Source organism: Sphaerodactylus townsendi, linkage group LG11 (assembly GCF_021028975.2).
Source record: "Sphaerodactylus townsendi isolate TG3544 linkage group LG11, MPM_Stown_v2.3, whole genome shotgun sequence".
Lineage (NCBI taxonomy): Eukaryota > Metazoa > Chordata > Lepidosauria > Squamata > Sphaerodactylidae > Sphaerodactylus > Sphaerodactylus townsendi.
Genome location: NC_059435.1, coordinates 49061823 through 49206001, shown reverse-complemented (window position 1 = coordinate 49206001; position 144179 = coordinate 49061823). Strand labels below are relative to the sequence as shown.

At 42.3% G+C, this 144179-nt stretch overlaps 2 protein-coding genes across 4 annotated transcripts; one reads left to right on the top strand and one right to left on the bottom strand.

Annotated features, from left to right (window-relative positions):
* Positions 1 to 84628: 84628 nt before the first annotated feature.
* On the top strand, positions 84629 to 108148 carry TAC1 (tachykinin precursor 1). 2 transcript variants are annotated; one of them, XM_048510874.1, is made up of 6 exons: positions 84629 to 84770; positions 84935 to 85172; positions 95868 to 95964; positions 98402 to 98425; positions 102231 to 102284; positions 107418 to 108148. In XM_048510874.1, the coding sequence occupies exons 2-6, from the start codon at positions 85050 to 85052 to the stop codon at positions 107465 to 107467; spliced, it is 348 nt and encodes a 115-aa protein (XP_048366831.1). In that variant the 5' UTR covers positions 84629 to 84770; positions 84935 to 85049; the 3' UTR covers positions 107468 to 108148. The 2 variants fall into 2 exon arrangements, with proteins under 2 accessions (XP_048366831.1, XP_048366832.1); XM_048510875.1 differs by lacking the exon at positions 102231 to 102284 and having other exon boundaries at positions 84636 to 84770.
* A 12331-nt stretch (positions 108149 to 120479) lies between these two features.
* ASNS (asparagine synthetase (glutamine-hydrolyzing)) lies at positions 120480 to 143915 on the bottom strand. 2 transcript variants are annotated; one of them, XM_048511683.1, is made up of 12 exons: positions 143695 to 143915; positions 139725 to 139991; positions 137611 to 137848; positions 134962 to 135147; positions 132361 to 132462; positions 130043 to 130170; positions 128976 to 129102; positions 127872 to 127978; positions 126564 to 126664; positions 125532 to 125613; positions 124014 to 124169; positions 120480 to 122802 (listed from the first exon to the last, which is right to left on the bottom strand). In XM_048511683.1, the coding sequence occupies exons 2-12, from the start codon at positions 139971 to 139973 to the stop codon at positions 122593 to 122595; spliced, it is 1686 nt and encodes a 561-aa protein (XP_048367640.1). In that variant the 5' UTR covers positions 139974 to 139991; positions 143695 to 143915; the 3' UTR covers positions 120480 to 122592. The 2 variants fall into 2 exon arrangements, with proteins under 2 accessions (XP_048367640.1, XP_048367639.1); XM_048511682.1 differs by having other exon boundaries at positions 143778 to 143915.
* Positions 143916 to 144179: the final 264 nt, after the last annotated feature.

The window sequence follows — 144179 nt, the reverse complement described above, 5'->3', positions numbered from 1 at the left end:
AACATGTACCAGCATAAAATATGTGAATTTTATACTATTCCCAAGGATCTGCAGTTCATTTCCTTTCTTCTCTTTGCTGGAGGAATGTATGGAGCAACAAAAGGATCATATCTTAAAATGGTAAATACTCTGACTCAATCTTTTAAATTACTTTCCCCAAGACATCCAAAACGGGCATTGCCCTTGTCAATGCTACATAGGTTTCCTGTATAGAGCAATAATACAACAAACAAAATGAGAAATCAAAACTAACTTGTTGGTTTCTGAAAGTGACTGAATAGTGCCAAAAACCTTAATTCAGTGCAAAATCCTGCAAAAACTGTACTAAAACATAATGAGTTACATAAAAATGCAATGGCCTTGGCCAACATACACTATGACAGTCAAGCCAGGTCATGACAACAATGTATGACAAGAGAAAATTTAATCTGAACACTTTAATCCGGACCTTCTTGGAAACATCCAATAGCACTGAAACCACAAGAATATTCACTAATTTAGCCATATTAGAAAGGACTTATCCACTCAGTGCGTGGGATGCATCTTGGCCTTGTTCATATTCATCAGAAGGAAGCTCCATAATTTTTGGAGACTCTCATGTGCATGTTTTAGTGCCCTACTGATTTCAGTGGGACAGTAAATTGCATGTTTAAATCCCTCTCGTTAAAATGAAATACAACATTATCTGGTTGTTTTGATTACTAAATGAGTAAATAGGTCGTTAACATTTGGCAAGTCTTCAATCCACATATAACACACTTTTGGTTTTCAGAAATGTATGATTCAGCACTGTGCTCTTCATCAATTACAGCAATTCTGCCTTCACACACACACAAAAATTGCCAAATTCAGAACACAATATTTTTCTTACCTGTCCTGACCAAAGCTCCCAAAATATGAATGAGCCAGGGAACTCATGAATGGGTGACATCCCTGAAGATGAAAGGAACAGAATAGCAGATGACAATAGCAAGGCGTAGAATAAATAACGGAAACCAAAAAGCCAAAAAGAGGGCTGATTAATGAAAGCTTAGTGGCAGATGTGAATGGAATTTTTTTAAAATAAAATACTGGTTTTGTGTATTTGCAGGAAAAGGATCCACCTCCCCCTACTTTCTTAAATTGCTCCGTCTTCATTACAGATTCTATCTATCACTGCTCTTGAAACCGGGTGGCCAAGCCATTAGAGAGGATTCCACTTTTGCCAACCTGAAGGAGATTTTTAATGAGGAAAGTGAGGGCAGAACACACAGCAGATTTCTTGGCAACTTTCCCTAGATGAAATATCTGGAAGGGAAGGGAAAAAAACACATGATGTGTCTTTGCAGAATACAAAATCACCCAGCCAAATGCCTCATAACAAGAGATCTGCCTTGAGAAGTCTGAAGAGCTGTAAAACACCACCAAACATTGTACGAATTCTTAGGAGGTAAGAGGAGTGGTTGGAGATCTGGGTAATTGCCACTCACATTTTCTGAAAGTGACTCTATCCACTTCAAGTGCCAATCAGAGAGACAGTTTGGTGGGAGGGGATGATTCACAAAGGAACAATGCAGCTGGTTTCCCTTGCCAACCGCCACAGAGTGCAGGGAGAAGTTAAAAAAAAAATCACAGTTGAAATGACAGCAATTATTAAAAACAAGTAAGAGATTACTATATAAGACCATTTTGATGTAGTTATGTGGCATTTTATATAACAAGCACAGCAAATCCCACAAGTTTACATCACCCATGATGACTGACTAATAACAGAATTTGAGAGATTGTGAGTATGTGTGTCTGTACACACACACAAACACACACACACACACACACACACACACACACACAAACTTGTGTACTGGGTTGGATCTAGCCACTTTTTTCACTCCCTCTGACTCACTCAGTGCCCTTCCATCGTACATGCCCACGTGGCTTTTGTATATGAAGATCCCTTAAAGCTCAATATAACCATTTTTGGTGGCCAAAGGGAATCCCTTCTTCCTTTTTCAATGGCAGGAAAGCACTCACCAATAAGTTTGTTGAGAACAGAAAAAAACAGATGAAAGGAGAGATCTCTGTGGCACTCAAACAGAGCTATGTAGTATTGAAAATTGAAGCTGAAGTTACACAAACAGATAGGTAGGGCTGTATTGTCGAAAGCTTTCACATCTGGAATCACTGTGGTGCTGTGTGGTTTCTGGGCTGTATGGCTGTGTTCTAGCAGCATTCTCTCCTAACAACCTGAAAATGAACAGAATTTGGCTGCCAGTTTTGAAAAACACTAGAGTCAAGATAGTGACTAATCAGCTTCACACAAACACAGGATGACTATAGACAATAAACAATCAAAGGGAACAAAGGCCAGACTACTTCTATTCAGATGCCTCACCTATTGACCTTGCTACCGCCATTGTTACTCACATGCTACACTTCATTGTTACTCACTTGCCAGGCCACTCCTATTCAGATGCCCTCACCTATTGACCTTTGCGCACAGGTATATATACTCCACTTGCTTTCCTTTCCTACTATCAGATCCTCTGAAGATGCCAGCCACAGATGCAGGCAAAACGTCAGGAGAGAATGCTGCTAGAACACGGCCATACAGTCCAGAAACCACACAACACCCCAGAGGTAATGCTGTTTGGGAATGCTGACATTCTAGATCAGGGGTAGGGAACCTGCGGCTCTCCAGATGTTCAGGAACTACAATTCCCATCAGCCTCTGTCAGCATGGCCGCAGGTTCCCTACCCCTGTTCTAGATGGACTGAATCCACTTGTCCTAGATGGAGTACAGTCGGGTTTTCAGAGCAAATTAAGAGCTTGGGTGTTGCTTAAGGACCCTGCCCTGCTGTTTGAAAAGCTAGTTGGCAGGGTGGCCAGGAACACTTTCTATCCATTGCATCTGATTATCCAATGTTCTTGTCACCAAGACTCAGCAGATCTGGTCACACTGATCCATGCTTCTGCAACCTTACGGCTGAACTACTGCAATACACTCTATGTGGAACTGCCCTTAAAGACAACCTGGGAAAAACTCTTATTAACATTTCCAAACAAAACCAAAGGAGGACCATGGAATCCCAGTAGAACCACAAGCCCATGTGGCAAGGCCAACAGAACCAACGTCAAACCAGAGAATCCCAGCAAAGAACCCACTGGCAAAACAGATGGCAACAAAAAGCCTGTATACCTTAGGCCTTTTGGCCTCCACCACCCCCCACCCCAAATCCACCACCATGCCCAAAGAACAAATGTAGAAAACTAAGAAAACATTAAATTATTTAAAAATAAACAAATATTTTCAAACTAGTCAATGACTGATTATCTTCTCCAGGCAGGCAGGCAGGCAAGATCCAATGCAGAGGCATTATCTTCTCTTAATCCCTTTAGGAATGGTGTGAGGAAGGTATTTTGCAAGGCAGATAAAGGCAAGGGCAAGTCCAGGCAAGCCTTTACTGTATCTTTGTGGGTACACTAGCCAATGCATAGAATGGACTCCACATTTTGGCATGGCATTGCTAGGCATCTCAAGGGTTGGCAGAATGGGTAGAAACACTGTTCTGGCAGTGGGTCTGGCAACAACAGGCATTATGAAGATTTGGTGAAGGACCCATACTGAGGATGCATGGATGGTGAAATGGATTAGTGGACTGCCCAACTATAAATGGGCTAAGCAAGTAAAGTGAAAACTCTGCATGTTCTGGCTGTTGGCTTGTCTTTGGGACATCTCCACAGTGATATGGCCCTGGGCCTTGAGTGTTTCACAAGTGGGTAACTCCCTCAGAAGATTTTCCAAACCTGAGCTGTTTGGGAGGGCTTCTTATGAAAGTGAGAGATGACAAAGATTGTTTGTTGTGTTGTTCTGGATGGTGTTCTATAGTCTCAACACTGTGCCTTTTCTGGAAGAAAAGAGGAATTAAAAATCTTTTAAATAAATGAAAAATGTATTATGAAAAATCACAGCTAAGCTCACTACTCATCACTGTATTTCAAAAGCTTATTTTCTTACTGATGGGGGTCAATTCAGATCTCTCCGTCACTTCTGTCCATACTATTTGGCAAGGTGTACAGCTAGGAAGTTATCATCCTACCAATTATCTCTTTTGTAAGGCTGTGAATTCCTGATTTTAGTATAACTCTGTAGATATTTTACGTAGTGGCTATATTATTCCAATCACATCTTTTTTTTTAGTTGTTTTGGAACATCTGTTGGCAACATATTTTGCTCCTATGTAAGCAGTGCTGGCATATCATGATTACAAGTGAAAATGTGAACAGAGTGAAACTGGCAGAGTTTCATTGTTCTGAAAGTCAATTATCTGTTTTATGTAACCAGTGTTGATAGCCAGCTATTAGTCTTCCAAATGTCAAAATTATTTGCATAATATATTGAAACTAAGGGCCCTTCGTTGTTTTCCTGCACAAATTATAGGCTTCATAGATTAATGATTTTCTTCCCAGCTGAACTGAGATCATTTGAAGTTTACAGTGACTTACACTGGAATATTCCAAAAGGGTTCGATATGGAGCTGTCTGAAGTTCTGAGTCTTCTGACATATAGTTTCCTCTTGCGCACGTAGAAGATATTCTATGCATTTCAATGCTAGGGAATAATCAGTATGCATGGAAAAGTCCTTTCTGGCATGGAAGGACAAGAACCCACCAGAGATCATAAATCAGCATTAATGGTGATCAAAGGCTAAGAAAACACAGGCAGTTACTAGGAAAAGGCTCCAATTCTTCCTGGCCTCTCCCACTTGAGATATCTGAGTAAGTCTTGAATTAATAACACTTAACATTCATATAGCACTTTCAAGAGTTTACTTCATACGCATTGGTGGTTATTCCTGCAAATTTAATGAAAGTTATTCCCATATTGCAGATGGGTGGGGGAGAGACAGTGATTTTCATAAGACAACCTAAGAGAGTTCTTGATAGAGACAGGATTCAAAAAAGGACTTGTGGAGTTTTAACTCAGATTTTTAAGGCACTATGCTACACAAGGTGTCACTGTCCAGGAAAACAAAAGTACTGGTCAATGGTTTCTCAGTCCGTGGCATTTATTGGTGGCTTATACATTCTCAAGGTCAACTGCATTGAGTATACTTTGCAACAGTATTAAAGACATATCTGTAAAACAAGCCTTGAAATTACTTGGGAACCTTTCCTCCAAAGAACTGCAATCACTCATTATGGCAAAGACAACTCCACCCCCCGCCATCCCAAATTAGACCACATAAAATGAAATCTTGTTTTCCTTTCCATTTTAAAACACTGCATGAAGCCATAAACATTATCTAAATTGGATAAGAATTGAGGGAAATGTATAGGCGTTTACGGGTAATCTTAAGGGAACACATTTAACTGAAATAATTTTGAAAGTTCTGAAAGTTTACAAGTCTGTACTAACAGGACTTTTTCTTTGTTTAGACCGGTACAAAAAATATCTGGAAAAGCATAGGAAAAAATGAATAACAGGAGCAGTGGTGACTGGCAAATATTACTGTGTGTAAGAGAGTGGGAATCCAGTATATTTAAGAAGCTTAACTGAAGTAAAGTCCCGGGGTGGGAAAGTCCACTGATAAACTAGTTATAGATGTGTTGAAAAAGGGTCCATACTATCAAAAAGAACTCTTAAAACTGTAGAAATTCAAACACCAACAAATTTGTTTATATAATCCAAAATTTAAAAATTATATAAAGGGTTAAAGGTTAATACAAATAACAGTAAATGTTTCAGCGTTTTAAAAAAAGAAGCCTTGAAATGGTCACTAATTACAGTTAGAGGAGAAATTTCCTTGAAATTCTGAGGCATAAATCTGTCAATCTAGAATTCTTGGAAAACTGAGTTCATATTCTGACTATCTGTCTTACAGAGTAATGGTGGAGATAAAATAAACACTTTCCTAAGCTTCTTGGAAGCAGGACAGAATAGATATATGATAGATAGGCAGACTGAACAAGACATGTGGAACTCTTCAAGAGACTATTGCTAGCGCTCTGTAATCCCCATGGGGATAGGGAGGGATTTGAAGTTGTATAGTACAGCCTGATCTCATCAGATCTTGCAAGCTAAGCAGGCTCAGTACATGGATGGGAGACCACTAAAGAAGATTTAAGAGGAAGAGGAAGGCAAATGCCCTCTACTTAATCACTTGTCTGGTAAACCCTATGAGGTTGCCATAAGTTGGCTGTGACCTGATGGCACTTAATGCACACATCTCCATGGATCCAATCATTCCATCATCAGCATATATCCCCAATATTCAAAACACTAGATTTTCATATCAACCTCTACCAAGATCAATGGAAGTTCATATATGGAACAAAAGCATGTGGTGCAGTTAAAACCTATTTCTGCCCCATGAATTCTACCTTCATAGAACAAGAAAGGAAAACCCAAGAATGGAGTGCCATTCTGGTCCACTGTAACTCCCCTTCTCAAGTTCTGTTTCTTGCTTTACTTTCCAGATCTTCATCCAGTCAATATTCACAATGTCCTCAGTTTCTGTGCTATCCCCTGTAGCCAAGAGCTCAGCCTCAGACCCCTCAGTCAGTTTTATTACGGCCATTATGTTTTTACTTGCTTAGGAGGTATTTTGACAAAACTTTTACCTCACAAACTTTCTTAAACATTTGGCCCTTTCCGCACTGGCAAAATACGGCGCCCTAGGCAAAAACGCCATCCCCAGGGAGCCGTTCGCACAGGCGGCGCTGCTGAAACGCAGCAGCACTGACCTGGCTCCCCTCCACCTCCCCCAGAGCGGCATCAGGCGTGGTGTGAACGGAACCGCCGGGAACACACTGTTTTCCCCATCCCCCCCACTCACCTTGTCATCCTGCATCGCTCTACTGGACTGCTGAGACCCTCCCTCGCTGTCCTCTGACCCCTGGAGGTCAGCCTCTGCAGGGGCTGCTTGCACGCTCCCGTGCGAACGGCCCCACCCCTCCACCAGCAGAATTCCTGCCAGTGCAGGGGCGCCCTTTCTGCAGTGCGGAAAGGGCCTTTGATCTTTATATTCCACCACTATGGGAAACTATATGTGAAATGTTGTGTCTAAATCCCACCATTATGGGACCAATTTGACAAACTTTTTTTTCCTACTGACGGGATATATATAGCTGCCTAAGATTTTTGGGATCTAGGTTTGTTTTGGACTATAAACCTTCCTGTCAGCTTCCAAGTGTTCCATAGGTAGCTTTGGGTTCAATGAAATAGGTTTTGTGGTACAAGGAACAAACCAATAGCATAGGTCTCTAGACAAAGTGGAATTCTGACTGAGAAACAAAGATGTTAACTGTTATGACTTCTACAATGCTTTCAGGCACAAACAGATTTTTATTGACTAGCCACTAGGCTGGATCCTTTCTCACACAGGATTCCATCCACGCCAGCATGCCCTTTCTCCAGAATCAGACTAGATCCGTGGTGGCGAACCTTTGGCACTCCAGATGTTATGGACTACAATTCCCATCAGCCCCTGCCAGCATGGCCAGTTGGCAGGGGCTGATGGGAATTGTAGTCCATAACATCTGGAGTGCCAAAGGTTTGCCACCACTGGACTAGATTGTACAAGGACTGCTCATCACCAAAGACAGGCCTAACTATTGAGTACTCTCTTCTCTTCCAAAGTTAGAGCTAAACTGCACAGCCACACTAGGCAGAGCTACCCTTCATTCTGCCTGCGCTTTTACCTGAACCAGACCTGAGCTGTCACTGCTGAGGCAGAATTCAATTCCCTCTTCTCCTGTGTTCCTTCTATCATCTCACCACCACCCCTGAGAAGGTATTGGATGCTGGAGCAGCATCTTATGGGTTCATCTGAGTGACTGATTTTCTTTAAGGACAGGACAACTTCTTGTCCATCACAAACACCTTCTCTGAAGACCCCTAAAATCTTCAAGCTTGAACTGGAAAGTGGATTGTACTTGAGAATATCTGATTTCTCATACCTCTGGATCAGAATAACAAACATTAATTTGCCATTCAATTACACTTCTCTAATGCTGAGTCATTTGCTCTAGGATGGAAGCTCTGAAGAAATTATTTTATAGAAGAAAACCGCAAACTTAATTCCATTCTCTCGTTTGTTCGATGTGGTGCGAAATGCTTACCTTCAATATAAAAAAAACCCCTACATCATGTTTCTCATACAAATGAAGCCATCTTCTCAAATGATGCCCTTCAAGACTGTTGGCTGATGTACAGAGGTATAACTGGACAGAAAGATTTAGTGAGTTAATAAGCATAAATGACATGTGGAATAGCACAAGCATTGTACAGATATTTCTTGCTGAACAAAACAATATTGTCTCCTGAACATCTTCATTAGTCTTCTAGAAGGAGCTGGGCAGGGTGCCCAATTTGTCAGCATTTCTACTCAACGCAAGCACAGAAAGAAGAACAAAGCTATGGTCTGCTTTAATTTAGTACTGAAGAGATTATAAGGGACCTCCCTTGGTATGCACTTCTATCTTGCCCCCCCCACCCCCGAGCCAACTAAATGCTATTCTCAGTGAAATTAATTATATTATTCCATTCCATTCAGAAATGTTTGAGGCTTTGTAGCAGAAATTAAAATAGCTAGCGTGTTACCTCTTGGAATATGGAAACGTGGGCTAAACTAGATAATTCTGTGTCCCCAAATCCATCAAGAGGACATGGCACCATTTTAGAACCTTTTTAAAACTTGTAAAATCCCCATAGGGCCCAGTCCTTCTGGGGAATATATGGGGAGGGGGTTAATGGGCTCTTGTCTCACCCCAAGGTGTTTTCAACGACTGAGACATCAGAGTTTGAAAATGGGGGGGAGGACAGAAGTCCTCACCCTTTGCACCATAATCCTTGGCAGGATTAGCTCCCCAGAACAATTTAAAAGTTTTTAGAGGGTTCCAAAATGATGCTGTGTCCTTGTGGCATACCTGAGAATGAGGCACTGTATTATTTTGCCCTGAATTTGAAGGGAAGCTTGTAGGGAGAAAGTGTTTTCATTCAGGTAGTACTGTGATGAATATAAAACTGCAGCAACTTGTGGGGGGTGTGTGTGCAAAAACATTCAGTTAAATTAATGGACCTGATTTTTTTCAGTATAACATAGATATTCCCACCCCACCCCTGTACCCCTATCTGGAATATCTGGATTCCTGGAAAAAAAGGGTCTATAAGACCTGAATCTAAATTTTACCACTCCTCCATTTCCCCCTTCCCATTTTCCTTCCCCACACACCCCCACCCCGCTCGCACCTCTTTCCCACACTGGACTGACTAGCTCCAGATTAAAGCCATACTTGCTTAGATTCAGCAAGATTGCTGTAGCGTGTGCCTTCAGGCCATAACCTGAGACTGATAATATAAATTGCTTGTGAGCGTGTGCCTCAATGCTTTTCCCTGAACAATTACAACTAGGACATAGAGTTAAGATGCATCCAGGGCAGCTACGGTAATATAGTTTCTATGCAGATCTGAACTCAACTCTTCTCTGTTCTTTCAAGCACTGCTCCCTTGTTAGCAATCTGACTCAGGTTCAGATGGCCCATAGTCCATTCCCTGTCATAAGGATTGCCTCCATATTTTTCACATCATCTCTCTTTCAGCCAGTTTTCAATAACAACAATGTTTTAAGTAAATGGTACATTGTATTCTGCACAACTGCTGATACAGAAAACTTCTGTTTGGAGTTTGTTTTTTAAAAAAAAACATGTAAGGGAGACTTGTGTGTTTCCTATAAAGTGTCTAGTTTTACGTTAAGTGTCCATGCAGCAGTATCGAATAAGGATTCCCCTGAAGAGGAAGAGGAGTTTGGATTTATGTCCCACCTTTCTGTACCTTTAAGGAGTCTCAGAATGGCTTACAAACTCCTTCCCTTCTTTCCCCACAACAAACACCTTGTGAGGTAGGTGGGACTGAGAGAGTTCTGAGAGAACTGTGACTAGCCCAAGGTCACCCAGCAGGCTTCTTGTGGAGAAGCAGGGAAAGCAAACCTTGTTCTTCAGATTAGAGTCTGTTGCTCATGTGGAGGAGAGGAGAATCAAATCCAGTTCTCCATATTAGAGTCCACCTCTTAACCACCACACCACACTGGCTCTCAGGTATCGCTGAGATCACACTGGGCTGCATAGACATACATTCTTTGATTTTATTTTTGTTCAGATTATCACAGATATTCACAGTGACCATAAAACTACCAGAGGCTGTTTCCGCACTAATGCGGAAGCGGCTGGGTCGGCGTACTCGACTCCGACCCGATGACGCTGGGACTGTCCGCATGGACGGTCCCAGAAAGAACCGGGGAGACGGCACCGCTGGGCGCTGTCGCCCGGTCGCCTTACCTGCTCTCCGGCCCTCCGGCGCGTTGCCGGGGCCTGGGGACACGCCTCCCCTGCCCTGCGTGCCTGCTTACAGGTCGCAGAGCAGGGGGGCGTGTCCCCAGGCCCCGGCGACGCGTCGGAGGGCCAGAGAGCAGGTAAGGGAAGCGAGGGGGTGGGGGGGAAGCACCGGGAAGCCGCTGCCGTTCGCACGGCAGCGGCTTCCAGCCGGCATTTCCCCAACAAGAGCGCTTCCAAGCGCTCTGGGAAAATGCCGGCGTGGGGACGGGCGGGAGGCGCGAGGGCGAAGCAACTGCGCCCCCTGTGAGAATGGCGGCCTGCGGAAACGGCCAGAAGAATGTATCATGAGTTTTCAGACTCCCAACCAAGAAGTAAAGTACATAATGCTTTGACTCATATTTTTATTTTGTATTCTTAAACCCAGAGACCTCACTTTACATGCTCTAGGGCATGATAAATATGATACATGAAATAAGTCAACAAAACTTCAAATCACAGTGACTATAAAGAAGAAAGTTATAACTATCACATTTCTTTATCAGCAGGAGCGAGGATTGAACATAATTTACTTTAATTGGTCTCAAAGCATACATTTCCAATCCAAAAAGCAACATAGAAATGTATGTATGATTTAAGGATTAACAAACTGATGCTTGATTGGAAAAAAAACATGAAAGTATTTCAACGCAGAGATACTCATACATCAAAGATCAGCTGTAATTTCTTTGAAGACTGGTGCCATAACCAGAAAGTGAGCCAGTGGCAGCAGTACACCCACTCCACTGAGAGCAGATATTCATCAAACTTTTTCAAGTTTTTTCCCACCTACAGTTGGGGTTCAGGGAAACTTAACTGAGTCAATTATCATAAATCTTGTCACCTGTGCATGGAACTTCTAAAATCTTTTCTCCTGTGTATGGTGGATGAATGGAACTCTATACAGAAAGAACTCTATACACCTTCAGAAAGGTAGGCTTGTGGAGGGGGGAAACTGATGGGGAGGGCGAGGGATTGGCAGACACAGTGTTAGGCATACATAAATTTTGCAAGGAGCCCAAATAATGTATCTAAATTTCCACTGAACATTTTCAAAATGCTTGACAGGGATGCTTGCAAAAAAAGTTTCAGGTCAAACACAATCTTTTTTTTGGCAATCTTTTTTAAGGACCCCCAGGAATGCTGTTGAAGTTGCTGCTCTTACTTGCTATTTCTTTGTTTACAAATGTCACAGATTTGGCCAATGGCAACCCAGAGCGAAGTAAAAATGTTTTCTGTCTAAAATGATCCCAACTCTTCCTTTCATAATACGTTTCTAACTTCTGGTAAGTAGAATGTATCAATATCCCTCAGTAGCTAATGAAATCCGCCCTCTTGCCGCACCACTGCAGGGCACAAGAACGAACATGTTACTCTTCTGTTGCTTATATTTTATGTGACTGTATTTTCCAGAATTATAATGAGGCTTCTACTAAAAGGTTTTTTTTGTGCAGTATTTAAGGGCTTTTTGACAGGTATTTACATGTTCTCTGGCTGATTTCACTTGAAAGCCCCACTGCTCATTGTAAATGCAAAATTCAATGATCATATTAGTCATACAGCATAAATAAAATGCTATGATAGATCTCATAGAAATGCTCCTCTAATGCAACTTTTTTAAAAAATCTATTAGGTCTTGCATCTGAATACATAACAGAAAACTTTCAGCAACCTATTTACATTATTAGAGCAGAACTATACATAGTACTGGCTTTCACAAACACAAAGCCACACACCGACTAGAAGCCAGATCCTCATTTGGTCCAAATGATCATCCCTGCCACAGAGCAACCATGATAATGCTCTCTCATGCCTGGTCACATTCACTTTGAGTTTCCCCCCACTTGCATTTCAACAGCAGCACTTTTAGGCTTGCTGGCCGGTGCTCAGCAAGATTACCACGGGCTCGTCAGTTGAGAGTAAGCACCAGAATTGGCTGGGTTTGCCGGGTTTGGCACACAAAGTTCTGGCAGATTTCGGGCACTGTTTGCAGAGGATGGAGTTTGGGGAAGGGAAAGACTTTTGAGGGCATGTGATGACATATGCCTTCATCCTCTAAAGCTGCCGTTTTCTCCAGGATAACTGATCTTTGAAGCCTAGAAATCAGTCATAATTCTGGGAGAATTCTAGTTGCCATTTTGAGTCTCAGTTACTATTTTGAGAAGACTGGAAAGAGACAACACTGTCTTGGCAGGTTTACCACCACACTTCACTTTTGTAGCCTGGATCCTACCATTCCACTCAGCTAAGCAGTGCCTTCTTCTGATGCAAAGAACCTGCTTCTGATAAAAGCATCTTTTTCTCTTGCGGAAGAAGCTTTTGCATCAATTGATGACTGGTTGCACCAGAGGAAGGTACCAAAGTTAGCTGAACAGACAGTCACTGGACCAAATCCATCAATGTCAGGGTCTATCTGCTATAAAAACAAGTAATTTCCCCTGTCCCTCCTAGGCAGTCTCCCTATTTCAGACTCATGTTCCATTAGAATCAGGCCTTAGACTCACCAAATTACCAAATTATCTCTTGACCCCGAGACAGAGTTTTTGACACATCACTTCTCTTAATAGCCCCATGAATAATGACTATTAATTTCACTGAGACCCAAGCAGCCCCAGCCCTACATGTAAGGATGCTATGCCCCCTGGTTCCCTTTCCTGCTGCTACTCAGGGCAGAGAAAAATAAAATGAGGTTATGTCACAGCCAGGAAAACCTTGATTTGATGTCAGTTCTCTCTAGGAATCTCTGGAAATTCTATGGTTATACCACAGAGCTTTTGGCTATTCTCAGAGAGGTGTGATTCCACTTCAAGGTTTCCACAGAACTGACTTTATGCCATATATCTGATGGCTTTCTTCATGGCCTCTGCCCTTCTGGGTCTTCCATTGGTGGCCAGGCCAGGCATGGCAACCCTGCCTACATAAGATCAACCTCCATAATATGCAATTGTCATTCATCACTGACTGCTGAAAAGGTGGCTCTTAAAATCACAACTGTCGCAGAAAGTGCCGCAAAATCTCCAGAGATGACTGTCAATACAGCACTACTTCTTCCGAAATACTAGATGCACATTAGAAGAACAACAGGATGTTTGTAATTCTGCTTCAATGTTATGGGAAGAGAGAATAAATTCTGCTTTTCAGACTTTTGTAACATTTGTAGCTTCTCCAGTGAAGAAAATCCTGAAAGTCTCTTGCTGAATATTCAACCTGATGTAGCAATAGATTTACAGCTGTTTTCACTCCCTTCACTTCCTGGAAATATGTTCCTATACATAATGTCACAAACAAAATTATCAATGAGTCTATTGCTATTTGTTCATTGTTATTTCACCTCTAAATATATATTCTCCATCATTTCCAATTTTAAAAAATGTTCTGCCTGTGAAAGTTATACATGATCACTGCATATATTATTCAGTAGCAAACTAACTGCTGCATCTCAATGAAAAGTAATGTTTTTGTAGGTTTTATTCAACTGTGATTTGGTAGAAATATTTATTTAAAACCCTACAGGACTTAGAGTTGTTCCATACAAATTGAATGTGGTGCAATTGTCACTAATCACACATGAAATTGGAACCATGGTTCAAGATGCCATCAGTAACAATCAGTTTTCCTGTTTATTCCCCTTTACACTCCCAATTTTTCCAGTAGTTGATTTGATGGGTGTCTTTGTGCAAAACAGGAACACAATCTCTATGACATAGGGATAGCTTTTGTGCTACTATTTTGTAATCTACTATTTCTCACTTTCCCTGCAACCTCCAGGCAGTACAATGACAGCTGTCACTATCAGAATTTTTGTTTGTTTGTTGACACTGTGAAGTCATTAAAAATTAGTGTAGTTCCATGGTGTGTGGTTTCCTTGAGAAAAATCTGAACTTGAGCAGGTGAGCTTGGAGCTTCTAGCTAGAGTTAATTGACACTGGGATGAAATCTATGGAGGGCTGCACAAGGTGGTCCATGGGAGCTAGATGCAGGATTTGCAAATTTGTTGTTTTATTAACAGTGTAGTGATATGGTACCATGGAACAATAGTGAGAAATCAACTCATAATTTTTAATTATACCTCCTCTGATGCCAATTGACTGGAGGGTGGGGGGTTAGAATCATGGTACAATAGTAGAGTTTTCAGTGATTCCTAGAGAGGATTGACATCACTTCTAGAGTGATCCCCAGAGAAGTGTGACATCTCTTCTAAGTTTTCCTAGAAATTACATTTTTCTTCCTCCTGTGAGCCACTGGAGTCAAATGGAAGCAGGAGATTTCCCATCCCCTGCAGGAATGTGGCAACCCTACTGTTCACGAAGAAGTGCTGCAGGAATGAAATTAATTAGGCCCGAAGCTTATAAAATGACCCATTTGTTCTCACCATTAGGTTGACTTATACTGGCTATAGGGAAGTCAGCTACTGCAAACAAAAAGGACAAAGCAAACATGCTTTCTCCACACATGCATCCTAAAATTAGGTTCCCCTCTCCTTTTTATGCTCCTGTGGCTATCAAATTATCAATGCTGGAACATAGCAAGAAGACAAAAATCACTGTTTCCCTTTATTTATGGTTTCTTAAATGCATTAGTCACATCCTCTGCAATAACACTTCCAGAAGCAATGCACAAAAGCCATAAGCAATAAAACACAACAACATTCATAAGACTTGATAAGTTGAAACAACACAAATGGTACAGCCTAGTACATGGAGGGGGTATCAGCACTTAGGTATCCAATTTCCTGATCATACCCTTATATACAAAACATCGCTTGTAGCTTCCTCTCCTATTCTTCCTCCTTCCCAAGGAAGAAACTTACATAATCTATCTTGACAATGGTCGTGAACAAACCTTTCATTTTCTAGCTGTTTGTACATTCAGTTTTTTAATCATATTTTCAATTGATAATTGTTTTTTCTGGCATCCTTTTACAGAATTAACCTTGGTTGCAATATATCACCTTTAATCTTGTTCACGAAGCATATCTTTATATGTTCTAAAGGGGAAGGTTATAGAAATGACTCTTTTCTGGCTGAAGAGTTGCCAGAGAATCTTTCTTTATGACCCGAGCTGTGGTGTTACCTATCAGATCCTTAGAAGTCTGACAGAATTTGTCTGTCTTCCATTTGAGCTCATATGTAAGTTGTGTTGCCACTGAATGTCTCATAGTAGAGCCGGAACAGAAAATAACTACTTTGTCTCTTGGGGTATCTACAAGGACCTAAATGGCCAAGATAGTAGCAGTCCACGACTGCACACGTAAGGGACAGTCATACTCCGTTTATAGAAACATAAAGGGAAACAAAATACTCGTACTTTATTTTATTACTAAGGGTGGGGTAAATGAGAAAAATCTTTGACCCATAGGCTATATCAAAGTGGTGCATATAAATACTCATGACATTTGGAAATCACAAACATCTGAGGAAGCAGCTTTTAGAAACAAGAGGTTTCCTTCTTATCTTGCTATTGGGGAAGATGATCACTGGAAGAAAGTGGAGAAGCTAACAGACTTTGACAAGTGGAGAGAGACATAGAATATATATCAACCTATTTAAATTCAAGGACTAGGCGTTCACGTCAACATCCAATTAAGATCAAGTTCCAATGTTAATCAGAAATATCTACAGGTCTTTCAGCTGTCTTTTACCCTGTCAAAATGGCAAAGGAAATAAAAGTTTAGAAGACTTACATAGCATTTCTGCATTAAACTTGAAAGGGAATAAATTACCAAAGTTTGCACTGGATAAGCAACCCAAAAAACAGAAAGTTCATTTAAGTGGACTGTGATATACGTAAGAGCACCATGAGTAGTATCCTGTGTAACAACACCTCCACAAGAAGTTGAGTTTCTGCAGCCCAAGACAAGGTGAAAAATTTGTCTCCTCATGGCACTCTAGGACTCACCCAGAATCTATCCCCCTAAATGTCACTTCTGGTTCCATCTTGGCACATTAGCCTGACAACCCCCATGCAATTTTAAGCATGAACAAACCACATATTTTTAAATGCTGTCAAGAAATGTTTTCTAAGGGTCTCAGGTGTTAGTTGTGTTGATTGCTTGACAATGGGGTCCTAAAAAGAGAAGAGAGTTGCATGTTAAAAGTTCGCATATTTGGGGACACCTCCTCCTGTATTTCCCAGAATCCCTCAAGCCTGGAATGTTAAAATTACTGGCTTCTCAGATTTCCAGTTCTTTCTATGTGCTGCCACTGATTCCAACCTGCTGCTACTGCCATAGATCAGATGAGTTCAGGAGGAAGGTCGTGGAGGCAGGGCTAAAATTGCCAATTCCCAGTTGAGGAATTCCTGGAAACTCCTGAGTAGAGATGGGCAAGATGGAGTGCCCAGAGAGTTCTCTTTCAGCGTGAAGTAGGATTAGTTTAGGATATAATTAAGTGTCACAAGAAGTTGGTCAAATTTATGTTCCAGCTTCCCCAGTCCAATTTTGACCACAACGCTCCAAACAAAAAAACTGAAAGAAGCCCTCCAACTCTTAGCACGTGCATGAAGAGCTTAATGCTTGCTGTCAAGTCCAGCACCACCCATGAGGAGCTTGGTTTCTCTTCTTGTTTGAGACCACTTTAGGTTTCCAGTTTCATGTTGGAAGTGACACTTTGCAGTAGCGTGACAGGGAAGATCTTGTCCCCATCTCTCAAATCCTTCAAGTGCCAGCTATAAGCAACAAATATAACTGGCAACTGTAAGTGACAAATATCTGCACCAGTATTTTCGAAATAAAACACTTGGAGGGAAAATAAAATGTCATCCATTTCCAACCCCCCCTTTTTAATGTACTCTAGAGGTTTGTGTTGTGTGGAATGGGCCACTGTAAAAATCAATGAGGCTGTTTCAGATAACTGGAGATAGAACTGCTGTTCCATTCATCTTCAGGAATAGATTAGTTCTCCAGGGACAATGGCAAATACAAGTTGTATTTGCCATTGTCCCTGGAGAACTAATCTATTCCGAAATGTTCAGCCAGTAAAACCTAAAATATTTTGAAAAAGTTCAAGCAGCCTGCAGATAGGGTTGCCAACTTCAGGGCGGGATCTGGAATTCTGGTCTCCAGACTGGTTTCCAGACTTCAGGGACCCATGAAAATTCAACCTTGGAGTGCGGACTCTATTGCATGACATCCCTATTGAGCTGGTCCTTTCCCCATACTCTACCTTTCTCAGAAATTGCCTTCAAATTTCTGGGATATTCCCAAGCCAGAGTTAGCAACCCTTAGGATGCCAGGTTCCCCAGGGCGGATGAGGTGGTCGGGTTGCCAGATCCAGACTGGGGAACTCCTGGCTATTTGGGGATGGAACATTGGGAGTGTTAGATTTAGGTAGAGTATAACTACTCTGAGTCTTTTATCTATTCAACCTAATATACTTCATTTATTGTGGACACTCCATTTCTGGATAGGATAGAGTACATAGTTTCCTAAACTAGTCTAATGAGGATAGAGGGTACAGGACCTGTGTCCTGTATCTCATGGTTGCAAGATGGAGAAGTTATGTAGAGAGAGGATGTAAAAAGTCTAAAGAAGGAAGATTCCCTGGGGATGACAGGGACCTCAGTAAGGTACAATGCCATAAAATCCACCCTCCAAATCATCCATTTTCTTAAGGGGAACTGTAGTCTGGAGATGCGCTCTAATTCTGGGGGTCCCCAGATCCCACCTGGTGGCTAGAATCCCTAGAAACCCTACCTGCAAGGCTAACTTGGAATAAGTAATTTTCACACTAAAATGTCAACTTATCAGGCCTTTCAAAAATAAGTTATTCACATCCCAATTTTACTGAATCTGTGAGCCCTGTTTAATTCCTCAGGAAATGTAGTTTTAGCTGTGTGAGACAGTTGTCAAAATTTCAGATATATGTCCTTGTATTAACTTTCTTACACTACAGTAGGTTTCATGGCACTGCTTGTATGGCATGTCTTACATTAGAGATGTTTGAGAAACAATGTTTTATGGTTGCAAAATCTCACAAAATGACATGCTCTCCGACATTGCCTATTAAAGATGACATGCTGACAGACTGGAAGATGGAAAAGTGTTCATTTTCAGGGTGAGTCATGCTCATTAAGGCTGAGTGTGTATGGTATCCTAGTCATGAGTGCTTGCAATGCCTCTTTTGCGGTTGAATCATGAAAATATATTTTTTAAGTTGCAAACAGTGGGAAATAATGAAAAAATAATACTTGGATCTCTCTGTATTAAAGCAGGATGCTTTTCAGTGCTTCCTCTGACATAGGGTTACACTGAAAGAAAGCAGGGTATTATAAGAGCATTTGTTGAGGTTACTTTTTATACTTTTGTAACATTTGTAGTCAACAGCACCTCAGGGGCAAGAAAATTCTGGAGTTCTGCTTTTTGCTCACTATTAGATTCCGTGAGCCCTTTAAACTATTTTTACGCACAGCTATACAGCACCATCCCTTAGAGTCCTTTGTCTCTTCCCTTGGTTAGAAGCTAGGGGTGTACCACCTGGGGACATGTGGGGTCACATGTCCCCAAGTGGAGGCCATCTAGTCATGTGGGGGGGGCAGAGAATCGTCCCCCACATGGTAGCATCTGGTTCCAGCCTGGGGCAGGATGCACCACCAATGGCACACCTGCCCCTTCTGGTTGGATAAGTGTCCCAGGGAGGACAGATGCACCAGTGCAAGACCATACCACTCCCTATGGCCCTTTCAGCCCCCTTCCCTTTGTATGACTGTTAAGTTGTTTGACTGTTATGTTGTAGCCGCAATGTTAACTGTTAGAGTAAATAATATTTTTGAGGAATATATCTTTGCAGATTAATTCCAATCAAGATATAGACAAGTTCCTAAGAGGATGATAAAATTTATTTCAAAGTTTAACTAGGTAATAAAAAGCAAAGTATATGCAGTAAGATAGTACAGGACTTGTGGGGGAAGGGAGGAAGCATCCTATTATATAAAAGGCTAGTCGTGGTGACGACAACTCACTTCCTGCTAATCGCCACACACACATCTTGGGGTGGGGCTTTCACGGAACAGGTAAAAAAACAACACAAACAAAACAGCAGACTGCAGCAGGTATTCTCTCACACACATGCTCACCCTTCTCCCCCACAATCATGGTACCATCTACAGCTGCCTGGAGAGGAACAGATGCAGCATCTTTTGCTCCCCATGGAAAGGTCGTGACTGTTGGTGGCTGCAATTGTGCCATTAACTATTGCAACCAGAAAGAGGAGCACGTGTTCGGCAGGAGGAGGAGAAGGTGGAGGGAGTTAGTGACACAGAGCCAGGGGGGAGGAAAAGCAGGAAGGATCGACCCCCTCAGTGGGCACCGTTAACTCACCAGCAGTTCTCTACAGCCTGTTGTATTTGTTCGTATAATGGGCTTTACTGCTAGTAACTTAATATTTAACTTTATTGCCATGCAAAAAGTTGCTGGGTTTACTTGACTATAGTTACTTCGTGGTAGAACAGAAGTACAGTAAAATCACACTGCATTTGTTAGAAAACAGAGTCAAATGTATTGTAAAAATCACTTTAATGCTACTGCCTTATTGTATTTGTGGGACAAGTATAAGACTAACTTCTTTAGCTTCTATGGTGAAAGTTACAGCTGTTGTCTCAGAAAATAGATAATCTGGATACAGAAAGCTGCTGGTTTAATTGTCACCATTTCTTCACTTGTCATTGGAAAATACTGAATAAAGCTACATCAGAACTATCAGACATAAAGTTGCCGCTAGACTGATACGTTTGTCAAACTTCATGAAACATTCAATGTGTGAAACATTACAATAATTAATTTGGAATGCATTAACAGCAGCGAGTCTGATTTTTGGCCACGAATGGAAAGCCCAAACAAGTTAATCAAAATCAGAACATCTACAGAAAATATGGAAGATGCTGTATCTTGTTCAGCTGACAGTATATCAAAGGCCCCTAGCAGCATTAAAAAAAGAATCAGTTATGAATAACTCACAGTATACTTGAATGTTGGGATTTGATTCAGTAGCCTGTACTCACAGAACTTATTTACACTGAAATGTGTTACATGAGGAAACCTCTCTTTATAATCCATTTGAATAATTACTGTGTCTATTCTGCTACGAGCGCAAACATAAAATTGTTGTTGTTTTTTAAAGAGCTCCAGGGAACAAGGAACAAAACAAACATTGGGCTGAAGAGCAGAAATATGACAATACATAATACAGACCTGGGCTGCTTCTATATGGGGATTTTTCTTCGCATGGAAAACTGGAAGCTCCCAGATTGATGGGGAGCATCCACAAGACGTTGTGCTTATTCTGAGGTTGACTCACGGTATTCCTGGTGTTTTCTCCTTCAATCTGGCAAAAAAAAAACCCACACTTTTTTCTCTTCAAAGTGGCTGCCAGGGAATGTCCACATGGATACTTCCTCTGTTGCCCAAAGGGGGGAGAAAAGTAGAATGAACCTCCGTTTTCCAAAATGATGTGGAACATCTTATTGCCATCTGGGTTTACTAGACATTTAAAGGTTCCTTTCCTTTCTCCTTCTTGAGCCTAACTGCAACATTATAGTTTCTCTGAAAAGTGTGGGGGCAGGGAAGGGCCACCAGGGATTCCAAATGCAATCACTATCATACCTGCCCTTTTGCATAGGCATGGCAGTTAGGATTGCCAGATCTGGGTTGGGAATTACCTGGAAATTTGAGATGCGGAACCTGGGGAGGGCAGTGTTTGGGGAGGGGGCAGACCTCAGCAGGGTGTGAAGTCGCAGCGTCCACCCTCCAAAGCAGCCATCTTCTCCAGGAGAACAGATCTGAGCCATCTGGAGATCTATTGTAATAATGGGAGATCTCCAGGGGGTATGGGAGTTAATGGAGTAGCAGTGCAGGATCAAGGATGCGGGGATACTATTAGTGCTGTTTCCCCTATTGCAATAGTGCAAACGTTTCCCCAAGGAAAGCATCTCAAGAGATGGACAATGGAAGAAATAAGTAGTACTAGAACAGAAGAGATTGTTTTATTTGCAGCAAGAAAATAAAAACATACAATTAAGCCCTTTTCCCATTTTTTAACAGTAATTTTGAGCTGTTTATTCCATTTATTTTCTTGCTGGCATTCTTGACATACTCATTTTTTTTCAGAATTTTTATGTCATTTTTCACCATTCAAAGGACAAACCAGTCATGAATTATAACAGTAAGAGTAAGAATCTTGTCAAATGTTGTTAGCACGGATGGGTAAAATATTGCTGCAGTGTCATCAGGAGGACCCATACCAGAACCTGGGGGGAGGGGACTGAACCAACCCATTATTCTTACAAAATTTAGCAACATTCCTAGAAAGAAAGAAATGAGTAAAGCGGGGTTGAATGGACACCTGCTGTGGGGTAGGGTTAGAATGCTTGGGGCTGAGGGAAATTTTGCTAGTTGTGAATTCAGTTGCTGAGTGATTATACCATGGCCTGGCGAGAGGCACCAGAGGGTGAGGAGAGAGCAGGATCAACTTCCACATGTCACTTTCAACTAACCAGTCACACTCCTGGAGGCTTTTGGTTTCAAGTACCTCATAAAGAAGAGTTCGCATGAAAAATCGCTAATCTGGACAATTATGAAAAAGCAAACTGCCCCCCTTTTTATGTTAAGCCATCAAACTGATGCCATTATTCTATCCAATGTGCAAGCTGATCATTAGAAGGATGTTCTCATTAACTAACTGCTGCGGGTCATCATGTCGGCGCCTTCCTGTATGATGGAGAGCACTATTTTTGCATTACCACCAGCAGACACGAATGCCAACATTTCTATCATTTTGGCAGGAATGCCAGCATTTCTATCATTTGCAGAGGCGGAACATCAGCTTGCCTTCCAGTTAAGGGATCAGCTGGCTTTGTTGTCCTCCATCCAAAGGCCAAGGCTGTTGTTCAATCGAGTGAATTCTTCACCCCCAGTGCAGGGAGCTGAGTATTCCAATAATGAATGGTTTATGGGTGTCATGGAAAATTCCCCAATGACAGAAGGGAAAAGGATGACATCCTATGTGGCTTACATCCTCACTATGCTTTTTTATCTACATTACTAAACATCTAGAGTAAAGCTGGCCATGTGGGTCTTACGGGACCAAAGAGTCACATTTAATCCTTGCAACTCTTTTAGTAAATAGCTCTTCCGCTGGTGCCCACATTTGGCTATCAAAATGCTTTGGGTGTAAACTGCTGTCAAGTGACAATTGATTAATGGTGACCTCATAGGGTTTTCAGTGCAAGAGACTAACAGAAGGGATTTGCCATTGCTGTCCTCTGCCTAGAATTCCTTTGTATTGTCCAACTTAAAAGCCAGCCAGGGCCAATGCTGCTTAGCTTCCAAAATCTGGCAAGATCAGTCTAGCATGGCCATTTACATCCCCACTTTTCTCCTCAAAGTGCCTTGCAACATTGTGAGATAGGATAGGTTGAGTGTGACTGGTCCTTGGTCGCCTCCATGGTACAGTGGGGATTCAAACCTGGGTCTCTCAGATCCTAGTCTGCCATTCTAACCACTGGACCACGCTAGTTCATTTAGAGAAATGAGGCATTCTATTCTCTCTATTGCCTTATCCTTTCAGTAATCAGTAATGAGGGAAAGGTTCCTCAGTGCTGTAATGTCTTACAGTCTACCCCTCAAAATAGCCATTTTCTCAAAGGGAACTGACCTCTGTAGTCGAGAGATCACTTCTAATTATGGAAAACCTCCTGGCCCCATCTGGAGGCTGACAACCCTACTTGGGGCCCTTTCCCCACTTTCCTTAAGCCCCGCACTACTCTCCTCAAGTAGCGCGGGGTCCAGCTCCCTTCCCCACTTCAGGGGCGGCGACAACCCAGCTGCCCTGATGCTGCCTCTCTCCCGCCCCCTCGACGCGCAGAATTCCTGGCGCCTTTTGAAATGGCGCCAAAATTTTGATGACCCCGCACAGAGCGCGGGGTCGTGGGGAAGTCAGGGCGCGCGCCAGGAATTGCGCGCGCCGGGAATTGCCCGCAGCAAACCTCGGGAAAGGTGAGTGGGGAAAGGGCCTGGCTCTCAGCTCTCAGGTTGCAGACAGCAGCTCTGTGTGAACCAGCATAGCGGCCCCAGGACCGGCCCACAGGTTGGAGTTCTACTGTAACTTTTTTTGTTGTTCGTGTTTTGTCTAAATTATGCTTATATTTTTCCTATCTTTGTAAGCCCCTTTTGGACTTCTCCTAAGAAGAAAAGTGGGATAGAAATATTTAAATAAATACAAAACCACTTCCACTTCCCTATTCGAAAGGAATTCCTTCTCATTTCAAAATACGTTTTTAGTTATTTCTGTGTAGAAATGGGACACAAGGAGAAATCTGTAAAAGAGCAAAGAAAATGGAGTCTGCCTTTATCACAATCGTGCTCTGTTTCCTCATTGAAAACAATTAAAATCTCCAAAGGTGAAGGTAGCATTTTCATATTTGAAATACATCCAAAGCAAATGATAACAACCATTGGATAAGGAGCCTTCCTCCAATCTTAGTAGGTTTTTTCTGTGGTAAGATATAGGCCATCGTCTTCTTCATATGTCTTCTTTCCAGTGACACAGCTTAAGTAAAATGCCTTTTCTTCATGTCAGAATGAGCAAAATACATTATTGAATTATTCTACCTAGCTTTTCTAAAGCTTGAAGCAATGGTTACTGGCATAAACACTTCATAATAGGAAGTTATGACTAAGGCCACCAATGAATACCTTCTGCTTTGTCCTGAGAAAAAACATTACAATAGCTTTCAGATTTTTTAATGGCATTTTACTTTATAAAAACAAAGAAACTGGTTATATATTCCAGAGCCTTGTTCTAATTACTCTTAATCTCTTCGTAAAGCAATTTTCTTTAACTGTATGATTTGCATAATTGTTACTCTACATAAACAGGAGAGTTTGTGCTGCCTGCTGAGCACTTTGATCTTTGAATACTACTAGCTTAGAGTCAGTGTGTGTGTATTAAGGGCAATTGTGTGGTACTGCCCTGTTGTAACTGTACCACCTCATAATGCGGTTGGCAAAGAGCGGAATGTGTAAATGTTTGTGTCTGTAAAAATAAAAACCCTTCATGTATTTAAACCATCAAGTCAGGAGGAAAGGACCTAGCTTATCCCAGGGAATAGTTAAGGAGCACGTGATCCAGTCACCCTGCTGAAGCAAAGCATACCTGTGGCTTTGAATTCCACCTGGAAAGCCCATATATGCCATTTTTAATTCTATGATGGAAGAAAGATCAGCTGCAAATATATTAAATAAATGATATAAATCAATCTGTCTCATGTGCTGATTTCCTACATGCAGAGAATATTCAAATATGCAGGAACTGTACAGTTCATCTATTTCTCCCTGCTTAATGTTTACAACTCTTTGGCCCCCTGTTTTATCTTTCCTGCAACATGGCTCTAGTTGCATTTTCATAGGTCATTTTTTTCTGGGTCTTCATTAATTTGTAAAGCATCTGAAGAGTACAGCTTTGATCTAAGAGTGCAGGTTTTACAACCCTTCCTTAATGGTCTTTTTAAACAACCCCCAAACCCTGTATTTGTTCCCCTTAGTGATAAACAAAAAAGGATAGATAGGCAGGTTGTAGTGTAATTCTCCGATCTCCTTGTAGGTGCTGCTGTGCCAGTAATCCTTGATCTCTACCTAGGATGGCCAACATCTAAGTGTGGCCTGGAGATCTCCCAAACTGATCCACAAATGGCAGAGATCAATTCCCCTGAAGGAAATGGCTGCTCTGGTGGGTGATTCGATGAGGGTCTTCCCCCATCCTCAGGCCCCATCCCATATCTCTAGATATTTCTAGATTATTTCCCAACCCAGAGGTGGCAACCCAACCTCTACCAACTGAATGTTTACAGATATGATGTTATGTTGAGTAAGATGTTAAGGCTTTGATACTCACACCTTTTCTGCACTTCCCCCCAACTCATGCTTACTAAATGACCAACATCTCATTTGCTTCAAAAATAGAGATGAAGAAGGTAAAGTTTTCCCCATCTCTTCTGCCTCTTGGCAGTGAGCTTGTCATGGCAGGAAGCAAAGTATGCCTTCCTCAGCCACCTTCCAGCCAATCTCAAAGTACATGGTGCGAATTATGACAGTCCCACTGACATTTCCATCTTCTTGCAAGATCCAAGCTTCATTAGAGGTTACAGCCTATGTGGTCTTCTTGGCCTGGTCTACGTGGTCTTCTTGTTCTGGCCATTTCCAGCAGATTATTGCCAAAGTCTGCCTCAGCGGATGGTGCCTTGAAGAACAAGTTCTCTTCCACACATTTCTTTCAGTAAGATGACTGGAGTCAATTTGCAGATTTGGTGGATTATCTTTACAGAATCCCAGGGTTCCAGAGAGAGTGAGAGAGAAAGAGTATAAGTATATGGTATATGGTATATGGTAAGATCTGAAAAATATATGATATATGGTAAGATCTGAAAAAAATCCAGGAACCATGTGAACCTTTGAACTGTGATTTTAGATCACCATTAAAGAATAACCAGTAGTAATAAATTCATACTGAATGCAGTTAATTGTGAAGCATAGTGAGTATCCAAAAAAAGCTTTACATGGTGATACAAGGAAGCATTGGGAAATTTTTGAAGCCCTCTTGTAAACATCAAGGGTCTTTAGACTAGTATTGTACAAAGAGTCTATTTGTTATACCTGAGTAATTTAAAAAGCCTGCTGAGAAATTACAGCACTTAGATCCATACAATTACCAATAATGGAAGTAACAGTCTTTGTTTAAATATATTCCATTTTATTCATCCGACTGTCTAGAAGCAGCTAACCAAATTCAAATGCACAGTGTTCAGTTTTAATTAAATAACAACTTGATTGAAACTTTAGTCCATTTGAAATGTGACCTGTGTATAGCAATCCACATGGCTAACTCTCCTATAGAAGCTTAACTGATGTTTAAACAAAATCAAAAATTTAAAAGCAAAGTAAATCAAACCATCGAAGAGGCATTCAATATATAAAGATGAAAAGCTCCATGTATTACTGCACCAAACGTATATCATTCTTGTTAATTGCAAACTTCATGGGCAGGCACCCTTTCAGTTTGGTAATAAAACAAGCCATGTACGGCAAAGGTTGCAAGCCATTACTTTAAAGACAGCTTGTAATGAATTGCGTGTGTGTGTGTGTGTGTGTGTGTGTGTGTGTGTGTGTGTGTGTGTGTGTGTGTGTGTGTGTGTGTGATTTTAAACTGAGAGCTGAATTGGAGAGAGAAAGGAGGATGAGAGAGCAATATGATTGGTTGATTCTGGAGTGTGCACGTGGGAGGGCTGTGCTGGACTGGCAGAAGGTGTCAAAGAAAGAGAGGAGAAGATGACATGATTCCAGTCCTTTCAGAAAGGACAGGGAGTGTCAAAACTCTAGTCAGAGAAAGTTAAAGCTCTGTGTGAGCATGGCAGAATGTGTTAGGGCTTCTGAGGGAAAAGACCGAATGAGTAAACGCTCTGTTTGAGCAAATGCAAATGAGTGTGTTAGGATTTCTGTGCGAGAAGTCAAACCCCATGAACTAAAGGGTTCTTTTGAAAAGTCTCAAACTGATATTTTTGCAGCTGTTATTTTTCTAGATATTCTAGGGGTCTCATGAAGTATTCTGCAGCACCAATCAGCTTCAGCTACCTGTTAGAGAGCCATGTTGTAGAGTTTTCTGCATTCTCAGAGGATGCTCTGGGGTTACCAACTCCAGGTTGGGAAATTCTTGAAGATATAAAGAGGACAGAATTTGAGGAGGGACTGCTATGGTTATCATGCCATAAAGTCTACCCTCCAAAGTGTTATGGAGAAATCTCCAATAATCTCAAATAATACTCACAAATCCAGCAACTCACAAATCCAGCAACGGCAGTAAAACAGCTTTATTCTTTTCACGTCTATAGAGGTGGAGAGGTACCACGCCCAAGGGTGTGGTACTCTCAAGTCTGCAGCACATTGCAGCTCAATTTATGCACATCCTCACTGGCTCTTGGACCAACCTCTGGGCTGACCCAAGCCTCACAATCTTTCCTAATAAGGCAACATCACACATCTATCATATGCTTGGATCTTCTTAATAAGGCTATATCACACTTTTATCACATGCGTAACCATCCCACCCCTAAAATCCCCTACACGTGTTTTCCTCGCAGCCACCTGCTAGCTTGCCGTTAATTCAGCAATATAGTTGAGAAACTACTGTTCCAGTTATTGAACCCGAGTACATTTTTAAGCAATTGTTTTTCCAGTATCTTACACCCACAAGTGCTCTCACTTCTCCTTTCCATTACATGTTACTTTGCTGTCCCTCTCCCTCCCCCGCTTAAGCGTTACTTCTTCTTTTTAGCCAAGCGTTGCTATTACAAATATTTCTAAGGTGCATAGAAGCTAAAAGCTAGAAATCTTTTAACTAGAATTGAAATCCTCACAACTATGGGTTTATTTCCCATAACAAACGTTTTCTGATCACTGACCTGATCACTGCAGTCTGCAGATCAGTTGAAATTCAAGGAGATCTCCAGGTTTCACCTAAAGGTTGACAGCCCTGTGCAGAACAATATCACTTCATACATTTAAAAAAGAAGCACCCGATCCCCAAATATAATTACCAACCTTCATATGGAGCCTGGAGATTGTCTGGAAGCTACAGAGCCCTACGGGGATGGGGCGGTATAATAAATCGAAAAAATAAATAAATAAAATAAATAAATACAGTTGGCACAGAATGTTGCATCTAGAATCTTGACTAGATTAGGTCATTGGGACCATGGTACTCCATTCTTGTTCCATCTACACTGGCTCCCAATTTGTTTCTGGGCCCAACTCAAGAAGCTGGTATTGACCTTAAGAGTCCTGTATAGGGTTGCCAGCCTCAAGTAGAGTCTGGTGAGCTCCCAAAATTAAACATGATCTCCAATGATCAGTTCCCCTACAGAAAATGGCTGCTTTGGAGCTGAACTCTACAGCGTTATATCCCACTAAGGTCCCTCCATTTCCAAAGCCTGCCTTCCCCAGGCTTCACCCCCAAAGCTCCAGGAATTTCCAAGGCCAGCACAGGCAACCCTAGCTATATGCCTTGTGGCCAGGATACCTGAAGGACTGCCCATCCACTCTGGTCATCTTTGGAGGCCCAACTTCGGAAGCCCTTGCCAGATGAGTGGCAGCCTGGGAAAGAGTCTTCTTTTCTCAGTAATGGCACTAGAATGGCACTTTGGAACTCCTTCCCCAGGGAGACTCATCTGTCTTTCTCTGTTGTTGACTTCCAATAACTTTTATTAGCCATCCTCCCTGGGTTTTGGTGTTATGTGTATTTACATGTTTTTACCAAACTGTCTGTATTTAGGTATTGTTTTACTGAATTACAGTATTGTTTTTATTGAATTGTTGTATATATATTTTATGTGAAATATTATTAAGGTTTAAATGTTTGGTGTCTATCACCTTGAGGACTCTACTTGGGTAGAAAAGCTGCATAGAAATGTTTTGGATAACTAAATCACAGGCTAAAATGAATGTGACTTTAATACTGCTCATAGCACGCTGGATGTGCTTTGCCTACACACTTGTCTACAAAAGCAAAGATGGAGTCACCACCTGCCAGAAACCAAATGTATGATTTGTATATCACTGCAATACAATAGCAAAGAGCCACGAGAGGAAGTGAGAGATGCTACTCCAAATTTCACAGTTTATATGATTTTATCATATTCTTACCAATCTCAATTCAACAAATGACCTAAATTTAGGAACCAGCTTATTAAGTTAGATGCAATTACTCTGAGGGCTGAAGCCCTGTGGCATGTCATGTATAAAAGGCATGTAACATTACCCCACCCCAAAATGGAATTAGTAATCTGAAGCCCTATGCTGTCGTTTATTCAGGGTGTGCTTAAATCCAGCTCTGATTATTGTTTATCATTAAATCTTCCTTGCATGGGAAAAAAACCTTCAATCTTTGGAGAAAAACTTTCTTCATTGGAAAAGGCCGCTGTAAGACCTCTGTTGCAGAAGGTTTCGTTGAAGGAAGTCACTGAATCCATCTTAGTGGACTAGGATTACCAACCTGCTGGTGGTGGCTAGAGATATCCCAAAATTACAACTGGTTTCCAGGTTACAGAGATTATCTCCCCCAGAACAAATGGCTGCTTTTGAAGGTGAACTCTCCTGAAATCCCTCCTCAAACCCCACCTTCCTCAGTTTCCACCCTCATATTCTCCAGGAACTTCACAACCTAGAGCTGGCAACCTTATAGTGGAAAGGAGTGTAGATTTCTGAAAAGAGGGGGATTATTTTGATGCCAAGATGCTGGTTTGTAGTCTCTGCCTATTACCCAAGCTTTATACATTACAGGAATGGCCTCACCTAAGCTTCAAACACAATGGGGAAACTAAAGCTCAGCTGAGATGTAGGGTTGCCAAGTCCCCTCAGTCGGTTCTTCCCACCTCTGCTCAACTGGGCAGCAAGACAGCAATGGCGAAAACAATCAGCAGTGTCCTGGCACACAGATGTCATGCCTGACGTGGCCGGAAGTGATGTCATTGCATTGCCAGCAACACTGTAGCATTCAGTCAAAACTTTTGGCCAAATGCTAGAGCGTTGCCAGCAATGTCATTATGTCACCAGATAGCACCTGCCCCCCTAAGTGGTGATTCTCCTGCCAGTTGTTAGTTGTGTGCTGTCAATGCAATGAGTTATGCAATAACACATTCTTATGAGTTACATTTGGTAGAAATGCTGCTCCCAATTTTTTCTCCCTGCAGAAATTTATAGGCATTTTTTATAAAATCCAACTGAGGAAAAAAATGACATAAGTACAGAGGGCAGCAAGAAAGGTGAGCCACAAATGAACACCCATCCTCTGGGACTCTCAGAGTTTTTAAAGGGACTTGGTTTCAGCAGGTACTCTAGGAAGAACTCCCAGCAACTTCCAGCTTTTGAGTTCCCCTGCCATAATATGCATAAAAACAAGCTGTGGAACTTATCAAATGCCAAAAAAAATTACATGCCTAAATTTGAGACTCCATTTGGGCTTGAGTCCCAGGCCAAAAGCCCCTCCTGCCTGCTCCCCCTACACTATCCAAGTGGCCCTACAATTCAGATGAAAAAGTGTAAAGCAGCAGTACATTCCCTTCCTTCTTCCTAGAAAAATAAAATGTTCTTAACCTCTAACTCTCCATCATGCTCAAGGAAAGAAACTTCCAAGTGCTATTTAGACCTCAGTGGAAGTGCATCTGCGAATGCTCATGCCTGCCATAATTGATTTGTTCTATGGCATTGCCCAGAACAGATAATTAAATGCTTCTCGCCCCTGAAGCAGGTGTTTCCTGAATCCCTGGGGGCCATTCTGGTTACCTGACACTTCCCCTGGCTGCGATGCAGACTTTTTCATAACATTTGTGTAGGTACAAGCGTGACTGTGACAGTTCCCACAGATGGAAAGACTTTGGCAACGATTTCTCTCTCTCCTGCTGGTATCAAACACTGTGCTAACGATTTCCCTTTCTCTGACACTGCCTGTTGATTTGTATTGAAAATGCTAAAATTGGAAACTAAACCACCTCTCTTTTTGAAAAACCATTTTGGCTTTGTACAGTCCAAGCATTTGCAGACTTCTGTTACACTCCATTTCGACAACATACTTAAGCATGCAGGTGCATTTGGCTGAATGTGTGTACATTTGACCGCTCTGTTAGAATTCAAGAAATGCAGCAAATTTGAAGAATGGGAAAAGTGATTTGACTGTTGGTTGTCGTGGGTTTTCCGGGCTGTGTGACTGTGGTTGAGGAGATGTTGTTCCTAACGTTTTGCCAGTATCTGTGGCTGGTATCTTCAGGGGTGTATCACAGAGAGAAGTGTGTTACACACTGTGTCTAGTGAGAAGGGAATTTTAGTGGGATATATATTATCCATGTCCCATGGTGGGGAACCAATCAGTAAGTGTTCCTTCTTGCTATTATACAAATATGTTTATTGGGCGAAACTGGTTTTACTGGCAGAGAAAAAAATCGGGGAAAGTCCAGAAAGGAACTATTGGCATGTTTTTAAAAAAAACAGTTTGGGGACAGCCTCTCAAAGCAAATTACCAAAATTATCAGTTATTCTGTTCTTATGAACTAGTTGCATCTGGAGACAAATCTCACCCTTTTTATCATATAATGTTGCTGACATTGGCCATTTACACACATGTGGTCTCCTTTGCTTTGAGTGTGCATTCCCCTTGGGTTTGATTCTCAGTTACACACATATTTATCCCTCTTTGGCACTCACCCTGCTTTTAGATCTAATAATCCCTGTGGTTCCCAAAAGCTCTATAAATGTGCCTTTGCAGGAAAAGCGCAGGAGATCCCTATGCGTTAACGCTTTCTTAAGTTTTCTTGCTCTTCCCCACATTCCCCCACTCACCCCACATGATCTCACAAAACTAGATGAGGTCACATATGGCACTGACTGGTTGCCTAAAAACCCTGGCAGAAAAGGGAAGAAAAGCACCAATGGAACAGCCCACAGAAAAGAGGTAAAATAAAGAAAATGATGAGGTGTGAAAAGTGGAGAGAAAAGGCTGCCAAGGGGGCATGAGAACTGAGTGAAGACAGTTGGAGTGGAAAAGGAAAGCAAAGGACTTGGGAGGACCAAGCAAAAACCGGGGGGGGGGGGTAATAAAGGGGAGCAAAATGACCAGGGACAGAAATGAAAGAAGGCAGCAGAGGGCAAAAAGTACAGAAGGGCCAACAGGAGGAAAGGAGAAAGCAATGGAGAAGTAGAAAGGGGTAGGAAAGGATTATTAAGAGAGAAGAACTAAGAGAAGATAGCAGGGGCTGGAAAAGGAGAGAAAATGATGGGGGAGCCCCCTCAAATCCTTTAGGTCCCTGCATGTACTATTTGGTGGCTGTATACTAGGCTAACAGTTCCCTTCCCTGGCCAGCCATCTAGGTGGTGAAGACAGAAAACCACTCAGTGCAGAAACACTGACAGATACCATGACTCTCTTCTACTACAGGGAATCTATATTTTTCCTTAAAATGTATACAGTGTAGATACGTCATTCTTCAATATTCTGTGGCATTCAAAAGATATTGAAAAAAACATAATAAAGATGGGATGGTAGACTAATGTAATATTAAAAGGAGATTAAAAACAATCAAGGAACGCAAATAAAGTCCCCAGCAAGGAAGACAACTCTATAGTCACAGCTATTCCCAGGATGTTCTTGTTGCAAAAATCTTGTTGCAAACTTTCAAATAATCTGTTGCTTTCAGCTCTCAAAATGAAATTACAATAGACTGTTTTATTTTATCCCATTATTGTAAATATGGATTGGATCCAAATTAAACTTTTCCCTCCCACGAGGGACTTTTGTCTGTGGAACAGAATATTCCCACCTCCCTCTCATGGCAGCCCTCTGATCTCCCCATAATTCTGCTACATTAGAGCGAGAGAGGCAAATGGGAGATATGTATCAGGGAACTGGTGGAAAGTACCCCACCCCTTCTGTGAATGTAGCCTGGATCCAACCACATGGGCCTGATGTACTTATCAGTGCAGACCTCCAGAGGCAAAGTCCAGCTGTGTTTACATCACAGATTATTTCTTGCCCTTCCTCCAAGAAACTCAGGACAGTATATATGATTTCCTCCTCTGCTGTTTTAACCTCACAACCAATCCTGTTAAGTTAGTTAAGTTAAGGGAGGGGTGAACTCAACCAGGAAACTTCATGGCTGAGTAGGGATTTGGATCTGGTTTTCTACAACCACCTGCACAAACTTTAACTGTCTTATGCTGAGTTAAATCATTTTGTCTACACTGACTGGCACTTGGCCTCCAAGTTCTCAGATGGAGGTCACCCTCATTACTTATAACCTGATCTTTTTTAAAAAAAAACTCGAGGTGCCGGGGAATTAACCTGGGATCTTCTGTATGCAAAGCAGATACTCTACCACTGAGTCATAATCTCACCCTACATGGTCAGTTAGAACTTCTTACGGAATAAATTCCACTTGAAGCGGCTATGTTTCGATCTGGTCAATCAAGCCTATAACTCCTCATAATTTTAAAGATGTGATTGCCCTACTCTGAGGACAGGCTGGGGCCTGCTGCTTGCAGCTTGGCCTCAGTTGTATTGGCTCTGACCTGCTCTGGGGAACTGCTGAGGCCAGCCCAGGCCTCCCTACCAGCTCCCTGTTTTCACAAAGTGCCTTTGTTCACTGGTATATTTGGGGGGAGGGCAGGTTGCCAGTTGCTGGGTATCCTGCTGTCCCTGAGTGGGATAGATATCTATGAAAGGGAGGGGTGGGAGGAGGTCTGCTGGGTGCTGGAAGGCAGCCCCACCTCCAGCCACGAGGGTACAACTTCTGTCAGCCATTTTGACAAAATACTTTTTGTGTTTCACAATTTTCTAGATATGGTTAAACTTATGAAAAATGTGTCATTAAAATCAAGAACCTGATAGTGCCCTGACCTCCACAGAGATTAACTTGATTGTATGGACTGAAAATTCAGCAATCTCCTTGCCTTACAGAACTAACCTTGAACATTTTCTTGCCGTCTTATAAGGGTATTAATTAAAATGGCATACATTTGCAACCACTTGGATGAATTTCCATGCAGTGGTGAAAAGATTAATTATGCTGAGACCTTTGCAGGTTCTGAAATGTTCTTTTACATTTTTTTCCCCACTGAACCATAATTTTCAAAAACCCAAGTATTGATTGCAGAAGTGAATTATCTCTACTTGGAAAGGAATATCATTAATATTCTAGCAGAGTTTTGTTGACTCACGTTCTGCTCTTTCTGTTGTCTACATACTGACAACTGCCTCCTAATAATAAAATTCTAAGAGTTAACGCCATTATAAGCCCACTGAATTTAACAAATAGGGTAACTCTGGTTAGGAGTGTACTGTAACACATTTACGATAGTCCAGATTTACAATATGAAAAAGTGAGTTCAATTTGATTTCAATTGGGCTTCTAAAATTTACAACACAGGCAAGAGACAGGAATGAGAATGAGGAGAAAATACAGATAGTACTTTCACACGAGAGATAAAAGAATCTGTATCACTATGTGCTTATACAAATACTTGCTTTGTTTCTTTTTTAAATTCTTTATTAAAATTAAAATTGAAATCAGCACATTCTGAACAAGTGCAGGACTCTGTTTTACAGTATGAGTTAAAGTAGAATTTTCTCAAGGATATGACGTTTGATTTGTAACATGTCCAAGCATTATAAGTAAGGTCGTTTCCGCACAGCCACGGTAGGGGTCGGGTCGGCGTACATGACGCCGACCCAACCCCTCTGGGACCGTTCACATGAATGGTCCCAGAACCTCCCGGGACGACGGCGCAGCGCTGTGCCGTTGCTGTCGGGTCGTATTTTAGCCTGCCCTGGAAGTCTCCAGCTAACATTGCCCGAGCGTCAGGGGACAGTCACCCGCCCTTGTGACCGCTCTGGAGTAACGGGGCAGAGGGGGTTGATCCCCAGGCCTCGCCACGTGACCGGAGGGCCGCAGGGCAGGTAGGTCTACCGGACATGGGGGGAGGGAAGACGCCTTGGAGCCGCTGCCGTTTGCATGGCAGCGGCTCCAAGCCGCCGTTTTCCATAAACCTTGCTTGGGAAGCAAGGTTGGAAAACGGCGGCTTCGCACCGCTCGGGCAGCGCGGCTGCGAAGCAGCTGCGCCCCCTGTGCAAACGGCTCCCTGGGGTCGGCGTTTTTGCCATCCCCAGGGTGCCTTATACGGCCCGTGCGGAAAGGGCCTAAGGGTGTTCCATCACCAACCAATTCATATCCATTGTGCTTGCCAGTTCTGAGAATGGAGCCAGTTTTCTGCTGAGCAGTTTAGCTGATCAAGTTCATACTTTTTGCATAGTCAAACAGTACAGAACAATAGAATGTAGTCGACAGTATATCATGCATGCAAGTTTATACATAGCCCTATAGAGGTCCTGATTTCCCCCCTTCCTTCTTAGGCTCACTGTTGTTGCTTGTCACTCCACAGTCAACTGTACAAATAAACAGAATACTAAGTAATCAGCCAATCCATGATTATAATTTGTTTAATTAAAAATAAGAACTCTTCTCATTCAATGCTCATATGTCTATGTTATTATCAAAGTTATTTTGTTCATGCACATTTTTCATAGCCTTGTGGGAAAGGATACACACACCCTGAACACATCATTTAACTAGTGGAGTTGTCTGTGACCCTAAAAGAGAGTTGATTTCACCTACTGCAGAAAAGCAAAAGGAGTTTGTAAAGCAAAAGGAAAGAAGATGCCACTATCTTAACTAGGGTTTCCAAGCTCCAGATGGTGGCTGGAGATCTCCAAGGATTCCAGCTGATATCCAGGCAACGGAAACCAGTTCACATGGAAAAAAATAGCTCTGAAAGATGAATTGTACGGCATCACATCCTGCTGAAGTCCCTCTCTTCATACCCCAACCTTCCCAGACTCCACCCTCCCCAAAACCACCTATGTTGCCCCAAGCTCTTGAGAGGTCATGTGAGTTGAAGATTTGCTGGATAGATGTCATTCATGTGATTTAAGTTCAATTCATGTGGGTTTTTTTACTTGGTTTGCCTTGGTTTGCTTTCACTAGACCTGAAAGTTTGCACAAGAAACTTGTGCTAGCCCAGTGGGATTTTTTTTTAAAAAAAAAACTTTCTTCCTTTGAACAGCGTGTCCCTGTATCATATCACATACTGTTTCTGAAATTTCCCTCAGTTTCAAAAGTAGAGGCATGGGAAATTATTCTTCAGGAGATTAAAGTTTATAACCCCGTTGGGCTCATGGAACTGCAGTGTTTCAAAATTGTTTGGATCCAGGCCTTTTAAACTACATGAAGGCTTCATAGACTATATGAATAACTTCTGATCTGGAATATAATTTCTTCTACTCCCTCTATAGCTGTTCCATTAGATACTTTGGCTAAAATTTTGCAGCACCTTGTATTATTTATCACATATTGGTTGTTTCCGCACTGCAAAATTATACCTGTGTATCACCGGGTTTTATTAACCTGGGTCTATTTTATCCCGGTTTCTCCGCTGGCATGGCTGCCTGTTTTTTTCCAGGAGCCAAGTTAGGACTGGCAGGTAATACTCCAGAGCCTGAGTCTTCTGAGTTTACACTGCAAGTACATCCCCACATGTGCAAGGTCCAACATTCTGATTGGCACTTCTGATTGGTGGGAAAAATAAACCATTTCTGCTCCCATGGTGTTTGCACGGCAGTGGGGTCACCCCAGGGTATTTGAAAAGAATTAACAATTGGGCAATTTTTGAAAATCCTGGGATAAGGGAAATATCACAAGGCAACACCGGGACAGGCCCGCTTGAGCACCAGGAAACATGCAGAAAGCTTGCACGAACCGGGATATTTGGACCATGTGGAAACTACCATTGTGGAGACCTGGTTTTCACCAGATCTCCAGGACTGGGAAAATACTATACCTGGCAAAGGGTGCTAGGAGAACATTCAAAGGAAATTATTTACCACTTGAACATTGCAGTTGACTGCTTTTTTGGGGGGAGGTGAGCTGAATTTTTTCCACTTTCCAATCCAGAAACCGGTAATTCCTCATAAAAGCATCCATGTGGCTGTCTCACACCCAAAGTTTCATATTTCTGTTAAAAGCTTTTAAGATTTTTTTTAAAAAAGGAGAGAACAGAGGCCAAGAAAGATTTATAATAGCTTATTCTGGGAGGGGATGGGGAGTCTGCAGCTTCACTAGAGCCTTGTTTATTAAATTCACACCCAACATAAATGATTAAGTGCTGCACTTTGTCAGAGACAACGCTGACTTTCCGAAAAGATGCCTGTGAATGAGCTAGCCAGCACAGTGAGCTGTGCTAGCCGATCATCTTGCACTCCCAAACAGCCCTATTTAACACTACCATGTCTGATAGGACTAATTACTGTATGACCTAGTAAACTGAATACATAACTAAGGGTCAGGGGGAGAAAGGACTTCTAATCCTGGCTGTGGGGAAACTTCTCCCTTGAAAGTGCTTACAAATAGCAATGCCTGTGGCCTTTCTCTAAGCTGCATCCTATCAGCACTGGTACTAATGCAATAGTCATAGGAGCAGCAGTGGCATAGTGGTTAAGAGCAGGTGCATTCTAATCTGGAGGAACTGCTCTGGATTCCCCGCTACGGATTCTGGATTCCCTGCTCTGCCACTTGAGCTGTGGAGGCTTATCTGGGGAATTCAGATTAGCCTGTGCACTCCCACAGACACCAGCTGGGTGACCTTGAGCTAGCCACAGTTCTTCGGGGCTCTCTCAGCCCCACCCACCTCACAGGGTGTTTGTTGTGAGGGGGGGAAAGGGCAAGGAGACTGTAAGCCCTTTTGAGTCTCCTACAGGAGAGAAAGGGGTGATATAAATCCAAACTCCTCCTCCTCCTCCTCTCTTCTTCTTCTTCTTCTTCTTCTTCTTCTTCTTCTTCTTCTTCTTCTTCTTCTTCTTCTATAGGTCTGACAGTCATCTATTAAAAATGGTACAGCTTTGGATTTTCTGCATTGAGCAGTGTACTGAACTACATTACTTGAAAACAGGACCAGTTAATGTAAATGTGAGTCAGTTTAAAAGGGCCAGTACATAAAACAATTGTTCCATTTTTATTTTCACTAAAAGTTCATTGAAATCTAAATATGAATGCTCTATTTTTACATAGGTTACAAATATTTGGTCATTGACCATAAATAAAGTCTTCTTCTTCATATGTTATAAAGGATATAAACCCTAACTTTCTTTCTTAGTTTGACACTTCTTGTATTGTGAGTTCCTAAATTGTGACTTACCCAACATTCATGGGTCAAACAAGATGCGAATCTGGCCTCTTCTTGTAAGGTTATCAGGCAGTTAACAGAACTTCAACAAGCTTGAGCCCCTGCATCACACCAACTCACCTCCCTCTTTCCCAGCTCCCTTTTTATCTCTCTCAGAAGGTTCCCTCCAGAGGTGGGATCCAGCAGGTTCTCACAGGTTCCCGAGAGTAGATTACTAATTATTTGTGTGTGCCAAGAGGGGGTTACTAATTGGTGATTTTGCCACGTGATTTTTGCCTTAGTTATGTCCCTCCTCTCAGCTATAGCACGCAGAACTTGAAGTAGTCTAGCAGGAGGTGCACCGGCGTGCGTGGCAGCCTGCGCCTGCGTGCATTCGTTTCCTGCCCAAGGACCGGCGCAGCAGCTGCATCCTTACCACAGCCCCGCCCAGGAATGCCCCGCCCCAAAATGCCAGGCCACACCCCTGTTGTGCCCCGCCCAGCCCCATTGGCGCTACGCCACAGTTTGAATCCCACCACCATGAGAACCTGTTACTAAAATTTTTGGATCCCACCACTGGTTCCCTCTCTCCTGAGAGCTCTCTGCTCCAGCCTCCTTGTGGCTGGTGAGCTGTTTGTCATGCCCTTCTGGCCTGTCTCTTCAACTTTCTGGGCTCTCCTTGATAGCAGCCTGGTTGGAGCTGTGCTGGCCCCCCTCCCCATTTTCTAAAGCTGCAATGGGCTGCTGATTGCAACTTGGCCAGGGTTGTGCTCAGAGGCGTAGCTCCAAGGAGACTGGGGGGGAGGTGCGTCGCACTGGGCGCGCCCCTGTGGGGGTGTGGCAAGGGCGTTCTGGGGGCATGGCGGGAGCATGGCAGGGGCGTTCCAGGGCAGGACAGGAGCATTCCAGGGCGGGATGGGGGCGGAGGACACACCAGTGCCCCGGGTGTTTTTCCCCTTTGCTATGCCTCTGGCTGTACTATCTCCACCCTTTTCCATGGAACTGCTGACACTTACTCTTGCTACCCAGGCCCTTTTGTCATTTCTCTGTACCTTCCTTCAGCTTCTTGAAGGTCCCTGCTCCTACTGGTTAAGTCCAAGGGTGGGGCTGCCACTTGTAGGGTGCGGCAGGGTTCCAGGGTGGGTGTCCGTGACATGGAGGGGGATGAAGCAGGCTGGCTTGTGTTGGGAGGCAGCCCCATCTCTGGACATCAGTCCATTAGTCTATTTAGAATTCTTTACGCCAACTGGCAGGAGCTGTCTAGGGTCTAAGGTACAGAAAGGTCTTTCCCAACAGTTGCTACCTGAGATCCTAGGGATTAAACCTAAGACATTCTACATGCAAAGCAGATGCTTTACCAGTGCACCAGAGAAGTCCCAGAGGCAGAATTGATAGTTGCTCTCCTTTGGATGAGAGAGCACAGGATACTAAAGGGTGTTTGTGTAATATTTGCTATATTCACCAAATACTACGTAAGTAGATTAGATGATGGACAAAGGGCAATGTTGATCTTCATCGGGTCCCTAGAGAAAAGTACTGTAGCGCCGGGGATACAGCTTTCGACTGCCCAGCTCTTTCTGTCCTTCTCTTGCTTTATATTCAGAACTGTCAAACTCCTGTTTCTCACACTTTTGCCAAGCAGTGATGCAGTCTCCACCCCTTCAGGCAAATTGTCAATTCAGGAAACCATTCAGAGCCATTAAGAGGCCGTTAATATGTTTGTGTCAAATCCCAGGCTCTCATCAGAGGCTCAGTCCATTCACAGCAATCACGCAGCAAACTCATAACAATACAATTAATATTCTTTGTGGGTTTCTTAAGTACATAAAAGGAATGAGACACAAATCACTGATCTCCACAGCAAATAAATCCCACAATGGGAGCAGCATCCAATACCCTCTCCATTCCCTGCAGAAAATATTGCTGTATTTTTTTCAAGTGTAACTAATGAGCTTCAAGATTCCACCAGGTATTGATGGATTACTAGACTAGTCTGAATTAAGAACAGCTGCTAAGGGCATGTGGTTTAGGTGAAATAAAGCAGATTTGGGCTAGAATAAGCAAGGTGTGATTCAGAGGCAATGGCAGGTTCAAAAGTAGGAATCTTGTAATGAACTACTTAATATTCTCCATACTGTTGCTCTTGGTAATTCTAATGAAGGCAGCCCTGCTATTACTTTGCTTCTGGGAGCGTTTCTGTTGCGTTTTAACACACATTTAATCACTGCATCTATTTCCTTGGACTGATCTTTATCTCAGGACAATTCTAGGCAGTATCTCAGCAGGAAAAGAGTTGGAAGCATGTAACCAAAACTCACACATGAGTGCGATCTGTAGTTGCACCAATGCGCTAATTCCCATTAACATTTCTTTTAGGAAAAAAATCAAAGTTCAAATCCTCATAATTTTAAAGATGTGCTGGAAGAACTCAGAAAGAAATTCAAAATAATGGGCAGAAAAAGTGCTCGAGTGATCTAATACATGGGGTGGGGGTGGCTGCTCGGGTACACTGCTGTCTCTAATGGTACCCCAATCCTTAAGGGGGGAAACAAGGTGCTTTAAAAAAAATGAAGAACAGTGGCATCAAACTTAGTATTCAATGATGTCTCTAAGGTAAACAGAAGAAAGGCATTTTCATCCATAAATGATGCCCACAGACTTCTTGCTGAACTGCCAAACAGCAACAAGACACCTGTGCCCTAAGTTGCATTTCTTAAATTTCAGCATTTTTCATCCATCTTACCCTCCCTGAAATGTGTGGAAATGGTAACATTGATCAATGACTTGGCAGCTGGAAGAAATGACGCTTTTGTGAACCCAGCACATCGCAACTATCTTGAATCAGTAAAACAGACACACAACAGATCCACTTTACAGACAGACTTGCTTTCACATCAAACAGGGAAAGAATGCACTTTAACTCCCCCTCCCATCTGCCCTTGAATGCACTTTAACTCCCTCTCCCATCTGCCATCTCCCCAAATAGGGAAAGAATGCACTTTAACTCCCCCTCCCATCTGCCCTTGACAAATAGTTGATTAATTTGTCCAACATTTTAGGAAGATGAACATCATTTCTGTTGTGGCAAATTATCACATCAAGAAGGCAATGACTTTACAAACCAGATGAAATTTTACCATGGATATGCACAGTTTCATTCATTTCAGGAGAATGGGAAGATTGGCATCACCTGTCCCTGGTTCAGTTTGAGCCAATAAGAGCCAAATTGGATGAGGCGCAGGGTCCATGATTGGATTTCTTCCTTTTTTTCCAGTTGAAAGTAGCCAGGGGTTTTTTTAGAGGGTGAGAGGTCATCTACACATTACCTTTCTTCTATATAAAACAACAAAATTGTCCAAATAACTCCCCCCTCATGATTTTCATATGTTAAAAACTGTTTTGAGGGGCTGGTGGGCTCTCCTTTGTTTGTCTACAAGCAGTTTGTCCCCTGGCTTCTGTGTGGCTGTGGGAAACACAAGAACACAAGAACACGAGTGTAAACAAGTGAAGAAAAGTAATATGTAGTTCAGCCTTTCGTGAAAAGTATTAACGGGAGCTGAAGAGACTGGAGCCACAGGGAAGGAGATCAACTCGATATGAGATTCTGTACATTTGCCCCATGAAGCAAAGGCCACCTCCGGGGATAATTTGCATTTTTTTTTAAATGGAGCAGAGGAAGAATTAGATGTACCTCACCCTTGTGCCATTGACTACTGTGAGGAAATCCAGTCACAGATCTCCTTTCATCTCGTGTCGTTCAGCGCTAAATATGCTTAAATGCTTCCAGGATTCTGGGGTGAACTAGTGTATGCTCTTGAGTTACTTGCTATGTTTCTAGTATGAACAAGTCAGCCAGCCTTTGGAGCCAGCTTTACCTGCTTCCCAAGATGCAGGAGAAAAGTGTGGAGAAGATGAGTCCACATGATCTCTCTGCCACTGGTGGATGGTTTTGGACACTTTGGCTCTTTAGCCAAAGCTTGAGCATAATTGCCATCTCGTGTTCATGCACCACACATTGATTCAGCAAAATGGTTGCAACTATTCCTTGGGGTAGAATTCAAAATGAAACTCGGGCATGGAAAATAGATACAAGCTGTAAAATGTTGCCTAGCATCAAGCATAATTGCCTTTTCTTTTGTTTCTTTATTTTGCAGCATATCCATTGCTGGCAAGGATTTGACAAATGATGGGGATGGGGAATAAATAGCTCTAAAATGGACATCTTATAGACCTTAGAAAAAGATAAAAAGTCAGTGAAAGAAGACATGTACAAGATTACATGGCTTCAAAAATATGCTTAATATTTCATGCACTGGAGTAGATTCCACTGGCCAGCAAAGAACTGACATCTTCTTTGATATACAGTGGCAACTTTAGCTCCCAGGAAATGTGTGTTTGCTGTACTGCGTCAACAGTTCTGGACCTACAATTGCATAAGGCACTTCTTCCATTGCCGCACACTGTTATCAGCTCTTGTTCCCTGGGGTGGTGGAGGCGGAGGTGGGGAGGATTTCCAATGCTATTCTAAACAGAGTTATAGCCTTCTAATACCACTGTCTTCAATCCCATTGTGCCAGCATGGTGTTGTGGTTAAGAGTGGCAGACGCTAATTTGGAGAACCAGATTGGATTCCCCACTGCTTCTCACGAAGCTTGCTAGGTGACCTTGGGTAAATCACACTTCTCTCCTAATTCTCTCAGCCCCTCCTACCTCACAAGGTGCCTGTTGTGGGAAGGAGGAGGGAAGGAGATTGTAAGCTGCTTTGGGAGAGAAAATGGGGTATAAAAATCAAATCTTCTAAACTCAGCATAGGCTTAATTTGACCATTACTCCTTTTCATTTTCAAAAGCCAAACCCACTGTTCAGTTTTTAAAGTGTGATAGGTATTTAATAAACAATATTTTAACATTATGAGCAGCGATAGATAGATGTTAAGTAGATAGATGCTAAGTAGATGCTAAATACCAGTACTTAAACCTTCTGCTGAATTCATGAGTGCCAAGGCAGCCTCAAGGAAATAGGATTAGGATTAAGATTGATTAAGATAATTTATTAAGAACTGATTAGTGATTAAATGGAAAAGTACAAAAATGATTGGTACCTTTTCTGAAGAGAAGCCATATAGGAATCCCTGATCTTTGAGAAGCCATATAGGGATTTCAATGGGGAATACTGAGCTACATTAAGTGGTATATGGAAGTCCAGTTTTAGTTCTGCTTTCACTGAATGCGGAAAAGGGATTCTATAACAGCACAAAAAAGATGCAGTATAGAATTGGCATCTGCTTTTTGCTCAGTTTTAGTCTAAATTCTTTGCAATGTCTGATTGTCCTTCGGCAACATATCTACAATAGTATTATACCAGATATGTTCTTAAGTTTTACAAAACCAGGAAATAATTAGGCACCAGATTGTAATTTACAGCTCCCATAATAACAATCATCAGCATTGATAAAGTCATAACAAAGCTCTTGAAAAGCTTGCAAGAACAGCAGGATCGCTGACAAATATTTGCAAACCAAATTGTATTCCTGTGAGAAGAATATTGACAAAATGAATGAAATCAATTAAGAAAGTAAATACATTGCAAGCAATTATTTATTCCTAGCATGCGAAGTCTTCTTTTGTGTTTGCCCTCTGCTAGTTGTTTTCCCTGCACAAACAGGGACAGCAAAAATAGCATGTTCTATATGTCATATTAAATTGATAATGCACATGTGATGCAGTACGAAGAGTACCTCTCAACACTTCCTTGTTAAATAAATTAACCAGAGTCTTTATCTTGTTTCAATTTCCAAGTGTCATTATTTCCTTATAACACCATACTGTTAGTCATTTCTGTTTCTCTGACAACTACATTTCACTTTGTAATTTTTACTGTTGAAGGTGTCAAACTCGCAGCCCTCCAGATGTTATGGACTACAGTTCCCATCATCCCCTGCCAGCATGATGCTGGCAGGGGATATGGGAACTGTAGTCCATAACATCTGGAGGGCTGCGAGTTTGACACCTATGGAGCCTTAAGCTTTTGTATTTTGTGTACCAGATAAGCTGGTTAATTATTAACCACAGTGTCCTTCAAGGTGTTGCTGTGGCAGAACATAAGTTCCCATGTGTGGAAGATGCAAGGTGTCACATTACACTGAACTTATAGCTCTTGTGAGTTTATTATCAGTGCTATTCTGAAAACACATTCTTGGGAGTAAGTCCCTCCGCACACAGTTGGATCCTAAGTAGGCCTACTCAGTAGTAAGTCTCATTTTATTCAACTGGACTGCAGTCCCATTAAGATATACATAGGGTTTCTGCCTAAGACAGGAAAACTCCTAAAGAAATTATGACAGGGGTTATTCCCCCGTGGACTCAAGTAAGAGAAAGTTTTTGGCTCTGTCCCAGCTTATAGTGCTAGAGAAACCAGAGGAAAGGGATGACAGGGCTCCTGTATCTTTCGTATATTTGTAGAATTTTTGTAGATTTAGGTTCTCATGCACGGATGAAAAAAATCTGTGGTGGAAAGTGCTGTCAAGTCACAGCCCACTTATGGTGACCCTGTTGAGGTTTCAAGGCAAGAGTCAAACAGAGGTGAAACATCAGTGGCAATCGTAGTGGTCTCCCATCCAAGTACTAACCCATTGACCCTACTTAGCAACTGAGGTCTGTTGCAGTTGGGCTAGCCTGGATCAGCCAGGCCATGGATGAAAAAAGCAAAGCTACACCTGGTGAAATCGCCTCTTCTATACAAATATTAATTCCTTCCTTTGTATCTAGCCAGGGTGCAGAACCCAAGAACACATGAAGCTGCCTTATGCTGAATCAGGCCTTTGGTTTGTCAAAGTCAGTATTGTCTACTGGCAACAACTCTCCTGGATTTCAGGCAGAGGTCTTTCATATCACCTACTAGTGGTCCTTTAACTGAAGATGCTGGGGACTGAACCTGGGACCTTCTACAAGCCAAGCAGACACTCCACCACTGAGCCACAGTCCCTGCCCTAAGCCTCTTAGGTATGGCTGGCTACTACCATACCGCTATATTTCTCTTTCACCTTTAACCACTACCTTGACTTGTCCCTCAGCTGCATTTATGCATAATAAATTCTCAGATGCAGGCAACCTGGAAGTTTTGTTGGCAGGACATCCAGCCCATTATCTTTGAGTGGTTCATGGTAGCCTGCCCATATCATAAATCAAATGATGACTTGGCTGAGGTTTAGTCAACTTCCCATAAACCACACGCTGAGGCTGTGATCTAGAGGGCTCACGTGCCCTCTCTGTATGACAAGAATTGTTCTGAGATTTTCCCCCTGGCACATTCTCAAAATGTTTTTATAACCTTCATGAAGAGATCATCTGGCACTAATCCTAGTCATGAATATTCCATTTCAACCATTGCTCCTGTGATTAAGCTGTAAGATACAGTGCACAGAGCCAATCCAGCCATGGGAACACCCAATCAGGGAGCCACATGTTCATGGCCAGCTGCTTCAGCCATGTGAATGTCTGGGGCAATATCCATTATTACCTTCTTGTAAGCTGCCTGATATCCCATCACTGGTGGTGTTTCTCTGCTTCCCAACCCTATCTGTCGAATCAGCCTGCACATCTTCATATTGTCCAGTTGGGCTTATAATTCAAACAATGGCAATGCTCAGTCCTGTAACTTGTAATGACTGGAGAAGGAACCTTTACGGCCCTTGCTCATACTTGATGGAATGTGCTTCCTGCAGAAATCAGGACTCTGCAGGGTATCAACCAGTTCTGCAGAGCATGCAAGATCATGTCATTCCACAGAGCGTACAACTGAAGCCAATAGAGATCTATGTAGCATTTGTTAGCCCCGATACTCATATGCATCCTTCTGTTGCCCGGATAAGATCTATAAATCTGGCCAAACTTGAGCCGGAGTAGACAATGTGATTTTGTTTAAAATCACCATCTGGGGTTTAACGATCAGTGTTGAGATTTGGTATTTTACTTATGAGTTGTTTTAGTGGTGAACTGAACAAAATGTATTTTTGTATGTTTTAATCATGTATGTTAGCCGCCCTAAGCCCAGCATGAGCCAGGGAGGGCGGGATATTAAATCTAAATAAATAAATAAAACTGGACACCTGAAAACCACAAAATCCTTGAAAAAGTCTCAAGATCTGGCACTGTCAACTGTCAAAGTTTCTAGAGGCCAGCTATGTTCCAGATTTGGCCTTTGAATCACCCTGGTCTCTATTGGCATAACTTATATTGTTACAGAGAACAGTGCAGTGATTTATTTTGAGAACTCTTCAATACACCAGAAAAGTGCATGGCAAATTTATTTTTTTCATTAACTGCATTCTGTTCTATTGTGTGTGCCTTTTCCTATGACACTGTTAATCATAACAGCACTGCAGTAAATTGGCCAGATGACAGATTTATGTGCTCTGTATGACTTGGGTTGCCAAGGTAGATAATCATTGCATTTCCTCCATTGGGATTGTATTCCTTCATCTGTTAAAATTATTCTAGTAAAAGCCATTTTTCCACAGGATTCATTGAAGACTTCTCTTATTTCCCTTTATATTTTCCAAAACAACCCACAAACTGGTGCTGGCAACTGTGGGTTTGGAAATTCTTGGAGATTTGAGGTTGGAGCCTTGGAATGGTGGGATTGATGGAGGACAGTGATCTCTGTGGAATAAAATGCCATAGCCCTCCAAAGCACCCATTTTCTCCAGGAGAAATGATCAGGGGAAGTGATGTGAAGTGGGGAGATCAACTGTAATTCAGGAAACTCTCCAGGACCCACTCAACTACAAATTGAAAACTGTGCTCATGCACATAATGTATCCAATACTGTCCTCCTGAATATGGTGAATAGATTTAATCGCTGATGGAATCAACATTATGCATGCATGCATGTGCTATCAAGTCACAACCAAAACCAGCAAGGGGATTTCCAAGCAAGTGAGAAGCACAGATGGCTTATCATTGCCTTCCACTGGAGAGTCTTCATTGATGGTGCCCCATTCCAGTACTGATGTAGAGTCATTGGTCAGCTACCATCTTGTTTCTAGAACCAGCCTGGATCTATTAATATCTAGATGTATCTAGATACTTCCCAACTTCATAGTCAACATGGTTTTCACCCTTGGCCTAAACTGAGGATCTTGACCACTAATCTTCACATCAAAGTTTCTAGAGGCACCTTACACATTCTGACTTTGATGCCACTGACATTGTTGATCATGAAGGAACATGATGATGATCTTGTAGTCATTTAAACAGCGGCTGTTGAGTGATACTGCTCATTCTCAGCAAGAAGAACCCAAAAGATGGTTGCCCATGTGCGCTTTGGTTTTCTCCATGCAAAAAATAAGAATTCCCAGTTGACTGAGTGAGCCTCATGCACCCACATTTTCACACCCAGATAATAAGGTGAATGTTCCCATGCATGCCCACAAGTTGTGTGTTTGGGAGCTTGAACATGGTTGGAATATCAGAAAAGGATTATGGTATTTGACTTCATAGTATACTGATCCATTGACAGGAGGTTCATAATTTTAAAACTGCTGTGAATGACATGGACATCCCCAAGGCCTTGTTTGTAACATTAAGTCACAAAAATAGTAAAAGAAAGAACTGATAATTTGCATGATTTGCAGTTATTGAGACTTTTGGATGTTTTCCAATAGGAAACCAGTTCCTGTCATAGCATTTAAAGGACTGCTAAAGAATGGGTATAAGACTGTAAATTGGATAATTTTGTTCTACTTTATTTCTCCCAGTGGGCATTCAATTTGTCACAAAATGCAGTGTGTTGTTTGCTGTAACAAAATGCTAACATTTACCACTCGGAAAGCCTCGTCTGGAATTGCTTAATCGTGTGGGATTCCTTCAGAAAATAAAAGGGCATTTTTCCCATATGGCAGCTTGTAATTTTCTCACTAGAAATTGCTGTCCATTTTCTTGCAAGAGTCACTATACGTAACAAACTGAAACTTACATTAGGAAAATATACTGTCGACAAAAGACTGTAGCAAGAAAGAACAAGCAAAAGATTTAGCTGGCAGAACATCTGCCAGTGGGAATGGACAGAATGTTAATTAAACCAGCCATCTAAAAATTGGAAAAGAAAGACCGGGGCAGGGGGTAGTTTGGGAAATCTTGTCATTGAGAGAGAGGTGGTGGAGAAGAAAGATGGAGGAGGGAAAGGGATAGAGGAGGAGGAAGCAAAGGCAGTACATGGATGAACAGAGGTTGTTCATTAATTGTTTTTCACCTTTATCAAATTAAATGAATGGATCCTTTCCCCTTTTTTTCTACTCTTGGGCAATTGCCACATGTCTCCAACAAACATCTATTCATCTGCATGTGCAGAATCACCATACACTCCCTGAGTGCTAACCTGGTCATTAGTCTCCAATTATCAAAGCTAAAAAAAAATTAACATGAGATGTATGTCATCATGTTAGGTCCTCATCTGCATGACAGCAACTGAAAAATCCTTCAGTTCCTTTCTCAAGCTTCAGCAACTTTAAAATTCACTCTTGTGCATGCTTTACTTTCATCTCATCACAGAGAGTGAAAGTGCCATATTTCAAATCACAATATAAACTTAAAAACACACATAGTTTGTCCAGCACAGAGAACTGGACGTACTTACTTTCCTCTGAAGAGATTATGGATTCTGTGTAGGTCAGACAAGCAGAAGGTATTTGCTTCCCTGTACCCTTTTATGGCTTCCAGCTTTTATTTATTGCTTCAGTTATTTTAAGAATTCTGAGATGGGAGGGTCTGAGAACACTAAGGGACACCCCCCCCCCCCCGCGCTTCTTAGATAGGCTTATTTTTCCCTGGACCCTAAATAGGAGACTTCTCTAAGAGAGGGGCGTTAGATACAGGAGAGGCAAACAGGGGCAAGACAAGAGAGTTAAGTGAGAAGCAAAAAGGAAAAAGCCGAAGAAAATGTTGCTGGAAAGGGGGGGGCACAAGACACAGGCCAGAAAACATTGATGTGAAGGGGCTACCAGGCAGAGATTCCCCAAAATTAACAGCAAGAAGAGAGGACGCCTTGTCTGGCATCTGTGTGTAACTCCAAACATAGCCTAAATATAAACTACTAGTGGGGCCCGGCCACGCGTTGCTGTGGCAATTGTCCTTCTCATCACAGTCCGCAACCCACACAGATGTCCATGCAGGTCCAATGATCCCCAGCATTGCCTTTTGGGAGCAGCAGTAGCATAGTGGCTAAGAGCAGGTGCACTCTTATCTGGAGGAACCGGGTTTGATTCCCAGCTCTGCAGCTTGAGTTGTGGAGGCTTATCTGGGAAATTCAGATTAGCCTGTGCACTCCCACACACACCAGCTGTGAGACCTTGGGCTAGTCACAGCTTTTCAGAGCTCTCTCAGCCCCACCCACATCACAGGGTGTTGTTGTGAGGGGTGAAGGGCAAGGAGGTTGTAAGCCCCTTTGAGTCTCCCACAGGAGAGAAAGGGGGATATAAATCCAAACTCCTCCTCCTTCTCTTCTTCTTCTTTTGGGTGGTCAAATGGAATCCCTCTTTCCCTTTTCAATTCACATTATTATATGGTGCTGTCTTGGTTTTTAGTATAAGGTAACCCTTTCCATTCCACAACGGCAGGGGCGAATCTAGGAAAACTGGAGCCCGGGGACAAAATCTGAGTTTGGTGCCCCCCCCACCCCAGGTATGGACGACCACCTTCCCCCACAATGATTTTTTGCACCAGCTCACAAAACACCTCCCACCACCAGCAAAACATACATGGCTTTCTCCCCACCAACTCTCTTTCCTAATTGTGTCCTCACACCAACCCTATGAGGTAGGTTGTTAGCCTCAGAAAGCGCTCCAAGCCAGTGCAAGTGGGAATTAACTTTTAAGCATGTAAATCTCTCACAAGTCACCCCCATCTGAAGGTTTACCAAGCAAACATCAGCATCATCTCTCACAAATCACCTCCTACCCCCAGCAAAACATACATGGCTCTCTCCCCACCACTTTCCTAATTGTGCCCTCACACCAACCCTGTGAGGTAGGCTGCTAGCCTGAGAAACAGCTCCAAGCCAGTGCAAGGGGAATTAACTTTTAAGCATGTACATCTCTCACAAGTCACCTCCTACCCCCAGCAAAACATACATGGCTCTCTCCCCACCAGTTTCCTAATTGTGTCCTCACACCAACCCTGTGAGGTAGGCTGCTAGCCTGAGAAACAGCTCCAAGCCAGTGCAAGTGGGAATTAACTTTTTAACATGTAAATCTCTCACAAGTCACCCCCATCTGAAGGTTTACCAAGCAAATGTCAGCATCATCTTCAGTTCTGCTGCTGCTTCTGGGCTCCCTGCTCAGCTTGCCTTTTCCTGTGCCTGCTGGCACCCGGCTGCCGGGGAGGAGGCTTCTGAGTAATGCCACACTTAATTTAAGGCGAATAAGGCATGCTGGGTTAGAGGGAGGGGAGGCGGAGCTCCCCAGTCCTGCTCCTGGGAGCCCAGTGGGACTTCTCCCCCGCCCCCTGGACACTCCAGGCCACCGTACAGAGTGGGCGGGGCTGCTACGACAGGCACTGGGAGCAGTCCCTGCTTTCTAGGGCTTGCTCAATCCCTCGCTCTGTAGGAGGATGTTTTGGTGCCCCCCACGTGACCTCAATCGATGCGCCCGGGGACAAGGGGTACCCCATGTCCCTAGGCAGGAACGCCAGTGCACAACGGAACTGTCCAGAGTGCAAATTCCGCTGTCCATGAGGCTGGTTGACACGCACAGTCCTGGCTTGGGTAAGGCAGAACTGGGGCAAGGAGGCTATCCCAGTCAGGCAGCCGAGGCAGGGTGGTGAGGCGCTCAGATCGAGGCCAGCTCCCTGGGTTTTTAAAGGGCCACGTGCAAAAGAAGCGGAGCCAGTAGTGTTGGTTCGCCCCCACCCCACGGATTTTCTTAGAAGAAAAAGGCAAACTCCAGCTCGCTTTTAGTAAAAGAGAGCTGTGGCAAATATGGGTGAGGAAATGGGTAAGTGATGGTTGGATGTGAGGGAGGGCAGAGTGAGGTGTGTGAGGATGAGCTGGATGTGTGTGGTAGTAGGGGGTGAGGCACAGAGAGTGAAAGTTACCTGCATGTGTGTGTAGGGGGGAACCCCACCTGGCGTCTCACATGGCAAAGTGTGCATGTGTTTCACTTCCACTCATATTACCTACCAGTATTACCTATTTACTGTTTTCACTGCTCATCTCTGCCCATCTGCACAAACATTCTAAGCCCTCATTCCAAGCCCTCAGGCCACAGACAGGCTGCACAAACATTCTAAGGGTGACAGTTAAACAGAACCAGCTTCATGGCCTGGTGCACCAGGAAAAAGATGTTTTACCTGGCTCAGATATGGACTTTTGGAGATTTGAAGGTCCGATTACCTGTCTGCAACAGGGAAGGATGTCATGTGAAAATTTGGGGGTGATCCATCCAGCCGTTTCGGCGTTAGGGCAAGACCAACAAACGAATGGTTAGCTTTTTATATATATAGATTGCCAAACCTAAACCCAATCTATTAACCAGGCATTGGATGTTAGGTGAACCAAATTCATTCTATATGTCTGCTCAGTCGAACAGGTTTGGAGGATCAGAAAGTAGTCTTTTAATTAACCAGTACTTCCATCAGTCATTTAACCCTTCCTGAACAAATCCTGAACAAATCCCAGGAGAAGGGGCTGTGAATTCATTTGCCATGGCCCCTTCTGCCAAATAAGGAACAGGGCAGTGTTGGTTGGGGGCTGCAAATGTTCCATCCAGTTGCAGAATATCAACTTCTCAATGAGGCATTTGCTGGATGTTGCTCAGCCTCCCACCCTCGCATGGTGAAGCTGTCTGTAGCTGTGGAAGTGGCTGTCAAATTGCAGCAACTTATGATGATCCCACAGGAGGTTTGCTGTTGTCTTCCTTTGCAGTATTCCTTGGTGGTCTCCCTTCAAAGTACCAACACTGCCTAGCTTCTGAGATCTGACAAAACTGGGTTGGCCTGGGCCATACAGGTCATGGCTGGCTGTAACCAGATGGCAGGAATAGGGCTGGTTGCTCAAAATAAGACAGGGATAATTGGAAGGCACTGGGCATGATGGAGGGTCATGTCCTGAACAGTTCATCATATGACTTACAGCTAGGTGGGTTGGGATGCTTGGTGCTGAGCAGCATCTTTCAATACCTGGTATGACCTTTCGGTGCATCAGGGGAGGGGGTGCATGTTGGCTCCTCTTGGAACATTACACGTGCAAGTGAGGATAAACAAGGCCAGTGGAATCATACGGCCAAGTCTGCAACCTGCCCCTAAAATACATTAATTTTTTTAAATAAATTATAACATAGATCAGCCATTTAAATCAACCTGTTAAAACCCACAGTGTTGTCTCATGTCCTCATTGGGGAGGTATCCGGGCAAGTTGATGCTCCCTCCGTAGCAGAACAAAGCCAGCCATAACAGCAACAAAATCATTTCTACTGCAAAACATATGAATTATAAGAAGGGAACTTGCTGCCTGGTGGCATTTTTTTTTTGCATTGTGCACTTCCTCTATCAGATGGCTCTGCATCAACATCTTCTGCCGTGGGGATTCTTTAATACTCTCTGCTTGTTGCAGTGAGTAACATAAGAGCCCCCAGAGTTCTTGTCAGCTAATAATAAAGCAGCAAGTTGAATCAGTCTGCTAGCAGAGGCAGTTTAATTACTTGCACACAGTGTTCTGCAACATGAATTAGATTAATTCTTTTTTATGTATTGTACAGCTTTTGTATATACTGGGATCCTGCCAGTACTTCTACTGTTGCAGAAGAGAGGATGGGGTTCCTAGTGAAGACCAAAAAGACTGTGTTGGGAAATCATGAGACCTGTATATAGAAAAACCATGTAGGACATTCGCTGTAGTAAGGAGTAGAGTTGAAAGTGGGTAGAAAAGCTGGCTGGAACCAATCCAACATCTAGTATTATTACAGATACTGGAAAGGACTGCAGACATTTTTGTATTGGTGTCACAGAAGGAGAGGACAATAATATGAATTGTTGTATGATGGATAGTTGATGAGGATACAATATGAATATGTACAGCCTGGTTAAACAGATTAGTTTTAAAGGACATAGAGACTGAAAAGCAGGGCTATAGGATGACACCTTGTAGAAGTGCATAGGATAGGTCCTACTCTGAGGATAACTGGTCGCCAGCAGCAACCATCTGAGTCTAGTATGTCAGGAAAGATTTGAACCAGTTCCATATGCATCCTGTGATACCTGCTTCTGCCTACAAATGCCTCAACAAGATGGCATGGTTCATTATAATGAATGCAGCAGATAAAATTGATCCTCCAAAGAATTTTCGAAGTTGCTTCCACAGCCTAACACCGTGGGTCAAATTTTCATAAAGCACATGACAGAAACAAGGAATAGATTCTGTGGCTGCATACATATGAATATGTTTTGCACAAATGGGTAACATCCACACAACTTAACATGCAATAGATAGATGCATCTACCTCAACAGGAATCCTTACCCTGGTACTGATTATTAGTGGGAGAAAGATGATTGCACATATCAGATATATAGCAGTGTGCATCAGAGCTGCAGACAGGGGTGCTTCCATTTATCCTCTTAGACAACCCAGTTCTGCAGTCAGCATGAATTGCCTAAACAATAAGTTCTTCCCATTGTCACCATGGGGGGTTACATATGTCCATCTGAATGAGACCCATTTTCCAGTCTAAGTCCACATTCATGGTGGTAAAGCCAAGCAGAAGAAAGAGACTTTCTAGCACCTTTCACTCCTATTCAGAAAAGAATTGCTTGGGTTAGGTTTGGCACCCAGTGTACAAGAGATGCTGTGTTCACAAGTGCTGGTGGATGGCTTTGACTAAGCAGTGAGAGTCTGAGGCAAGCTGGAAAGAGAGCATGAGATTGAGATAGGCTGAAAAACAGGGACAACTGTTATTATGGGTCATGATAATAACCAAGCAATCAGAATAAAATGAAGCATCTCATAGATATATGTTAGGTGTTTAGGTTTTTAAGTTTTACTTGAGAGTTATAATTTCATATGTATTGTTTTATATGTGTGTAAACCTTCCCAAGCCTGATTACAGTCAGGATGGGGTATAAATGCAATAATAATAATTTTTAAAAGCACCAAATACTAGAAAGCCCATGTTGAGATAAAAATGAGGTATCAGTAATCAGAGATAAGTCTTGTTCTGAAGGAACCCCTACATCATTGGCCCTCAAGAGGTATCAGTAATCAGAGATAAGTCTTGTTCTGAAGGAACCCCTACATCATTGGCCCTCAAGAGTCAATGTAGAGTTGTGCTTTCAGTGTTGGACAAGGACTGGATCAATCTGTGGACTGGATCAATCTAGTTTACACACACACACACACACACACACACAGAGAGAGAGAGAGAGAGAGAGAGAGAGAGAGAGAGAGAGAGAGAGAGACTGTGACATTGGGTGTCACAACACTTATATCTCAGCTGTTATCTCTCCTAAGGCTGTTGTAAGCATAGAATGAGGAGGGACTCCGCATGCTATCCTGAGGTCCTTAGAACAAAGGTAGGATAAGAATGTAATGTAAATTAAATAGGCTGCTGCACACCTGGAAAGAACATTTGACAGGGCCAACATTTATAAGATCTGCAATTCTGCACAATTGCAGAGATCTGCTTCTTTATACACAGGCTGCTGCTCTGCTACCTTTTTAAGTCCCTTGAAATGCAGGAACAATCCCTAAATGGAAATTAGCACAATTGAGTGGTCTAGAAGCAATATTTTTATTTAATGATTTTTTTAGATTGGTTTCAGGTGATCTTTTCATTTCTTTTCTTAGCATTAATGGTGTCTGTGCATGTAATGCATTTGGACAGTCTCTTCCCTGTTAAAGGCAATTCACTAGGAACCTCTTCTGTGGAGTCATTTATTAAAAACTCTATTTGAAACATCTCTGATCAGGCTTCAGATCTTTCTGCATAATGGCTGATAGCAAAGACAATCATTAAATGGGACTATGATCAATGCCACTCAGTTTAATAACCCAGATACAGTGATGCCATTATGAAGCCACACTTCCATGGATAAAAAATGGAAACATAAATGATTACACATAGCTTAAATAAAATGCAGTCATTAAGAAGCGAATCCATAGCTAATCTTCCTCTTCACTTTCATGTATTCATGCTGGATGATTAGGCACACAAGGAATGGACAAGGTGTCATTCATTTTCAGTTTGGGAAGCTTTTAATGAAATTATTAGGAGGTGGGTTTTTTCTTCTTCAGAACTGTTCTTCATTGTGGTTGGATTCAAGAATAAAGAACTAGGAACAGGGAAGTAACTGCTTCCTTCACTCTGGGCTGGGAAACAGCATTGGTTCCTTACAGAGAACAGTCCCCAAAGCCCGGGATTGCCTGAATTGGGGTGGTCCAAACATTATTTTGGATGGCAGCTGATCATGGAACAATACTGTTGTTCCTTGGGGCTGATCCCCCTGAGTTTGAGGATACATATATCAGATAGTTCAACGCTTGTTTTTAGGTGAAGAAAGAATTCAGCTGAACCAGTTGCTTACTTTGTACATCTTAGTAATACAAATCAGATTGCTGGAGGCACCAAATATGGCTACATCTGAAATCTCTTCTGCAGCCTTTGACAATTTCACCTTCCTATCTTTACACAGTCTATTTATGAATATTACAGATGTTTACAGTATGGACTGTTCATAACATCACTTTAAACAGAGAATTATTTACATTGGCCTTCCAAATTCAGAACAGCAGAATTGCACTGGTTAATATTTTATAATATATTTCAGTGCAGACTGTGTTGCATGAGAATGTATGGAGGGGAAAAATAGGCTACAGGACTGTCAAAACCATAATACCAAGAACCCCAAATATGATGGAAGATTCTTTATATGCTACTGCATTGCAATTCTCAAAGATTGGATGATCCTGGAATGCTGAAGCCTATTACAATAGCATCACTTTTCAGAGGTGTGCACTTCAGAAATAAACCTCCCATTTGTATACAATGCATGCAATTCTTACCAGACCAACACATGGTGGGTGATATGTTGTGGGCTCCGTTTTAAGACAACAGTGTATCTATGCATCCTGCCAATCCTTGGGGTGCCTATTAGTGCTTTGCCCAAATGGGGAGCCCATTCTCTGCATTGGCTCAGTGTACCCACAAGGACACTGTAAAAGCTTGTCTGCACTTGCCCTTGCCCATATCTGTCATGCAAAGTTACTGCCTAAAGGAATTAAAAGGAACCAATGCTGCATTGGAGAATGTTTTTGTCTCCAGCCCTGGACTATCCACCCTGCAAAGACAAAGGATTTGTTAATGTATTTGCCCCAAATGTTCTTGCCAGTATTTTAACCCAATTCTTATTCCTCTGACTAATCTCTCTGGCCGTTTCCGCACGCCCAAAAAACAGCGCCCCAGGGATGGGAAAAAACCGGTCCCTGGGGTGCTGTTCACAAAGGAAGCACTGCTGCATCACAGCAGCGCCATCATGGCTCCCCTCAAGTGGCGCAAAGGTGCCGCTTTTAAACCTCACTCAGGAAGACACCGCTTTTCCCCTCCCCTCCCCTCTTTTTCCAGCATTGCTCTGAAGAGCTGGAGGGACACGCCCTCGCTGCCCTCCTCCCCCTGGAGGTCGTAGGGTAGCATGGACGCGTTCCTCCATCCCTCCAGAGTGACACTGAAAGGAGAGGTGAGTGGAAGGGACCAAAGGAGAGGCAGCTCCATGTGGAGCCGCCTCTCTGGCTGGGGAAAAGTTGGGGCTGCTCACACACTACTATGCCAGTGGAGGTTCGTTTCCGCTGCTGTGCAGAAACAGCCTCTCTAAAGACCACCTTATTTACACTGCTATTGTTTCATAGTTATGACTGACTCAGCACTCCGCCCACCTCATGACACTCAAACCATTAGCTTAATGACACAACACTTAAAGTTGGTGTCTGGCACATGACTTTCCTCAGAAGGGCAGGACTCCCCTTTGTCCTGGGAGATTAAGGGTCACTCTTCACAACCCTGGGGGTCCCTTTGTCCTATAAGAAGCCCCCTCTCCCAGTAGCTAATGTTCAGTATCTCTGGACACCTCTCTATCTATTGACATTGTCCCCGATGCATTGATCTTTCTTCTCAACCAGAGCTAAGCGTGGGTCACTCATTTCTGTTCATCAGGTCTTTCCACTCCAAGATCAGGTAACCATAACCCTTACTCCCCAAATTCCCTTCATCTATTCCAAACCTAGCCTGTCAACCTTCTTATATCCTAGGATTGTGTGTGTGTTCTGCTGTTTGATTATCGTGTGCTTGTATACCCTTTTTACCCCTTAATAAAATTTGCTAAACTTTATTTCCTGCGGATTTCTTGCAAAAGCTGACCTTGGTATTCATCAGCAACAAAGATCTTTGAACTTATCCAACCTTTTGCTAAGATACAGAGTCCGCTCCCGCTAATTCCCCCACTCTAAAAGGGACAGACTTCCACCCTTTTGGGTAACAGATTCCTAAGAACAATTTTTTAGGAGTTATTCCTGACCTGGATGGTCTGAATTAGCTTGATTTTGTCAGACCTTGGATACTAAGCAGGGTTGGACCTGGTTATTACTTAAGTAGGAAACCACCAAGAGAGTCCAGGGTTGCTTCGCAGAGGCAGGCAATGGCAAACCACATCTCTTGCCTTGTCAAGGGTTGTCAGAAGTTGGCTATGACCTAACAGCACGTTTGAACACCAATCCCTATGGAATAAAATAGGACTTTCCTCTCCATAAACCTGTGTAGAAATACTTCCAGTCTTCCCCCAGAATAGCACTTGGTTTGGACAGAGATGCATTTCTGCTCAAGCCATTGAGAACACCAATCACTTTAAAATGGCATGGAGGAGGTAAAAAGGACGACCAGTCCTGAATCCTGTCTTTTTTTCTCACAGCTTATCATCACCATAAGAATTATTCCTACAATGCTCACTATGTACTCAGCACTACCAAATAAATTAGAAAATCCTTTTTTAAAAATGCTTCCCTGAACACTTCTGTTTTGCACATTCTGAAGAATGATAGGCTGGCCATTCCAGTGTGAGAGCCAGAATGAACATGAATGGGCAATTGCTGGTTTTACCCATTTATAGAATGGCACTTTCAGAAAGGTATGAGCAAAACTCTCACACTGGCTCACAGCAGGAGAGGCCCAAAGCCATTAGAGACTTTGAAGTCAATAACAGGAAACTTGAACTGAACTTGGTAACTAATCAGTCATCTGCAAAATGGCTGAAACTTACATGTTCCACCTGGGACCCATCAGTAACTGAGTTGTGACATTATGTACCATCTGGAGTGAAAATTTATTAAGTTTATTATTTTTAGTTTATTTTTCATTTATTTTGTTTGTTTGTATCCTGTCTTTCTTGCACTCTCAGATACGAGAGTCCAGGCTGCTGTTTGATAAATTCCACATAAATCTCTTTTCTGCAGCAAAGAAACAACATTTTTCTACCATTATTGTGTATGCATAGTTTAGACTAGTAGAGCTGTTCCAGGTGGTCAAAGGACTACTGGAATCTGGCCTACAGGAGGAGGTGGGCCACTCAGTGGCCCACTGTGATCACATTACTTAATACTTTGCAGGTAAAATCTCCAGCAGCCATACCAACTCAGACTCTACATCATCAGTATTAGGGTCAAATGGTCCCCATGTGTCGATTTGTCCAGTTGTTAGGGATAGTTTTGAGTTTACTGAATCTTAGTGGACACGATCCTAAGATGTTTGAGGTCTACTGTTACACATCCATGTGTATGACAAAGAAGCAGGAATAGCCTTCTCAAGGGGAGAGATTCTGTTTCTGTTAACACAACTATGGGGGGAAACTCAGAAAGGAAAAAATTGTAAGGATACGTTTACATGTTGTAGGTGAATCATTTAAAAGGCCATTTCCCATCAAACTGCAAATGCGTACCAAGCAGAAGGACATCCCACCATCTATCTACTCGGAACAGTGTTGAGAATATTAAACACCCAGAGAGAGAATATCTCTGTCAGCCAAGTGCACAGGTAGGTAACTCAAAGCAGAGGTGGACTTTCTCAGTAAGCACCAGCTATGTTCCTACCACAGCAGATTTGTGCTCAGAAAACTGCTTCTACACACAAATTGTTATTGCTAAGTTAGGGCACTATGTTTTATTACTTTTTAAAAAAAATTGCTTTGGAAGGCAGAATGGCAAGAAGTAAAAGGAATAGCATAAAATGTGTCTCAGGCATCTTCTTTACCCAAGTGGCAAGATTGTTCGCACATCATAGCTGATACTTACCTATTTGATCTGAAAGATCATAAGGCAGAGGCAATTAGCTAGTTCCTGATCAAGAGGAAATTGTAGGTCCCTATAAGTTTCAGTATCCAAGAAAGGTGAGGGTCATATCTTTGAGAGAGGGGGTGAAAACAGAGGAAGAAAGACAGAAAGCAGAATTTTAGAAACTTCCACAGATTTAGCTCCAAGAAGTTTCTTGACCTTACCTAACCCGCTTTTCCACTTTAGTTGGTGGGTGGATTATGAATTTTTCATCAGTGCCAAAGCAAAATATCACTGCATCTTGAATCCCAAGGTCTTGTTCCTTTCCTTTCCAGTGGTTACATTAGTGTAACATCACTGATTTCAACCAACCTCCTCTGGATTGAGTCCAAAACAAACAAAAGTATCTCATCAGTCTCTGCACATACCTTACAGTTCCTTTCAAGCAGGGGCACTCCAGTTTGGGGACCAACTTCAATTCCCTTGTCAGAAAAAGAGAAGGTGACCAAGCATTTGTCATACTTGCATCCTGGAATGCAAAATGTTAAATATTGCCACCCTCTGAAAGTCATCTTTATCAGGGAAAAGATGAACAATAAGGATACCCTAATGTTATTAGTTGCACAGCATTAACAGGACTGTTCTGGATTGTGCCATTGTTGTTAGCACAGGCATGGCAAGTAACACCACACATTATTTCATTCTCCAGTCACTTTTTGACCATTTTAAGGTTAACCTTTACTTGCTTTTAGAAATCCCTTGGAGATCAACAGCTATCTTTGCGCCACCCAAGTATAGGAACACGAATATCGGTCTTTTAAAAAATTAAATTGTGAACCCTGCCAAGCCTATCTTCTCCATAATAATTTTGAGTGTTTTGGGAACTGGGCATTTAATCAGCTCATTTTTGTTTCTTCCCATCTTTGCACTGAAGCTCAGTACAGCATTTATTTTGATTAAAGGGGAAAGAGGGCAAGTTCACCCCCTATCTTTGAGGAAAGACAGTTGGTTCAGAACTGTCTATCTCTTTCTCTCTTTTCCTTGCATTTGAACCGGGATGGAAGGAAGAGGAATACAATCAAGGTGGGATCAATTGAGCAAAGATTTACACACCTAAGAATTATCAAAATAAAAACAGGCTGTGTGATTTGGGGCATAACGTTGTCCATCTAAAGAACAAGATCCTGGTTTTAACCCAGGCAAAAATGTTTTTTTTTTCCCCTTTAAAACCAGCCAGTAGAGGCTGGCTTCCTCCAAAATTGTGTGGTCCGAATTCCATCCCCCTTTTGCCATGCCAGAATTGAGGAACACAATGAATTGTTCAAAAACACGGCCCTTTAAGTGGCCATTAAATTAATTCCCCTTTAACTTCTGAGATTCTACATGGCTGGTGCTTAAAGGATGACTTAAGAAACTGATTAATTATTTCAGGAATATTTTTTTAATCAGTTGGTAAAAATCTCTGAACGTCATGGTTCTGTTGTTAGCAGTTCAAAGAAAAATTACAGTATACAGGGAACTTTGGGGCTTTGTGAAAGGACAACAGGAATTTCTATTAATCTGATAAGCATTAGTTTTTATAATCATTAAATAATAATTAGGGGGGGTTGTCCATTCATTTCCATGTAGTTTTTCTTGGAAATAGTACAGCACAATCTAGCTATGAGGCATGGCTAGATCACTGGAAATGTACCCATCAAATTTCAGTAGTACTTAGAAAATAAGTCATTTTTGGACCAGTATAATTGGGAATGGAGTATTGTTGGTTCACTTTGGAGTGCAGATAAAGTTTGGCTTTTACTGTTTACTCTTCTTCCATAAGTTTCCAACTTGTGACTGCAGAATGACTGCTACATCTTGCCAAAAGCCAACAAGGCACTGCTCCTACTACCAGATTTTGCTCCAATTCCACTGCTAACAGGGGGTGGAGTTTCAGGGGGAGGGATTGAAGCATCTACACAATGTCATCCTCTAACTATTCATTCAGGGTGTGAATTTAGATGTGCCAAAACGATAAAAGAGGGACCATTTTAATGGCACTGAAAGGGCAAAGCTGAACAAAAAAGTTTTTAGTTATTTTATTTTTTGGCTTTTGGGGTCTGTTATCTTTGTGGGGTCTGGGGGGCAGTCAGGTGGTCCAATTTTATGGGTTACCAAATGATGGGAACCCCCTCTTTAGGAGCTCATAAAATTGGACCTCCTGATCCAATCTTTACCAAATTTGGGGTGCTTGTAAGGAGAGTTACTCAACGCTATGCTGCAAGTTTGATGGCTCTACCTTATAAACTGCTCCCTAGATTTTCCATATGATTTAATGGACCTGAACATTTTTAGATATTTGAAAAAAGTTGAAAAATCCCATGCAGGAAAGTATTAGGAAAGTATTAGGAATTATTATTTCTGTTATGTATTGACTTTGTTATATCCCACTCATTTCCCAATGGGGATCCAAAGTGGCTTGCATCATTCTTCTGTCCTCCATTCTATCTTTACAACAATGCTGTGAGCTATGGTAGGCCCAATTTCACCCACAAGCTTCCATAGCAGTGTAAGCAGTCAAACTGGGTCTTGCAGATTTTTTTGTCTGAAATACTAATGACTACACCACACTGGCTTTCATGTCTCTGAATTTACAGTAGAACACAGAAAATGATCATCATATGGCTATAGTTTGTTTGTTTGTTTGTTTGTTTATAAACATGTATACCCAGCCTCACACCCATGTCTCTAGGCAGTTTACCCAGGTTAGGTGAAAGAACGTACTTGCTCCTTTTTGAAAACAACACTATCCTCACTTTTGATATAACACTGTAAAGTATCAAGGCTTTGGAGTCCGAAAGAATCTCCAGCTTTAAATTCATCAGTTGTAATCTTTCTTTCCTTCACATATTCAAAGCTTAATGAACTCTTCTTTTCTTTTTGCCAAAGCTATACTAACAGTGCAAAGACCAGGCATGATGTACTGAAAGTAGGGGCTAATTGCCATCAACCGGCTTCCTAAAAACTACTTCTCAAAAACATAACAATCCATTTTTCAGTAGGAATGAAAGAAATGTATTTTCCCATTTAGTGATGCCATTACTTGTTGCAGTGGCTCTTATTAATATCAGTGTAATCACAGCACTCAAGAAGTGCTTCGAGGCTTTCTTGTTACAGAGTGGGTTTCATTGTTTCTTGTTGTCTAATGTGTTTCTTTCGGGGCAACTGTTCAGCAATCAAGCATTTTCGGCATTTTTAAAGTCCTTTATAATTCTCAAATACCAAGTCCTATCTTTTCTCTGAGATTTGAAAGCTAAATTACAAAATGCCATTATATTCCAATTGTTTTCAAGTACGGGCTGAAGCACAGTGGCTGTCACGCTGTTGCGGTCCTTGCTTGGCAGTATTGGTTAATGTGGGGGTTTTGGCCAAACAGCCCAATAGCCTAGAACAGCACATTAATTCCAGCCATGAAAGCCTTGACAACACACTGCAGTATTGTCAGTTTTCACACCTTGGTTTCTGTTAATAAAATGTAGGAGTAGGGAGCAGGGCCCTTTCTGGGCTGTTTTGGAGTTTGAGGGAAGATGCATTGGGACCACGCCCAACAGCAGTTACATTACTATGCAACTGTCGTGTCCCGCTCCTTCTCTCAAACACACAAACTCAAGGGTTCATTAAATCTGGATTTATTAGAAGAGAATTGGCATTGGTCTTCACAACAGGCCTTGCTGGAACTAGTCCGGCTCAATTCAGTCAAGAAAGATATAGCAAAGCACAAGCAACCCCTCCCAACATGCCCACACCATGCTCCCCCTCTTCCCTTCTCAAAGCAGCAGCAGGGTTTCCAGACACTGCAATCGTCAAGGCCGCAGCATGAGATCACTACATTCCCAGGTGCAAAAAGGTCAACAAGCTGCCTGAAAGCTCGTCTCTAGTATGTATGAAAGCACAGCAAGCCAGGGATATGAGTTGCCAACATTTTTCAGGAAATCTGAAGGCATGGCAAGACTGCACAGCTGGTCTTGACAGCGACGTCCATGACTCACCTAGGACTAGCTGCTTGCTACTATTCAACAGCAACCACCCCACAAAAGCCAGCGTGGTGTACAGGTTTGCCAGCTGCAAGAAATTAGAGGGGCAGACACAGGTTGTCTTGCATTGCACCAATGCATGCCGTCACCTCTGGTGCAAAGCCTTTGCCTCTCCATAGCCTGTTCCTTCAGGCACTTTTCTTATTTCATGTTTCAAGTCAAGAGCTAAAGCTATGGATGCAGAAAAATGCCTTGAAAAATGCTTTTTACTATTAAATTAACACCCACCCACACTTTATCTGTGAAGAGGACTGACACTATCATGATCACCGCTAGACTGGTTTTGACATATTCCTAAAAAAAGAGCAGTTTTATAAATGCTGGACTAGCTGCATATTTTGATCCTCAGACGACTATGAATGCCATCAATCTTATTAAACGGGCTCCTGTCCTTGAACATTTGAAAGCAATCTTATCCAAAGACATGGAAAAATCAAGGTAAGTACCTGCCAATTAAATTTGTCCTGACCCTATTAGAATAATGGAGAGAAAGATTTGTTCACTTGAGTCTGGGTTTCTTCATGAGTGGCCCTGCGCCTGACTGGGCTTCATGAAAGCAAAATATACCACATCATTAGTTTAAAAGTAAATACTGAAAATTAAGCTGCTTACTGAAAATTAAGGACCAGGAGAAATGAAGCAAGTGGGAGAAAAGTCATTAAGACATCATAAGAAAATAAACAGGAAAGAGCAAGAGGAGGAATTAAGTCATCATCACATTTCATTACATTCCTCATAAGTACTTTTATACTTACACACCCTACTGTAATAGACTTCATAGTAGGTTTGTATAAATTTTGAGGTTCAGTGATCATCTGGCATCAAGAACTGGTGGGTTACTCTGAGTTGTAGACTGTGACGTACAAATAAATAAACAGTGGTAGGGTCAAAGAACAGTACAGTCACAGTGAAAAAAAACCCACCAGTGTGGCTTTTGATGCAGTGGCCAGCCACAAAAGATCTAATTCTAGCATTCAAGGCTATGTTGACAAACTGGTGGGTTCAGATCCAAAGAGCTACTTTCAGTATTCTCAGGGACATGGAATGTGCGACTTATTTTCTTTGATATATAAATGAAGAGGGTTTTTAATCTCTAGTCTTACACTCTGTGACACTGAAACTCATTTGTGATTTTGTACACCCTTCACCCAGTTTAGAAAGATCTCCCTGGAGCCTTGGTGGGTTCTTATGGTCCTTTGGGGATAAATGTTTCATTGATCGTCCATCATTCTTGAATAGAAGAAGAAGAAGAAGAAGAAGAAGAAGAAGAAGAAGAAGAAGAAGAAGAAGAAGAAGAAGAAGAAGAAGAAGAAAAAGAAAAAGAAAGAAAGAAAGAAAGAAAGAAAGAAAGAAAGAAAGAAAGAAAGAAAGAAAGAAAGAAAGAAAGAAAGAAAGAAAGAAAGAAAGAAAGAAAGAAGAGGAGGAGGAGGAGGAGGAGGAGAGGAGGAGTTTGGATTTATATCCCCCCTTTCTCTCCTGTAGGAGACTCAAAGGGGCTTACAATCTCCTTGCCCTTCCCCCCTCACAACAAACACCCTGTGAGGTGGGTAGGGCTGAGAGAGCTCCGAGAAGCTGTGACTAGCCCAAGGTCACCCAGCTGGCATGTGTGGGAGTGTGCAGGCTAATCTGAATTCCCCAGATAAGCCTCCACAGCTCAGGCGGCAGAGCTGGGAATCAAACCCGGTTCCTCCAGATTAGATACATGAGCTCTTAATCTCCTACGCCACTACACAACACTGGCTCCAAATGCTTCTTTCCACCGAGGACTGCCATATTCATTGCCTTTAGACTTGCCATGAATTTTCCATCAAATATTTTCAGCAGTTGAACTTACCAAGTTTGAGCCAGTTAGAGAGTCTATCTAGGGCGGCCCCAAACAATATATGAGCAAATGCTCTACTATTGAAAGCAGGGCTAACTCCACAATGATTCACCAGCCAGGCCTATCACTAATCTTATTCACCTGCTGTTTCTGATGGCTTTCTGCGTGATTATGATACTGTGCATGACTGTGTGTAGTTTTATAACGCAACACAGGAAATGATCATTGGCTGGGAGGTCAACACTGGCAGTATATAAAGATACAGGTGATACTGAGGATTGCAAAGAAAGATATCAGAGAGCTCAACAGCCCTCTAATGAATACCTGAAAGAACATATTAAAGATAAACAATCAAACACTTTAACTGCAGTGAACAATCTGATGTCATGTCCTCTTTGTGTTTTGGCATAGGATGGAACCATAGAGTGACCTCAGACATTTTTGCCCAATGTTAAGTTGCTTTTCTCAGTTCACAGATATGTTTACTTACCGATGAATGTGCAGCATTCATTGTGATGAATAGATCAATTCATGCTTTGATTGTGAACAACTCTTCTGCTTTTCTCCCTTTCTAACGGAAAGATGGGGACTTTTTCATTATGGCACCCCAGTTGTGGAACATGATTCCCACTCATGTTCACCTGATGTCTTCATTATATCTCCTTGGCATGAGGGAGAAATGATTCTATTTTCCGATATCTTTGGTAAGCCTTACAGTGCTGTCCTGAGCAGAGTTGCACTGAAGAGAGTGACGTTGTTTATGATTATGCTGTCAACCGATGGGGGCTTTCAGTTTTGTCTGCTGTGGTATAGCTGCTTTTTTAACAAGCATCCCACAGGCATAGTATAAGTTTATATTTGTGTTTGTTTTTAGTAGATATGCCTTGGACATTGCTTTTAATGGAAAGATAGGATTTTTAAAAAATCAATAATGCCACAAATAAGTTAAGGCTGACATGAGGTTTGAACACATGTAGGGCCATTCCATTTGAATCTGGAAAGGCCCATTATTCCTCATTTTATTCAGAGCACAAAATAAACAGATGGTTTGACATTTCCGTGACCTAAAAGGTAGCAGTGTCTCCCAGAAAAAGATGACTACAAAACCATATGTTTCAACTTGACACCTTTAGCATATGCTAAGTGTTTATTATTGTTTATTTTTAACTAATGTAATACCTGACATTAATCTGAAATATAGAATTAAACTTTCAGTACCTCAAACTTTCACAACATAGAAATATCCATGATAAGATGTGGGCAGCCTCCACGCTGCCATTAATATCCAGAGTTTGACTCCAAAATTCTTATTTCATAATTAATTCACAGCCACAAGAGGTAGTAGTTTACTGTTGGCATAAATGGCTATTAAAAAAGAGGTTTATGTAAACTGGTGGAGGATGAATCCATTAACTGATGCTAGCCATGAGAACAAAAGGGAGCCAGCGTGGTGTAGTCATTAAGGACAGGTGCACTCTAATCTGGAGAACTGGGTTTGATTTCCTGTTCTGCCACTTGAGCTGTGGAGGCTTATCTGGGGAATTCAGATTAGCCTGTGCACTCCAACATGCACCAGCTGGGTGACCTTGGGCTCGTCACAGTTCTTCTGAGCTCTCTCAGCCCCACCTGCCTCACAGGGTGTTTGTTGTGAGGAGGGAAGGGAAAGGAGTTCGTAAGCCCCTTTGAGTCTTCTTACAGGAGAGAATGGGGGTGATATAAATCCAATTCTTCTTCTTCTATGTTCATAGGCGGTGTACCTCTGAATATCAGTTGTGGGGCATACAACAACTGGGAGAGGTTCTGGAGGGTTTTCCAGGCTGTGTGGCCGTGGTCTGGTGGATTTTGTTCCTAACGTTTCGCCTGCATCTGTGGCTGGCATCCCCCTTTCTCTCCTATAAGGAAACTCAAAGGGGCTTACAAACTCCTCTCCCTTCCCCCTCACCACAAACACCCTGTGAGTGGGTGGGGCTGAGAGAGCTCAGAAGAACTGTGACTAGCTCAAAGTCACCCAGCTGGCGTGTGTGGGAGTGCACAGGCTAATCTGAATTCCCCAGATAAGCCTCCATAGGTCAAGTGGCAGAACATGAAATCAAACCGGGTTCCTCCAGATTAGAGTACACCTGCTCTTAACCACTACGCCACTGCTGCTCCTTTAGATGTTAAGATCTTAATAAAATATTTACATGGTGACCATGGCCACACGGCCCAGAAAACCCTCCAGAACCAGTTGAATCCGGCCGTGAAAGCCTTCGACAACTGGGAGAGGCTTCAGCATCTGTCTCTTTCTAGTAGGTTTTCACAAAATATCTGGTCAACCACTATGGAAAACAGGTTGCTGGTCTAGATGGATCTTTGGTCTGATCCAGCAATGCATTTCAAGTTATGTGATGCTTCAAGATTATTTTTAAACTCTTTGAATCTTATTTTGATTTTGGAATGCAAAGATATTTTAATCTCACGCTGTTTCAAGTCAATAGAGACCATTCCCCTGCCATGGAATGGTCAGCTTTGAAATAACAGCTGCTCCTGCTGCATTTGTGTTGCCTATTCAGTAGTGGGATATTATCGCCCAAAAGTAAACTTTTTGCTAAGATCTTGGTTCGAGCGGGAAATATTACACTTTGATGCCTCACCGGGCTTTGTTACGTAAGATAGATCACCACTGGGGTAACATGGCATGACGTTTAAAACTTTAAAGACCCTTTTTCATTTTTAGATCAGTTACTCATTCTCAGTTCAAACAGAACCTTCTTCAGTGAGAATATTCACTGCTTGAAGCAGTTCCTGCATGAATGAAAGATGATATCTCAGCAACGCATGAGATAGAATGATTCAGAAATATACACTAAAAAAGAGTCTGGCTGAAAATTATCCAGGAAAATAATGGACTTCAGATTACTAGGACAAAAGATGTCAGCCTTTAGCCAACCATATCCTTGTATCAATCATCGGATTTTCACAAATATCAATATGTAAATATTTTATTGAGAGTCTCTGTAGTCCTTATCCCCATGAATGTAATGATTTAGAAGAGCTTTCTGCATTTCACAAGTACATGATTAATCACAGGGAGAGAAAAAGAAAGTCATTAAAATAGTCATGAGACCACTATAAGGAAAACACTTACTTACTAATTTATCCCATAAATTTCAATGAAGTTGGATCAGGTCCAGTAACTTTAGTGGGCCTGTGACACATAGACAATTAGGGCTACTGTGTATGTGGCAAAGGTAAGAATTTCAGATTGGTTGCAAAGGTATATAAAAAGCCTGTTTCAACCCAATCAAAAGCATTTTACTACTACAGAGAATATAGAGGACGATTGAAAGTTAGTGATGCAATTTATGCAGCAAGTCTTAGTCTGGAAATGAGACATCGTAATTTACCTGCCCGACACTTTATTTCACTGTTTATATGTTATGAGCCCCCTGAGCCCTCTGGGTGGGGAAAGAGCAGAATAAAAATCTAATAAAATAATAATAAATAATATTTGTTACTAAAAGGATAAGAATCCTATGTATCTGAAGAACTGAGGTAAGTCACAAAAGCTTATGCTGGTTAGTCTGAAAGGTGGTGCTTGATTTCTTTTTCACTTTACTACAACAGATTAACATGGCTACTCTTTTGAAATTATTAATCATGTACTCAATATGAAAGCAGGGCTGAATCTCTGCACAGTGGAATTCTATGATCTGGATGTTTAAGAAATAAGTTCATATTGAGGCTTGTTAGAAAAAAATTAGAGAAGTTCTTTATCGTAACAGAACTTCATACTATATAGGAAAAGCAGGGTGAAAGCTCCTAGCTATCTCAAGTAAAGATTGTAGAATGTATCTTCAACCCTCATGGTAAATGGACACAGAGAGGGAGGGGGGGAAGTGAACAGAAGGAAGGGAACCCTAAGAATAGCATTCTGGGTAACAAAGGGACTTCAAGGCACCCTATCAGGAAGCACCCTTCCTATTAGGAAGCACCCAGGAAGCCCTTCATTGACTCTTTATTGCCCTCCCTTGATAACCCAGTGTCTCTGCTAGCATCAAGCAACATTGCACAGTTCATTCCTTCCACTGCCTGCTAGGAAACTTCCACTGCAAAACCTGTTAAGATGTGTGGGAATTGTATGAAAGAACAGGTTGTGCCCATTGGAAACTGGCTGAATTAGTTTATGGATGCAAAAATGTTGAATATTGTTCTGATTTACCATTAAAGGCTTCTAGCCAGCCCATGATATTTCTAACGCTTCAAGAGTTATAGGCAACAGGAAGTGTTTTTCAAAAAATGTGACTTTCAAAACCAAACGTTAATTGTTATGATAAACAATTCTTGATTCGTAGCCCTGTTGACTGCATACAGAATGATTCTACATAATACAAAACAAACTTGCCTGGAGAATTCCTATCAGTGTGCTGCTGCTGTTGTTGTTTTTTTTAAATCAGAGCAGCTCACAGGCATATATTATTATTTCTGGCACAGTAAAACAAGTCGCTCAGACGTGTGCAAAATCATAACCATGGGGGAAGCTTGGGTGTTTGTTATAACAATTTCTCATTGTGAAACCGCAGAACAAGCTTTGAGATCATTGACAAAATAACACTCAAATGTTGCACATGACTTTGCTTGTCTATTGTCTCTTGCTGAGCTCTAAAAGATTAATAGATTTATTGAAGTGCTCTTGTGCCAGATTGGAAAGCCCACGAATTATTTGCCCAAGCCAGCAGTGTCGCGATGTGAAGTTATTTGTGTTGACATCACTATAATTTGTTTTAAAGAAAGCCCTGACAGAAACCAGGTGGGTCAGCCTTGAAAAAGGTTGTCATGGTTGCAGGGAAGAAGAACCTTCTCGTTGTAGCCTGCCTTTGGTGTGTCATGATGATGGATCGAAGCTCAAAAGTGAAACTGCATCCTAGTTGTGTAGTCCTCATTGATTGTAATCAATAGAAGCATCACCAGAGACTAGCTGACTTTTGGCTGGAGACTGTACACACATTTTTAAAAGTCATTGTTGCTCTATGCTGTATTCTTCCCCAGATAGCCTCAAGCCTGAGAAGCATATAGATGTAATTTATTAAAGGAAAATGAGGGTCTGTCATGAGGTAGTTACTGATAAGATCTGTAGAAAAATAGGGGTGGATGGCAGCTATGCCAAAGACAAAATCATAAGCAATTATAGCTCCACATATTTGTGAGACTTATAGATTCCACATCTAATGCTAGTTGCTCATTACGGTTCATTGAAAGCACATATGTCTGCTTCTAAGTATGCAGGGCAAAGGAAAACAGATAATTTGCAATTGCAGCTATCCCTGAAATGTGATGTGTATTCAGCACTGATCATTTCCTAAGCCATAATTTCCTAAGCTTGCAAATACATGTGAAAATGTGTGCATACAGCAGAAGTATTATCGAGGCTGAAGACTGTGGTTCCTACCCCAACCATGGAACAGATCGCTGCATTTGGACATGACACACATGAAGCTCTGGCATGTTCACACATGAAATTCCATGTAAGCCAAACCTCTCCTTACCACACCCCCAGCTAGTGTTGGAGAAATGGCTGTGAAACAGTCATGGGGAAATGACTATGGGGAAATGACTGTAAAACAACAGAGATGGTTGGAACCAAGAAACCTGACAAAAGGGTAATAAAGATACCTACAGGAAACATGTGGCACTAGGCAAGAACTGAGCACACCTACATTTTGAAGAGTAGGGGAGGACAAAAGACACAAAGAAAGGCAGAGAAGGGCCAGGAACACCATTACTTCATCAGCTCTTTGATGGGGTGGGGGTGGGGTGGGCCCAAGACAGCCACAGCAAGTTCTCCTTTTTGCTGTCAATGGAGGTCTCCTGCGAAGCAGACTGCTCAGCCAGTCTTTGCGTGCAACTATGTCTGGCCAACCTAACTTTGAGTGAGCAACTTTGAGTGTGAATGCAGTTAGCTCAGGATGCATAAATGTTTTAAATAAAGCTTTGAAGGATCCTTGCCTGGGACTCTGACTGTTGTTGCTGGATACGAAGCTATTGGGTTCCAAGCATCATTCTAGGGTCTCATCAGCCCTGGGGTACAAGGTCAAGGGACCACAGGTGCAATCTTGTACCTGGCCATTTGACCATCTTAGACCATTGTCACTGCTGCCCTGGTCTCTGCCTAGGAACTGAACAGCCTCATTACCCCAGCTCTCTTTAACAACCAAAGGGCAAATTACACAGGCTGAATAGGGCTTTTAGTTATAATTTCTGTTGCCATGGAAACCCTGTTGGCTGCCTTGGTTACTTAGATAACCAAAATCATAGCCAAACTCTCACAACGAAGGAATCTTGTAAGAAGTTGGAAAGCCCTATTAGACCTATGTGGCTCGTTGTGGAAAACAGGACAAGAATGATCAACTGCTCCAACTTCCAGGTAGAGTCGGCAGAGATTGTGGACAAGTGGGACTGGAGTCTGACAAGAGTGAACAGGTTAAGTGGTTGCTGACTTCAAAAATCTGCTGCCTGAAGGGATTGCCTCAGTTGGCTGACTCTGGTCCTGAGCCACAGGTTGTTCTATGACTGACTTTTAAGCTAGATGACCAAAATATACAGTTTCATCAACTCAACTCAACTTTACCTTTATTGGCTTCGAGACAAAAAAAAAGTCAGTACAAACGATATAAAATGTTGAGGTTAAAACATCAAAAGAGATTAAAAACCGGAATGGCAGGTCAGGTAAGAATAATTAGGAAATGCTACATTTTGCTATAAGTTGGGGCAATATTGCTGCTAAAAATATTGCCACAATATCTGTTGTACATTAATCTCTGTCGCTCAAGATAAGTTTTATTAATTTATTTTCTTTTAGTCTTTTGAGACTTTTCTCATTTATATATTGTTTCAGTGGCAAATGTTGATGGACAAATTGTCTGCAATGGAGCAATACATGTAATAGGGAGTATTGCAGCCAGATAAGTATAATTGCTGCTGGAATGGCATCTGTCTGTATCTTTCACCTGTAGCATTTGATGGAAAAATGTAAAGTCAGGTTACAGTAAATGCTTGCCAGTGAAGTGAAATGTCCAGAGAAGCTAGGTAAGACATTGAACTCTTGTATAAATGTTAGACCAAAAAAGTGGGGAGAAAAGATTGATTCTACAAAATTTTGTCTCTCGTGGTCTTCTAACCTGTCAACAACTAGCCTCAACATAAGCTTTTCTTCCAAGCCAACCAGGGAACTTATATCCTAAATGAAAGAGCTTTTTCAAGACAAATTTATGCCAGCTAGAAGTAAAGGAGTCACTCAACAAACAGAAGAAGAGGTTTGTTGGTTGAGAATGAAAATGAGTTCTTGACCAATAAAATGTTGAGGTCCATGCCTTCATCTCTAATATTTGTTGACCCAGTTCTGAACAAATTACGGTGTTCACTACACTATCAGGTACTCCCAAGGAAACAGATTAGATTGTAAATTTTCCATCTTTAGATTAAAAGCCTTGAACCAAATTGGGGTGCCATAGAGTATTTTTGGAACTATCTTTATTGCGTAAATTTTGGGAACAGCTGGTATATATTGGTTTCCTTTGCGGTGGTAAAAGTGATTCAGAGAGGGAAGAGTTGCTTTTGATGATTTTATAGCTATTGTTAAAGCTGAAGGTGATTCCTAAGTATTTAAATTGCTTCACCTGCTCAAGTTGAGACCCATCTGTCTTCCAAGAGTAATCATGCCAAGTTTTGGCAAAAACCATCACTTTGGTCTTCTCATTGATGGTTAAATGGTTCTTCATGCAATAATGATGAAAGGCATTGATGTAATGCTGAAGGCCATTTCTTGTTCTAGATAGAATCACCATGTCATCAGCATAAAGTAGCAGTTCAGTAGGATATGTTGCAAGCCCTGGAGGATAACAGTTTCATATTTCTTTATTTTGCAATATTTGTATACCACTTCTCATTATACATTATCAGAATGCACAGAAGAGCAAATAAAAGTATTCTTCAAACACAGGGCTTGGTTCAGTGTGGTTGCTACCTCCTCTCTGAGAGCATCAACAGTGGCAGCTGGAATCTTGAGGGACGCGAGTCCTCAGATAGACCCAAAAGAGGATGCTTGGCCATGGGTATGCTTCTTTCTGATCAATGAGTTTTATCTCATTTACTATATGATCCCTGACTGGCTAGGATCACCAGTGTGATTCATTCTCACTTTCAACTAGTTTTGTTTATCTTCGATGATGTGATTATGCAGTCATAAGTTACATAAACACTGTGACCTCATCCCCTTTTCTACATGAGCCCTAATTGGGTAGGATATTCTATGAGACAGATCAAAGAAGAAGACATAGTGATGAGAAGGGGGGTGGGGGCGGTCCAAAAACATCATCACAGAGATGACACATAATGGCAGTAAAACAGCAAAATGTATTTTCAGGAAACATTTTCCTTCTTCACCACAGAAAATACCCAAAAGTTTAACCCAAAAGTTAAAACTGAGAGCATTCACTTCAGCCTTATCAGTAGACAGATCTGTCAAGACTGTCCTTTACTGAGTTTCTATAATCCTGTCATCCTTAAACCAAAAACATGGGTTTCCTCGCTCATTATAATTTCTATAACCTAACAGGAGCCACTTTTGGGAGACCTTAATATAATGTTTTTAACATGTTATATCATACCATAACCCATTATTGATGTCAGTCAATTCATTCATCCTCTAGAATGCTTCTTCCTTAATCAGACTGTCATTTACCTCACTTTATTGTCCTTTCATTTATCTTCAGTGTATGAGGGACAGGCTAGAACTTCTGACCTCTCCCATCAGCCATTATGTATTACAATGTAAGCTGTTTAAGTCCCAAATATATAGGATCACACTTGATTACGACACTCATCTGGCTCATTTCCTCCCTTTCCCTCTACCGCTTTTGTAATTTGCTGAATAAATATGAGAAAAATTATTTTCTTTCTGTTTACTTCTGAAGAAGTGAGTTCTCATAAAAACTTATGCTGCAAAAATCAGTGTTTGTGTCACTGGACATCAGTTTTGTTTTTTTACAATCTGGACTTGGTATATTAGGTGGGATTTTCCTAACAGCACATATAGTGCGGTATTTTAAATTATATGTTTTACATTAGCCTATGTTCTTATGTTCTTACAATTTTGTTGATTTATTATGATGCTTAATTATGAGTCAGTTTTCTTGAGGCTTCTAAAATGAGAGGGCTACTTTTTAAAATAAAAAGATAGTTTTAAAAACCCTCCGAATTCCAGAGGTCATATATCAGGTGCTGGGAGTAAGAACCATTATGCTTGTGAGGTTTCAGAGTCACCTTGCTGGTTGCTATTGGAAAGAAAGGATGCTAAATTAGAGAGACACTGATCTGATATGCCAAGGCAATATTATCATAATTTTACCATCTATAATTACACAGGTTTTTTAGTCATTGATGATAAAAATAGCGTGCCATCATAAAAGCCAATATGCACATTATTACTCATTATCTCAGATAAAGAACGAATTAATATCAAAAAGGAAAATTTGAAAGATGGATGAGAAAAATATGTGCTGGTTTTAACAAAGCCAAACAAGAGAAAAACAGACTGTGTAATGTCCTGGATTTAAAGACCTACATTTGAGATATTTGTAATGTCCTGGATTTAAAGACCTACATTTGAGACTACATCATACGATGCAGTCCTAAACAGAATTAGGCCCTTCTCATCCAAACGATTTCAGCAGATTTAAAAGGGTGTAATTGCGCATAGGATAACACTGATAGATCATTTGCGTCGTAGGTATAAATTCTTTCATTCTGCCTCTTTTTTGCATTAAATTATACATCAAGATGTTAATATGGAAAGATCTAACTCCTTCAGTGAGCAGGAAGGGCCTTTAACCAATGATGTGACAACTGATGTCTTACTGCTAATTTGTTTTCGTGTTACACTAACCCATTCAGAAAGCAAAGGCCTTTGTACTCTTCCTCAAAGCTCAGCCACGCTGTGCCATTTTTCACTAAGCCACTGCACCAATCCAAACTGCAACGCACATGTCAACATGTCCAGATATTGCTAAGCATTTGTGCGTTCTTTTCCCAATTCATCTGTCAGCATGCATAAACTCAGACTTCCTTTGCTTCAGAGAAAAGGTGTTTCCTCTCTCAAGAGTAACTTGTAGGAAAGCAATGTCAGAGTCCAGTAGCATTTTGGAGAATAACAAAATTTTCCAGAGTGTAATCTGTCATGAGTCAAAGCTCTGGAAAATGTTGTTGGTCTCTAAAATGTTTCTGGATTTTGCTTGGTTACTATGAACTAATATGGCTACCCACTTGAAACTGTCCTGTTGAAAAGCAATGGAAGTAGGAGTAGAACAGAATCTCTTGCTTGTATTTGATTTTAATTTGAATTGTAAAATAAAAGGAAGTCCCTCTTTTTTATAAAGAGAAATGAAGAATATTCCAGTACTTGCTACTTTCATTTTTAAATGCTGTGGGGATAAAAGTGGAACAGGACAGCTGCAAATGCTGGTCTGAGCTCCTTGAAGAAACACAGGATTAAAAAAAGTTAGATTTGATTTGTGGTTCAGTTCAAATATGGCAATGTGTCATGGCAACTGAAAGTGTTGTGTAGCACTGCTGCAGTGAAATCTTTAACTCTCTATGATAAAACCATAGAGATTTGGGAGGCAACTACAGCATTGCTACAACAGGTATAATTACTTACAGTCATTTGAATTTATTAATTGGCTTCCATCTACATATGAATTATTTTAAGAATTTACAAATGGGTTTTTTAGAATTATACTCTACATTGTAGTGTTTTAATCTGACATATCTGACACCATTTGAGGTTTTAACCTTTGATTGTAAGCTGCCCTGAGCCCGACTTCAGCTAGAAATTGGGTGGGGTACAAATTTAATGAAAATAAATAAAAGTGATATCATGCATCACTGCAACTTTCAATCTCTATGGTAGAGATTCCATAAACTGCTACAGTGTCACAGTAATGTGGGGTGTACAAAGTTGTGACATCACATGACACTGTGTCACGCCTAGCCTCCCCACCACCACCACCCCTTCCCCAAGTTCATAGGAACTAGCCTTCAGTTGGCAACTCCAATTGCTAGCTACACTCCTAGAACTGTGGTCTGATTTTTGTCAACAACAGGATTTGCAGAAAGTATTCACTAACTGGAAGTCATCTAACAATAGAGACAACACCATATAATAAGTTACATAGAAGCAGCGGGAAATCATAAAAAGCAGCAGAGAAAACAAGTGAAGAACGGAAAAAGCTCCCCAAAGTAGCTAGAATGCACTACAGCTCCCCCTATAGTTCAAATGGACTAAACACACCCTATGTTGGTATTTACATTAATGAAATTGCTGGCATGTTGTGACTTCTTCCACAAATATATGCACATAAAAATCACGCTGTATTAACAAGACAGGTGCTGCTACTGGATATGCACTCAGAAAAGCCTCAGTGATGAAGCTGTTGAGTTATTTAAAGGATGTTATTAATGCCAAAAATAGACTTTTGCTACTGCTAAAGTGATTGTCACACAGTAGAAATTGATCACAATCCTGGAAGATAAACATTGGTTAACTGTTGAATAGGAAGTGGCTGAGATGGAAAAATGATATACCTAAAATAGACTTGGCACGAGGGACATTTTGGAAGGACAAAATGCATTTAATAGCCATTAAGGTTTGCAATGTATTAGAATATAAACTTTGGCTCTTGGCAAAAAAAATTCATATTCTATAACTTCTTTCTTATGCACTGGGAAGCAGGAAGGTATTGTATAATTCTATAAGTTGATTTTCCCTGATAGATGACAGAGGGAATAAACAACTGGGGATTTTCCCACAACCCAAATCTCCACCCTCCAAGATACTTAAGAAAAGTTATCCTCCTTATGTTTCTCCTTTGGTTTTCCCTGTAACTGGTATAGGCTTACCATTGGCCAGCTTGTCACCTGCACTCAATCAAGTGAGCAGCAAAAGAAAATAAGAAACAGGATATTGTCCTAACATTAGCAATCTAGAGACAGACAAAGAAAGACAGGTACAGGACTGGCACCTAACACTCAACTGCCCTCAACACTGCATGCCTCGCAGAGGATGCTGTACCCACATCAGGCCAATTTTTGAGCCTGTTATTCTAAATCTATGAAGTAATATGGTTCTGCATTCCAGAGGAGTCCTCTAAATTTGCAAAATCCTACCTTGTCCATTTCCCTCACCTACTCATTGTCACTCAACCAATGAACTTCAGAATTATAATTGTACACATTAGGGGCCCTTACAGAATCCTGCCAGGGGGTGGTAAACCAATTTCTCTATCTCCCACTGTTTTTTTCTTCTTGTTGTATTGGCTCTCAATTTCTATCAGTAGTTTAAATTAATGAGTTTGCTCCATCATCGGCAGCCTATCATAGAGAAAGGGTCACTTCTTTTTTTATAAGTACAACGTAATATTTTTCTGTGTGCCTAGAATGTCGTCCAATTATACAGAGATCCCAACTTTGTGCTCAGGTGGCAACCTTCCCCCAGCTTTAACATTTGCTGTTAGAGGGAGTGATATCTTCCATCTACTCTACACATCTCTGGCCTCCCAAAAACACCTGTTGGAATCATTAAAATCATGGAATACTCCAACCCACAGTAGTCACACTGCTTGTGGTGGTGGATGAGTTCTGTTTTCTCCCTTTGATTATTTGATTATTGATTATTAATACTTATGGGGGCCCTCCGCTCCCTTGTTTTTGTTTCTTTCCAGGGTGGGTGTATGAAGTTTTATGCTGGACGCCAATGTAATCTTGTTTAATCTGCTGTTTTAATGGGGTTTTAATGTAATTGTTTGTTTTATTGTGTTGTTCACTACCCAGAGCCCTTCGGGGGAGGGGCGGTATACAAAATTGATTATAAATAAATAAATAAATAATTTTTAAAAAATCTGGCAAATTTTAATTGAGAGGAATGTTATTAATGTATTGTCGAAGGCTTTCACGGCCGGAATCACTGGGGTGTTGTGTAGTTTCCAGGCTGTACAGCCATATTCTAGTAGCTTTTTCTCCTGACATCTCGCCTGCATCTGTGGCTGGCATCTTCAGAGGATCCTCTGAAGGTGCCAGGCACAGATGCAGGCAAAACGTCAGGAGAAAATGCTACTAGAGGGCGGCTGTACAGGGCAGAAACCACACAACACCTTGTATTTTACATTGTAGTCATTGTGTTTTATATTATAGGATTTTAGGAAGGAAGGAAGGAAGGAAGGAAGGAAGGAAGGAAGGAAGGAAGGAAGGAAGGAAGGAAGGAAGGAAGGAAGGAAGGAAGGAAGGAAGGAAGGAAGGAAGGAAGGAAGGAAGGAAGGAAGGAAGGAAGGAAGGAAGGAAGGAAGGAAGGAAGGAAGGAAGGAAGGAAGGAAGGACGGACGGACGGACGGACGGACGGACGGACGGACGGACCAGGCTAGATATAAAAATGCATAACCAACTGAAAAGCCAATTTGAATGGGGAAGACTTGAAACATGTTCAGACAAGAAACCACCTGCCATGTTGCTGAACATGCCAAGGATGGCTGTCCATCACTTTCAACTACCTGAATCTCTCTCTCCACATACCTCTTGCTGCTCTGAGTCGAACACATGGATGGATCAATCAAAAGGATGCTCTTAAATTTCCCTGTGAGAAAGCAGAACAGGATGTAAGGCTGATTCCGCATGGGTCAAAAACAGCAGTGTGAAAAACAGTATAAACCCTTTTACACTGTTTTAAACCCTTTTACCCCATTTTCACACCGTTTTCACACCACTGTTTTTGGTCCATGCGGAATCAGCCTAAGAGAGGGAGGCAAATTATACTCTTCTGGGTCATGGGGTATTTCCAAAGGTTTCTCTTATCTATGTTTCACTAATGAAAAACATGGGTTAATGCAAATGTTTCTCACTTTACTGTGCTTTCCTTTGTGAAAACTCACTGTGAGCAGCTACTGCCACCCCTGAATGAAATGGCTTGTTTAGAGGGGAATATTCAGCATCCTGATGATGCATACACTGGGAAAAAGCCAAGGTTAAAATGAGTGCAATCCATGCTTAAGTAACATTGAACATAACAGCTCCCCAATCTGTAAGGAAACAGAAGTAGTTATTTAAACTGAATGCCATAATTCACACAGAACTGTCACACTGGGAAAAATAGCACACAGGCAACGTTTGGGGTTAGAACAACCAAACACTTTATGATTCATAAAAAGAACTACCACTAAAACTTTTTCATGGGAGTTCCCACACTCACTTTCCTCACTCAGAGGCTGAAATAAGGTGAGATGATTGAATGCGTTACATAGAACTTCCTTATCACAGAGATTTTGAGATCTGCTGTTATTATCTCACTGTGTTTTTGAAAGAAAATAGTTCACACATTCAGCTGCAAGTCACTGAAGCATGAACATTTATGCATGAATCACCTCTGGCCCCTTCTGCACATATAGAATAATGCACTTTTAATCCATTTTCAATGCACTTTGCAGCTGTGCGGAATAGCAAAATCCATTTGCAAACAATTGTAAAAGTGGGTTGAAAGTGCATTATTCTGCATGTGCGGAAGGGGCCTCTGAGGTTTTTTTTAATGTGTGTATTGTTATTAAACACCAGGATAGCCCAAGCCAGCCTGATCTTGTCCTATCTTAGAAGCTAAGCAGGGTAGACCCTGGTTAGTATTTGGATGGGAGTTTTCCAAAGAATACCTGGAGTGATGTGGAGGCAGACATTGGCAAACCACCTCTCACTATCTCTTGTTCTGAAAACCATAAGGGTTAATATATCAGCTGAGACTTGATGGCAAAAAAAATGCTAGAGTATGGTTGGCACTGCATACAGCGTGGAGCTACGCGAGAGCCAGCATGGTATAGTGGTTAAGAGCAGGTGGACTCTAATCTGGAGAACTGGGTTTGTTTGCCACTTGAGCTATGGAGGCTTATCTGGTGAACCAGATCAGCTTGTGCACTCCAGCACATGCCAGCTAGGTGACCTTGGGCTAGTCATAGTTCTTTGGAGCTCTTTCAGCCCCACCCAACTCACAGGGTGTTTGTTGGGGGGTGGGGGAGGGAAATGAGATTGTAAGCCTCTTTGAGTCTCCTTACAGGAGAGAAAGGGGGTATAATTCCAAACTACCACCACCACCACCACCACCACCACCACCACCACCACCACCACTACTACTTCTTCAATATATGCTTTACATTCCAGTCAATCCCTGGCAACTTGAAGAGGGGAGATACTGCTAGTCTGAGAAAGCAGTACTGCAACAGTCTGCTTCAGTGTAAGACAAGTTCATACACTCATAGGTGCATAGAGGAAAGAACTTTGCAGTGACATCACAAGACCATAACCCAAGCATTGCCACAACTGAAGATGGTAATGAGTTGCACTTCCTGGACAAGAATGACAGGTAGCAATTGAAGTTGCTGATCAACATGAACAGTAAATGATTCCACCAAAGCAAAAACACTCAGTGGCACCATCAAATGGATTGAAAGCCATCTCCACAGCCAGAGTATATGGGAAACCATGACAGTTGGAGTAGTAAGCATAGGATTCACATTCCTTGAATTAGTCATACTTGTTGCAAACAAATAGGATACTGAAGTTATGCAGAAATGTTCGTGACTTGATTGAGTGTTATTCTCCATGTTCAAAATGCGCAAGAGTGTCTGCAGAGACACACTAACTACAAGAAAAGAACATGACATGAAAGGCTTTCTAGCAAAACAACTCATATCTCTATTCTACTCCAGGCTGTACCACGTCAAAGAGCAGTCGGGGGATTGCATGATTGAACAATCCATAGGCAGAAAGAGAGATGTTGTTGGATTCAAAATCTCTCTGCACTTAGAAAATTAGCATGGAGGACAACTCTAGTCTGGCCTTCTTACTAAGAATGATCCAGCAGCACCCTTAAAAATGTAAAACTGGATTTGGGGATCAGAGTTGGTCTTGTCAGCAGAGAGAGAGAAAGAATGTTCACAAGTTCTTTCAGCCTAGAGTGTTCTTTTCACTTGGGAGTTCTATTTTTCCTAATTGGACTATTTTGTTGGCATAATCATCTCTTGCTGCTAATCACACCATGAGCCATAAAGTGTAAATTACTGTCACGATTGCCTCCTTTATGGCTGCAGAGAGAAGCAGGAACAATCTGCAGATCAAGGCAAGTAGCCCAGTTCAGCTTCAATCTCACTGCTCCCACCTGCCCAGAAAACCTTTCGGAGGAGTAACTGAAAGGTCTGACTCATAGGTTAAATCCGATTGGGGTTTATTTTCTGACTGTCATCAATTGGAGGGACAAAAAACCCCAAGGAGATAAAATGAATGTCTCAGTAACAAAGTACACAAAACTAAAGTTGTAACTGTTTTACCAGCTCAACAAAAAAACCAACAGTGCAAAAGGAATTGCACTTCATAAGGCCAATGCAACGCTCTTCTATATTTGCCAGTATCCTTTCCAGGGCAGAAATGGCGAGCTTGCAAATATTAATTATGTATTTTATTTTACAAATATTTTGACCCGCCTTCTCACCCTCCGAGGGCCACCAAGGCTGCTGACAAATGAAATTGTACTTAACAAAATCACATTTTAAAGCCACTAGAACATGAGTAAAAGAACTAAAACCAGAACTAAAATACATACAAAAGCATACAATGATTAAAACATTGGACAAGAAGGGAGGTTCAGTCCCCAGAATCTCCAAGGATCAGATAGTTGGTGATATGAAGGATCTCTAACTGGGATTCCAGAAAGCATGTGCAATTTTCTAGGATTCCAGAAAGCAATTTTCTGGGATTTCTGGGATTCCAGAAAGCATGTGCAATTTCACTACAAGAATTGAAGTTGCTGTTTCATTTCTGGCTCTCCAGGCCCATGTGGTATATCATGCTAGTCCACATGCTAGTCCACATAGCGTGGCTGTGTAGGGAAAACATGGTAGCATCCTGGAACTTAATGAAAGCTCAGTTTCTGAGGACATGATCTTCAGTTCCCTATTTTCCCAAGGAGCAGCAACTTCCAGGGGCAGAGCCACCACAGTGGTTTTATATTTGAGGAGTCTTACAGTGTTCTTGAAAGATCTCTTTTATTTACAAGCAGAGCGCAGAGTGGGGCCCCAGTGCAGACCCTGGTGGAGCCTGGCTGACCATGAGTCACAACCTGGTAGGTCAAGAATTGAAACACACATAAAAGTTGAAAACACATGGAATAACTCCATATCGCACATGAGTTTTTGAAAAGAAGTTAGTCCAGAAGCACTTTAAAGACCAACAGGACTTCCAAGGTGTAAGCTTTCAAGAGTCAAAGCTCTCCAAAGCTGGACAGCTTATTGATCCTTACAGGGCTACTAGAGGTGAATCTTGCTTTTCTGCTGCAGACCAGCAAAGCTACCCAACTGAAACTATCTTAAATTGCTGTGCTGGGCTAAGCTACATGTCTATTGCAATGCTTACAGGTAGACCGCCATCAAGCAAAGTCTTTCACATGTGTTATCAGGCTGCCTAAATCCACAGTCCTGGAGTACACCAAGAATCAACATTACTGTATTGAAAATGCAGCAGGTTTTACTCATAGGTCCTTTCTCATGGTTGCTAAGATCCAAACTACATGCATTTGACTCTAAAGCCAGCAGCTTAGAAGGGAAAATCTGGATGTGGAGTACAGGACTGGGGAAGAAAGTGACTTTCCCATGTGCCACTTCTCTAACCAAAGGTGCCCCTTGTAGGGAAATGAGGCATTGAGCAATCCAGGAGGCATTTCCAACTGAGAAAACAACACAGAGGGAAGGTTCATATGCACCTCTTTTCTCCATCCCACAGTCCTAACCAGATTGAACCTCCCACCTTATCACACCCCACCTTATCACACTTTCTAAGGCTAAAATACACAGTGTGGGATCCCCTCCCAGGTCTTCGGTGCATCATGTTGTTAGGCAATGAGATTCAAGCCAGTTCTGCTCCTACAAATTGAGCTAAATAACTGGAACCCAGATATTTTGATGCACTTGGGTTGAGTTGGAAGGAATTAATTTTAATCACCTTCCTCCACAAATCAAGGGAGGCCATGTCGAAGAGGGAGCAGGCTTGTTTTCTGCTGCCTCAGTAGGACACCACAGGGGCAATGGATTCAAGGTGCAGGAAAAGAGATTCCACCTAAGCATTAGGAACAACTTTCTGACTGTCAGGGCTGTTTGACAGTGGAATTCACTGCCTCGGAGAGTGGTGGAGTCTCCTTCTTTGGAGGTTTTTAAACAGAGGTTGAATGAACATATGTCAGGAGTGCTTTGATTGTGTGCTCCTGCATGCAGGGGGTTGGACTTGATGGCCCTTGTGGTCTCTTCCAACTCTATGGCTGATTTTGCATGGGCCAAAAACAGCAGTGTGAAAACGGTGTGAAAACAGTATAAACCCTTTTACATCATTTTAAACCCTTTTACACCATTTTCACACCGTTTTCACACTGCTGTTTTTGGCCCATGCGGAATCAGCCTATGATTCTATGAATACTTTCTTTCTAAGAGACTTTCAAAAGCTGTCTTCTTTCTAACCCCATGGATCAACTAGCAAATATCCCTTTATTTACGACCAGTTCTGCCTTCCTTTACTCTGCATAGCAGCAGGAGATGGGGCCAGTTTGGGGCAGCCACTCCTTCGTATCTCCTTCTCTTCTCCCTGTGGTCCAAGTTCTGAACTGTGAAGGAAGGGGGGGGGAGGTTGCTCATCAAGTCTCCTGCCTAACAAATGAGCACCTTTGGCCAAAGTTATTGCTCATGGTGACTAAGCACCGAATGCACCAAACAATGGACAGCAGGGGCACAAAAGGTTGCAGCCAAATTTGCAAGCTGCCTGGAATCGATTTCTGGGGGTTTGCACTAAATCATAAGCAGCAGTTTGTCTGCTGTCAAGTCATCCAGCTCTCCTTGTATTAATGCTATTCTAGAAAATAAAACCAGAGGACTGGGGGGCTCTTGGGAACTTTGAAGGAAGTCATTTCTCCCTGCCTCGAAGTAAGCACCTTGGGGTGCTTTCCCCACCAAACCAGACTCGCCGTCCAAATATCTCCCGAAGTCACTCCGGATGCGTCAGTGGATCCGCTTTGATGACTCACACGGGGACTCCTGAGATTGTGGGACGGGAGGAACCGCTGGCTGCCGGCCGAGGGGGGCTCTTGCTGCGTAGGCTGGCCCGAGATGGCCTGGCGCGGGGCAAGTAAGGAGCCCGGCAAGTGATGCCTTGTGGGGGAGAAGGCTCCTCCAGGGCGTCACTCCCAGGGAAGGAAGGCGAGCGGTGCTCAGGCTATGGGGGTGGGGCGGGGAAGGGCGCTGGCCACGTGACGCACATGAGAACTACTGGGGAGCGATGAGACCCCGGCACACGCCGCCCGCCCCGTCGCCGGGGATATAAAGTGGTCGCTTCTTGTAGCGCGCTGAGAAACTGCCTGCCGCGCTTCCCTCTCGCCCTCTCCCAGCGCAGTAAGTGCCTACCCGGGACCCCAGAAGCTTTCCTTCAGTTGCACACCGGAGAGGCTCCAGGGTGGGGAGCTGGGCAGGGCCAGGGGGGGAAGGCGAGCAGATCTGCGCTTGGATCTCAGCAGCGCCACGGACCCACCCTCACCCTTTTCTTTCTCCCGCTGCAGCCGGGAGGCGAGGAAGAGACGCTCCGCCAGGCCCCCGCCGGCTTCCCTCGACGGCTCGGTCCCTCGTTGGTTCTTCCTGTCCCCTGCCGCTCCTCGACGGTGCAAGCGGGCGACCATGAAGCTCTCGGTGGCGCTGGCCGTGCTGGTGCTCGTGTGGGCGCAGGCGTTGGCGGAGGAGCTGGGCGACAACGACGAGCTGGGCTACTTCTCCGACTGGTCCGACGGCGACCCCAGCAAGGTGAGGAGCAGGAGGGGGGGCGGCTTGGGCGAGTCAGTGGCCGGGCGGGAGGGGGGTTCCCCAGGGTTTTTCACTTGGTCTGGGATCGCGTTGCTGTTTGACGGTCCCGTTGGAGAAGGATGGCGGGTTACGTCGGGGAACTGCTTAAGGGAGCACGAAGGAGCTTTAGCCCCTCTCGGGTTTGAGCGACTCCCCGCACCCCAGCGGACCGCTTCGCATCCTTTTCTCAGCCTGGGTCAACCCACCAATTGCGCCATCGGAGAAAGCGCCTTCCTTTCTATTAGTGTAGCGCGGGGTTTGGATAGCCAAGTGAGACGTGTGATGTCAAGCTCGAAGCACGTTTGTCTAGGAAATGAGAAACTCTGTTCCTAACTAGTTATGGGGGGGGGGGGGCTATTTTAGACTAAGATCATCAGGACTCCTAACTTCGGGGCGGGGGGGGGGGGACTTGCAACAAATAAAGCTGGAGGATTGCCCTTATTAAGCCAGAGCACATGGTTATTTGTTTCCACATTTTAACCCCCACTCCCTGAAAGAGCTTCCAGACAGGGAATGTGCCCTGGAGGTTTGCGGGTGACTGAGACCAAAAATCAGCACAGCAGCCAAGGGGTTGGGAAAGTTTCTCCTTTGCAGGGCGGAGAGGGATGGGTCTTGATGAGCCCAGGGAACCAGTCCACCCCACCTACCCCCGCAAGCCACATGATCCCCCCATTTTTCCCCACTCTCATCACCCCTGCGTTTATTTGCACAGAGGAAATATGCTGTCTGTTAAGAGACCAGGTAGTTCAAAAACTGTGTGCAACTTTATTCTTTCCTGGTCCTCTTTCCGCCTTTGCACTTGTAAGTTAACCCTTGCTGTGCAAAAGACGTTTGTGCAGATACGATCCTGAATTATGGACAGAATCAGGTCCATTTCAGCTGAAATGATACATCCATTTGTAGGCAGTGGGGACTGAAAACCTGCTGTTTTCTATGGCCCAGAGCCCATCTTTTTTGTTTTTCACAGAAGGACTCCAAGCACTTTCAGTAGCATGTGTGAATTTGACCCTAGGACAGTGGCATCCTTCTGGACCACTGTGACAGCCAGTGCTGTCATTTCCACCTTCCTGGCATGTTGGACACACCAGCAGCTGATGGAGCATCCGGATGGATGTCAGGCTGACCATGCCAAAAGGTTATCTCTTTCCCTCACCGTGCAGGCGGATGATGGTCACCTTCCAGAAAAGACAGAACCTTCTTGATTCATATTTCAGGCTGCACTTGGATCAGAATTAGGCTGGCCTTGACCATGTGAAGGGATACAGCTCCTATCCAGGCTACCCTGCTGCAGGTTGGCAGTTGCTAGTGGGGATTTGTGCCCATTTATTTTGCTGATGTTTGTTTAGATGTTCTCATCATAATCCTGCATTTAAAGCCAGGCTTGAAGAGAAGGGAGAATGAGAACCTAGAGGTGTAACCGGCTGTCATCTACTTCTTCCATGTTCTGGTTGTAAATTAGAACAAACGTACATCAGCCTTTCCGGGGGGTGGGGGTGGGGGCGACCATCTTGAAATTCATTCAGTTTATCACTGAATCCCACCTATTGGGTACATCAATTTTAAAAAAAATCACAGGAGTCAGGAGGATTAGTAGCTCATTTCTTATCACAGTGTTGCCTTACTCAACACCTGAGCTGCATTTTCACAGCTGACAGAGTCCATGCAAGGAAAATGTGTGCCATCTGGGCTTGACTAGGAGGGGCAGCCAGTTCGATGCTCTGATGCATGAAGTGATGAGCAACATGCCTCCGAATGCATATGCACTTTATAAAGCTGATGAGCAGCAGTGGCGTAGCAGGTTAAGAGCTTGTGTATCTAATCTGGAGGAACCGGGTTTGATTCCCAGCTCTGCCACCTGAGCTGTGGAGGCTTATCTGGGGAATTCAGATTAGCCTGTGCACTCCCACACACACCAGCTGGGTGACCTTGGGCTAGTCACAGCTTCTCGGAGCTCTCTCAGCCCCACCTACCTCACAGGGTGTTTGTTGTGAGGGGGGAAGGGCAAGGAGATTGTCAGCCCCTTTGAGTCTCCTGCAGGAGAGAAAGGGGGGATATAAATCCAAACTCTTCTTCTACTCTTCTTCTGATGGGTATTTTCTTAGCAGCCCTGACCTGGGTGGCTCCAGCTGACCCAATCTCATCAGATCTTGGATGTCAATCAGGATCGGCCCTCATTAGTACTTGGATGGGAGACGGTGTGGTGTAGTGGTCGAGATCTGGTGGATTGTAATCTGGAGAACTGGGTTTGGTTCCCCACTCCTCCACCTGAGTAGCAGAGGCTTATTTGGTGAACCAGGTGTGTTTCCACAGTCCTACGTTCCTGCTGGGTGACTTTGGGCTGTCAGGACTCTCTCAGCTCCACCTACTTCACATGGTGTCTGTTGAGGGGAGAAGGGAAAAGAGGTTGTGAGCTGTCTTGAGTCTCCTTACTCTTCTTCATCATCATCAAGGAAGTAAAAGGCTGCTACGCAGAGGCAGGCAACGGCAAACCACTTCTGTTCATCTCTTGCATTGAAAACCTTGTAGGGTCACCATGAATCATCTGCAACTTGATGGCACTTTACATACATGTATTCTTAATGGCAGGCTGGGTAACACATCTCAGGGTGTCATTGAACCCACTTGGAAAGTAATCGTCCAGAAGGGTCCATGGTCAATGGAGTCTATAGCAGCCAGCTCCCATTGGGCATTGATTTATCATCTGTCATTTTCTGCAAGTGGATAATTGTTCTGTCCCATATATCTTCCTATCCCAAGAGATTCCTGACAAGGAGAAATAGATTTAGTACATTTTTGACCTTTAGCTCTACTGCAGCTCTTCTGGAGTATGTATGCCTTCTTTCCTCATCTTCTTAAGAGTATTGCTTTCCATCTCTTCCTGGTCTCCTCCATTTTTGGCACATAATTGTTCCTGCTTCCTATATTTGAAAACCATACGTGTCTTTTTCTCCAATGACAGTCTCTTTACAAAGTATCTCATCCTGGCCCCTTGCCCAGCACTTCCCTGTTGCTTTCTGCCTTGGCAAGGCAGAGGCAGAGAGAAATCAGGGCAAGGTTTTAATACTAGGAGAAATAAATGTGTCGCACTCTGTCCCTGCCTTCCGTTATTTTCTGTATTGTTTTACCAAGGTTGTGAGAAACCTGAATGGGTTTGAAGAAAAACCAGACTGGATATCTAATTTTCTTTCTTCTCCACATTGCCAACCAGGTGATTGCAACGATACCCTTTTCTACTTGAAAATCTAAGTAGAATTGTAACTTCATCCAGCCCATGTTGGACCGTCTTTGTTTTAGAAAGCTCCGCTTGGATCCTAGTAGGCACTGGGACCCAAGTGGAGCATTCTACAACAAAGATGGTCTCACATGTGGCAGACGACATTACAATTTATGGATACCCAGACAAGAAGCTTTCAAGGCAAGTGAGAAGCAGAGGTGGTTTGCTAGTGCCTTCCTCTTCAGAGTCTTCTTTAGTGGTCTCTCCCCAGGAACCAAGATCTGATGGGATTGTTTTGTACTGTGCCATCTTCCTTCCTGGAATTCCAGTACACCTTGAGTAGTGAATTAGTAATGAGAAAGTAATGTGGTGGGGTAGTAATTAAGTTGGAATAGGTTAGTCGTTAGGTAGGACTAGGATCAGACCTCTACTCTGCAGTGGGAGCTTACGAGGTAACCTTGGCTCTGTTACTCTTTCCAAGCCTAATGTACCACACAGTTGTTGTGAGGAGGGAGAGGACAGTTTTGTAAACAGCTTTGGGTCCATATGGGAAGGGAAGCAGGATGTAAATATCTAAATAAATAATTGCTGCTTATTTCATTTACTTACACCCTAAGTAAATGCTTGCCAAGTCAGAAAAAAAGGAAGGGAAATGGGTTTGTCTGAAGCTATGAGGAGACTCGGTCTTATTCTGTGGAAAAATTTAATGCCCAAAGTCCTTTTTAAAAGGATCCCTAAGATGAATTTGTCTTTTTGCTGAACTGCATGTACATTGGACTAATTAATTGAACACACACACATATACACAGACTTTTACTGAGTCAGACCCTCATTCATCAAGATCAGTACTGTGTACTCTGACTGGCAGTGGCTCTGGAGTATCTCAGGTACAAATCTTTTACATCTTTTTTTAAGATGCCACAGGTTCAGCCTGGGACCTTCTGCATACTAAGTGGATGATCTATCACTGAACTTTATCCCCTCCATGTGGGTTCATATATGCATGTTCATCTGCACATGGTGACTTATATGTGTGAAACAGCCATCGGAGAAAAAAACACGCCATCTTTCATATCAGCTCAAATACAATACCTTTCAGTGGGATGCGTTCACACATTTAACTGAAAGTCATCAAGTGAGAACTGACTAAAATAACATCACAGTTGTCATGTGTGCATGTGAGTCAGCCCATTAGCTTGCTTAGAAAACTTCTCTCTCTCTCTCTCTTGTTACAAGTATTCCATCAACACAATGATAAATTCATTTTTAGTTTAGTTTTGCTATGAAGATCTCAGGAAAGAATGTTGCAAAATTTGAGAGTTTGTACTAAATAACTTAAAGGCCAATGCAGATGGGGTGGGCGGAGATGGTGCCCCAGGGCACAGGAAACCCAGAAAACAAAAACAATCCCATAGGTGGCATTCAGTGATAAACTGAATTTACAACCTTATAGGGAATGGCAGCGATATGCCGTGAAAAACATGGCTTATCTCCAAGGCCGGCTCCACTGGCATACAGGGAATGGGCAGGCAGTGGATGCCAACTAAATTTGGCTTCCCCCACCCCCTGGTGCAGCTTTCTGTGCTGGCAGACATGAACAACAGCTTCCTGGTTAGATGCTGCGGAGTTGTGCAGTGCCCACCTGGATAAGTCATCCCCCCCTTCTAACACATTTGCCCTTTGCATTGGTGGGGTGGGCATCTGATCTGTGGCAGTGCAGGGCTGCCCCTGCCCCACTCCCCCTCCCCCTGGATTGGATTATCCAGATCTCCCAATGCATTACATCACCGTTACCAATCTATTTGGCATTCCTAGTCTCTTTCACCATAAACCTCAGTATATAATGGAAGTTTGGAACTGAACTGTATTTAATGACCTCAGAAGCATGTTGTATGGCCACAGTTTCAAATTGGGGACATCTAAATTCCAACCCCCACTCAGCTGACATGAGACTGACGAGGTGACTTTCAGCCGGTCACTCCTTGGTACGAACCCCGGAGGGCGTTGTTGGAATAAAAGGAGAGTTCTGAGCTCTTCAAAGAATCAGCGGGACGAAAACAGGATCAAAAAGATTCTTGCCTTCAGCCGTTCTAACAAATGATGTTGGTACTGGTCGCAAAATCTGACTTCTAATAGGCTTGAAATCATGTGTGCAAATTCTGTAAAAAGCTGAATTGTGCAGAGCAAGGTCTCACCATCCCTGCCAGCAGGCTAGCTGGGGTTGGTCACAAGTGCACATAGAACACTTATTTGGGAATGAAACACTTCAGGGGTTTTTTTGGTTCCTCTTGGTGGCTAGCAGTAACAGAATAAATTATGTAGAAGGAGCAAATGCATGCGTATTCATTAATTTTGCATGATACATATGAATCACAGAATTTTCCTTGCTTTTCATTTCTATGCTGTAGTCATTGGTACAAAATTATTACTTTTATTATTATTATAGTTGTTTAAGATTCACTGCCCTCCTTATAGTTTTCAAACAGGACTGATAGATACAATCCTGTCAATTGTGGATCAAGTACATAGCTGAGTCTGAACCAGGGACCTGGAAAAATTGTTTTTATGCCTCGTGCAGATGACTTAATTATAAAAGGAAGTTCATTTCAGAAGTATGTGGAATGCCTCTTACACACTATTGAGTAGCCACACATTTGGGGTTTAGGGGGATAATTTCCCAACTGGAAAACACATTATTCCACACCAATCTCATCTCTTTAAAAAATATCAGATATCTCCGGAGTGGTACCTCTAAAGAACTTGGTATGTTTCAGCTTACATAAATAATGTAACCCAACTGGCATTTGTGGTACTGCTGCAGATATGGCTAAGTGGCTTGTAACCTTAACACGTAGTGAAGTATTAAGAGAATTGCTTGCAGACATTCTTGAAGGTTTATTTCAAGGGCCATTTCTGCCTTTGTATGCTTTAAAATGACAAATTTAGCCTGGCTCACTGCCTACTTGCTTAAGTCCATGGGAAACGTGCCACAGAAGGGAAACATGACTGTTCTCTGGAGGAGCTGTTTCTTAGAGGAGGGCAGGTAGCCGTTCCCATTGGCAGCAAAGGATTGGACTCACAATGATGGATTTAAATTACAGGCAGAAAGGTACCTGCTGAATATTGTTACAAAAAATTTTTTACAGTGAAAATAGTTCAGCAGTGAACTCAGCTGCCTAGAGTGGTGGTGAGCTTCCCCTCACTGGCAGACATCAAACAGCGGTTGAATGAACACTTGCCGGGGATGCTTTAGGATACTCCTAAAGCAGTGATTAGGAAGTTGGACTAGATGGCTCTTATAGCTCTATCACTCTATGATTCTGTGTCTTGCACACAGGTACCACCCACTTTGTTAGGTATCCATATTATACCATTCTTTTTTCCTTTGAGGGGCTTAAAACAAGGAAAGGTATTTGCTATTATAGAAAAAGCGGGGGAAATAGTTAAAAGAAATCTATTATCACACCACAGCCTCTATCCAGATAGCCTTTTTCTTCTGCAGTTACTTGGGGGGAAGGGGGGAGCAAATTACATGGCTGGAGTTTTAAAGGATGATCCTAAACAGAGTTACATGGTGCTGAATGTATTGAAGTTGTGGAGTTTAGATAGGTGTACCTGTTTAGGTTTATACTGCCAGTCCAGAACTCCAGCATCATGAGTAATTTCACTCTGAGTCAGATCTGTCGTGACATAAGAGATCCATCAACAGAATCTCTCATGGCTATTCTAAAAGCAGCCACAGAAGTGATGAGGTATCCCTTTCCTGAGGGAAAAAAATGTGAAAAATTATTATCACAAAGGAACTTAACACCTCACAGATTTCTAAGATGTATAGTTAATGTAGTGGGATGTATCGTCGAAGGCTTTCAATGGCTGGAATCTACTGGCTGTTGTGGGTTTTACAGACTGTGTGGCTGTAGTTTGGTAGTCTTTACTTCTAACGTTTCACCCATATCTGTGACTGACATCTTCAGAGGAATGTCAAGGTGAGAAAAATACACAACAGCCAAACGTGGGATGTGTTAGAAATGTAAGCCACTGGAAAATATTTTCATGTCATTAATGCCCCTGCAAAACATCTAAATACAACAACTAATGCAGTTAATATAGACCAGGGGTGTACAACTCTGGCACCCCAGATGTTCATGGACTACAATTCCATTGGCCATGCTGGCAGGGGCTGATGGGAATCGTAGTCCATGAACACCCCTAATATAGATCATCAACACAATACTGAGAGCCAGCCTAGCCCCCAATTTAATAATTTGCTTGCTGATCTATTTGAAATGTTTCTGAAAACAAGAAACTTTGGTGTTCTATTTGCTGGACAGATTTTTATGAGCCTGAATTTTGTAGAACATTCTCTCCAGATATGCCCGGCTGTCCAGATATGCCCGGCTAGAACTCTCCAAAACAGCACCTGTGGGGACCGTGGTACACTTCATAAAATGCATATGAACATTAAAATTAGAATTTCAGTACTATATGCATCCTTAAAACCATAAATAACAATAAAACAGTCAGGATGTGCAATCAACTTTAAAAAATCAATTTTAGGTAACTTCTGTCATGGACCCTACACCGGCCCTTATTTTCTTTGCTCCCAGGGCATACACTGACATTCTATAAGATATAAAATCATCAGAATCTGAATGCAGGGATATTAGTTTCCCAGTAACAGAATGTAAATTTTAACCAGCTAATACTCTTGCAAAAAATTTAGCCCTGGGTTGCATATAAAGTGGGCAGTTAAAATGTAATGGGGTAAATCCTCCAGGACTGGCAATGGTACCTGCTAATGACCGTCCTTGTGTCTTTGAGTCCTTGGGTCTTTGAGGGAATGGTCTTGAGTGGCACAAAATAAAATAGGGTGCTTCAGGACACTCCTTACCAGCAGACTGAATGCCAAAGTGCCAAGCTCATCCTTAGCAGGTGCATCAGAACTAGGGATACCAGAATATCACTTAGCATCACTGGGAGCTTTAGAGTGAGGCAAGGGGCAAAGATGGCGTCCTGTGATGTCAGTGTGTAGGGCAAAACTCTGGAAATCTGCAGACACTCCGTGGTCAGTACCATGGAGTTTTGGGGGACTCTCAGAGCATCATGTAACATACTGATGATACAGGACATTGTTTCTGTTCTGGATGCCCCTCCCACCAGTCTAGTGAGCAAGGGTGGGACAGTTAACCCAACCTGCTGGGACCCTCCGACCACCAGCAAGTAAGGGGCTTCCCTAATCAGAACTGTACACCATTGACTTGGCCACAGACACAAACTGAATGATATTTCTAAGACTGGCAAACTCTTCCTGTGGCCTCACAGGAAGCAAATTCTCCCTTTTCTTTTGAAACAGAAAACAAACAGTATCTTTTCACTATAGCAAAAAACTGATCCTGGAGGTGGTGCAGAACAGCCATGGAGAATGAACTGTGCCTTCATCACAGGAGAATACTTGGCTTGGAACCATTTTCTGATATGTTCTACCTTTTGTGGCAGCCATTTTGTGGTGGCACACATAGACTTTTCTCATAATTCGAAAACTGCCTACAGGCTCAACAAATACACCACCTACATACCACCCTAAGCTAAGAGAATGGTTTATTACATTTGTAATTAGCAGGACTGCATTTTATATATGAGTAAAAGAGGATTGCTGAAAAGTCAGGACATGAAGATCAAACTGGAGATGCATTAGGTTGTTTTGGAATCCTCATCAAAACAGTATTAATGGTAAACTATTGTAAGAAGCTTTCATTCCTCTTTTTTAACTTTTCTGCATTATTCTCCCTGTATTATTATTGAAATAATAATTTTAAAATAAGATAGTCAAAGGGGAGCAGGGGAAGACCAGATCTGAGCTATAGTGCTGGCAGCGGTAAGTAACCATTATACACCGTGCAATATGCTAACTTCTACTGATCCCCTTCTAAAATTGCTATTTCTCACATGGGTATTTTGCACACAAACTCAGAAATAGAAATATGAACTCAATACCATATGACCACAGTGAATGTGACAGTAGGACTAATGTGTACAGTGCATCCCCCCCCCCAATTTATAATAGCACAAGTGGTAAAGGATTTGGATTGGGGTCATAAATGGGGGGTTGATTCAAGCCTCTCCCCATCGGTTACTTTCCCTATCACATTCTGGCAAACATAAAACCTTATATACAGTGTCTGTATCTTTTCCTCGGGGATGTGAAATGGTAAACTATAGCTCAGGCTCATCAGATTTCAGAAGCTAAGCAGGGCCTGCACTTGGATGGGAGACCACTAAGGAAGACTCCTCAGAGAAAGGCAATGGCAAACCACTTGTTTAATTACTTGCCTTGAAAGCCCCACCAGGGGTTGATATAAGTCAACTGTGATTTGACAGTACTTTATATACACACACACATTTTCCCCCCAAAATAGCAGCTGCTTTGGGATGTTTCAGGTTAACCTGAGGAGAAAGCTTAACCAACCAACCAATCCAACTCTCCAGTTATACTGCAGCCCCATTCAATCAAGATTCTCCCTACCTTGTATTTAAACACATACACACGCATATGGAACTCCTAGGGCAGCATTTGTTTCAACCCAAGACACTGGGTCTTAGTAACTTCTGACTCCTAGTGGCCTCTTTGTAGCAGAGCATAAGTGCTTTGTTCCCTGACTAGACTTATAATGAAGGGTTCAGTCTGGATTCTGCTAAGTTCATAATCTGAATTTGCATAGAATCATGGCCCTTTCCGCACATGTGCGGAAATGACCTCCGCCAGCATGAAGTATGCTGGTGGAGGCTCAGGGACTGTTCGCATGCTAGTGTGCACAGCCCTGACTTCTGCAGCCGGAAAGGCGGCTCTGTGCAGAGCCGCCTCTCGGTGGTCCCCCTCCACTCACCATCTTGTGCAGCATCCCTCTGGAGGACTGCAGAGACCCGCCCACGAGGGCAGCCAGTGAGTGGAGCCAATGGGGGAAACAGCAGCTTCCCAGTGGTGCCGTTCACACCGCGCTGCAGGGAACATACTGTTTTTCGAAAACCTCACTCATTGAGCGAGGTTTTCAGGGGAGGCTTCATGCCGCCCGGGGAAAGCCAGAACAGCGCTGTTGTGCAGCAGCAACGTGTCCTGTGCGAAGGTCTCCCCGGGACGGCATTTTTGCCATCCCTGGGATGCTGTATTTGGCCCATGCAGAAAGGGCCATAGAGTTGGAAGAGACCCCAAGGGCCATCAAGTCCAACCCCCTGCAATGCAGGAACACACAATCAAAGCACAGGGAGGAACCTTTCTTTTTCTTTTGGACAATAGGATTGTCTTTTATATGAGATTTTGGAAAGGGCAGAAAGATGAAAAACAGACACCGAATGATACCTGATGCTCGCTGGATCAGCCCTTGCCTATCTTGTCCTCAATTGTAAGTAGTGTAAAGTCAACTAATCATACAGTACTTCTATTTTAGGAGGAGCTGCCTATTCCCTTTGAGCATTTTCTCCAGAGAATTGCCAGGCGACCCAGACCTCAGCAGTTTTATGGCTTAATGGGAAAGCGAGATGCTGGTGAGGCCCGTTTTCGATTCTCTCTTTTAAAAAACAGCTTGACAGATTTATCATGCATGGGAATCTCAGTGTTGGGGAGCAGCTGCTGAGCAGCATTTCCTTTTAAACTCTCCTCTTTGGAGAAGACTTTGTTCTGCAAAAAAAATATCCTGCTACAATTACTGTGAAAAATTTATAAAAATGCTACCAAGGTGCCAGATGATGGACAGAAAACAGAAGCAGGAAGGATTCTTGTTCTAACAAGTCCCAGGGGGCTGCAGTCAAGAATTTGCTTTTCTTCTCCCTTAGGCAGATCTACACTATGCGTCAGATTGACAATCTCTATTATTTGGGCAACTGAGGCAACCACCTCAGCTTCAGGGTTTGGATCAGCAACCTCTCTAGATGTCCCCCCTTTCTCCAGCACCTCGTTGCCCACATCCCAACCAACCGAGAAGCATAGCAAGTGGCATTTACCTTGTAGGTCTCTCTGAACTGTCTCAAGATTTTTTTCTCAAGTCTCAGGAGAGGAAGGAATCTCATGAGAGTTTGGAAAGCCCTGTAGGGCATGCACAGCTTGCTCTATTTTTTTAAAGCAAAGCCTTGGGTGCACGAAGAGACAAAGAGGAATGGCTGCCCTGGAAACAGAGCCTTAAGCCACACTATGATTTGAGATAGCACTGTTTCATTTGAGCCCTTATGTATGCTGTCCAGGGCCGGAGTGAGGGGGAACTACACCCAGGGCACGTGTGTGCTCCATGTCCCCACCACACCCCCGCACTGGTGCATGCCTGGTGCGTCTTGAGGGTGGACCCCGCCCCCTTGGCACTATGCCACTGATGCTGTCTCCACTTTTGTGGTGGAAAGGTAAAATATAAATGTGATAATAATAACATCAACTATTTCTTGGAAATATTTCTACTTTGCCCTTTAGTACAGCCAGCATGAGGTTAAGAGCAGGTGGGCTCTAATGTGGAGAGCTGGGCTTGATTCCTCCCTCCTCCACATGAGCAGCGAACTCTAATCCAAAGAACTGGGTTTGTTTCCCCACTCCTCCACCAGCCTGCTGGTTGACCTTGGGCTGGTCACTATTCTTGCAGAATCTCTCAGCCCCACCTACCTCACAAGGTGTCTGTTGTGAGGAGAGAAAGGGAAGCAGTTTTTAAGATGCTTAAAGACTCCCTACAGTTGAGAAAAGTGATGTATAAATCTAAACTCTTCTTCCAGCATAGGATCTCCAGAGTAGTATACCAAAACAGTATAAAACAACACAAGCACCAAACGGCGTGGCCTGACATTTTTTCTAGGTAGAGGTGCCAACTTCCAGGTGAGGTGTGGCAATCTCCTGGAATTACAACTAATCTCTAGACCATATGAATCAGTTCCCCTGAAGAAAATGGTTTCTTTGGAGGGTGAATCCTTTGGTATTATATCTAATTGACCCCTTCTGCACATTCAGAATAATGCACTTTCAATCCACTTCCACTGTACTTTGAAGCTAGATTTTACTGTGTGGAGCACCAAAATCCACATTCAAACAATGGTGAAAGTAGATTGAATGTGTATTATTCTGCATTTGTGGAAGGGGCCCTTGAGGTCCCTCTACTCCCTAAATCCTGCCCTCGCCAAGCTTTATCCTCAAATCTCCAGGAATTTCCCAGCCTGGACTTGGCGGTCCAAATGGATTGTGACTGCTATGCAAATATTCCACTGAACTGGAAGGGACATTTTAAAATAAGTTTATGGCTAAAGGGTAGTTCTTCCAAGGACTGACTCCAGAGTGAATCAAATCCTTCACACAATTCTCTGCACAGTGATGCCACTCAAGTGTATAAACGGGTTTGTACTTTATTATACTGTATTGTGCTTACTGTATTTGTCTCATCTATAGCCAACATTTGATGCACAAGAGACCATTATCTTTTTTTAAAATTCCACTGGGGAAAGAACTGGGACCACAGGGATTGGTTTGTGCCTCTTTACTTGCAGCCCCATGCTTTTAACACGCCCTGTCTGTGAAATGCAGACATCTTTGTCAGTTAGCATCACTGGGCAGCTGAACGGCCCTGGAAGATCCACTGCCCACCCTGAACTGCTGCAGCATCATAGCAGGTGCTGCTGCTGGTCCTTTTTCTCCAGGAGGCGGAGCAGGATTAGGCCATCCCTGCTCATGATGTGCAACAATTATGACTCACAATTATGACTCACAAAGCAAGTGGCTGCAGCCTCCACCATCTGCCAGACTGTCCAAATGAATGGGATAGAGCAAGTCACTTCAGCATTCTGTGCCCAGAGTTATGCAGCCATGAATTTCTCAGAATTTGTTTCAGGCAATGGAAATACACTGTCATGAAACTGATCTGGAGTTTCTTTGCCCATGAAAAGTGACCGTAGAAAAGTGTCATCATTTGAGCACGTGCCATAGCTAATGTTTATTGTTCTTGTTTTTTTCCTCCAGGATATGGCCCACTGTCTCATAAAAGTAAGTTGGCATAAGTTTATTTCCTCCCCATTTTTTCCTGCCCATCCATCCGCCTCAATGCACCTTGCATGCAAGATTGCAACCTGACACTCTGATTCAGAATGCTTGTCACCCACTTCAGGCATGGAAATGCTGATGTGCTTCAGGGATGGAGCACGAACAAGAATTTCTCTCCCAACCTTTTTGTTAAGGAATCTATGTCAGTGCAATGGGGCTGTGTGCAAAGAACATATTCCAGTGAGTGAACAGGGTGGCCTTTGCATGCCAAGGACGCAACCCAACTGAAACCCACTGTGACTTGCCATGCAATCCAAGCAGTGTTACCCCATTCTAAGCCCTGTGACTTTAATGAACTATGAAGAGTGCAACTGTAGTGGATTGCACAGATTCCGCTGAATGAGCTTCATATTACATGTAACTTCTGCTATTGATTTCATGATTCCTCGAATAGGATTTTTTTTGTCTTTGGCAGAATGCAGCTGCTGGGGCTGCATCTTAAAGGCAAAGACTGTCAAGGAGGGAAGAGGCGCTTACCTTGTTTTCCCACTGATCTGCTTGGCTTTTCACAGGAAAACCAGTGGGTACCTGTGAAAATCTGAAATTTGATAATGGTTATCAACTGGAAAGCGGAGCAAGGGGAAGCTCCTTCCACCATGCCAGATTTCCCCTACAAATTGTGATCCTGGCAGCTATGCCTTGTAAAAGACAAAGTGCCTATGAAACAAATCACGTAATGTGCAGTTCTTCCTTAGGCCTCACTGAAACCAAAGGAACAAGACACATGAAACTTAAACCCCATTTGGTGGGATTTAGGGCCAAACTAAACCCATTTTAGAGAAGCATTTGGCCATTTAAAAATGCCACAAGGGCCAGATTCTGATTGTGCCCACAGCACAGTAGGCCCCTTCCCCATGCCTTATGAAGTGCCTTAGTAGGGGGCTGCTTCATGCACTGGGAAAGATATGTGGAAGGTGGAACAAGATTGTCTGGTCCTGCCTGGCTGTATGTTTTAAGTGGTTTCGCATATGACAGGAGCCACGAAATTGAGGTGACTCGTGCATTGCCTTTTGGAGCTGTCAGAATACCATCTGAATAAATATTGTTCATGCATTACTTTCAGGGATGGATCTAGGGGGACCAAGGGGATACCTGCCCTGGGTAGCATGCAGCGGGGGGGGGGGGGGCAGCAGATTGTATAATGGACGGATGGATGGACTTATGCCCCCCTTCAAAAAATGTAGATTCGGTCCTGGTCCCTAGTGGGAAGATTAATTATTTGCCCCGTTTCCTCATTACTCTGGGAATATGGGAAGCAAAATGCTAACCATTTATGCACTTGAGGGTTTGTCCATAACATGCAAAACCACTCTCCCATTCCATTTATAGCACAAACCTATGTAGAGTTGCTTCAGTCTAAGCCCACCATGGGCTCATTGTGGAGTAATTCTGCATAGCGCTGCACTGGATTCCAACTTGATACCCTCTGGATCTTGTTTTAGAGTTTTCAGACTCATGTAAAACACAAGATTCCTAAGGATAAAACGATGCAAACTCTTTCTGGCCTCATCTGTAAAAAGCGTAATAATCATCTCACATTAACACAAACTGCACTGAATTCGACTTCATGCTGAAATCTAAATCCAAACTTGATCTAATCATTATGATTGTATGGAGCACACAATATTACATAATATTACACAATATTACATAAGCCAGTTCAGCAGGGGGGTTGGAATGTCCCACAGTATTTCCCCAAAGAAGTGCATCAACTGTGGCACATCAAACATATTTTCCCTGAAGCTGCCCGGAGCTTTCAGATCAAATCCAGAAGCTTGGATTTCAATATGACTGATGTTGACAGACAGATGTATAGTATTATGCAGTACCAAAGATTAATAAGGCTCCTGGAGTTCTTGGCTGCTGGCTATATTAAATCCTTGGATACAGGTAAAACTGTTTCATTGAATGCTTCTCTGTCTACCTTCTGGTTGCTGTCAAAATGCTCATTTGTGAGAGATCATTCAGATACAAAGAGGTCTGATTCTGGAAAACCGTGTTATTTATTATGTATTGATCAATCCTTTTGATTGGGTAAAACCATCTCCTGAGACAGATGTCATTCCAAATCCAAACCAATTTTAAGAAAGCAGCAGAAATTTTGTCATGTTTTTTTCAGATTTATCCAGATAAGACATTATAGGCTGTTTCCTCTGGAGAAGAGAACTTCAGAGACTGGGGATGTTGATTGGTGTGCTAAGCGGGCAGATTTTTACAGAGTCCAAAGCACGCATACCAGTGGGCAGAACTAATCTAATGCAACCACGCCTTTGAATGTAACTGTGACAACTTTCCACCCTTCAAAAATAGTCCCCCTGGCATGATTATCACAGTACAGAAAAACTATTGTAAAATTGTGAATGGATCTGGGGTCCAAGATGGACTCCAGTTTTTGGAATCACTATTTTCTAGTCACATTCATTTTCCCAGTAGTCTAATAGCCCTCATTAATAACCAGGATACATAACGTCTAAAGGGAAGGCAGTTTTGCAAGAAGAGATGCTTAGGAAGCTGAGAATGTTTGGTCTGGAGAAGCGAAGATTAAGGGAGGATTTGATAGTGATATTTAAATATTTGAAGGGATCCCATGTTGAGGAGAGAGCAAGCTTGTTTTCTGTTGCCTCAGAGACTAGGACATGGAGTAATGGATTCAAAGCGCAGGAAAAGAGATTCCATCTAAACATTAGGAAGTTTGACTGTCAGAGCTGTTTGACTATGGAATTCACTGCCTTGGAGAGTGGTGGAGTCGCTTTCTTTGGAGGTTTTTAAACAGAGGCAAGATGAACATATGTCAGGAGTGCTTTGATTGTGTGTTCCTGTATGGCAGGGGGTAGGACTTAATGGCCCTTGCGGTCTCTTCCAAGTTTATGATTCTATGAACAGTGTGGCTCACAGAAATAAGATGTATCTCACATAAGTCAGTGGTAGTCATCTTCTGCTTTATGGAATTTGTGGCCATGAAGCCAGTGGGATCCCGCTGAGACATACATCTCAGAAACATTACCTCCATCTTTGTTTACAGTGTCCGCTTATCCTTACAGCAACTCTGACAAGTTAGTCTAAGAGTCAGTGACACATGAAATGGAACTCACATGATTCCCTAACCCTCTGATAAAGAACCAATCAGTGACTCCCTTAATATAAGAGAAAGTTAAACTTATCCTCAGAAAGGTCTCTGAAATAGAACATATTCTTATAAGCAAATGCATCACAAAGTGCCTTCCCCAGTTGAGTCTCTTAGGGGATGAGCCAAGCTCCCTGTCCCACACAGCTCAATTGAGAAATGGCTCCAAATGAGCAAGGGCCCATCCTCACCACTGACTGAAACAGGGAAGTCCTTTGTATTTAGGAGCACAAAGTGTGTATGTTTCTGAGCCCGCAAATGGTCACGGGACAGGGGTTGCTGACTACAAAAAAAAACAGAAGAGATCTCCTCCCCTCCCAATGAAGATGTTTTGGAAGAAAGAAATGTTCCAGGTCACAGATTTCAAGCTCAGTCACAGATTTCAACCACTTCTTATTGTTAATACAAAACAATATTAAATAAATGAAGATTGGTAATTGTTTGTTCAAGGAATAGATTAGAATCTGGACACACAGATGGAGAGATCTAGCAAGACAGCAGATTTGATCAGTAGCTCAAATATTTCTGGATGCTGCTTTTAGAGTGTATTCATTATGAAAACACAAAACTGCAGAAAAGGCCATATTTAAAGTGTTTTTTAAACACCCCAAATGTATTTTTCAGGACATAAATCACCTTCATTTGTTGGACTCATGGGCAAAAGATCTGTAAATTCTGGTATGTATGAACTATAGATAAGCTAAGAGCACAACCTTTTTATCTACTATTTCACAGTGTTTTGGGAAGGGAGGTAGATTCTTTTGGAACTACAGAATTCAGCCTAGTGCAAACTGGCCCATTCCCTCTGAGTGCCTTTAGTCCAGTTTTTCCAGTTCTACTATCTTTTCCTCACTTGATGTAATTCTTCCTGATGCAGTCATATCTGCCTTTGATACCAGTACATTCCTCCACAGTTAAATCCAATATCAAATTAACCTGGTATTCTGTTGATACTATTTTATTATGATTTAATCAACACATTTAAAGTGTGAGGGCAGCTACTAGTCCACAAGGCATTAATTTAACAATATCCCTGAAAAGATTATTTACTTAAATATGTAAAAGACTAATCTTGGAGGGGGAATCACCATTATTTCTTTTTGTAGATTGAGGAGACAAACTACCCAATGACATTTGGAACCATTTAAGCTTGCATTGGAGACTGTATTCTGAAGTTACAGTAGTCAGTTACTTTAGTTTCAGCCTGCCTGTATCCTTCCCTCAGCATTATGTATGCATCCTATTTAGTTTTATAAGTCAACGGCAATTGTGTGAAGTATTTATTTGAAGAGAAATAGCCATTAAAATGATTGTGTACTTGAAAACACCAATCAACAGACTCAACTGGGATTCTCCTTCTATTTTGATCGTGTGTCTGAAAATACAAGATATGCAAGGTGTAAACATTCACTTTTTAAATATCTTCTTATTCTTTCAAAATAGCTGTAATGGATATAATAATTTCTAGCTTTTCTCCTGAAGCGAGTATGAATAATACATCACTATACGAAACCACTGTAAACCGGCCCTGAGATTAGAGTTGCTAAATGATTTTTTTTAAAATCCAGACATGCTAAACCCAAGTGTGAGCAAGCAGCCACAGCTACTTCATGCTTGGCCTTGATGTCACATCCTCCAACTCCAAACCGCATGCTTTGTGTTGCTTGGGCTAGGAGGAGGGGTACTGCTGAGCAAGCACTTCTGCCCCAATGCCTCCTTCCATGGCCCACAACCATTCTTTCATGGCAGTGGTGACAAGAGCAGGGCCAGCCCCTCAGTTTACATCCCTGTGCTTTCCTTGGCCTGGCCGTTTTCTCTTCTGGTAAAATCACCAAGAAAGCCCCAACACCATTAGGCCGCTTCACAAAAACAGTGGACATTTAAAGGTATGGTGTTTTTCAGGTTTTTTCCCCCTGAATTTTCAAAATACTGGGCTGTCCAGGTTAGAACCAGACATGAGGCAACCTTACTCACTCAGCTAAGTGGGGGTGCCTTCACCCAGGAGAAGAACTTCGGCCAGAGGAAGTCTTCTTGGATGGAGGGGGCTCCACACTTAGGGGAACAGAATGGTTGGAAACCACACATTGCCAGCATGGTGTAGGGGTTAAAAGTGAGGGGTTAAAAGTGGAAGATTCTAGAGAACTGAGTTTGATTCCCCACTCCTCCCCATGAGCAGTGGACAGCTGAGTTTATTTTCTCTTCTCTTCCATTCAGCCTGCTAGATGACCTTGGGATGGTTCAGTTCTCTCAGAACTCTCTCAGCCCCACATACCTTACAAGGTGTCTGTTGTGAGGAAAGGGAATGCAATCGTAAGCTGCTTTGAGCCTCCTTAGCGGTAGAGAAAAGCAGAGTATAAAAAAGCATCATTTAAAAAACTTCTTTTCTAGAAGATATGGATAGATTCCATTGAGGCTGATGAACTGAAGACAACGAGATATGAAACTAGAATTGGTCTTACCATTAGCAGAAAGTTGAATTTGCCTCTACCATTAGCAAACTGTTGGGTAAAAACAAAACTTAGGTCCTTTATACATGCAATGCTTACCCATGGTTGTCAGTTTTGCAGTGGGCTTTCCCCCATGGTTTTTGGTTTGAATGGAATTCTGCTAAGAAGTATCCCCACCTGTGCCATCATTTTGCCTACCTATTCTATCTGTATAAACTCCAGCAGGGAAAGATTGCTTTGCTGGACCCTTTAAATTTTGTGTCAGTGTCAATTATCTATTGCCCCAAATATAGACAAGCAGCATCAAAAACATTTTTAAAAGAAAGCTGTTTTGATTGCTCTGAGTTGCTGGCTGAAAGAATGGAAAGAATTACTGCTGGGTGTGTAGAGGAAGGTAGGGAGGAGTGAGAAAGCCAAATGAAAGCTAAATGCATGCTGACTCCCTCCGCTTTCCCTGTGAAGGGTGTGGAAAAGTCATGCTTTCAGAGATTTCTGAAACAGCAGGGATTCTCTGTTTTGAGGGGCAGTGAATTCAGAAGAAGGTAAAATGTGGGTGTTAACAGAGAACCCCACCCAAATGGACTGTGTGCTCAATGCAAAGTGCATAAATGACAAAAAAAAGTGAGGATTGTGTGACATATGCAATGCATACTAGGAAATAAATTCTTTTAAAATATTTTCTACTCTTGAGATTATCAAACACTGAAGCTACGTTAGCACTGAAGCAGCCTGTAATTAACTCTCAAGTTTTTTTAACAAAAAAAAAAACACCGTCAGTGGAATTTCCTCAAAGTATGTGAATTCTGAATTGTGGCCTAGCTACAAGTTCACAGAGCAATACTCTGTGCTGTAATGATATTTCACTAGAAAATATATTTAAAAGACCTTGAAATCTCTGTTTTTCAGAGGTACCACAGGACATCAGAGACAGTACAGTATCCAAGAAATGTCAAAAAATTCTGTAATATTTTATCTAAGTGTATTGTACAGCATTCTTTTTCTCAGTTAAATTCTAACTGAAAAAATCTTGACTCTACCTGGATGTTATGAAAAGGGGGGGGGGGTTCATTCAGAAACAACACTCTATCCTCCCCCCCCCCCACAGGCATTGTCCCTAATATTCATAATTTTGCAAGTGACATTGGGCAATATTCTCTTTTGATAGTATCAAAGATTATCACCCCACTCTGTCTGCCCTTCTGCTCATCTGTGCTGCTAGCTACCACAATATCCATGTGAGAGCACTCTTTAAAAAAAAAAGCTGGTTCAGGGACATGGAAACGTAGAACAAAGTAGTGGCTGAAGGAAGGGTACGTAATTAAACTTCCACTATTTGCTGCTGCTTCCCTCTGAATTTCCCCACCTCCTGCAGAGTTCCAAATACATTTTTGCCTCCATAATGAGGGTGGCATTTGGCCATCCCATTTATTTCCTTTCTGAAGTGCCACTGCGTGTGAAGCCCTCAAGTCATTATTCAGTTCTCTCTTTTTTTATGTTATGGATCAAGTCCCCTTGAGATTCCTTGAGAAACGGAATGCAGCCTGATATTCATGAGCATTTTCTGAGTGATTTATTCACTTGGAGAGCTTGTGACTCAAGAGCTAGTTGTGGGAACATCACTTAGCAAGGGAATGCTTGGCAGCAAAACAATGCTGAACACCTTGCTGAAAAAAGTTGATGGAAATTTTAACTATTCCGGAGAGTCGGCGGCTCTGTTTTGCAGATCCTCTGCTGCATCAATGGATTCAGACCTCTTGTATTTCACCCATATCACCCAGAAGTGCATCTACATCATCACAAATGTGATTTATAAACATGGATTATAAACCTCACACTGAAAAACCATCATAAGACTAAAAGAGTAGTTAGATCTGTGGGAGACACTGATAATCTAATTAACATCAGGTTCTTGTATTTATTTCTGTATTTATAAACATATAAACACACACCATCAGTTAAAACAAACAAAGTGGAGGGTCAGTAAGGGTATCCCAGAAGAAACAAAAGTATTGATCCACTGACTGGAGGCCCAAAGACAATGATCAGGGAAGATTATTTTGCAATGCTGTTTGGGTGCAGAGATCATTCATGTTTAATTAAAAAATGTGAATGTGTCAGAGACTACACATTGAACAGCTGAATATTTTCTCTTCAGACAAGTTGCTGTATCTGAAAGCCATTGGGATTTATCAAATTAGGGGGGAAGAGATAACAGCGATTTCAGCAACGCACACACACAATACCTCATGTCCCCAGTTTTACTCACCAAAATTCATACTGTAATGATGAAAGATAAAAGACAAAGAAGTATCAGAATTCCCCTCAGGCTTTCTACCTTTCCAGCCTTCCTGACAATTCCCCCTTCTAGAGTTTTGAATATTCAGTAGTAATAGTCTACATGGCAGTTCACTAAGGAGTAAAGAAAGCTGAACAGCTAGCCCATAATCAGGGCAATCACATGTGCCAGCTTTGCTACTTCAGTCTGAAGGTGAGATGGATCTCATAGTTAAATAGTCCACTGTATGAAATGATTGCCGCATATAGTGTGCCTGACAGGCTAGTTCTGAAACAAGATGTCTGTAAGAAAGGTGATAAGGAAATGGCAGGGAGTTCTTTTTTAAAACCTGGGGGCATTCACACATTCAGTTCTCCCTGCCTCCAACCTGTAGTGCTATCGCCCAGCCCATTATACACCTAAAGTTGTCGATTTATTAAGTACGAGTGACAACGTTTGTGGAACGCCAGTTCCAATGTATTGTAACAAATGCTGTTCCCCCTGGTGAAAAACAGATTGAAAATTCCAGCATGAAAGAGAACAAACTAAAGATTGTACGCACCTTAAGTTGTCAGCTGCTCAGGTTTTACTCATAGAACAAGGCTTTTCAGCATGGGATAGTCAGGGATAGGATTGGAACTGGGGACCAAACTACTGAAGTTCCATGTCGGAAAGTTGATCTGGATTGTGTTTACAACAAGGGGAAAGGTTGAGTTCTCCATGCCCTTTACACAGTCAACTCCTTTCTTGGTTGCTTTAAGTTATTTATCTTACGTTATTTACCTTTTATCTTAATTATCTTATTTATGCCATGACCAGCTGCAACTGCCAATTTCCACACATTAAGTCTCTGTTAAATGGACAGGACATTTTTTCCCCAGCTATCATGCACAGCTTAGCCTCTGTTCAGATACACAGGTTGCATTGATTTTTCAATAAATCATACCTAATAATGCAATCAGGGAACTTAGAATGGCCAAACTCTGTTTGGGATTGCATTGCCAGACACTTCCAGGCTTATATACTATGAGCTTTCCTCCTTTCTTTATTAATTCTTCCCATTTTGTTGCTATTTTCTTTCTCTCACAGGATCTTCTGAATGGAACACAGCACAGATTTATGAAAGGAGACGTAAATGAGGCTGTTCCTTCCTCCCCTGCTCATTATTTATTGAACTTTATTTGTTTAAATGGGCAAGTTAGTGTAATATAAAATAGCCATTGTACGAAAGAGCTCTTTATTTAATACTGGTCGTAAATTCAATAAAAATTATTTTTCCCTCCTATTGTGGCAGCGATACATGCAACATACAAGTAATGTGGTGGATTCTGTATGACAGCACCCAACAGAATACAGAAACCAGGTGATGTTTCACAATAAAGCACATCCTTTGATATAGTCTGTAAAAGAGAGATTCACCCAATTTTAAAAAGAACTGAAAAAAATTATTTTTGTTAATTTCAAGAAATCATATCCGCTTCACTACCAATGCCAAGTTAATCCGGTATTGAGTGCCTCAATTTGTGTGCATAACAACAGTGTTCTGTAATTTTAGTAGCCAAAATATATTTGTATCATTGCAGCATGAGTTTTTATTTTTGTTTCGTGTGAATATATAAACACGTATGGTTTTTAAAAAGAGATTTACGGTAAATGTGAATTTAGAAATCTTCATGGCATTGACTGGCATTTTACAGTGTCTAGCACTTTAAATATTTAAAAGCTACTCTGTGGATTTTTGCAACGTATATTCCATGGAGGGATGAATTATTTAAAAGAGAAAAACACTTGATATAACGAATAAAAAATGCCGGTAATTTGTATTTGTGTGTGGCAAATCAGATATCAGGTTGTTTTCTCTTGTCTCTTGATAAGGATACAAGGCCAAGGATACAAGGAATGCAGATTTCTGTCAACATGTTAAACAAAATGTGTGCACAGATACAATTCAGACAGCAAAAAATTTTAACCCTTCAAGCCCACAGTTTCACTAATTAAAACCAGACTCCTCAAGCAATTATTATTGATTTAAGGGCGGTCTTTTTAAAAAATCCTTAAAAATTCTAATAACAAGCCCACTTTTGATTTGTGGAAGTGATGGAGAGATAAAAGGTTGAATTTCTTTTCTCCTTCCTGTAAGGCCCCAAGTGAAACAACAGTTGTACACACACAATTTGCCTTTAAAAATACTCAATGGAAATCCATCAGTAAGTTAATTAGTCAATGGCATAAGGTATTTTGCTCTCGCTTCAAAGGCATTCTGCAGTCAGCCTTCAAGTGCAAGAAAAAAAGCTGCAGTTTATACATAATTAGACAACAGTTCACACACAAAACAGGAACTACAAGCCAAGCCCTGTTATTGAAAATGGGTTCTGGGAGTCAGATAACCCTTGTCGTCGTCATCAGAATGATTTAAACCTCACATAAACCAGAGGTACAAAGCTCAAAGTTCTCCAAGTGCTGTTGGATTACTGATCGTTGCAAATGTGGTCCACTCTTCTGTCACAAAAAGCCCATTTAAATGTGATGTGAATTATTTAATCCAGCTATGCTATTTTATCCGATTTGCGTAATGTAGACCCCTTGCCAAGATGTATGATCTTCTTCTCCTGCCTTCCCAAATTTCTAAGGCGGTCACCCTTACCCTTGTGTTGTTCCTCACACTATCACAAGTAAGGCCAAGGCCGTTTTCACATGGCCACGATGGGGGTTGGGTCGGCGTACATGACACCGACCCCAGAAACTACCAGGAAGACGGCGCCATGGGGCGCCGTCGCCCGGTCGACCTACCGTCTCTGCGGCTGTCCGGCACGTCGCGAGGCCTGGGGACACACACCCCCTGCCCTGCACGACCACTCCGGCCTCGGCAACGTGCCTCAGCGACGCACCAGACGGCCGCAGAGACAGTAGGTCGACTGGTCACAGGGGGGAGGGATGGCACCTTCAAGCCGCCGTTTCCCGTAAACCTCGCTCGGGAAGCGAGGTCGGAAAACGGCAGCTGCGCCCCCTGTGTGAACAGCTCCCTGGGGACGGCATTTTTGCCGTCCCCAGGGTGCTGTTTATGGCCCGTGCAGAAAGGGCCCAAGAGTCTTTTTACTTCAGTGACAAGGAGGATGTCAGTTCTCCAGAAACTGTCAGGGTTTTCAAAAAATATTTGATTCAGGACTGTGTAATTAATGATTTAATTAATTATTGATTAGCACTTTTTTCTGTTCATAGAGTAACAAATGTATTTGACGTAGGCCCTGGCACAGGCTTTACTTGCTGAAGCCTATTTATTGTCTCCATCATAGGACTTCCAAGTTTCCTGAGGCTCTAATTCTGACAGCCTGGCAGATCAGAGAATAAAGTATAGCATTAGGTGGTTGAAGAGAGCTGCAGCTACCAAGACAAGAGGACAAAACCTGCCAGTGTGCCAAGTGTTAAGGGTAAAATCTTTTAGACAAAGTAGAGAGTGAATAGCAGAATCTTCACCCAAGCAGTATCATCTATACAAAGCAAACAAGGGTTAGTGTGGCTGAGAACCTGTTGAGGCCCACAGCCTGACACTAGTGCACACCAGAAAGCTGGTTAGCTGGGACGAAAGAGCCAACTAGAACTTTCTAGCCTATCCAGGCTCACCAGAAATTAGAAACTGCGAGAGGCACTTGGAGGAGGAAGTGACATTCTTGCCAACTCCAGGGTGGGAAATTCCTGCACACTTGGAGGTGGACCCTGAGGTCTCTTCCCTCCCCAAACCATGACTTCAGCAGACTTCACCACCAAACTTTGGGTATTTTCCAACCTGGAGCTGGCAATCCTACTTTCACCTATTTGTTAGGTACCTTCCCTGTTTGCTGTTAACTGAGAATTGGATTCATGTAAGTGCTACAGATCACTCCCCTCTGGATAGGCTATTGGGTCTTCAGGTAGTTGTATCTCAGCCCAGGGAAGTACAGTGGCAACCAAAACTGATATATGAAATTATGAAGAATCCTGGGATAGATCCTCCTGACTGCCTCCTTTTGGCCCCCCCATCTTGAGATTTTACACTTTCACCTGAAGACTCTAAAACCTTAGAACTTTGGGTCAAAACTATAAGACCTGGCAGTGGTTCAGAGACAAGCAGGAAGCATGTTGTGGTTGCTAGGGAACTGCAGAAGCCAACAGATAGCTGCCACCTTCCAATTAGCCCTCTTCTTCTAAAAGGCGGTAAACCGACCTGGCCTGATTAACCTGTGCAGTTTGAGTGCAGTTGCCTGGTAACCAATCAACAGATTCCATGCACTCCCACTGTTTTGAACTTGCAAGCAAGGAGGGCTATGAGTTGAGGAAAGTAAATGTTAAAATATGAGTACAGAGGACAAAAATCCTAACATCTGTTCGATTAGTTTACCTCAGGTAGTGATCTGTAAATAGCTCACCAAGGAGAACGTTATCCAGGAGTCCCTGGCAAAAATTTGCATAAACAGTCACTGCTGAGCTACAGTTTGGGGAAAAGGAAGATCCAGTCAGTCAGTAAATTGTTGATACGACCCTCAAGCCATACAGAAACAGAACAAAGTAGACTCCTAATTTACAATGTAAGCATTGATTAACAAAGGGTCTGATTCAATATAAGGCAGGTTCATGTGACCAGAATGCCACTGGTGAGATCCCCAGATGAAAAGGACCACGTAGGAACATAAGCTAATACTTCCAAGTCATAAGTTTCATCAAAAAAAAAAGAAAAGGCCGTTTTGGCTGTGCCTCTAAAAATTTTAGGTGCCAAGGTATATTATGATTAGGGTGCCAGTTTAAATTAACTTAGAGTTTTAATGTTAGTATTATTGATGGGAAGTATATATTTATATTTATGTAAGTTTTATATTCCGTGTTTTAATTGACACATGATATAAATTATATTGTTGTTAGCCGCCCTTAGGCTGGAAAGGGAGGAAGGGGTAAAATAAAATATTTCGAAAGGAACATATTAAAGAGACCCAGGGTAGCTTGCAGAAAAGCATCCTCTAAAATATATGAAAACAATATGTATAACCATTATATTGTACACATAAATCCAAGTACAAGCTATTACCAAATAGGTATGAACGCCCTGAAAATTCCATCCGCTACATTCTGCCTCTCAGCTGTAAAATGCCCTCCCGAATTACACAGGCACATTGGGTTTTTTGGAGGATTAAGTCAGGAAGAAATTCCTGCATAAGCATTTCATTGGTGTTTTTACTCAAGCATGTGTGCTGCAAACTATCTCCCAGCTTGACAAAACACCAAGGCTGAGAAGAAGGTTCTACATCAATTACAATGGTAACTCAAGGGAGTGTGTATTCTCTACCATTTTATTCAAAATTAACAATGTTCGTTTGGGTTATTTCATTAAGTTTGCTTCCAGTGGTTTAAAATGAACACACAACTGAAAGGTATTTGTTTCTATCCAATCTGAATGAAATTCTCAGAGGCTGCAGCCATCTCATAAGGACTCATTCCTTCCAATTGTCAACAATGGAGAATGGGAAAAGGGGTCCTAATTTTATATGCAATTAAAAATGTTCAGTTAAAAATTACATACTGTTACATCTAGAAAACTACTTAGTCACTGACCATAAAATTTATGTATGTATTTAGTTTTAATTTTTGGATTTTTTTTTACCTCGCCCATCCCCAAAGGGCTTAAGGTGGCTATACAACAAGAAAACACAATTAAAACAACAATAAAATCCTTAAAACATTATAAAAGCACAGCTACAGTACAACCACAGCTAAAGCAGCTAAAACAATCAAGATGGTGACTTAACTCAGATACCCCCTGGGAGGCCGATAAAGATGGATATCAGCCTGGCTGGCCTCCCGGAAAGGCCTGGCGGAATAGCTCCATTTTACAGGCCCTGCAGAAACTACTGAAGTCCCACAGGGCCCTGATCTCATTCGGGAGCATATTCCACCAGGTAGCGGCCAGGGCATACTCTGTCCTGGCCCTAGTCAAGGCCAGCCAGATATGTTTTGTTTGTAGAGTTTGTTTAAGGAGAGCTTGTCTAAGAGCGAGAGCCTCAAGGATGTCTAAAGATCCATTGAGGTGGTGCCTTTGTGTCAAACAGACCACTGCTTAAATCAAATGTCCATTTAGCAATGCTATTCATTTAAATAGTTATAAATCATTTTTCCTGGAGGAAACTCAAGGTGGTATATAAAATGTATTATCACACAAACAGTAAAATTGACCAACAGATTTCTGTCTGTTAGTGATGCCATTTTAGGAGTCATCAAAGTCTGAACCACCCTAAATAAAACAACTGTAACAGACTGAGTTGATGCCATGGTAGCAGAGATATACTTCCTTCACTGCTATTACCATCACCTTACAGACATTCAAATTCACTCTAGAGCAAATCAGATTTAGCACAAGCTTTCCATCATTTTTGTTCTCTCCTGACCGTTTTCAGATCCTTCAAATCTGAGCAGAAACATGGCATGGAAATTTTTCAAGAAGTCCAGACAAGGCACCAGAAGTAACCCTATCAATACTTTGTTTGAACCTGTCATTTCAGACCCCTACCAAGCACTCATCATAGTTACCACTCAGGGTCCTAAAATTCCCTCAAGGAACCTAAAAGCAGCCAACTTGATCCCTCTGGATATTTACAAGAAGGGCATAAAGATGACTGACCTCTCTGTTCCCTCAAAAACATCTAGCACTTAATGGTGACCATCGTTTGACAGGATGTCCATACATTTTAACTTGATATATGAAGAAGTACTTCATTTTGTGAGTCTTGAAGGCACTGCGAGTCAATTTTGTTGAATATCACCAAAGCTACACTTCCAGTTCTGTGCAAAGGAACTTGGCTATTCCTACAGGACAATGCCCTATTACTACAGTGAAGTCTTTGCACAACACCCATTTTTTTTTTACCACACTGTAATTGTTTGTTAGTTCTTTTTATACTAACAAATTTAAGTGTCTGCTTGAAATGTCTTTGGTTTGCTTGGGAACAGGCAATGTTCACCATTATCTATCCTTTCAAAACATTTCCTCTAGAAAGGTTTATTTAATCTTTCCTGGGTGTCTATAAAGCAACCGCATGAGATAATCTGTCTCAGAGTCCTCTGCTGCTGTAGAAGAACATTGCATCTGTATCGCTGTATTTCTTTTATTTCTTGTATCTTACTCACTTTTCTGTCAAATAAAGTATCTCACAACCAAAAAGTACTGGATAAATTGTTTTTGAAAGCAACAGAAGAAAAACTCAAAAGAATCCAAGGCAGCAAAATGCTGAATGCAAAATCAAATATCTACGAGCTACCTTATCAGACCACTGACTGGTCCATCAAGATCAGCAGCTGTCCATGGTGTCATGGAAAGGCCTGACACATCACCTACTGCCTGATCTTTTAACTGGAAATGCTGGGGAATAATGCTGGGATCCTCTAGCACAGTGGTTCTCAACCTGTGGTTCGGGACCCCTTTGGGGGTCGAACGACCCTTTCACAGGGGTCGCCTAAGACTCTCTGCAGCAGTGTTCTCCATCTGCAAAATGGATAAATGTTAGTGTTGGGGGGCACCACAATATGAGGAACTTTATTAAAGGGTCATGGCATTAGGAAGGTTGAGAACCACTGCTCTAGCAGATGTTGTACAACTAAATTATTGCCCCACCCATACCTATCATTCTAGGATTTAAACTTGGATTAAGAGCCAGTCAGAGTTACAGAGGATGGCAATCTAGCAAGAGAGGCAATTGCTCCAGGCCCTGTACTTGGGGGTGGGCAACCACCCACTTGAAAGAGAGGGAAAAAGAAAAGAAAAAGAACAGGTTCCTCCCACTTCTTACCCCTGCTCCATCTGTGTATCAGGCATCTGGCTTCCAGCAGCAATGTAGCTCCCACCCCCCTATTCCAAATCAAGGAAGGGTAATCCCTTGCTTGGCTGTGGTGGGAGGGTTGTGTAAGCCATGGTTATGGCCCGAGGATCACTAAGATTGCCAGTCATTGCACAATGCATGAAAACAATTTGTGTTTCCACAGTAGCTCCAGCTTCCAGCACACTAATTTGTATGTCTGACTGCACTCTTGATTTATTCCCTAATAGCAATGACTGTGTTAGGGCCATAATCAATCTCTACTAATCTATTCCTTGAGATTAAAGGACAGAGTGAAGAGGAACACCGGTAAAACCCCTGCCCATTATACCATGTTCTTTATTTCTCATCTCTGCAGTCTTATAGTCTCGCCCTGACATTTCTTCTGCTTTGTGTTCTCAGCATGTTCCAAGCACTAGAATCAAAAATAAAATAACATTCTGAAGACTCCAGTTTGTAATAGAAGTTTAATTAAAGGTCATGGGCTCAGTGTGCCTTTTTCGAGGGATTAGGTCTTCATTAATGTCTGACCAAAATGACTGGACAAGATTCAATGAGAGCAGTTACTTGCCTTCAATGCATTCCCTTTTCACCCGAGGAGAACTAAAATATTGATCACTCATTGCCACATGCTCACCTCATGAAGTGCAATAGATAATGGTTAATACCGTCCTCCACTACATTTTGATCCTGCCGATTTGCGAATCGTTTTCCAAAGAGTTGATACCACGCTAGGCCATTCTTTCTCTGCAGCTGAAAAGTTGCTAAGAATCTATTCACCTTTACAAAATGATTTCATGACTTTCCGGCACAATTTAAGGAATTTAAGCCAGTTAGATTTTGCTCCACTCTTCTATGAAAATGCTTTCATTTCACATTGATTTTTTCAGTGTAGGCAATGGCTCAGCCTGCTTTAAACAAAATTTACATGTATCTGAATGGTCGTAAAAACACTTTTTTTCTCCCGAAGATCTCTCATCTTCCTGGTAATGTGGATAACATGATCTCATTTTTGTGATGGTGTGTTGCTGACAGATGCATTTGAAAAGTTTCACGCCCTACTGCTATTAGACCTTCCACTGTGCAAATTGTCATCTACCAGACAGCATCTTCAGTTAACTAGTGACAGGTAACATCACTTCCAACTGTGTCAATTCATATCCCTGCCCACCTGCAAAATGAGGACTGCCACAGGGAGCAAAACGACAAGTCATTTGAGGGGCTGTACTCTATTGGCATGTCCAGGCTAGGTGGGAAGTGGTAAATGGCAGAGCTGAAATGTCAGAAATTAAATAGATGCCCTATTTCAGAACCAAGTTTAAGCATCCACGCAAGAAGCTTTATTACTCAGTGTTAAAAAATATTCCCACTTTAATACATCTTTACATCACTAAATGTTTGCCTGACAGGGGATCTTAAACCACCACTGGCATTCCCCCCCTTCCCAAGTTTAGAAAGCAATGGTACAAGCCATCCCAGGTATAACAGAACAAAAATAGTTCACTTGACTGAAAGGATTCAATCTTCTCAGGCAGGTGGCAAGTAGCTCAGTGCAAACAGGGGGGAGAAGATTTATGTAAGGAAAGAGAAAAAATGGGTGAAAGGAATTTTGTCTCTTTCTCATTCGGGGGAAAAAGTTAGCCCAGGCATCAGACTGCTCAACAGAGCTGTGTCTAATTTTTAAATGTTTTCAAAGGGGTAGCCATGTTGACTGCAGCAAAATAAAAATCCAGTGCTTAAAGACTAGCAATATGAGCTTTCATTAATCACAGATATTGCTTCAGATGTTGTAACCCATCTCCTTGTTTTTATACCCTCCCCAGGATTACGGTGCAATCCTTAGAAGGTCTACTCAAAATCCTACTGAAATCTTCTGAATGGAGCTTTCTCCCAGGAAAGTGTTCTTAGGATTGTCCTGTTAGTCTACAGGTTTCAACCTTAAGGGGACCATGGAATACATACTGAAATGGACTTATGGGGCTGGATCCTATGATCCCTCTTCAGAAGGTGATGATGGCCTCCACTTCCATCCCTTCACAGTCTGTTCCATCTCTGGAAAAAAACAATTCTTGGAGTTTTGAGACCCCTATGGAGTAGAAGACACATGGATTGAGAAGCTGTAGTTGAAAGGAGAAGAAGACAGCAAAGCAGTTCTCATTCCTCTTTTATGAATGGAACTTTGCAGAAGGAAAAGAATTTTGGCCCCATTCCTCTCCCAGTGCAGTCTCCGGACTCACTTGGCTGTTATGCCGACAGGGCGCATGACTCCAGGAATGAACTTTTCCAGGGCTGGCAGAGACTTGGAGGATGGGGTCCCATGGGCATTACACAACCCCTATGCTGGAGCGATCTCACTGTATTTTAAATTGGAATATTTATGAAAACCTCCATGAAAACTTTCTGGTTGAGAGACAAGACAGAAATAGAACAAAGAAATGGGACAGTGCCTCTCTCACACACACACACACACACACACACACACACACACACACACACACACACACACTCAACACCTCTGTTTTAGGATTTTGCCGACTTAACTGATGTTATTCTTTTTATTGACTGCCATTTCAATTATGACTTTTTTGTGGAAGATAATATTATGAATTGTTATGACTATTTCCACTGGCATTCTGCCATTTTATGATCGGTTTTCTATCGTTTTGACTAACATCTGTTTTTATTTTCCCAGAGTAAACCATTTTGGGATTTAGTATGATGGAAAGGTAGGGTGTACATTTTTTATAAAAGAAACAAAGTATTGCAGTGTCAGAAGAGAACAATGCATACTTCTGTTTGAAAAGAACACTAAAAGACCCATTTCTAGATTGTTTCAATCAGTACATATAGCTTTTCATTTAAAATGTATATCAGTGTTCTATGTTACATTTTCAAGGACTCCATTAAGTGGAAAACATAGTACGGGGGCGGGGGGGATCCTTTTCCAGACATTGAGGCCAGACATTGAAGCTATAGACATGACCCCAGAGCAGTGGTGGGATTCAGCAGGTTTGCACCACTTCGCCAGAACCGGTTGTTAAAATGGTGCTTATAAACAACCAGTTGTTAAATTGTTTGAATCCCACTATCGGAACCGGTTGTTAAATTATTTGAATTCCACTACTGCCCCAGAGTACATACATTAAAAAGTGACCATCAAACATTTAAAATACCTTCTCTAAGTGACCTTGAAACACATTTTTTCCTTAAGGGAACAATGCATAAAGCAGCAGTTGCTCTTGTGGGCAAAACAGGATTACAAAATCAAGTTACTTTCACAGCTACAGGATCTTCAGCCTCTTAAGTCAATGCTCCACTCTGTGGCACTTTCCATGAAAAAGCTTTTTGCAACTTCAGAGCGATCAGGGCCATTTTACAGCATGACTGTTCTAACAGACTCCGGAAGATGGTTCATATTCCCTTCAGATCAGTTAGCAGAGTCATAACAAAGCAGTTTTGCTCATAGGGCTCAATTTAATGTGTTACATAAACCAGAGAGAGAGAGAGAGAGGCAGAAGTTTTCAGCTACTGCTCCAAACTCTGGATCTCCCTTCCACTGGAGGTGTGAGTATAAAATCCTTACAGACCCTCTAGACTGATCTTAAGACATTCTGAGATGAATGGACTGATAATGTTGTATAATTTGCTTTGAGCCTCAGGGAGAAAGGTGGACTATAAATAATATGAAGAAATAAATATAATAAACATTATGATGGTGCCTATGGCTTTTAATGTATCTGAAGTGTGTGAATAGTTTTACTTGTTATTGCTTTAAGTTATGAGCCACCTTGGGGGGCTTTTCAGGCAGTATATAACAATTACGAAAATTATTTTTATTTTATTTTATATTCTGCCTTCCTGGCTTTAACCGGGCTCTGGGCATTTAACATACATGTGAAATAATTCCATTTAAATACTTAACACAAACAACAATTAAAAACGTATCATAAAAAACCCTGTTGGTGATTTAAATCTAAATCTGATCCTCTGAAGATGCCAGCCACAGATGCAGCCAAAACGTCAGGAGAAAACACTACTGAAACATGGCCATACAACCCAGAAAACCCACAACATCCTAAATCTAAGTCATTTGCCATGTTAAGTCCCAACTACTCAATTTCAAAGCTCTTATTTGGGTATGGGAAGAGTGTAAATGTTGGGGTCAACAGATCTCTCATAATTTTATCTTGGCTTCAATTGTATCCCTGATGGATACAATTGTTGTTCGCTTTTTCAAGCTCTGCAGAATTTTGCAATATCCCACAGAGCTCTAACATCCATGGGCAGTGCATTCCACTATGTAGTAACCAGGGTCATAAAAACCCTGGCTCTGGTGGAAGCCAGCCATATATCTTTGGGGCTGGGGATCACCAGAAGATTTCTTTCAGAGGACTAAAGAGTCCTCCACAGGCAGTGTGGGGAGATGTGGTCCCACAGGTACAATAGTTCTAGACCATTCAAGGCCTTAAAATTTAGTACCAAAACCTTGAAAACGATCCAGAATTCAATCGGCAACCAGTGCAGGCAGTAGAAAACAGGTCTTATGTATTCTGTGACTGGTGTGCTAATGAGTACACTTGCCACCGCATTCTGGACCAATTACAGTTTTTGAAACAGTCTCAAGGGCAAGCCAGTGAGGATCGAGTTACATCAATCTAGCCTGGAGGTGACTGCCGCATGGATCACTGTAGTGAGCTCAGCACAAGACAGATAAGGGGCCAACTATTTAGCCTGGCAAAGATGGGAAAAGGTCAATTTGACTGTATGTGTGAGCTGGGCAGAGGTGGGATCCAACCAGTTCTCACCACTTCTCTAGAAGTGGTTACTAATTTTTTCTGAGTGCCGAGAAGGGGTTACTAAAGCAACCTCCTTGCCCAATAGGGACTGGAGGTGCGTGTGTGCAGCGGCGCCACTGTTTGAATCCCACCACCATCGGAACCTGTTATTAAAATTTTTGGATCCCACCACTGGAGCTGGGTCTCCATAGATAGGGAGGAATCCATGATCACACCCAAGCTTTTGGTGAAAGAGACAGATGTTAAAGCCTCACCACCCAATACTGGCAGCTGAAATCCCCACTCTGGTACACCCTGACCCAGCCACTGGGCCTCTGTCTTGGATGGATTTACTTTCAGTCTGCTCTGACATAACCATCTCACCATGGGATGATTTCTTTTCATCCATTTCTGATTTTTCAAGGATCCACTGTGACATATATCAAACATAATCAATCTGTGTGTAAAGTACCATCAACACGGTCGGCTTATGGAGACCCCATGGGATTTCAAGGCAAGAGGTGTTCAGAGGTGGTTTACCAGTGCATTCCTCTGCATAATAACCCTGATATTCCTTAATAGTCCATCATCCAAGTGCCAATCAGGGCCGACTCCAAAGAGTTTAGAGCATACAAAGTTTCCCCAACTCCCATTTTATCTTTGCCACCCCCTTGTGAGTTAAGTCAGACAGTGAGTGAGTGGCTCCATGGTCTCACAATAAGCTTCATCCCTGATAACCAGGGCAACTATATGTGTGTGCTATACACAAGTACATTCTAGAAGGCTAGTATGATAAATTATTTTCTAACCTTGGAAAGAACACTGCAGTCTCTCAAAAAATTTATGGAGGCAATTTCTTGGGAAGTTATTGTTTTCCTTTGTGTTTACTACTCCAGTTATCACCAAGAAAAACTCACACTGGTCTTGTACAATGTAATACTATATTAAAGCTCAGAATATGGACACAAGAGCAGAAATGAGATTCGGAGAAATAATGTTCTCTAAACTTTGTAGGAACTTGGTTAGGCAAATTAAACCGTAATATGCTAATAGTTCCAGGTTTGGAAACTTTGGATTCTCTTTTTGAAAACACCTATTTTAAAACAAGCACATTTCAACGGTTACTTTATCCCTAACGGTTACTCACCCTAACCAACCACTCAGGGTAGTTGTGAGGCTATGGAGGGTGAAGAAAGAACTGCATTCGCACCCAGCTCAGCAACAGTACCCCTTGCACACCAAGGCAGATCACTGGCCTCGTCTGCTTTAATATTTGTTTAATATTTATTAATCTAATCTTGGGGGCTGTCAGTTCTCGAGTGGAAACTTAATGGGTGACATGGGAGGGGGGCTCAAAACTGATGTTGTTGTCAACTGGACTTCTAGCATGAACTCTTAGTTGAAAGAAACTGAGTGTGAATGAGAAAGATAGCTTAAATATATCCAGGGTGCCATCTTGTGGTTTCAGACTTAATTCATGACTTGAAAATAGAAGAAAACACTCCCGTTTTTAAAAACTGTGTTTACATTACGATTTGCACTTTCAGGCTCTCTGGTTATTTTATTAAAACATGGTATAGTTAATTTTCTAAATTATAATTCAAGACTGAAAACATCTTAAACCTCTTAAAATATATAGTACCTCCACAACCATATGGACCTCTATAACCTGTTCACATTACAAGCTTGTACAAGCTGCAAGTATGGGCATACATCAGTCTGTAAGAAATACCCAACCTACATTCACTTTGCAAATGAAACCTGGGGACCAATTCCTGGATAATTGCGCAGTTTTAATCACACATTCATCTGTACATGTCTTGAATGTAACCTGAGAATTATTCAATGCACATACCAAAAAGAAAAAGTGTACACTATACATGGATTGTATGTGTGTTCATTGCTAAAATTGGCAAGTCTTCCAATAATGTACAGGTACAATTACAGTAGTCATTTCTAAAGGATAGGCTTTTCATCAAAACATATTCAGTTGTTCTTGAAACACAAGATCCTGTTCCAGGCGCATCGCCAATGGGTCTTAATGCAAAAAAGACTTGGGAAGGACAACATCTGGGAACGTGAACAATGACCAAACACAGTTAAAAAGAGAGATCCTGAACCGTTAACAGTGGAAACAGGGAATTCCATTATGCTAGTGCTTTTTTGCAAGAAACATTGTACCAACTGAAATGTCCTCACCCAAACAACTAAGCAAATTTGGTCTGGGACCATGCCCCCAGTCCCCTGCCCTGATCAGGAGAAGCTCCAAGAGACTTTCCTAGGTCCCAGGGGTGCACAGGGTGGCAGGTGGTCGTAGAAGGCAGACCCTGCAAGACAAGGCAGCTCGCAGGGAGGAATCCTGCCCTGGGCCAAAGACCTAACAACAATAGAAAAAACTTGGGAGGCAGGTCAAGTCATGTCCAGGCATGGTCCAAAGATGTACTAGAAGCCCAGACCTTCAGCAAGCGGCCAGGAGCAGACCCAGAAGCCCAACTGAGGCCTCTGCCCCTTGCAGAAGTAACAGGGAAGAGGCAGGACCCAGCCTGGCTAGGAAGGAAGAGGAGGGGCAAGTGGGCTGGATGAGGGGGCTTAAAGGCTCTGCGGGCAGAGCTAGGGGAAGGAGCCCAAACTGGGAGGAGCCCAAACTGGGAGGAGACAATAAAAAGAGTGAGGGCATATTCGACTGAGGAGGATGCCCCCATGTAGCTACGGCCCAATTCAGGACCCGTTAGCCTTGGGAAAGCACCCAGATGCCCTAAGGCCAGGGGATGGCCTTCGGACCCTGGGGAGGGGCACCCTGGGCAATGCTGGGGCTCAGGGGCTCAATACAATTACGGTATATTATGTCCAAACACTCAAGACATAGAAGCTCCCAGCTTCTATAGTAAAAACAGTACTTGGTTTATCAACTTACAAGTGTCTTGCATTAACAATGAGAAGAACAGGTTACAGACAACAGACAACTATGAGAAACAGCAGAACTGCTACGGAGGGTCACTAGCATCCAGCAGGCACAGTGATAGTTGGGAAATTGCACTTAAAGGCTGCAGTCTCACACAATTACCATGCGATCCTAACAATGCTTCTTTGTAAATTAAATCCCACTGAATAAATAGAGTAGGATTTGGAGCAGACTTAGGATAATTTCCTTAGACTGATTAAATCCCCTGTTAATGTTTCACTGTGATTTGAAACACTCCCTGTAGACTAGATAGTAGCCAAAATTCCAGATCAATAGCACTGAGCAATGCCATGGATTTTAATGGGGTTTTTAAAGACTACACTGAGATTAAGTAGAATATAGGACTGTTTTAAGACATGCTGAGGCCCTATAGTATGTTTAGTTTAACAGAACCCATAACATTACTCTCCCCCACCCCATAATAATTTAATAATTTTAGTAATAGTTTTGTATTTAGAGGGCTTTCATAATTTCAGGCCCTAAACTGCAGTTTACTAGTTTGCACAAAAGTCCAGCTGCAGTAAAATAGAAACCCTGGTTTCAACAGTGCTTTTAAATCCACATGAAAGTCCCCCTTCATCTGAAAGGATTAGAATATTTATTCTTTAACAAATTGTTTGCTTGCTGTCCCTTCTGGGGTCTCAAAGAACCACATGGTAACAAGCCGCTTACAAGGAGAAACATTGGGAAGTTTATTCTTTTGGAGCCGATTTGTAATGCTGTAAAGTACGAGCAGATGGATCTGTGGCTTTGATCCATCTTGGCATCCAGTAGTGAGGGAGCCAATCAGAACGTCCCGGGTAATGCTTCTCAAAAATCTGGCGGTAGTAATAACCTTCTTTTGTTCTAGGAGGATTGAATGGAAACTTCGCCACCGCCTTCTCCAACAGACTCTCCTCAACCTGCACATGTAAAAGGAAATGAAATTTAAGCAACAAAAACTGCACTGTAAATGAGCTACAAGCAGAGATACCATCATCTCAATCTATTCTTTAACAGAGAAGAAGCTCGTGCCAATGGCTGACTTACAACGGATCACAACGAGGGAGCTGCTCTGATAAATAGGAACCCGTAACTCAGAATCATGTGGTCTACAAAAGATTTAGCACCAGTTTTCCCATGAATGTGCACTGTGTTCTAGGTTAGAAGTGGCCCGCTTCTACTTGCGTCCTGCATCTCCATCTACTCTTAAAAGGCACATATTCCGCAAAGGGCCAATCTGCTCCAGCGTCACTGTGCATGGCTCTCAAAGGACTGCCCAGAATGTACAACTTTCCCTGCTTCTTGAGACTGAAGATCGAGATTGTTGTGTGATAACCATGAGTGTCATACTATGATCTTCTTTTACTCATCAACAATTGAAATTTAAACTCTCTTTGCCAAGAATGTTTTCAAAAACATGATTCTAAAGAAAGAAAATAGCCTTATTATTATAAGATAGATGGAACTATTTTGAAAGGCTGTATTTAAAAGCTGTCTTTTAGCTGTGTGGTCTTCAGGGTTGCAAACTATAGCTTAGGATGGGAATACACACACACACACAGAGAGAGAGAGAGAGAGAGAGCTTGGGAATAAATAAACTACAGTTTGGGAATATATATATATACACACACATATATGCACTGACTGTGCTGAATTACATTGTGTAACTTGCCCTGAGTCTCAGTGAGAATAGCAGACTATAAATAGCATAAATAAATAAAAAAACACATCTACATTATGGAGCACTGCACCTGGCAGCGTTGCCCTCCATTATCATCTCAAGATTACCGCAACACACACTGGCTTGGATCCTGTCTAAAAGCTCTACATATGGAAGTATTTTCATCAATGGAAGCACAACTTCCCTGCCTTCCTCCTCCTCCTGCTGCGGTCCAAAATGCCATTCCTGGAGGCCAGATGATGCCAAGAATAGCTTCAGTGGTAGGAGAGTCTGAATTTTGCCATAGGAGGGGCAAACTGGCAAAATGCCAATTTGGTTTCACATGTTGCAATGTCATAGGCAGGACCCAACCCATCATGAGCAATTCCTTCACCTTCAATTTTATATATAAATAATTAGCGAATTTATTACAAAATAATTAGCGAATTTATTCCAAGTACAACATTGTACCTGAAGATCAATATAGTCTTGGAGCATTGAGAACCAGGATTTCTTGACAGAGGTTAATCCATCACTGAAGGCTTCTTTGGGTCTCCAGAGAATTTCCTTTGGCAATAAGTTTGTATCTTGAAAGGCCTCTCTCAAGAGATGCTTTTCAATTCCATTCTGTTAGAAAACAGATGCAGAAATGTCATCAATGTTGGCCACTAAAGTTTTACATTTTGAAAATTATTGTTAAAAATCCCTTCAGAAGAACCTCACCTACATAACATTTCATCCAACACAGCAAATGTTAAACATGCCCCACAGACTTCAAAGGTAATTGTATGGTTTTTCTTTTCCATGTTGGAGTAGGGCTGGGGAGACACAGGCCTATTGAACATGGAGTGTTTTCCTCAGAACTCTTTGCTGTGCAGTAGGGTCTCTTTGAGGGTCTCTGTTTATACATGAGGAGGCATCTCAATGTCTGCTGCACAGCATTGACGGCCCCCACTTCCAGGTTGATCCTGGTCGTCGCAAGATTGTTGTTAAAGCCCGTTAAATTTTCATATTGATATTTCTCTGTTATATCAATATGTTTGTGCTTTTCACAAAAGCTGGTCATAGATCCCCCAGAAATGCCCATGAGGAGTGCGGTGGTGGTGGTAGAGACCGGAAGACACAGAAACCCCAAAGCAAGGGAAAACATTGAGGTTTCCCTACTCTCACTAACCGTGCGCCTTTTCAGAATCTGCAGTGCTTTAACACAGAGCACAGTACAGAAATCTCTGCCCTGAAGGAAATGTTCCCTTGCTGTGGAATACAGCAGCAGTGTATAATCGGCCACATGTTGTGTTCTGACCTTGCCCTGAGACTTAAGGTGTGACTTTGGACCAATTGTCCTTTTTTCAGCTTTAATCTATCTGACAACACTAGTGTAAGAATCAAATGGAAGAGAGATAGTCATGGTTGGATCCTGTCCAAAATTTGAGCAGACAGAAGGCTTTCTGACTGCGAATAGGTGTTTCACCCCCTTCCAAAATGCTCCCTGAAATGTTGCTCCCAGCTGGTATTCAGATGTCTGATGCAGAAATGGAGAAATCAGGGATGGAAAGGCCTCACACACAAACATTTTAGGCAGGATCTAACCCCCTTGTAGGAAGGACAACATACAAATGCACTAAAATGCACTAAAATAAAATTCAAAATATGTCTCCTCAGTCACACCCACTGAAGTCAATTGCATCCATCATGGATTATCAAATCTCTGAATGGTTTGAGCCTGTATCCTTTGAAGATTATCTCTCACATACATATTAAGATCTAGCTCAGAGGTCATGGTTTGCATGCCCACATCCAACTCCCTACTTCGCGGTTAGCATTCATGCTCCAATACTGCTGTGGTTATCATTATTAGCTACAGTGATCTGCTGTTCAATTTATTTGTTCAATTTATATTGTGGATCTCCTAACCTTTGTTAACTGCCATATGGAGAATCAAAAAGACAGAGAATTATATTTTAACAATATAGTTGAAAAAGTGTTTACCTTTGGTATTCTGAGTTCTGCAGGCAAAGAAAGGTAATAAGAAGTAAACCGGTGATCCAAAAATGGAACTCTCAGTTCAAGGCTGAAAACAGGAAAAAATGAGGGAAAGATATCAAGGTATCAAGTCTCCGGTTGACAAATTTTACAACTGTCCTATTCCAATGGACTATTTTTGCTTATATATAAATTTCTGCTGCCTCAGAGGCTAGGATACGGAGTAATGGATTCAAGGTGAAGGAAAAGAGATTCCACCTAAACACTAGGAAGAACTTTCTGACTGTCAGGGCTGTTCGACAGTGGAATTCACTGCCTTAGAGAGTGGTGGAGTCTCCTTTGGAGGTTTTTAAACAAAGGCTGGATCAGCATATGTTGGGAGTGCTTTGATTGTGTGTTCCTGCATTGCAGGGGATTGGACTTGATGCCCCTTGTGGTCTCTTCCAACTCTAAAATTCTATGATTCTATGATTATCAATGTGTATAATTACAAATGATTCTATTACTAGGCAACCTGGGGTATCAATAAATCTTCATTCATCTTCCTCAAAGAACCACAAGTCCTAACTGCTTAATGAACATTCAAGAACCCATTTCATCTGAAGTCTAAACAGGTCCATGATGGATATCTGTAATTTGTAAGATTAAAGAGACATTGAAGATAAATGAAAAGAAGCTACTGATCTGGTGAATGGACTTTTCAATAGTACATGGATGGGAGATCACCAAGGAAGTCCAGAGTCACAAAAAAGAGGAAAACAATGACAAACCCCCTCTGAACATCACCTGCCTTGGAAACCCTGTGGATCAGCTGCAACTTTATGGCATTTTACACGCACACACAAAGCTAGTGATCCCAGCAGCTTTTCTCCAGGGCCCGAGGCAAAGAAAGGTGCTTCCCAGACCAGCTATCTAAAATGCTTTAGCTAGAGATGCCAGGGATTGAACTGGGTGAAACAAGACATGCACCACTGAGCTACTACCCCTCTCAACATCTGTGCAGTATCCATAAGTCTACAAAGGAGAATTACCCATTACCCGTGGGCAGCAGTTGTTCTGTCGGCTCGAAGAACATCAAAAAGATAGAGTTCTTTGAGGAGCCTCTCACTTTCCTCCATGGCATCTTCAGGTGTGGGTGCCTGCCACAAACACATGCACAGGAAATACATGAACATGCATACCCAAGCTATAGAAACACCACAAACAACAAGGCGGAGAAAGTCCTTCATGCTGACCCAAGGTATAATTAGTCCACTGCAGGAGGAACATCAGTAGTGCACTTCCCGCCCCCCTCCCCCATACTGATTCAACAATGTGTGTGTGACATTTGATTCCCATGTCAGTTTCAAGTATACCCAATAATGAATGGATAGCATTCTGTCTGTCTGTCTGGCCCCTTCCGCACACACTTTCAAACCACTTTCACAACTGTTTGCAAGTGGATTTTGCTATTCCGCACAGCTCAAAGAGCACTGAAAGCAGTTTGAAAGTGCATTATTCTGCATGTGCGGAATGAGCCTCTGTCTGTCTGTCTGTCTGTCTGTCTGTCTGTCTGTCTGTCTGTCTGTCTGTCTGTCTGTCTGTCTGTCTGTCTGTCTGTCTGTCTGTCTGTCTGTCTGTCTGTCTGGGGTGCTGTGTGGTTTCCAGGCTGCATGGCCGTGTTCTAGCAGCATTCTCTCCTGATGTTTCGCCTGAATCTGTGGCTGGCATCTTCAGATGATCCTCTGAAGATGCCAGCCGCAGATGCAGGCAAAACGTCAGGAGAGAATGCTGCTAGAACACAGCCATACAGCCCAGAAATCACACAGCACATCAGTGATTCCGGCCATGAAAGCCTTCAACAATCAATCAATCAATCAATCAATCAATCAATCAATCAATCAATCAATCTATCTATCTATGTATCTATCTATGTATCTATGTATCTATGTATCTATCTATCTATCTATCTATCTATCTATCTATCTATCTATCTATCTATCTATCTATCTATCTATCTAAGGTGCAAAGTATTTATGCTGATATATATACCAGCATAAATATAATGAGGTAAATGATTTAAAAAATGGTGCAACTTATATGTTTAGTGCCTGGTGCCTAAGATGGAAATGCACTTGAGGTCCCTTAAAACTCTGAATTCAGCAAGTACAAAAGTATGCTTTAGGATTCATGAGCAAATATTTATGCAAAGTGGAGTGTGGCACTTTCAGTGTATATTTTTCTTGTTAAAGGCAAAGAAATAAAAAGTCTGTTCACATGGAAGCGCTTCTTCACATGAGTCTCTCGTCACGGCATGTTCATACACAAGCAGCTATCATCACTACCCTAAGAACCAAGTGTACTCACCTTATGAAAGTAAATATAGCCTTGGGTCAGCTCATCTGACCCCTCCCCCGAAAAAATTACCACACTGTCTGTGTTCTTTCGAATGTATTTGGAGACCAAATACATACCTACAAAGATGACACAATTTCTACAGTTACATTGTGATTAAAGCATAGGAAGCCAGAAGCTTACAAAAAATCAGAAAGGACAGGACTCTTTCACAGCTTCCTGCTGCAGTCTAAATTTCTTTAGATGGACTCTTTCCACAAATAATATCAGAAATATAAAATAGATTCAGTGGCTTGGATACTATAAGAGATCTAGGACCAAATGGAAGACACATTCTTCTTGGGCAATGAGGGCAGGTCTGAGATTCCTACTGACCTGCCTTCTGAAGGGCTGCCCTGATACTCAACAGGCAGTTACCAGCAGGCACAAGAGGGAAGAGAGTTGTGTTCACGGTTCTTTCAACACAAGCTACCATGATACCACTTAGAGCTAGTAAGTCTTATTCAGAATAAAGAAACTAATGGACACATCAGAAACCCCAGTAGCCTGTCATTTTGGATTTAAGGATTAATGCTATGTGCACAGTACAAGTCCTTGTTTAGCTTAAGCTAAACATTTCTTGGGAGGAATACAGAGCAGAACGGAAATGAACATTTTATAACTCCACCCCCCCTCCCCAAACAACATGAGTAGAATAGTTTGTTACAATGAATTTGTACAATTGTAAACAATTAATCAACTCTTGGAAATCACTTACGAAAAAGGATTCATGTTGTAAAAGGACAATTATCAACTTCTCTGTCTTACTATGTTTTATGCTTTTTTCTCCTACTTTGTATCGAGGTTAAGATTTCCATTTAAATTCTATTTGATATTGTTGTAAGCCACTTCTGCATAAGCACATGGAGAAGCAACTGAATAAGGCACAAACAAACAGAAATGGGACACAGATACTGCTGGATTGGCAGGGGCAGGGGCGGTGGGGGAAGAGAGCAGGCTAAGAGCAGCAGATCAGGGTCTGGTAGATTCCATGCCAAGTTGCTCATCCAGGCTTCACAAATTCTCTTTCACTTTAAGATACTTATCTTCAAAAGAGGCATCTAAAAAAAATCTTACCTACTGAAGCTCGTATGGTTGTGATGTCATATGTTTCCAAGCAAAGTATAACATCTTCTAGTGCCTGGATCCCTTCTTCCGAATTAAAACTGACCTCATGGTGTTCACTGCCAATGTGAGCCGCTACCTGCCCACAACATTTTACATATTAGACTTGCAAAGAAGCTACAGTTGCATTAGACTATAAACTCATAATTTAATAAAACACTGTATTCCTTGGTCTGAACGCAACTAAAAATATAATTCTGCTCCAAAAGAGCCTCAGTACTGATCCATGGAGTTTTATATAGTGACTTTACAAAAAAACAAAAACAAAAACAGAGCAGTCTGTTTCTGCTTGGCATGGAGCAGGGAAATCAGCCATGCAAAGGTGCTTAATTTCCACTCCTAAATTATTTGAAATTCTCAGGTTTTACTTCCCACTTCTGGTATTTCATGAATAGTTAAACATGCATCATGAATTACAGCTCAATCCAGATGGGGGGAACAGGCTTTGGGTGCGGTGTAGGCTTGCAACCCAGTTGCCTCCTCCAGCAGCATAAGGGGTACTCCCACCAGCAGAGATGGCAAAGATGCCAGTATCTAGACAACCCACAGCTCCACAGTGGCCAAACCCAGAAGTGGATGGATGCTGGTGCAGGGATGGGCATGCTGGGGCATTCCTAGGGGTGAGATGACTTTAGTCGGTTTCCACCCGCGCTTTCAAGCCGGGAGCACCACAGCATGGGCCTTGGAGTTACACTACCCAAAAAGGTGGCATAACTCTGTCCTGCCCTATGAAAGCTTTTCAGGGGGCCAGCAGGTTTTTTTGTCGTTTATTTGCTGTCTCCCCAGGCAATTTTTGCTGCCTGGAAGTGCTCTAGAGGCATCACAGCAGTGCAGCAGTAGCAGCACCAACCCCAGCCGCTGGAACCCTGTGGATTGGTCTGCCCATGTCTAGAAATTTGTCTTTATTAAGTAAACAAAAAGCCAAGGTTCTCTGGATGGTGTATTTTATGCCTGTGATTGCAACCAACTCAGAGTCCTGTTATTTGGATAAATACTTGTTGCTGAAAATACCATTCTACCTTTCTAGCAGCCATAAGGTCAGGACTATCTTCCATTCCGATAGCAAAAGTCTGCAAAGGGTAGGGAAAGTCAGCTTCTTTCATCAACTTAAGAAGCACCGCAGCGACCAAGCTGGAATCCAAACCACCTATGAAAAAGATATTGGTTTTGATGTCAACCTTGTAGGTGATGTGCAAAATATATATAAAAGAACAAAACAGAAAGAACTACAATGTGTTTGTGGGCATCACTATCTGATCCATCAAAGGAAAATCTCTCCTCAGCACATAAAATGGATATTTTGTGTCAATGACACTTAGGGGCTTTCCGCACTGACAGAGTTGTACTCTGTACTCTGTACTCTATCTAGGTTCACCTCAGTGTATCCGCACTGCAACTGAGCTCAACGTTGTTTTGTCTCAGTTCCCCCACCTCAAAACTGCGACATCCCTGTCGCCGGTTAAGTGAACTTCACACCTTTCTGCTGGAACAAGGTAGATACAGCTTCGAAGCTTGAAGTCGTGGACCCTTGCATCGAAAGCGACACCTCATCCGTTCAACCAATCAGGAGCCGCTTTTGTGGCATGCGCAGAACGGGAGAGTCATGGCGGGCATGTAACTGTAGAAGCTACGGCTTCATAAAAACTGTAAAAAAAAAAAGAACGCTCCCGTTTCCCATGGTAACACAAGCTCCAATCACCATTGAGGAGCGAAACAGGCACCAAGATGATCCCGCCCACTTAGCTCAGTTCCAGGGGGCCAAGTAAGTTGCTGTGCAGACAGCCTGGAATCGCACCCCACTGAAGGGAACCAAGTCGACCTTAGCTCCCTTTTGTAGTGCGGAAAGCCCCTTAGAATCATAGAATTGGAAGGGACCACAAGGGTCATCCAGTCCAACCCCCTGCCATGCAGGAACACACAATTAAAGAACTCATGACTTGGCTAGAGTCACCTTGAAATGCCACCTCATTTTGGAGTTCTGTGCAGTCTTCATACAGTTCACATTCCTCCATCATGCCACCCACCAAAATAAATACACCACTGATAGATAAGTATCTCGTGGCTATTATTTGATCTTCCACATGCAGCTCAGGTCATCTTCCATCATTTGCCCCAATTTTGTAACATGTTTATTTATACCCCACTTCTCTCCCCAATGCAGCCAGAACATCTTACATAGTTATCCACACCTCCATTTTATCCACATAACAATCTCTGTATGTTGAGAAAGTCAGTGGATCCAACCATGCTTCAGGAGCCTTCCTTTTGCTTCCTCTTGCTGAAGAAAACTTCTTTAACTGAAATGGCTCGTCATCAAATGGAAGAGCCACAAGACGGAGGATGACTCATTAAGCTGGAAGAAAGCTTCAAACTACGTTCAGTAGAGTAGTAGAGTCCACCCCAGTAACTGTTCCAAGGTCACCCAGTAAGCATCCATGTCTGACCTGGGTCAGGTCTGGGTCCCCCAGATCCTAGTGACACTCTAACCACTAAAACATGTTACTCGATTCCTTCCACTGCATAAGCCAAGCAATGAAATAACATATACATTTCAAGCTGTCATGTACTTAAGAAGAATTTACCTTAGCTTTGATCACCGTAAAAAGCACTACACAATTATAGTGAATTATTTGCTCTTCTAAATTTAAACAAAAAGTTAAGCGTTGGAGTCTATGACTCATTTACAGCCCAATTTAGACAATAGAGGCGGCTGGGGATGGCACTGCTAGCATGCCACTCCACCACCTCCAAAACGTTTTCCAGAGGCGTGGGGAGGGAGAAAATAGCAAAAAACTATCCCGGCCACTGGAAAACCCTCCACTGGGGCCAAAAATGGTGGCGTAAGTCCAGGGCCAGGGCTGAAGCACAACAGGCTGTAAACCCGGGTGGGAGCCAATTAATGTTGGCTCTGTCCCAGGAACTCCCCAGCCCCCCAGCCCCCCCCCCCACACACACACACACCAGCATCCAGCACAGCACTGCCGTGCCAGGACTTCCGGCTTCTGTGGCAGCGGAGCTGAGGGGCACCTGGCTGCCCGTGTATCAGGTTCTCCTCCTGCACATTTGCTCCTTGTGCAGGCAGGGTGAGCACTCGAGCTGGCACAAGACTGCACTAGCTTCACAGGTAGGTCCTCCCCCATCCCCTGGATTGGGCTGCCCATGGAAAGAACTTGTAGAATTAAACTTTCAAATTGTTGTGTTTTTTAAATCTATGTTTCCTTTAAATTGTTACTAAATAAAAGATGTCAGTAAAGGAATAGGATAAGATGCATCACAAACATCCTGCAGACAAATGTACTGTATCAGGGAAGACAAACATAGTATTAGTTATTTTTACCTGATAAGAGACAACCAATCCTTCTGTGTGACATCAACCGTTTCCTAACAGCATTTTCAAACAAAATACGAATGTTGCTTTTCACTGTTTCAATATCAAAACCTATCAAACAGCAAGAGGGAAGAGAGTTTACAGAAGTAGACAAAACAAGGGTGCATAGTTCAACATCAACTATAGTGACTTCAGTCATGGTTATTCCAGCTTTAATATATTAAAAGAAGCAGCAGTGGCATAGTGGTTAAGAGCAGGTGCACTCTAATCTGGAGGAACCGGGTTTGATTCCCTGCTCTACCGTCTGAGCTGTGTAGGCTTATCTGGGGAATTCAGATTAGCCTGTACACTCCAACACATGCCAGCTGGGTGACCTTGGGCTAGTCACAGTTCTTCTGAGCTGTCTCAGCCTCACCTACCTTTCAGGATGTTTGTTGTGAGGGAGGAAGGGAAAGGAGTTTGTAAGCCCCTTTGAGTCTACTATAGGAAGGGGGACATAAATCCAACTTTTCTTCTTCTAACTACCATACTGAAAACCTCAGTATGTTCACTGAACAATCAGGGAGGCTTCCACAAGGATTCTCTCATATAAGGGTGATCTTCCATAGTAGTCCAGCTGCTGATGTGACTGCATGAATTTACCTTGCAACACAGATTCCAAACAGCAGAGGGCGATCAATTTTCTCTCCGCTGTAAGTGGAGATTTCACTTTCACACCTGATGTGCAATGAAGCCCCACCCCTGGTGTGTTTACCCAAGATTCTCCATTCACCCTCTTTTAATTTCATTTATTTTGAGATGCAATGGGTAAAATAGGGCTACAAGAATTTAAATACGTTTAAAAATACATTTGCAAAGATACTTCCAATGATCCTTTCTCTCCCCCACAAAAAGGACAGGATGAGTTTTGAGCGATTCTCTTGTTTGTTTGTTTGTTTGTTTGTTTGTTTGTTTGTTTGTTTGTTTGTTTGTTTTAATCCACAAGCATTAACAACACTAGACAGGAATAACACAAGTCCTTTATAGCCTTAAAAATGTATAATCCCCTCCCCATCTATCATTTTTATTTCAGAATTTAAAAAAATTGAAACAGAACTCATATACTTTCTGCAATAATTTTTAAACATCTTGCAGTATATCGAAGAATTTGCTTCTAAAATTAAAGGGGTCTATAATTATTTGAATGTTATTGCATTTTTTTAGTATATAAATTAATTTAATCATAATATGAATTTATTTCAGTTTCTATATTTGTAAGGACAGCCCTGAAAAGTAATCTTTCTTCCAGAATCCAGGAAATGCCATTGAGACTGCTGTAATTAGAGTTAGCAAAATAACTTGAAACTTTCTTGGAATCATAGAGACATAAGTGGTAGTACTTCTGGCCTTAATGGAACATCTAAACCTAGGCCCAGTTCAACTTAGCAATTATTAATTTCCAGAACAACTTTGGGCGTGAACAGATCTATCATGTGTGGATAAAATCAGAATTTAGCACCACCTCAGACTAAAAGGTAGGTGTTTCCCTTCCATTAATTTCTGCAGGGGACTGGCCCTTTGCAGACATCTGCACAATAAAGAATAACTGATAAGGGCTTTTTCATTACACGTTGCAGTTTCCCCTTCAAACACAGGAGACTGCTTGTGCCAATAGCACCTTGCCCAGGAGACATTGGGTTTCTTGCAAGTAAAAAATAAAGCAGATTTGTGGTTGTGTGTATGTGGAAGTAGCAGGCTGTTAACAGTCTGTACACAAATGAAGAATGACATTATGTGGAAATATGGGGGGAAACCGATAGCAGTCAGTCATGTTTAAGTCCAGTGGGTGAAATATGGGAAGTCTCTGGTTTGGAAGCAGCCCAGGTTACATAGGCAAAGTTAAAAAATTGTGGTCCAGGCAAAGTGAATTCCTGCTGGGAACATTGTGGCTGCTGGCCCTAGCTGGGGGTGCATTTATTATAATTTGTAAACAAGAGTGTAGAAGCATGCACATTTAGTGCACATAATCAGTACACTACATGTGCCAAAGTTCCTGACCGCAAGGGCAAAGTGCCCACATGTAATTTCTTTACACATTTCAGCAAATGACAGCACAATCTTAAAGGGGGAATCAAGCCACTTAGGAGGTGATGTGGCCCCAGTCCTGGCATAAATACCACTTGGCTGGCACATAGGCACACACACCAGTACTGGGGAACTGAGTGGAAGTGTGATGCACCAGCATTGAAGTGGGTATTCCCAGCTTTAGTGGGTTTCCGGAGCTCTTTTGGTTTGGGAATGCCCCTATTTGCCAGCGTAGACTTATGCTGACAAAATCAGTGGGGCATTATGCTGCATATGCCACTTTCACAGGGGAAGGGGCAGCATCACTGTTGATTTGCTGGTTACAGCACAGCAAGCCTTGCGACTGTGCCATGGCTTTGTGGTTCCCAGCGTAACTACCCCCCACTAAGGACTGGACTGCCCATTACTTCAAATGTGTATGAGGGGAAGGGCAGGAAAATGATACCTCATTCTCTCCTCTGCACATTCTGTCTCCCCAAACAGTAACTTGTGAACAATTCTGTGTTCACTGAGGTTTATGGAAACCAGTTCCAAGTTTGCAGTTACCTGAGGATAGATTTTGTAGTGTGTCATAATTAGCATGTAGAGGTTTATCTTTAGGGCCATGGAATTTTACCAGTTCCACTGATCCAACTTTGCCATTTGCTTTTAGATCCAACACTTCATAGTGTCCTGGAAGGAAAGGGTCGACTTTTGGAGGAAAAGACATCGAGTGCTTCAAGCTGATAAGACCTACACAAGAACAGATAGTGACAAGAACACATGGAAGTTCATTTTTATCCAAGTTGTGATGGAACGTCCACCATAGCAATATTTAAAAATACCTACACCAGCAGACAAAGCCACCTAACTGATAAAGTAAAGAAAGATGTTAGACCGGATGTTATGTTATAGAAATAACATTGTTGGAAATCTGCATGAAGCTGATTGTCACCCTCCAAAATTGCTGACCTTCTCGTAGCAGTTTTATTATATGCAGACGAGACAGTCTTACCTTCCAGGATCTCAGTAGGAATTAAGAGAATTTTAAATAGTTTAGCTTAAGCAAGAAAACTTAACGATCAACTACCAGAAAACTAATACAATGGATTTTGGAACAATTCCAAAAGCCAAGGGTTTGGAAGTTGAACAGTCATACATTGGAACAGGTACAAAAGTATAAGTATTTGGGGGGTGATTATTCAGGCATCCAACTCCAGGGTAGCCCGAGGCAGACTGCGGAGAAAATTTCACATGTAATTCCTTCAAATCAGGCAAAGGCATTTCATACCTACCACTTGAGAACTATATCTGGCTCAGACTTCGGCACAATTTCTATGCAGGCCTTTTCTTGGACCTCCTGACCCTTGCTTTATATCTTTAGAATGAACTCAATCCAAATTTTTTAAAGCTGCTCTCCAGACACTTAGATATGCCTGAAATGCTATGACACGACTTGACACAAGTATGCTTAAAATGAAAACCAGGATCTGCCTCTTATCTCTGAATGTATGGCTCAAAATAAAGATTAGACCACAAGGACTGCTTCCCTGATCCTTCAGGATACTTTTCAATCTATATGGCTAAAAGGAATGGGGGGTGGGGCTGGCACTTTTAGGGTTTTCTCCCTACAGGGGCTAAGATTATCCAAAGTTCAGGCAAAGCAAACCAAGAATTCAAAGACACAGGACCCTTCCGCACATGCAGAATAATGCACATTCAATCCACTTTCACAACTGTTTGCAAGTGGATTTTGCTATTCCGCACAGTAAAATCCAGCTTCAAAGTGCACTGAAAGTCGATTGAAAGTGCATTATTCTGTGTGCGCAGAAGGGGCCAAAGAAAGAGAGAATTATATAGCTAGCTCTTTTGCCTTCCTATCCTTATCATCTGAAAGATACACCTTAACTCCAATTGCTTATCTTTCTTTCACTGAGGTAAATAATTATAGACGAGCCTTCACACTAGCCAGATACTCGACTGCCAACAGCAGTCATGCCAACATGACTCATGCCAACAGCAGTCTTGGAGGGTAGATACGATAAGGTTCAATTATCAAAGAGACTTCATCAATGTGCATTAGAAGAGGTAGAATCTATCAACCATGTTTTATTTCGCTGTACTCTAAGGGCTAATTTGCACATGTCATTTATTAGTTAAGATACCAATGCAAATGCAATGCATGAAAGAGGCACCTGCACTAGTTATTAATTTATTTCTACCTGTTTTATTGAGCCTCCAAGTGGATTACTTGAGGAATTATGCTTATTTTTTTATTTATACCTTCCAGCAAACATCCATGGCACAGCAGTGATTCAAATCTGGTTGTCACAGGTCCTAGTCCAAGACTCTATCCAACCACCATGCCACATCATGTTACTTGCTTCCATATACAAATTTATGCAACACTAAACTTGGAATCGCTCTGTATATGGAAATTATAGTGAGATATTGTTCTTATGAACACTAGCCAGATGATCTTTCCAGATGCAGAGGGATTCCTATGAGATTCCATTTTTCTTTTTTCTACGTCTTCTGTACCATTCTGTAGCATGTACATGAAGTAATTCAGCATGCTAAGATGTTACAGGTCATTGAATGACTGCATGCCACCCATACCCTTGCTCAGCTTTGTCAAAGAACTTGAACTCAGAGGACTACACAGGAAGCACACACCTTCCCATTCCCCATACTCACCAAGCCTGCCAAATACACACATTCATCATAGATGGTGGGAGGAGAAATGCAGTTCCATCATGTTTTGTGGGGAATAGTACATGATAAACTCAATCAAGCTCAATCAAACTCAATCAAACTCAAATCATATTTATTTCTACTAGGAATCAGGCAATTTAAAAAAAATAGTAAATACCCACTTGGCAATAGGTCTCTCAAAATCAATCCCATAGTTAATTTTATGTGTTCTTTTTGTGGAAATCTTTGCTTTCTGAGAAAGACCTCACAACTAGATCAAAGCCAGTTATTGCAGACAATGGGTGCTTTTCTAAAACTGAACCATGAGCTACATAATGCTTGGAAATAAAACTCAATTTCATCCAACAAAAACACGTCAACAGCTACATTCATGGAGACAGAAAATTGAACAAGTTACTTCACAAATTAAACAACCAAGGTTATGTATATATTTGTTGGCTCAAAGTTGTGAAGACAGGTCATATTTTTACTGCATTATGACAAATCCAAGACTAAAATTACCTTTTGCCTCAGAGCAGACACCAAGGAATCCATCATCAGTCAAGACCTTAAAAAGGGGTCTGACTCCATACGTATCTCTTCCCAGGAAGACTTTCCTGTTTGCCGTGTCCAGCAAAATGAAGGCAAACACGCCATCGAGCAAGGAGGCCGTCTGCTCTATTCCTCCTCTGTTGTAAAGATGAAGGATTACCTCTCCATCTACCAAAGTCTGGTAATCAAATCCAAGCTGTTTTTGCAACTAAGGAAAATAATTTTTAAAAAAGAAAATTAGAATTCAAAGACTGACCTTGAAAGCAATAGTTATTGTTGGAGGTGGCAAGGTGTAGCGGGCAAATGAATTGAGAAGAAGACCCAGTAGGGACGGGTCAGTGGTCAGCTAGATGGGGTTGGAAGGTTAGAGACCCCTTGGTCCTTTTGTGCCATCTCTGGCTTGTCCTTTGATTGATATTCTCAGGTCTAATTTCCTCCTTTTTGGAGGTTAAGAGTTCAGCAGGCTATCTCTGTCTGCCCTCTTTCCTATCTGAAATGTTGTTCTCCTAATAAACATTAACTTTTTAAAATTCTTTAATCAATGTGTTGACACCTCTGCTGTGCAGTATTTGCCAACTTATGGGTTATGGGTCCAGACTCAACTACACTGATCTACACTAGACTCAGTACAACAAGCAAGCAGAGACAAAGGGAGTTAAGATGATCACCTCCTCTGGAGATCACCATGGACTCCCCATTGAGCCATTAACAGAAATGAATTCTGTCACATGCTGCCTCCACATCAAAGGAATTCTACAGCAGGAAAAGTTATGGAGCTTCCTTCCTGTCAGAAATGTACCAGCAAGCAACATGGCATAAGAAAAATGATCAGCCATGAGGTATCATATGTTCAACTATCTCTAATGACTTGCTAATGAACATAGCTGATTTTAACGAGCCAGAGATGTGGGCTGAATTGGATAAATTACTAGGGAGGAAGTCACAAGAACAATAATATTCTTCCAGAAGGAGATGTTTACTGCCTGCGGAGGGGGGGGGCGGGTTGGAGAAACGTATAGTTGAAATGCTTAAATTATCTGACAAACTGAAAACAGGAGAAAAAACAATCGATAATCAGGATCTGATATTGATGTTGCTAATTTCACTGCCCAAGAATTATTAACTTTTGTTGCTATAATACAAAACAAGGAAAATCTACCCTTGACAGAGCCTACAGGAAATGTAAGATGGAGCCAAATCATTTCCTAGTGAGACAGAGCAGGTTTTCCAGAAACTGTCTTACATTTCTTCTTGCAAATTTCTGGTTCCCAGAAAGCAAGGTAAAATTACACTGGCTTCTGCAAAGCAGCACAGAGATAGCATGAAACATGAAGGTGGAAGCAATCCAAGTTGTGCTGTTCTAGTTTTGAATGTCCTGCACTGAGCCGGGAATTGGAGTAGATTATGCATTCCAACTCTAATTCAGCTATATTAACTATGATGTCCTCCCTTTCTGCACATATGTTCTCCTGTTCTCTCCTGTTAGAGCACTTGTTTTTCCTTATTTTTTTTGCTCTCAACTTTGGGCAACAGTTAAGCAAACTATTGTTGAAGGCTTCCATGGCTGGAATTAACTGGGTGTTGTGGGTTTTCCAGGCTTTGTAGCCATGGTCCGGTAGTTTTTGCTCCTAATGCTTTGCCTGCATCTGTGGCTGGCATCTTCAGAGGCATATCACAGTAAGCTACATTTCTCTCTGAGGTACAGTGTGGAGTGATTGTCACTTCACACTGTGCTATGGAGAGAAATACATCTTACCATGATATGCCTCCGAAAATGTCAGCCATAAATGCGGGCAAAACATTAGGAGCAAAAAGTACCAGACCACGGCCACACAGCCCAGAAAACCCACAATGCCCTTTTAGCTGTCTTGTAGTCCCTCCCAAGAACATGAGGGATTTTATCCAGGTTCAGAATTATTTTTAAAAAATTCTTAAGCTACCTTCTTCCCAAAACCCCTAAAACAGTGAGTGTTTAAAGGCAGTGATAACACAGATCAGTTCAGCAGAACTAAAGAGGCATAAGAAATTCCATATGAGATACCATAAGGGGCACCTGGGTAAACATAGTTTTAATCTGTTTTCACCTGTGTGTAATTGTAGATTTCTCCATTGTAACACAGCCACAAGTAGGGAAACTTCTTCACTCGTAGAGGTTGCATTCCATATAGCTGGTCAACAATCGCCAAACGATGGAAACCAAAACAGCAGTTCGTAAATCCATTGACGTTTTCAAAACGAAAAGCATCTGGGCCTCGGTGGCCTATTTTCATAGCACTGAGACACTGAACTGAGAGGCATTCGTCACTTCCAAAAAGGGCCCAGATGCCACACATGGTGATTTCTACTTAATGCTGCGGAGAAATAAATAGAGGGGGCGAGGACACAGTTTTATTAGGACTGCTAATCGAAAGATCTGGGATACCATTTCTCTACCGAAAGTAATCAGGAATTACTAGCAGCTTATTACAGCAAGAGAACATTATACAGACGACTTTATCTAGCATGCCTGCCAGAAGTTTGGGAATGTCCACATTTCTTTCAGAATTCTCAAAACCAACACAGTTGCAGATATTGGGTTGGATCCAACCATCTTTCGAACTGGTGAGAAAGTTTTGGGAATTACAAAAGTATGTCATAACCAGTCATGAAAGTGTTAACCATCTGTTCGTATGTAAACAAGATGCTGAGGTTCCATTAAAAGGAGCTGACTTACTGGTTAGGCATTGGTCATTTTAGCAGCCACTGACTACATGCATAAGAGTACGTATACCTAAGGTTACCTTAGGCCCATTATACATCGAAGGCTTATCTCACAGCTGAAAGTTGTACAGTGGACTTGCAGTGGGCTCTCCTCAGGTTTTTCTATTTACACATGAGTAGGTTGCCCACAGTTTTTCTGTCGGCCACTCCTTCTCCCGTTTCTCTTAACTCAATCCATCAACAGTCTTAAAGGAACAGAGCTCATTACACAGGGAAGACCCCCCTCCCCTTCCTTTCCCCTCCCCTCCCCACACAAACACAAACACACACATACACACACTGAGGGTTTGTTGGCATGAAGTCCTCCAGGTTGCTGTTAACGGGCAGAAGTGCTACTCTGCCAGGTGGGACTGACAATATCACCCGCTGCCTGCAGCATCCCCATGTGGCAGGGTCACCTGTCCTGTCCCTATCCTGGTTCCTCTGGTGGCATCTGCAGGCGGTGCTGGTCCATGGCCTGGCTCTGGGAGCAGCAGTGGTATAGTGGTTAAGAGCAGGGGTACTCTAATATGGAAGAACCAGGTTTGATTCCCCGCTCTGCCGCTTGAGCTGTGGAGGCTTATCTGGAGAATTCAGATTAGCCTGTGCACTCCAACACATGCCAGCTGGGTGGCCTTGGGCTCTCAGTCCCTCCTACCTCACAGGGTGTTTGTTGTGAAAGGGGAAGGGAAAGGAGTTTGTAAGCCCCTTTGAGTTTCCTTACAGGAGGGAAAGGGGGGATATAAATCCAATCCTTCTTCGTCTTCTTGGAGGTGAAGCCCCCGGGGGCCTAGGACGGCGGTATGGCCCTCTTGGCTACGTGGAGCACAGAGGTTGTTGAGCGGCAGGCCAGTCATGGCTTCTCAAGCCTGTTATTATATTATAATATAATACTGTCATTATATTGATAGCAGCATCTGGAGAATCAGGAAGGAGCTGTCAGCATGGGAGGGGGGCAAGGGGAAAGGTGTGCGAGTGAGGGCTGGCTGTGGGTGGAGGGAAGAGGTCTAGGGAAAAGCTCTGCCCACTGGCAAATCGGTTCCACTCTGGCGAGGAAGCAAAATTAAATTCGTGCTACAAGTGGTTTCACTTGTTGCATAAAGAGTGGAAAATGAAAGTGGGGCTGGAGGAAACGTACGTACAAGAAATCTTGCCGCAGTGGACATTCACCTCCACCATAACGCAAACATGTGTGTAATCGACCTTAGTTTCTTTGTTTTGTAGCAGTGTGCCTGTTTGAGACGAGCGCAACAATGTAGCCAGTATACAGTACAGTTTACTCTTTTCTCCTCCATGTTTACCTTTCCTTTCAGCTAGTAAGCTTATTAAGCAACTCACTGGTATCTAGGTCATTACGACTTTTTTATTATTCTTGGCATATACTAAAAAAAAGGAAGAAAGAAGTTCCTTTTGCCCACCAAAATGACTATGCGAGAGATATCTGCATGTACAAAAGCCACCTGGCACAGGGGATAAACTCAAGAGGGAAACCAGATGAGACTGAGTGGAAAAGGCTAGCTGGATCGAACCCTGTGGATTGGCTCTCATGGATCCAGCCTCTGCTGGCAACCCTATACAGGCAAAAAGCGTTAGAGCACAGAAGGAAGCAGTTTTCTGGCAAATTTCATAATTTTTAAACCGCATTGCCCATGTTTTGCAGTCTGGCAAAAGCTGTCAAAAGCAATTTGCATAACTGACCGCATTTGACTTCTGTGTAGCATAAAGCAGTTGTTCACCAAAACTGGCAGTCAACAAAGGACAAATCGATCCTTTCAGTCCCGCAGCTGTCTGTCCATACAATACAATACACACGCTCTATTATACTCACACAAAGTAGAAACATGAAGCCTTGGGAACACTGGGAAGTTCTGGGAAAACGTTTGCCCAGGACACTTAGAAAAAATGTTTTCCAAAAGAAAAACTGAAAATTTGGGGAGCTGTGAAAAACATTTTCTCTTTTGGAAAAATTACACAGTGCAATTCAGTACCAAACAGTACAATTTTGTATGCTAAGAAATTACGGATGCTATGCTGTTAAAGCAGTAAAACTCAATTTGTATCGATGAGAAACTAAAGTATATATTTCAGTTTTCCTCCAAATTTCCATTTTTTCCAGGGGAAAAAAGTTTTCCTCCCTGCATAGCGTCAAAATGTGTTAATTTCACATTTCTTTGTAAGAATAATAAAACTTTTCAAAATATAAAATAACTTTTTCCCAGCTCAAGACATTTGCTGGTCTTTGGTCACACATATAGAGTGACTTATTATTTTTTTAAAAAAAATCCTTGCAGGGTTCAATACAAGCTATAATACAAGTTATCAGTGTTCACAAGGTGGGGCTGCTGCCATATGATCAGGTGGACCTTTAAAAGGAATGAATAAAAACAAAACATTTCCATAACTTCTACACTCTTGTCACCAACGTATCTACTAGTGTCAAAAATTTACACCCTAAAGAACAGACATTTTAAAGTTCCATTAGAGGTTGGCAAATATTGAGAATGTTGCTTGGAGCTAGGAATACTGACATGAAAGGAACTTTAGCTAGTATTTCAGAATACCTTAACAGAGTTAAATAACCCGGTCTCAGTCATCACTTTTAAAAACCTGATTGGCCACTTAAGGTGCTTGATAACTGCCTAAATGGTGAAACTGTCTAGTGAGGAATATATCTTGATTTCAAAGGTGAGAAGGGCAGAAACCAGAGGTGGGATCTAACTAGTTCTCACCACTTCTCTAGAAGTGGTTACTAATTTTTTCTGAGTGCCAAGAAGGGGTTACTAAAGCAACCTCCCTGCCCAATAGGGAGTGGAGGTGCGAGTGTGCAGCAGCGCCACTGTTTGAATCCCACCATCATCGGAACCTGTTATTAAATTTTTTGGATCCCACCACTGGCAGAAACTATTTGGAAGATGAGGCGAACGTTTGTCACGTTATAAGTTTGCAAGGGAGGGGTCTTCCTGTTTTCCCACCTATGACAGCTAACCTGTAAAAGTTTCAAAGTTCTGCCAAAACTTCCTCCCTGCCCCCCGCCCCATCACAAAACAGCCTCTGAGGTGGGATCCACACACCCACGGATGAAGAGCTATTCCAGTAAATCAGTTCACAGCCGGAGTATTCCTGGGAAACCTAGCAGGTGAACGATGAGGTCAGAGCTATGTCTAAGGTTCCTGACACATTTGCTGCGTCTTCCCCCCCTCCCCTCTCCTTAAGGGCCAGATCAGAAAGTCAACAGGTGCAGCTGTGAACAAGCCAGGAGTTCTCCCCAAAAGAGACCAATCCCAAACTTCTAATTTGCCCGAGGCGGTTTCCCACCTGGCGGCATCGCCATGCCTCTAAGCGCTCCCTCTGCATTGTCACCTCCGCTCGGCGCAGGCTCTCCCACTAGGCAACGCTACCTTTGCAGTCCAGATGGGATCGCAGATCGGCTGCCTCTGCACATTAACCTCGTGCCGCTCGCCGAGGCTAAGCAAAAAAGAAAAAAAAAAGCGGAAACCAGCCGCCTCCGTTGCAAACCCGGCCCAGCCTCGCCTCAGACCTCGTGCAACGCAGAGCCGGATTTCATCATGCAACGCTCGGCTCCGCTCCGCCCCCGGCTCCGGTTTCTCAGCCCAGGTCTGCAGACAGAGCTACCATGGTTTCCAGGTCGGCAATGATGTCTTGGCTCTGCTTTCCCTTGCTGGTGGAGCTTGAGAGGCGAGACGCGTTCCGATCCTGTGCATGTTCACTGCGAATTAAACGCCGCTGCTTTTCCGCATAGAAAATGCCATCCCAACGGAGCCTACCATGCCTGCGATTCC

What these genes read in the sequence shown, in the direction of transcription:
- ASNS (XM_048511683.1), bottom strand. Translation starts at nt 139,973, where the DNA reads ATGTGTGGCATCTGGGCCCTTTTTGGAAGTGACGAATGCCTCTCAGTT. An exon ending in GATTGGTTGTCTCTTATCAG is followed by an intron (nt 130,171 to 132,360) that starts GTAAAAATAACT and finishes TCTTTTTCATAG; the next exon opens with GTGGTTTGGATTCCAGCTTG. An exon ending in AAGACTATATTGATCTTCAG is followed by an intron (nt 122,803 to 124,013) that starts GTACAATGTTGT and finishes TTACATGTGCAG; the next exon opens with GTTGAGGAGAGTCTGTTGGA.
- TAC1 (XM_048510874.1), top strand. Translation starts at nt 85,050, where the DNA reads ATGAAGCTCTCGGTGGCGCTGGCCGTGCTGGTGCTCGTGTGGGCGCAG. An exon ending in CCGACGGCGACCCCAGCAAG is followed by an intron (nt 85,173 to 95,867) that starts GTGAGGAGCAGG and finishes CTTCTATTTTAG; the next exon opens with GAGGAGCTGCCTATTCCCTT. An exon ending in AATGGGAAAGCGAGATGCTG is followed by an intron (nt 95,965 to 98,401) that starts GTGAGGCCCGTT and finishes TTTTTCCTCCAG; the next exon opens with GATATGGCCCACTGTCTCAT.